Here is a 144,179-nt window from a genome sequence, read left to right as displayed (position 1 = left end):
ACTACAAAAAATAATGGCCAAATCATTTAAATAACATGAACTGCACAAACTTACCTCCATGAGTCGCGCGAATCGTACGATCCACGCGATTTTCCAACTTCGCTGCCGATCGCATGCGATTAGAATCGCGGCGATTTCAATGTGCGGCTCTTCATTTATTTTCATTGGAAATCACGTGGAGGGGGAATCGCATGCGACTGTTCATGCGACGGACGCGATTTCAGTCGAGCCGATTTCAGTCGACCACGAATCGACCCGTGTGTGGCTCTCCATTCATTTGCATTGGAAGTCACGTGGAGGGGAATCGCATGCGACTGGAATCGCGTCGACCAAATCGACGATCGACCCGTGTGTGGACGAAATCGCGTCCGCCGCATGAATCGTACATGACGAGCAAGACTTACGAACTTCACGACGCGATTACAATCGACCCGTGTGTGGACGGCCTTAGCGTTCGACGTGAAAGCAGTGTATCGTATAAATTATAAAGTGTTATATCTATCAAATTGTCGTGAATAAAAGACATCTGATCAGTGTTATTGTAAATTCTGGTAAGTACTTTTTCATTTACTTTTTGTTTTTTCTATCAAGTGAACTGCTTTTCAGAAAAATATCATTTTTCAGTGCGTTCACTGTCCCCTAGTATCGGACAGTAACAAACTCATTATTGTATGTTCGTATTTATAATAATGTTTATTATCTTACTTTCAGTCGTTAAAAATACACCTAAGCAACGACATGGACATCAAAAAACGAGGTTTATGGAATGAAAAGGAACTTCAACACTCGAAGTTCGTAGTGAGAAAAGTCCAAAAACATTAGACGTGCATCCACCTAGTACCTCTGCTGCTGATATTTATAAATCTATTTTAAAATTGTCTCCGTTGCCTGATGCAACAAAAAAGCGATCAGAATCAAGAAAAAGAAAATCAGAAAAGAGTGAAGTTCTTACTTCACAATCTCATAAATTATTGGTCGAAGAAAAAGAAAATAAAAAACGGATAAGAGAAGAAAAGAAGAATTTAAAAAGTAACTTTAAAACAACGAATAGAAAAAATAAAATAAAGAAAACTCGTGCAGTGAAACCGGAAAATACAAACGAGGAGACAGTTTGTGTGGTTTGTTTGGAAACCAATAATGAGGACTGGATACAGTGCTCAAAATGCCAAGAATGGGCTCACGAAGCTTGTGCCGACATCCCTGAATGTTTCGACGACTATATTTGTGATCATTGTAAATTATTTTAAAAGTATTATGCGTTAATTTACACATGTTTACTATGTCCGATATTAGGGGCCATTCTAGACTCACTCTAAATCAATGACCTATACATAATGTTAATGTAATTTAAATATTATAATAATGTTGGTTTATTTGATAGTTTACTTTGATTTCTATTACTGTTATCTTGTAATTAATGCAAAAGAAATAAAAATAAATCAATATCCCTTTTATTTATTTAAGAAAAACCTTAAGAGTCCGGTACTAGGGGAACTCTCCCTAAACGCTAACGTCTTAGTACGACAGTAATGGTGTTTTAAAGTTATTTAAATTGATATATTTCCTGAACTACTAACTTTTCGACATACATGGGTTAGTACTTTTTTTATAACGAATGTCCAGCTGCATCGATTGATGTATTAAAGTATACCTCATTCCATTTAAAAAAATTTCGATGACCTTGAAATCTCGTAAAAAAAATGACCTCGAAAATTTTTTCCCTTACACCGTTACATGTGGCCCTTCAAACAGTGTAACTTTGTCCTAAGAAGTTTTTTTGTACAACGAAAAGTAACGGAGGTATTTAGGTGTTCTGTTTCTTCGGACTCACCCTGTATCAAACATCACCTGGCAATTAGAGTTATGAAGATAAATAGTATATGTAGATGGTAGAAAAAGGCAATGATGAGTAGACTGCGGATCATTATGCATTTATATGTAGAGAGATGAAATTCAAAATTGTTGAAAAATTTACAAATCGAAGATGTCAAGAAGAAATAACATTCAATTTAGTTTGTATTCCTTGCAGTCGGTGCAGACAATTTTTATTTTGCATTAAGATCCGCAGTGTAGTGAGAGTGAATGAATGAATGAATGAATGAATGAATGAAAGGAATTGTATTGGTTAGAGAGGTTTATGTAAACCAAGTCCAGTTTCTTAGCCGTGAGGCTGAAATAAAGTATATGTATATTATTATTATTAAACCTATTCACTTTTGTCATAAATGTATGAAATATCATAATCATGCGATTTGTTCCAAGTAATTTATTATGGATATAAAATTATAACTATTGGCCAGGATTTCGGCGAATCTTGCCTCTGTGCGACGCCTGATTATCTTCAAAAATGATTTCTCGCTTCTCCTACCAATACAATAGAAATCTGACATAATGTTTTCTTCGATAGTGTACGCGTTTGCTGTACGGCTGCGGACAATCAATCGCTAATAAGTAATAAATGAATTATTCAGTCGTATATAAGGTAGCCGTGCACGAGACACCACCCGCTATAAAGATCAATTGTTTATCAATCATGGTTAGCGGGTAATTGTTTTTACTGGAACTGTGCGCGCACTTGGATTTGTATTAATTATCGAGTTTTCACAGGGGCATCTGCAGGGCCATCCAGTTTTCATCGGGTCCATCGGAACGGTTAATTAAGTTTTCGCTGTCCTAATTGGACAGACGGTCAATAGGATAGATCGCGACGGCCGTTGCTGCACGGCGCGGCGCGGCGTAGGGGATTTTGTCTGTCAACGGAAGATGGAGTGAAACCCTGGCGAATCGAGACACCTGCTGAGTCCGTGGATTATCCCCACGGGCAACTTATCTCAAACTGCAATTCGGCACACCTCGATTCCGCGGAGACTTTATATTTCTGCGTGGCCGATAAAATCGTTGTCGAAAATGGCACGGGAGATTCGCCCGTAACGTCGTTTCCACCGATCAAACAAATAAAAAGACGTACACGGACCGCCCTTCCGGCGGATTCGCGAGATTTATCTTTTTTTAGAAAAGATATTATATCAGCAGGGACCAAAAATAACAGTTATTCTAAAATTTTCTACGATAAAAATCATGAATAAAAAGTTGATTATTATTGAAATTGAAGATAATGTACACGAAATATAAAGAAAAGAATTCGAAGAACAAAATTATTAAAAAATATCGATTTTTATACTTTCTGGTTACAAATAACAATTATTAGTGCCCATAAAATTGGATCCTCCTCGATAACTATTATCGATGAAGAAAAACTGTTTCGATCGCTCAAAGCAGGTATCGATGAGAGAAATTTATTTCTGTCGCTTATAATAGTTATCGATGAGAGGAATTTATTTTCACTTGTTCATAATAATTATTGATGAGAAAATTCATTTTGGTTGCTTACTTAATTATCGAGTTGTCTACTCTTTTTCGGATGGAGCAAGCCTGTGAAATTCATTGAGAAGGTTCCGTACAACAAGACGAATCAACAGACAATAAGAACAACACAAAATCTATTTGTTTGTCACATTAGATTTTGATTACAGCAATTAATTTTATGAATAAAAAATTTATGAATCAATTCATTGTGTCTACCATTTGAAAGTTGTACTATTTAATAATAACTATTACAAATTTCCTTCATCAATAACTGTTATGAGCGATCGAAATGAACTTCTCTCACCGATACCTGCTTCGAGCAATCGAAACAGTTTTTCTTCATCGATAACAGTTATTGAGGAGGATCCAATTTTTTGGGCACTAATAACTGTTATATCGATAACCAAAAAGTATAAAAATCGATATTTTTTAATCATTTTGTTCTTCGAATTCGTTTCTTTATATTTTGTGTACATTATCTTCAATTTCAATAATAATCAACTTTTATTCATGATTTTTAATGTAGAAAATTTTATAAAAAAAAATTTTCGGTTCTTCAAGATATTATGTACTGTGTCCTAACCCCTTAACACTAAACCCACCACTGCCTACTATAAATAACCGGATTTCTATTTTTCGTCTTACAAATATCGAAATTACGAGGTTGCTTACATGGAAATTGATTCGATAAGTTTCTTTATCCAAGCATACAATATTGTGATTAAAGTAGCACAAAATCTAAATAAATAGAGCCTTGTCATTTCTGTAAGTTGAAACGTTTTACTCGCTTTTAGTACTCGGTAGGTTTAGTGTTAAATGTAAACGATTCTTCGCGAATGGAAGATTATAGTGTTGAAATACTTTTCGAATCGATTGTATGTAAAATGTTTTATTTTGTCGAGCACCGTATACTACATCGTTGATTATTGGTTCGTTTTCGCTGCTCGCCCATAAGTGTTCGATGACTTATGAAACGGCGGCACCGCGGCGCATGCAGACGCACAAATGGAAAGAAACATTATCGGCAAATGCAGCGGTCGTGCATGCGTATTGCAGACACGGCAAGCGCCACCCCATAAAGGACATTGGCGTAGGGATCGTCGGTTATCCTCGAGGGTATTAAGACAGAGGAGAGGAGCGTTACACACAGGGTCACGTGCCGATGCGCACGGTTCCACCATGGAACTGGATGGTGGAAGAGGGTCACCTATGGGCTGGCGGTGTACACCCAGTCCCCATGGTACGGTGACGACGCTTTAATATTTAATGCGATTAAACTCATTTCAACCCGCCTCCCGTAATTGGTTTCTGATTAACAGCCAAGTTTTAAGTGCATTGCCCGTGCATGATAGTTATACGCGCCCTGACGCTATCAACTAATAACCGTGAGTGCTCCGCTCTGTAACAAGGATAGTCGCGCGCGCGCGCGCGCAAGACGCCATTGTTCTTGCATCTCCAATTAGCAACGTATCTTATTAACGGGATAATGTAAGGCGAATTCGACTGGGATTCCTGACTTTGACGAGATTAACGAAAGCTCCGCGAGATTTAACCGAGTTTACTGTTACCTTCTTTTGCCTGGACAGAGAGACACTTTCGCACCGTGGGAACGCGAGAATTAATACTATTATATAGTTTAGTATTTTCTACAGATTCCGTAATGTTAAGTTCTATTATGCAAGCGACCACCGGGAGAGATCGGCCATTGTTAACCCCTTGCACTCGGAGCTATTAGGTTGGCAATTAACAAGGAAGGACCCCAAGTGTCCGACTTCGATTTTGATAATCTTTTGTGAGACGATGGTATATAGATCCCTAACGATGTCTGCAAAATATTAGGTGTAGTTACTCAATAGTTTTAAAGAGATATAAACAATTACACTTTCATACCTGTGAATCACGCAACCCGCTTACACGGCTAATGGAACTTCGAAAAGGTATGAAGATTATCAAGATCGAAGTCGAACACTTGGGGTCCTTCCATGTAAGTTCGCGATCTTTTGCACCGTAATTCTTTTATTGTATCATTATAATCTCATTCAGTGACGATTCCTTTTGAACTGTATGTCATTGAAAAGCTCTGAATTTTTTGATTAATTTGATATAGAATACTCGTGCTTAAGAAATATACAGGGTGAGTCTGAAGAAACAGGACACCTAAATATCTCCGTTACTTTTCGTTGTACAAAAAAACGTCTTAGGACAAAGTTACACTGTTTGAAGGGCCACATGTAACGGTGTAAGGGAAAAAATTTTCGAGGTCATTTTTTTACGAGATTTCAAGGTCATCGATATTTTTTTTAATGGAATGAGGTATTTTTTAATACATCAATCGATGCAGCTGGACATTCATTATAAAAAAAGTACTAACCCATGGATGTCGAAAAGTTAGTAGTTCAGGAGATATTTAAATTTAAATAACTCTAAAACACCATTACTGACGTACTAAGACGTTAGCGTTTACTTGCTAGTGTAAATTGAAGAGTTGAAATTGAAATTGAAAAATTGACGTTGAAAATGAAATTGAAGATTTGAAATTAACGAATTGAAATTGAAAAATTGACGTTGAAGTTGAAGTTAAAGGGTTGATATAGAAATTGAAAAATTGAAATTGAAGAGTTGAAATTGAAGTTGAAGGGTGAATATTGAAATTGAAGTTGAAATTGACGAAGTGAAATTGAAAACTTGAAGTTGAAATTGAAGTTGAAATTAAAGATGAAATGGAAAAATTGAAGTTGAAAATGAATTTGAAGTATTGATATTGAAATTGAAGTTGAAATGGAAAATTAGATGTCGAAATTGAAATTGAAAAGTTGAAATTAACAAATTGAAAAATTTACGTTGAAATTGAAAAATTTAGAGTTGTAAGAGGTTGCCGCTGGTGGTATGTGTGAGTAGTTGCCGATCGGGGCACGTTGTTGATCGGTGCACGTTGCCGCGACAACTGCTCGAGCCGTTTCGCTGTTTCAGAAATAAAAGCGGGTATTGAAGAACGTACATCAGATGTTAATCGATTACGAGAAAATAAACATCGTTTGATTTCCGTATAATTTTCTCTACGTTGAAATTGAAGAGTTGAAATTAACGAAATGAAATTGATAAATTGAAGTTGAAATGGAAGAGTTGAAATTGAAGTTGAAATGGAAGAATAGAAATTGAAGTTGAAATGGGAGACTTAAAATTGAAGTTGAAATGGGAGACTTAAAATTGAAGTTGAAATGGGAGACTTAAAATTGAAGTTGAAATGAAAAAATTGAAGTTGAAAATGAAGTTGAAGAGTTGGTATTGAAATTGAAGTTGAAATGGAAAAATTAACGTTGAAATTGAAGAGTTGAAATTGAAAAATTGAAGTTGAAATGGAAGAGTTGAAATTGAAGTTGAAATTAAAGATGAAATGGAAAAATTGAAGTTGAAAATGAATTTGAAGTATTGATATTGAAATTGAAGTTGAAATTGAAATTGAAGAGTTAAAATTAACAAATTGAAAAATTGAAGTTGAAACTGAAGTTGAAGAGTTGATATTGAAATTGAAATTAAACTTGAAATTGAAAAATTGAAGTTGAAAATGAAGTTGAAAAGTTGATATTGAAATTGCAGTTGAAATTGAAAAATTGAAGTTGAAAATGAAGTTGAAAAGTTGATATTGAAATTGCAGTTGAAATTGAAAAATTGGCATTGAAATTGAAAGTGATGTTAGCGGTTACTTGCTTGTGTAACGTCTTACAATTAGTACGACAGTAATGGTGTTTTAGAGTTATTTAAATCGAAATATCTCGTGATCTACTAACTTTTCGACATACATAGGTTAGTACTTTTTTTAACGAATGTCCAGTTGCATCGATTGAGGTATTAAAAAATACCTCATTCCATTAAAAAAAATATCGATGACCTTAAAATCTCGTAAAAAAATGATTTCGAAAATTTTTTCCTTTACACCATCACATGTGACCCTTCAAACAGTGTAACTGTGTTCTAAGAAGTTTTTTTGTACAACGAAAAGTAACGGAGATATTTAAGTGTTCTGTTTCTTCGCCCTCACCCTGTATACATATGTATAAATGACTTTGTCCGAGAAAATGTTGAGGTCGCGAACTTAGTTGCCAACGTAATATTTGTACTGGGTGAATATTCACCACGAATCTTTCGTGCAACTATTTTTCATATGCGTATGAGCGTACCATTCAATCGATAAAATAACGTTCCACGATTCCGTTAAAACAATCTATAAAGATAAGAATTCACCGTGAAGATACCCAGGACACAGAAGGAAATTCTAGCATCAAAGTCCTCGCATCCGTAGAACCTATCAGAACCATCCAATCGCGTAAAACGTGACGTGGAGAAGCTTTCGGTTGTCGCGAGTGTCAAAATTTCGACCCGTGTATACATATCAAATCGGTTTATTCCGCGGCTGGCGAGGGTGTCGGGGTTCGCAAAGAATCCCGGAAATCCGGGATAATATTTCACTTTGAAATTGCATCGCGTTACGAAGTTTAACGGTGTCCTTCGGACGCTTAGCGGGCCGCGACGCGACGCACCGCGCGGCTGCGGAACGGATATTAGTGATAGAAGGAAAACGCTGGTATAACGTGACACAGTCGTGCCTTCGTACTCTCTGTATAAATACGTAAAATCAGGCAATCATCCTAAATGGCGTTTTGCCGGAGAAACGAGGAACGGGGAAAACGGCCGCGCGCCGTCTTTTTCGACCTGTCGTCTGTTGGCTGTTTTGTTTGTCAAGCGACGTGGGAGGCTTCCACGGTGAAAACTGAAAAGCGCGAAACGATGGGTAAACCGTTTGACGAGCACAATTCCGATGTCACCTTTCCCCGTTGTGTGTTGGCTTTATTACTTTCTCCAGGCCTGCTTTTGATCCTCGCACCCTCATCGGCCGGCCATCGATGTTTGCGCAAATTCAGATTTTTCAAGTGAAATCTTCCTTAGGTGCACCGTGTACACAATTGCCGGGCAGTAGGGATGGGATCAAGTCAGATTTGGGCAAAAATTTAATCAACGATTGACGAATAAATTTCTACTTCAATCGTTAGTCGCAATTAACAATTTAACTCCTACTTCAATCGTTAATTGCGGTTAACGACTACACTCTTTTCAATTGTAATTGTCAATCGGATAATTGATTAATGATTAACTGCTGAAATTTCGAAATGAAATCAACGTAATCAAACCTGTATGTATACTGAAAGAAATGTAAACTGTATTTAGGTGTATTATCATTTGATGTATAATACGATCTCTATGTGCTTATTAACTTCCCGATTTTATAGGGAAGTTATTGTAATGACCCCGAAAATCGAAAATCGATTTTTTAGCAGATCTTCACGTTTCATGGTCATTGCAGTCATTTTAGACTATTTTCAGCAAAATGTTCGTATGTGTGTGTGTGTGTGTGTGTGTGCGTATGGCCGTTTCTATGTAATCAAATTTTTCGTTAACGTTTTCAGAAAAAGTAACAACGCGATCAGGATGATGAATGATGCAATCGATGTGCCCCGCTGTAACTTAGAGCTGATTAGATTTTGGTCCATTTTGGTCAAGTAGTTTTTTAGTTTTTTTAGTTTTTTCGAAAGAAGTTCATTCAACAATGCAATTTATACGAGAGAACGGAAAGTTTCCACCGAAGAAACAAACGTAATTACACAAAAAATTTGTTTTTCGATTTTTTTAAAATTTAAAAAAAAATTTTTTTAAAAATAACCTAACCTTACCTAACCTAACCTTACGATGATGTTTCCGCTTACAATAATCGAAAATTATTCCAATGCAAGAGTGAGTTAATCATGTCTACTCCCGAGAATACATTTTCAAAGAATATCGATGAAAGTACAAAAAAAAATTTATATTACAATCTTTAAAAAAACAATCAGTTCAAAACGAATTATTAACTGAGATTAAATTGAAAATTAATATAAACTATATGATAATATTATTAATAACATTGATGTTGAAAACGGATTGGTTAATGGAGCACACACACATGCGGAATATTAAAATTTATTACTTTTCAAGAAAATACTAAAATTCCGTCTATATTGTGGTTGGATTTTCAATTGGCCAGAGTAGGACTGACAGTAAGAACTCGTTATCGTGATTATATGAAAAATGCCAATATTGATCAAAATTTTACACCAATAATAAAAATATCGAATCAAGTAAATATGTCGAGTGAGGAAAAATATCAAATCACACGTAGTCAATTTCCAGTGGTTCCTGCTGAAGCGATTACGATTCATAAAAGTCAGGGACAAACATACGAGAAAGTATGTTCGGATTTTAAAAAATCAGAAAGGCGAACTTTACAGATGTTGTATGTAGCACTGAGCAGAGTTTCAAAATTGAGCGCGGTTTATATATTTTGGGACAATTTAAATTAACAGTATCGAAGAAAACCAAGATCAATACTGCAAACCCGGATAATGAGGAGTTGTATCGTTTGCGAAAAACTAATTAAGACAATTTATTTTGCAGCATTAGTATGCTCTAACAAGGAACCAAGCGAGCAACGAGCCTGCGATGTTCGTTTAATGCGACGCCATATAGCAAACATTTTGATAAGTAGAAAACTATTGAATTTCGCTGAAAACGTATAATCTTCTTAAAACGTACACTTAATAATGATAATAATATACTGCAACTAACAAATCGGGAAGTTCTTTGTGTGGCTCGTGGAGAGTCACACACCAAATAAAAAAAAAAACATTAATAGCTATAGGTACTACTAGCCATGCGTACCACTAACCCTTTCGCAAGTGCAGTCCTATCCGCGAGCGAGCGAAGCGAGCGAGCAACAATAACCCTCTAGTTTGTTTCAAGTTATTGTTCCTGGAAAGCTACGACCATCGTTCCGCGTCCCACTTCAACGATTGATTAAATCAATCTCCGATTTTTCGATGATTTCTTTTTTTAATCAACGATCGACGATTAACTTCATCAATCGATTGAATCAATCGTCCATTTTTCAATGATTGCCTTTTTCAATCGTACACATTAATCAATCAATCTTGGCTAAAATTTGAATTGAGTAATGCCCAACTCTGGATCAAGTTCAATATACAGGGTGAGGCACTAACTATTGCCACCTACAATAACTCCGAAAGTATGATAGTAGCAGGAAAGCAGTCTTATTATCTTTTATCAATAAACATTAACGAAAAATGTGTATTTTTTCTGAACCTGCGGAACTTACTTTTTTTTTTAAATTGCATATTATTTTGCACGAAATATGGTATATTTCTTTTATTAGAGGTTATGAAAATTTTCTGGCTCCACTTTATCAAGAGTAAAGATCTTATACAGAGAGAACTATGTTTTGAAGAGCCTTCTAAAATGAACCGTTAAATAAATATAAGCAAATCCTCATTACAATTATTCAGGAAAGGAATGAAGCTCGTAGAAAGAAGAAAATGAAGAAAGAAATTCGTAGCTCCCACAGATGGCAATTAATGCAATAATTAATTTTGTATACAAATCCGCAGTCTGGTAATAGTTAATATAATATATACAATATAGCTGAAAGAAGTATGATGACTGGATACTACAATAGATCAGAAAAATGTGACTACACCCTTCTTTACATTTTTATCCTATATATAGTTAACATTGATTATATTCAATTTACTTATTAGACTGCGGATCTTTCGGCAAAATAAAAATTGTCTGCATCGATTGCAAGAAATAGAAACCAAATCGAAGAGAAATCATAAATTGACATCTTCAATTTTTTTAAATTTCCAACCATTTTCAATTTCATCCACTCAATTTTGCTATAAATGCATAAATATCATAAATATTAATTACATAAAAATCCAAAAGCCATATTGTAACACAATTATACATTGTACATATTTGTAATGTATATGCTATATAAACCTTATACGATTTAAAGCAATGAATAAATAATAATAACAAATATACACCGATACGAAATTCAATGAATTAAAATTTGAAAATCCATTTCTAGTAGATTGACTAAACGAATAAAACGGTGATGCACAACACTCTCTCTCTTTCGATAAGAATATTTTCCATTTAATTCGTTTGTTACTCTGTGGTCCATGAATATTTTATAAGTTTCTACTTCCACAGCTTCAATTATATCGTTTATCTATGCGGCGGCGTTGTTTCTTCACAACACGGTTTTATTGCCGAAGATTTTCACTTCTGCGTTTTGCTTGTTTTGCAGTGTGCCGAAATCGATAAAACTTTTCAACGGCTTATTAACGGACGACGGAAAAATAAAAATTTAAGTAGGGTCATTCTCCGCCAGCCAAGGTGAAAAAACGAACGTTTTCGATTTTTAACACGCCCTCGATTCGTTCTGCGTAGAGTAACCGCAAACGATCGGAAATAAAGAAACAGCAGGAGAAATAGTTACGAATAGACCAATTTTACGGGCAGGAAACGAATGGTGTTTGGACGGAGTGCTTCAGGAAACGTATCAAACAATTTAATGGCTACAAAAGTCGATCGTCCATCGCCGTTGGCCCGACAACTCGTCTCTATGTATTTAGTTCTAATAGGTTCTTTATGGGGGGAAAGAATTTTGCAAGGTGTATAATAAATTACGATAAGATCGTGTTTGTAAAATATTTAAATCATAAGACTCCCCCTGTTCTTCCTAGAACACGTAAAATAAATCTGAGTAACGATGTTAACTAATATCCTCGTATGGCGAAAATGTAGCTGGCAATTAGGGGTGACATGAACTGCCACAATCACGTTGATATTTTATAGTGATTCGTGATTTTCGTGATAGCTTTTGATTGGCGGAGAGCATAACTGTTCTTCGTGCAAGTTGCAGATACATAAATTGTATGTTTTATGTTAACGAAGTCAAAAGAAAATTGCGGGTTACATCACATTTTTATCAAATTTATTAGATTTCTAAGACGTTTCTCAAACTATCATTTGCGTTTTCTATAATTGTTAAGTAATGCATCGGTATTTTGTAAAACTTCGTACATAGTATACACACAAACATAAAAGAAATTGTCTGCACTTTTATACTGTAATATTTACATGAATATTTTATTTCTGAAATACTGAAGTATTTTGAAATAAGTAAGTGTTTAAGAAATATGAATGGACTTAAGCCACTTTCAAAATTAACAACTAGATTAGTCATAAAACTTGAAACAGCCCAAGTCCATTCGATATATTGTAATTTAAAATGCTTTGGAAAAACAATACTCAATTAATTTTATATTTCATCACAAAACTTAAAAAACACCATTTATGCAATTCAGGAAATATTCTAACTACATATATAAATTACATAACGAATTTAGTCCCCGTTTATATTTTGTGTATATGCGGGAGGGATTTAAAGAAGTCATGGTGCTCCGATGGTATACAATATCGTAGTAATACCATCATATCTCTCTCCTTATATTTTTATAAAGTCAATACAATATTTTCGAATTTGCTTGGTCTACTCCAACGTGATAATAAATTCTGTATTTTAAACAATTTAAACTCTGCATTCTCATCCATTGATATCTTATAGAAAATTTTATATGGTTCGTTTCTCAAAAAACGCATCCAGCATATTTTTAATCAATTTATTGTTTCTCCGTTAGAAATCTTTACCCTTTTAAAAATTGCATCCTCCAAAAATTTTGTTCATATGAAATCCTCTTGTTTCATTTCATTTAAAATAAAGTCATTACCTTTCCGGCACTTCTTGATAACATTATAATAATCTTGGGGGACAAACAGTAAAATATTTTTCTTTAATGACATTTGTACGACGCCTAAATCTCTGTCATTCGGTAAAAACGAATGTCCTGATACTAAGAATTTATGGTACATCTGTCAACTGACAAATGGACCTAGGCCACTATCAAATTACAAATTTGTATCATTCTATTAACCAGCTAATTTTCTTTTTACAAAATCTTTGTGATTTTAAATATATTAGTTACAATTTGCTTCAGAATGAAAAGATAACGTAGAAATGTAAATATTAAAATTGCTAGCTTGATTTTTATCGAAAATGGACTTAGGCCGGCATGTTTATTAAAAACGAGGCTATTTATGAAATCTAGGTGCACGGTAGTGCACCAGCCAAGTTCTCGCAGTACCTCCTTTTACACGAAGCAACTTAGCCGTTTTTTAGACGCTTATAACTCGGCACTGGAAGCAGATGGAGAGATGTAATTTCGTACACTTGTTAAATGCTATCATGTCTCAATATTGACAGAACATTAATCTTCAAACATCAGCAGGTTCCGAGATATAGGACCTCAAAAATCGTTTTTGTCACTGACTGACTGACTGACTGACAGATCATCAAAACCTTTTGGGTACTTCCCATTGACCTACAAGCTTGAAATTTGGCACACAGGTCTACTATAACAAACCCTCAAAGGAATAATTGTCAAAGTTTGAAATTTTACACCTTAAACAAAAACATCCTGTAAACAGGAGCCAAGTTCTTATGGCCGTAAAATGTTGTGAGATCAAACAAAATACGGCTGAGTTCGTTAGCTTAGAAATACCTCTTGTAATACTGAAAAAAGCGTTTGTATTGGGTTGGCAAATAAGTTCGTTCGGTTTTTTACATTGAAATAAATCACAAAAACCGAACGAACTTATTTGCCAACCCAATAAAAATTAGTTTAAAAGAACGCTATTTAATTTTTAAAGAGTTACATGGAGGGCTCAATTATTCAAACTTGGCCGTTACTTTTTAAACGAATGGCCATAAAAGGTGTTAGGTTAGGTTAGGTTTGAATAATTTAGCCCTCAATGCAACTCTTTAAAAATTAAATATCGTTCTTTTAAACTAATTTTTACAAACGCTTTTTTCAGTATTGCAAGAGGTATTTCTAAGCTAACGAACTTGGCCGTATTTTCTGATCTCACAACTTTTTACGGTCATAAGAACTTTGCTCATGTTTACAGGATGTTTTTGTTGGGATTCATTTGTCTCACTTATTTTATCTTACCTAGCGAGGGTTAAATATAAATATTGCATTTCTATACACGTTTAGATGTTTTGAAATTTCTTTGTTAGAACTAAGGCTGTCATAACGTGAAACGAGCTTTTATTTTCCTTTTGGAGGTGTATACATATGTATACGAAGGTGTATACCACACGTACATCATGGCTGCCGAGCAAGCCACACGCGTACGCACGCAATGGGTGCGGAACGCGTTTATAAAAGCATGAGCAGCGCGCTGCCGTGCCGGGGATATTTACGCAATAGTAGCAAATTTATTGTGATTGCGCTTTGCCCGCGCCGCGAAAACCGAGTCTACAGTCGCTTTTTTCACGGTGCTATGGGGAGAGTTCCTTGATCCAGGGATGAAAGCGACACGCGGCGTGTTTATGGGAATTGATATTTTCAATGAAAAATAAATTCGGCCCGATTCAGACAGTTTTACAACCGCTCGAATCAATGCTGGGCGCCATTGGTGCGATCTGTTACAAAACAGTTATTCAAAATGGTTCCAAAAAAAGACATCTATTACTAGACTGCGGATTTTATGCAAAATGGAAATTGTCTGCATCGATTGCAAGAAATAGAAACTACAATAAATTGAACGTTACTTCTTTCCTTAACGATTTTACTAGAGGAGAAATCCTCTTTTTAAAAAAATTGTTCAACAGTTTTGAATTTCATCTGCTCAATTTTGCTACAAATGTATAAAGATTCGCAGTCTAATTACCAAATTGAAATTGTCTATGCTGATCGTACTGAAAATTGTCTATATGATCGACGTGTTACTCAAAGGGTTAAATGAAACATAAATTCGAACAGAATTTAAAAAAAAAATGTAAGATAACTTTTCATTTCCATCCTTGATTTAAAGTTGATCATTACAAATGCAATTGATTGTACTTTATGCGTAAACAGGTTCTGCGATTTCTCCCTTTGCGGCGCGGCGCGGCGCGGCGGCAGATTGCGTGCACATAGGCGGAGCTGTGGGGTGTTTTCTGCGGGTAATGGGTGCGCAGTGGGGGAAATACTTGTTAAGCAGCATACCCCTCGGTCAAATCGAAACTAATATTGGATTACTTTTTAATTCGTGCCACTCCTCCCTTCCTTTTGAAAACTACCCGACCAATAACACCTGTGTATACTGCGCGTACAAAATGGTGAACTAGCTAACTTTTAACGATTAAGTTTCTAACCCCTTGCCGTATCATTTTCTTTACAGTTACAGCCATTAAAACCTCTTTGTCCCGAAAAAAGTTAGTAGTAGAGGAAAGAAAATTTATGTTTTTTGTATGGCTGCATTTATTTTAATGCTTAAATATTGATTACAAACGAATCAAATTTTATTTAATTTAAAGAGAAAGGCGTAACACTCATATTTATTAGGCTTCGACTCGTTTTACGTTTTACATTTTAAGCAGATACGCTCAGTTTTACTTGTCCTTGTTTATAAAATGTTTTTGATCGATGAGATTTCAAGGTTCTGGAGTCATTATAGCTTCGAGTGCAAAGGGCTAATCTTTTATGTATTAGGAGTACTTATTTTAAAACGTCACCGTAAACTATAAATACCTAAAACCTAATTAGGATTTAAAATCATTACCTTTTTTAGGCTTTTGGGATATCATGCAATAATAGTAACACTCGGAGATACTACGTATTTATATTCATTTACAGAAAGGGGAAACTTCGTTACACATACATATGTACATAATACTCTCGGTATTTGTGAATGAGTATTTTGTCGGTGTACAAAGTATTCGTACAGCTTGAGTATTTTTGAGACGTTAGAAGGGTTAGTTTACTAGCTAATGAAAATTTAAAGAAAATTTAAAAATGTGTATTTTGTAAATCTAAGTAAGTTATTGTATAAGAACAAAGTTTCATGTAAATTTGGTTGACGGATAAAAAAGCTATGGGCATTGTAAGATGTAAAAATCTTTGAATTTACGGTTTGCGATTCATTTAAATCGCAGATTCTTACGATTTTTGCTATTTTCAATCAATTATATTTCGTAACATCGTTGATCGATTTCGATGAAACTTTGTACGAGTATATGTATAACTTACTTATACCTACCAACGGCGCCTACTAAAGTTTCATTACAGGTACAGATAAAAAATTTAAAAATCGTAACCTTTACTATTTCCTTCGCAATTGCGACCAATAACAATTTAAAAAGAAAATTATTTACACATTAGCTAGTAAACTAATCCTTCTAACGTCTGAAAAGAAACTCAAGCTGCTGGGTCTAATTTTGAAAAAGCAATTCGTTTTTTTAATGATTTAATGATTTAATATGTATGTAGTATGTAGTTATGTTCCTGAAGGCATTTTTAATTTTCCCGCAGGATGTCAATCCTTTTAAAATAAATAGTGGAAACGATAGATAAAATAGAAAATTACTGAAACAGCAAAATAAAGAATTATTGTTTAATTTACCGAAATTAATATCTATTTTGAAACACATATAATTTTCAAGTTTATACAATAAGTATTAAGATTTAATCATAAAGAATGAATTGAAAGCTTGAGTTCTCTTTTTGACATAGGTCTATTTTACAATAACCCGGAAATGTTAAAAGTTTATTCAGTAAAAGTAGGACGAAAGTTTTTACTCACTCATGGCTGATTTTTTAATATTTTACGAGATAGTTAATATTAAAATTGTAGTAAATAATTTACGATCAGATAATCTAGAAGGAATGTTTATTCCAAAACAATTATTCTTGTGCACATATTATAACATACATACATATGTATATCGGTAAGTTAACAAAATATTAGTTATTTCCAGATTAAATAACTGAGGTAATTTAAGTAGCTATTCATGTAATTTGTTATATTAGAAAAATCGATAACACTGAAACATCTTTTGATCGTTTCTTTGCTGTAACAAACGACTTGACTTTGTTCTGAATATTCTTGTTCATATGACCATAATTAGCGGAGATATTTAGATACGAGTACGAATTTATCCAGACCATCAGACATTCCAATATCCGGCTAGAGGGATTAGCATTGCTGGGAAATTAGTATCTAGTAGCAAATTACGCGGCTCCGTCGATTTGCGTTATTTAATATTCTTTAATCTATTGTTATACGAACATTGACACTCGTAATTCCATAACAACACTCTACAAAATTATAATTATAATTTTTTTAACAAACCTGTCCAAGTGATTTGCTTCTTATTTTGTTTTTTACAATTATTGAATTTGTAGAAATGTTTTCACACACATGAGAACCTTTTTAAGAAACTTGTCGAAATGTTTGTTTCTGATCTTGTCTTTTACAATTACAAAAATTACAATTTTACAATACAAATGCATTCATGACGCATATTTTGATAAACTTTTTTATTTATTATGTATACAGATCATAGTTTATCAGTATTCAACATTTTATTCAAGCAAGCACTACATTCGTAAAAATCTGAATAAATCAGGGATCGAAATACAGGGTGAGTCCGAAGAAACAGAGCACATAAATATCTACGTTACTTTTCGTTGTACAAAAAAACTTCTTAGGACAAAGTTACACTGTTTGAAGGGCTACATGTAACGGTGTAAGGGAAAAAATTTTCAAGTCATTTCTTTACAAGAATTCAAGGTCATTGATATTTTTTTAAATGGAATGAGGTATTTTTTAATACATCAATCGACGCAGCTGGACATTCATTATAAAAAAGTACTAACCCATATATGTCGAAAGTTAGTAGTTCAAGAGATATTACAATTTAAATAATTCTAAAACACCATTACTGTCGTACTAAGACGTTAGCGTTTACCTGTTAGTGTAAATTGAAGAGTTGAAATTAACGAATTGAAATTGAAAAATTGAAATGGAAGAGTTGAAATTGAAGTTGAAATGGAAGAGTTGAAATTGAAGTTGAAATGGGAGAGTTAGAATTGAAGCTGAAATTAAAGTTGAAATGGAAAAATGAAATTGAAAATGAAGTTGACGAGTTGATATTGAAATTGAAGTTGAAATTGAAAAATTGACGTTGTAATTGAAAAATTGATATTGACGAGTTGAAATTGAAATTGAAGGGTTGATATTGAAATTGAAGTTGAAGGGTTGATATTGAAATTGAAGTTGATATTAACGAAATTGAAATTGAAATGAAAATGAAATTGAAAAATTTAAGTTGAAATGGAAGAGTTGAAATGGAAGAGTTGATATTGAAGTTGAAAATGAAGTTGAAGAGTTGATATTGAAATTGAAGTTGAAATTGAAAAATTGACATTGAAATTGAAATTGAGTTAGCGTTTACTTACTTGTGTACCGTCTTAGTACGACAGTAATGGTGTTTTAGAATTATTTAAATTGAAATATCTCGTGAACTACTAACTTTTCTGACATACATAGGTTAGTACTTTTTTATAACGAATGTCCAGTTGCATCGATTGATGTATTAGAAAATACCTCATTCCATTTAAAAAAATATTGATGACCTTGATATCTCATAAAAAAATGACCTCGAAAATTTTTTCCCTTACACCGTTACATGTGGCCCTTCAAACAGTGTAACTTTGTCCTAAGAAGTTTTTTTGTACACCGAAAAGTAACGGAGATATTTAAGTGTTCTGTTTCTTCGGACTCATCCTGTATATTGTTATAGAACTGTTTAATGCGTTCTATTTTCAAAAATATACCATCAAACTTTTTTTAAAGAATGTCCTTATATTCCATGTTTCGAAGAGATTGGATAATGAAAAGTTCTTGAAAAATAATAGTTTTCTTTTACATTTCATTTCTCGTTTCATTTTAAAGTTAAAATGAATTTTTTTATTAATCAGGCTTAATGCCACTAAATAAAAAACATGATTGAAGAGTTTTTTTTATCAGTTTTTCCTCCTTTTTACCTTATGGAGTTGATTGACGTGGCGAATGAGCGATTCCTATATCAATCACGTTGATTGCTAAGTAGTTCTATTGTTAATATATGTAGAAGTTTTTGTTATCTTTTCCACGTGAGACATGCATATGTTAACCACAGGGTGTAATATGTATGTAACTCCGTCAGGGGTTGTGTAATGTATGCGCGCAGGATCTCTTTACGAGGCAACGGAAATAGAAAGGGTAGTTCGCGTGGCAAGAAAGCATGATCATAGATTAACATTGAGGGTGACTATCAGGGAGGAGAAGGAAATTTGATGAGTAATTCGTTTCGTGGAGAATGATTTCCACTAACAATCGAATTATGACACGATTCACCAGTAAAAATACGATTTTTATCTTTGACTTACGATGAGTTAGGGGAGACCAGGGCTAACAGTTCCGATTTTGAAGAAACATATAAAATGACGTAGAAACAGTATAGATATTCTCATCTTTAACGAGTAGTTTATTGTTAGATTTAATATATTTAAAATTTTTAAACTCAAAATTAAAATATTGTAATAGATCTTTTATATTTTTTCATTTATTTGTCGTTGGGAGACGTGGAACTTTTTTCTTACATTTTTAGAAATTAAATCGATTCATTAGAAATGAAATGACTTCAATTTTTTCAATGGAATGACATGTATGTATTTTTTATATATTTATGAATTCATTCGTATGTTGCTTCTTATTAATTGTTAATTGTTTTAGATGCGTACTGTTAATCACGCAATAAGTTCAATTCCATAAAAATTAAAGCGAGTAAATCAATTATTGAAGACAGGTTTGTATATCTTTCGACGTATTTAATGCAAATTATCAATAAATAATAATGGAGATGTTAACGTATGATAACGAGTGTTCTGTTTAATAATAGAAACCTGTACAAATTGCCATAGTCTGGAAATAAACCTGTCTTTTCAATACAATCGGCGAATTTAATACTCTTTGTGAGATTTGAAAATGTGAAATCGATAACGAAATTATTAATAAATTATGTGCACGCCGCACCCTGTACGTTTTTCGCGTGTATATGGACGAGTCTGATAATTTTAATTTTAACAACTCCCGGCTTCTTAGCCGGAACATTGTGGGACCGTGTAATTGGTCGCCAGCGTCTACGTTGGAAACTAGAAAAACCACAAAAATACCTTCGTGGATGTGATTACAGGGCGCTTGGTGGAGAATTATAAGTTTCGGACGACAAAGTCAACGTCGACCGGCCGGAAACGATTCACTTTCAATTTCCGAAACTAAAGTTCGAAACGCTGTGGTGTATGCTGCTTAACACTAGATCTGCGGAACATTAAAACTGACTGTTTTGTATTACTTTAAAGGAATAATAAAAATGTATTTATCCAAATTATGAGCGATGTTTATCAAAATATATGTATGCTTTAAAAAAGCATCTTCACTTTATGTTTTGACACAAACTACGTTTATCACCCGTCAATTTTCGCACTGGTGTTTTTAAATAAAAAACTAGAATGTTGTTTGAAGAAATTTTATTTTATTCAATGAATACGAACAGACTGACATAATTGTTCGCTCCCTCGACATTTATACTGTACCCCACTCTTATCAACTACCTGAGATTCGTGGAGAAGGGCTCGAGCATTCGCTTGTTATTGTTTACTTTAACCGCCGTCCCAGGTATACAAATTTCTAGGCTCGTCCTTGCATGCCACCACATGCGTAATGATTTTCGCTAGACGGTTATTGCTTTATGTTCACAATTGTATTTCTTTTCTTTTTGTCTTCCTGAACCTCGCGACTCTTTGTAGCCTGGCGGCCCCGGATCCACCTTTCGGTTTCCCCGTGCTCGCTAGTAACCTTCATGTGAGATATTCACCAAATCGAGGTTTTTTGCGGCCTAAGGTAGACACATTGTGTTTACCTTTACACGCTATCGGCTTGAAATGCAACAAACGCTATCGCGCAGTCGCCAGTGTCAACGAGATTCAGGTGCATTTCCTACGCATTATACATGATTTCGTACCAATCGACCAGCAGTAGCCTTTCTCCACTAATCCCTTACAATTTTTCACACTTCATGTTTCGTGATACTTTCGTATACATGAGTCCACCGTTGAGAAAATTATAAATGTATTTCTATCCGTAACACTTTAACTATCGTGAATTAACATATCATGCATATGTATGTAACCATATAAAAGTGTAAATGAACTCGCTAGAAATCAATAAAAATGTAAATATATTGAAGATATTAGAGAAACGTGATACATACATATACAAGAGACAAAGTCCTATTATAAGAGAAATTAACCCATAAAAAAATCATTGCAATAAGAGAAAGAAAGCATTGAAGGAAAAGCGTTCATATAAGATTAGATAGAACAATTATGAAAATAATAAAAATCAAAGACGGTAATTTGTTTAAACATTTAAAAGTGAATGTTAAATTAACTCATCATATACATCATTGACATATTGTCATAACTAGCCTGCTATTGATTTAGGTACATTATTTGGAAATTTCTTCTTTATTTCAGATTTATCAAAAGAATATAATCCTCAAAATAATATGTAACAAAGGGTGTCGGTATAAACTGAACTCAAACCCCTGATAGTGTGGCTAGTTGAAACAATTTTAAAGAACAATTTCACAATTATCTGAAATAATTATAAAATAAAATAACATGTTATTTGAAATGATATTTCAAGTTTATGTTATTTGAAAAGTGTTCACAGGCATGAAAGTAGGTTATTATTAAATTAAATAACACGATATTTGAAATAATATTTCAATGTTATTTCAGCAGTGCCCGGATCTCGTAAGCGAGTACGATCGCGATGTTTCAAGGAACAGTTTAGAATCACGAGAAGAAGCAGAATCGAAAAACTAGAAACAATGTAACATCTATGTAATGTAAGCTACATGTAGCAATATTGTAATTGCTAAATAAACCACTCGGTTTCAAGCAATCATAAATAAATAAACCATTATGTATAAAACATTATGTCACGAGGCAAGACGTTAAAAATAAAAGTTAAGAAGTACGAGAGTTATTGCAAAGACATAAGTGGGGGCGGCGGATCATCACACGAAATAAAAATTGTACAAGTCAATTGTAAGAAATCGAAGTTAAATGAATATGCACTTTTTGAATATGCTCTTTTTATTATCCTAAAAAGTAAAAAATAATATAACAAGATCTTTAAATTCTTTTGATTTCTTTCTATTTTTGTATGTGATCTGTTTATTTTTATCTGCATGAAATTCGCAGAATTTTTTATTGGAATTTTTTAAAAAATGTTCGTGAAGGACTATACTTTGATGACGTGCTGCGCGAAAATCGTTAACTGTCACAAGAAATCAAGAATCCTTATCTACAAAACCCAATAACTCCGATACTTCATCCGCCCATACCATATGTCCCAGCTGAGTTGCCGACACTTCTTAACCCTAAACCCTAAACCGCATAATTTTAAACTGTAAAAAAAAATTTTTAAAAACAATTTTATTAAAATTTATCCATGGTATAAACTACCTCCATCAGTTCATAAGGTACTGCAACATGGAAGTGAAGTACTTGCTACATTTGAACTGCCAATTGGTTTGTATTCAGAAGAGCCACAAGAGGCAAATAATAAAGTCTTGAGGAAATCACGAGCTGAAAACTCGCAAATGTTATTATCATCCGATCCACTTATAAGCTCTCTAACAATAAGAATAAAGGATGGCAAGCGCAAGGAAGTTCTTTCTCAAGAGAAGCGAAAACGCTGCTGTTGGATCAATAAATTAATAGTGAGTCTCGTAAGTGCCGAATGTAATTCTATTCAATTGGTAATTCTCAGGGCCAGATTTACAGTTTAAAATTTTGCGGTTTAGGCAACTCAGCTGGGACATGCAAAATGGTATGGGCGGATGAAGTATCGGAGTTATTGGGTTTTGTAGATAAGGATTCTTGATTTCTTGTGACAGTTAACGATTTTCGCGCAGCACGTCATTAAAGTATAGTCCTTCACGAACATTAAAAAAAAAATTCCAATTGAATCGATGAAAAACTGTGTTGTCGGCAGATTTTTGTCCAAAAAGATCGGTTTCTCGCCCACTGTGCGCCGGCGCGTGGGCAAAGTGTCAACAAGCCGTTTATTGTTGCTGGGCCGGAATTGCTGGGCAGTGAACGAGTCTGATCCGTCACGCTGCGACATGAAAAGCTATTCGGGTACTGCCATTGCCTACTTAAGAAGTTACAAATTTATAATATAATTTCTAACGTTTCGTAACAGTGAATAACATAATGTGATATCGTGTTAAAAAAATTCATTTCACTGAAATGTCTCCCTCCACCATTCGAGTCCTGAAAAAAATTACACCATATGATTGTTCCCTCTATACCGAACAAGTTTTCTAAACAAATCTTTGTCTTCCTAACTTCCTGAAACACCCTGTATATGTATTATATTATTTAGAGAAAGATTAGATTACAATTGCCATAGAAGTTTTCACTTCGGTCGTGCGGTCTTATGCGCACGGTATTTATCTTTGATAAGACGTTCGATAGAACGAACAGAAAAGTGTTCCGACAATCGGGAGAAGTTGTGTCTTTAATCCGGCGAAGAACGACCTAAAAGGGCTGCTTTTTCGGCGAGTGTTTGTCCCCAAATAATTGGGCGGAACGGCGCGCCGTATCTTCTCTGCAATTATAGGCAGTAAACGTGGCCACATCCGGCACAAGGAGCTCCTAGGTGAAGTGGGATAATACGCTGTGGAAAGACAACGATTAGGAGAATCAGGGGGCGAGTGAGGGTGATGCGGCGGTGTGGGGGCGGAGGTTGAAACAACTGTGTCTTTTGCCGGACGTAGTTAAGGGGCGAACGAAATAAGAAAAGGAGTGGGGGGAAGGGAGGGGAAACAAAAATGGAAAGATTGACCAAAAGGACGCGTCTATCTTGCGTGAACGGTCACGATTGCATCCGACGACGACGACGACGACGACGACGACGCGACGGAGCGACGCCGACAGTAGAACTGGGAGAGAAACTCATCTGGTTACTTCTCAGAACGATTGACGCTGCGTGAACGATACGGAACGGCTGTAATAGCTTCGCGAATGGTTAGCTACATGCCAGTCCTTGGACTACAAAGTTGTACGACAACAGGATAATCGCAGCTGTACCTTTTTAGTTTATTATAATATTTTAATACTAAATATGTAGATCATGGAATTTTTTAGAAGTACATGTTTAGAAAGTACATGTTCAAGAAATTAAAAAAATTTTACTATTGATTTTTATCAAAAACACACACACTGCGATTGTCGATGCTCATTTCTACTTAAATTAGTTATAAATTTTCTATCTGTGCAAATCTGGGACTAATTCCTTTCGCACTATGATCACTAGACTGCGGATCTTTATACAAAATAAACATTTTCCACCTGAATTGCAAGAAACCGGAGTGACATAGAAATTCATTTTCTCTCTTAATATATTCAATAAGTTGAAAATAATATAAAAGTATTTTTAAATTTGTCTTGTGTACTTCATGTTTTAAATTACACCTACTCATTTTTGTCATAAATGCATATAATCCGGAGTCTAATGATCATCAGATGTTACTCAATAGTATAACAAAATCGTTAATGAACTGGGAGAGAAGAACTGGGAGAGAAACTCTTCTGGTATGTATTTACATATGTACTTCTCAGAACGATTGACGCGCTTTGGTGAACGATACGGAGCGGCTATAATAGCTTCACGAATGACGGTTCGGCACATGGCAATCCTTGAACTACAAAGTTGTATGGCAACAGGATAATCGCAGCTGTACAGGTTGTTTCAGGACTGGGGGGCATAATTTTGCCGGTGGACTCGACTCGCTGAAATAAGGAAAAATAGAAACGTATACCTATTAGGGTTGCCAACTTTTTCTCAGACAATTCCGGGACATACTGCCCAAAACTCAATGTATCAGATGATTGCATAAGTTCTTGTCCGATATTCATAGATGTTGCAAACATTTCTAATTGTAGAAAAGAATAGTGGCGACACATACATAATTGATTAATAGACTAGTATACATATAATGTAATTTCACAATATTCTCTCCACTGAGAAACCACTTCACATAATGTACAATAAAATATGCAAAATAATAATAATACAGTTCTTTAATGTCTTTTTCTCAATTTTATTTATGACAGGTTCATACTTATCTGTGTGCTTGATGTAGGAGTTGTGTACATCTTCACTTCAGCATGACTTACTTATATGACGACATCTAACGTACTTCTATGAAGGTAATTTCTTTAGTTAACCTGTATTATTTATTTTAAAACTATTTAAAAAGTGTTAAAAATCATATAATTATGTTACAAATTAAATAAAAGTTGAAATATAGGTGACTGTTCGTATAAATGTGAGAAGAAATAAAAATAACTTTTCTAAAGCTAGCGAGAGAAAGAGTAGAATAAGCACGTATAAAGCAAGTATAAATCAATCCGTATCAAACTTCACATTAATAATTAAATTTTTATCAATGTTCAATAGATTGTTTGACTAAATCAAAACTGATCTATATGTTGAATAAAGCTGCTTCGTAAAATACTTGTTTAAGATACCTAGAAACAATAAAATGATTGCAATTATTAATTGTTTTAAATAATACTATTCATCTTCTATCGTAAATTATTTCCCGCCACTTGTTTGAAATAAATTTACCCAAATGAATGCAATTATTTCGAATATTATTTTCGATTTTGTGTATCTCGAATTAATTCTACCAAATTCTAAGATTCAGGGCCGACCATCTGGGGGTGCGGCGGATGCTATGCCCCGGGGCCCCGCGATTGAGAGGGCCCCAACACGATCAACAACTAAAATAATGTAATTATTCTAAAGTAATTAATGTATTAGCAAAAACAAAATCACGCATTAAATAAACATGCATTAGTAATATACAAGGTGAGTCCAAAGAAACAGAACACCTAAATATCTCCGTTACTTTTCGTTGTACAAAAAAACTTCTTAGAACAAAGTTACACTGTTTGCAGGGCCACATGTAACGGTGTAAGGAAAAAATTATTGAGGTCATTTTTTTTACGAGATTTCAAGGTCATCGATATTTTTTTAAATGGAATGAGATATTTTTTAATACATCAATCGATGCAACTGGACATTCGTTATAAAAAAGTACTAACCTATGTATGTCGACAAGTTAGTAGTTCACGAGATATTTCAATTTAAATAACTCTAAAACACCATTACTGTCGTACTAAAACAAGTAACAACACAAGTAAGTAAACGCTAACATCAATTTCAATTTCACTGTCAATTTTTCAATTTCAACTTCAATTTCAATTTCAACTCGTCAATTTCAACTCTTCAATTTCAATTTTTCAATTACAACGTCCATAATTTTTCAATTTCAACTTTAATTTTCCAATTTCAATTTGTTAATTTCAACATCAATTTTTCCATTTCAACTTCAATTTCAATTTCAACTCTTCAACGTCATTTTCAATTTCAATTTTTCCATTTCAACTTTAATTTTTCATTTTCATTTCGTTAATTTCAACTCTTCAATTTCAACGTCTATGTTTGAATTTCAATTCGTTAATTTCAAATATTTAATTTCATTTTCAACGTCAATTTTTCAATTTCAATTTCAACTCTTCAATTTACACTAGCAAGTAAACGCTAACGTCTTATTGTTAGTACGACAGTAATGGTGTTTTAGAGTTATTTAAATTGAAATATCTCGTGAACTACTAACTTTTCGATATACATATAACTTATAACGAATGTCCAGTTGCATCGATTGATGTATTAAAAAATACCTCATACCATTTAAAAAAATATCAATGACCTTGAAATCTGGAAAAAAATGACCTTGAAAACTTTTTCCTTTTCACCGTTACATGTGTCCCTTCAAACAGTGTAACTTTGTTCTAAGAAGTTTTTTTGTACAATGAAAAGTAACGGGGATATTTAGGTGTTCTGTTTCTTCGGACTCACTCTGTATGTTCGTGTTTGTAAATTTTTTTTTACTTTACAAAAAATTTAGGGCCCCAAATGGTTTCTTGCACCCAGGCCCCTTTATAGAGAAGGCTGGCCCTGCTAAGATTATCATAACATATTCTTGGACAGTGTTCTCGCCTAAGATAGTCACAATCCACACAAATTGTTCGATTGCACGTGATCATATAAATTTATTCTGTGCGATACAGTTGAAAAAATATATACAGTGTACTATACATATCAAATGTATAATAATCGACGAAAGTAGCATAAACGATAAAGTACGGTAACAGTAGTTCACAATAGAATTCATTTTACAAATGAGCACAAGACAATCCAGTTTCGACCATAGCGATGAATATCTATTAGCTAACAATAAGCTCTTATATGACAATCGTGTCGCTTTCATCCGTTTCACGTCAACGGGCAGGTGTATCGAAGAAATCATTTTAACGAAAGGAAGTTGCGAGAGTAATGGTATTTAACAATCGTACATGCGCCTCGAGGCGTTCGTTAACTTTAACAAATAAATAATGGGGAGAAAGATCGTGATTTCGTGTAATCCATACTCAACGTGTATGCGCATTATACCTGGTAAATCATTATGTATAATATATGTATATATAATATATATATATATATGCATTTCCATTTCTTCCATATATACACAACATCACACTGTACTTACATAACATCACATCGTTAGCTATGATTGATAAGTGTTGCACCTTAACTTAAACGCGTGCCCTATAATTATAATTAATACGACTCGCACGCACCTATTCGACGACAACGAATCTTTAATAGTACGTAGTGATACAGATATAGTACTTTTTTTTCGCGATAATATTTTCTTAACGTACGCTTCACGATTTCGTATCGAGCATTATGTACAAGGTATCTATGAATGTGTGTACCTGTGTGTGCGCGCGTTTCTCTTTGTATGTTTTTGCGTGTTTAAGTGGGCGCGTATATCTAATTCTACGAGGTCGAAATCAAACGGGAAATCGATCGCGGGATCGGATGAATATCATACATACGATTTAATACCACTAACTGCAACTGCTACACTAATATTTACACAGATATGTCTTAACGATACTTTCAATTACGTTGCGGTCTCCGAGGAATTCGACGAAGGACAGATTTCTGCGATCGTTTAATGGATTGCGGATTTTCTGTGGTCATGATCAATTCCAGAACTCGAAATACAATGTTCTAGAAGATGGTAGGTAACTCAAGTAGGGTTGCCAGTTTTCGTCCGGTTTTCCACGGATTTGTCCTACTTTCTAGTGCATCCGGAGACGTGTGTGGAGATTTTCGTTAACCCTTTGCACTCGGAGCTATTTTAACTCGGAAATTAAACATTTCTTCCGACCCAGAATATTTCCATTCCCTGTGATTTTTGAAATTTTATGGATATGAAACTGGTATAACACCTCGTACAATACCTAAATATTTAGTAATTGATTAGCAGACTGCGAATGTTTATGCAATTTTAAGAAAGTGAAGTCAAATGAAATATTGGGTTGACAAGAAAGCAATTTCGGTATTTTAAGGTGAAGTAAAACCCAATTTTTTTAAATCAAGCAATGAACTTTAATTAATCAAATTTTCTTATTTATTTTCTTTTTGGCAAAAGATCATCGAACAAAATGGAAAATATCTTATTCATTAAAGTTTATTGCTTGAATTAAAAAATTGGGCTCTCTATTTCACCTTAAAATACCGAAATTACTTTCTTGCCAACCCAATATTATTTTCAGTTATAGTAGATCTGAAATAAATCGAAGTCGTACTAAACTGTATTGAATTTCATATTCCAGCATTTTTTGAAAATTTTCTGATGCCATAAATGCGTAAAGATACGCAGTCTATTGATTAGAACCTCGATTATCCGGGCCTCTCATGATCGAATTCTTTTTCGTCTGAATACTTTCCACAAAGAATCAGTTTGCGTTAAACCAACCCATATGCTACACGATTTACTGCACACTTCAATCAGGATTAAGTTCAGCACTGAAACTATCTAATATAATTGTTGTATTATCCGAACAATCATGTTCCACTAATTAGCACGGATAATCGAAGTTCTACTGTAATTTTGAATAATGGTACAGCAATTTTTAGTGGTGCCTCAGAGTCACCATTCGAGTGCTAAGGGTTAAAGTCTGGATTTTTCGATGTTACTCACTATCACCAGAGTCATTCCACGCAAAACCGGACTCTTTTTGGAGTACTCTTCCAGGTTTTGTTCAAATTCGAATACGATGTGATCTTTAGTGACCTATAAACGAATCTCAAAGAATTTTTCGGTATCTTAACAATTGATGATTTTACAGACGTGTAAAAAAAAGTGTCACCCTTTTTTCATTAAATCAGAATATTAGAACTAACGAACTCATAAGAATGAGTTTTTGGGAGCTTATAGTGGAAACATAAGAGTATGTATCTACTAAAAATGTTGTCATTTGAAGGTCTGCAGTTTACTTATTATTTTATGTTTGACCCTGTGAAATTTGAAATTTTCAACATCCGCAATCAATCAACAATATGTATTCTATAATATAATTTAAGAAACTTTCTAGAATCATTTTACAGTTTATCGCAATTGAAACTATTTAGAAAACAATTTATTATAAAATCGAAAAAGACAGAAAAATTATTTCTGAAATCATTCAACAAAGGCGTACCGCATTTCTAATTTTAGCAACACGTTTCAATGTAATTTCAAAATTGGATTTAGATTTTAATTGAAGAAAGTATCAGATGATTGCAAAAGTTCGTGCCCGATTTGAAAATAAAATTCAATGGTTAAATTTTAATTTAATTGATTATATAGTCACCATTTTCTCTAATTGTATTTAGAAAAGAACATTGACTATATAATTTTGTTTTTTACTATGTCAATGGGGAACGAACTTATGTAATCATCTGATATGATCGCGGGACTGGGAGTTTTCGTTTGATACACTTTCGTCGTTTCTCTTTCTTTAATATTCCTGTTAATGTCCCCAGATCTGTTCTTCGTGTGTCAATTCATCGAAAGTAACCTTACAGGCAACCGAGAAACTAAAGCACTCTGTAATTATCGAAGTTTCTTTTTAGCCCTCTATCAGACCCTTCGCTTCTTTAATTAAGTATGTCGATAAAATTAGCTGTCTTGTGACGTAAGACGTTGATGTTACCTAGAAATAGCGCAATTAAGACGACTCGGTGGCGTCTAACGCTCTTTTTCGTTCGATCCGTGGGACTCCTTTCCGCTGTCAATAATTACGCCGAGGAAAGCGCGTCAGAATCAATGATGGGCAAAAAGCATTTTAACACTAAACCTACCACTGCCGGTCAAGTGATTGGTTTTATATTTTTCACCTTACTATTATTGAAATTATCAAGTTGCTTATACGTAAATTGATTCGATAAATCTCTTTATCCAAGCACATATTGTGATCAAAATTGCATAAAATCTAAATAAGTAGAGCCATGTCATTTTTGTAAGCTAAAACATTTTAATCGCTTTTAGTGCTCGGTAGGTTCAGTGTTAAAAAGTATTCGAATGACAAATACATTATCATATTATAACCGATTGTTACATCGTTACAAAGTGCTTCTGTTGAATACATAAGTCAGTTGACAAATACCTTGTTATTTTATATTTAATCATATTATGAAATATCCTGGAAAAACTGGAAAAAATTATGTTTGCATGTAAATTATGTTGAAATTATGTAATTTATTATTTTAATGCTAAATATGTAGTTCATGAAACTTTCTGATAAGTACATGTATAGTTCAAGAAATTTTTAAATTCGTACTACTGATTTTCATCAGGAAACACACTTATAAATCTTCAGTCTGTGCAAATGTAGGGCAAATTCCTTTTGCACGATGATCACTGGACTGCCGATTTTATGCATTTATGACAAAAATAGGTACGTACAATTTAAAGCAGTGAACATATTAAAAAGATTTAAGGACATCAGCGTCCTAGTTCCAACAGTATAAGATAATTAGAAGAACAAATTTTCTAGGTGACCTCTGTTTTTTGCAATTGATGTAGAAATTTTTTGTTTTGCATAAAGATCCGCAGTCTAATGATCACACTTTTATCGAATGTAATGTTACCAGAAAGAGAACCGTATATTACTCAATAGTATAACAAAATCGTCAATGAAGTTTTATAATCGTAAACAAACTTACAGAATTATTAATTATGTTCAAATCTTAATAACTATACTAATTTAGGTGACAACGAAATGAAATCTGTGCGAAAGTGCTCTGTATACCTACTTGAAAAGCTTCTGCAATATAAGAATTTACACAATTTCCTTAAACCACTTGAAAATCGCTAGAATTTTGCACAATTTTTATTTGCTTTGGATCTACAAAGGCTGTTCCCATTAAAAATAAGATTTTATTTCATTCCACTTTCTTAAAAGTCTCGAAAAATTCGAAAATGCATAATCGTCCGCAGTGTAATCATTACAAACTACAGATTTTATGCATTTTTGACAAAAATATGTACAATTTAAAGTAGTGGACATTTTAAAAAGATTTAAGGACATCAGTGTATTGGTTTCAGCTTGATAAGATAATTAAAAGAGGAAAGAAATTTTTATTTCGCCTCTGTGTCTTGCAATCAATGCAAACATGTTTTATTTTGCATAGAGATCCGCAGTCTCTTGATTAAATACAAAATGCTAAGGTATTCATCAACTGATTTATGTATTCAATGCAAGTATTCAGTTTTTTACGGTGCCCATCATTGCCCAGAACGACGACGCGTGTACTCGCGTGATTAGAATAATAAATTCATGTCGAGGATCATTGCACGTTTGTCACCAAAATGATCGGAATCATCTTGACGATATCTCAGCGTTTCGCTGTCGAAACTTAGAAATTACTTTACACAAAAATACACTAGTTGTTCCTTCGATTGCGTTCAGATCGTTTATCAGTTTAAAAAACTGCGTATTGCTTTCTGGTTAATCGGAACGTATAAAATTCGAAACCAGAATCGAGGAATATCGGAACTTTTCGTTAAATGTGAGTGGAAGTTGTTCGACGTTTACGATCGTTCACGAAATACAGAATATTCTCTAAACAACATTGTTAACGTCAATTTGAGGAATACTTGAAATTGAACGTCTATCAAATTTTTAATTACGCATCGATCGATCGGTTTAATAATCGCGTTACACTTGTCAAGAAATATTGGTGTCCGTTCGACAACGAATTTATTTTAAAATAGGAAGCGATCGAAGTGTTTAGTTAAATTTATTTCGAATCGGACGAATAATTAGTCTTAACATTATGTAAATATAAACACAATTCTGTACGAGTTTACGTACCCGACAGCAATCATCAATAAACTTCATTGTTCTTTGCACAAAAAGAGGAATTTCTGTTTTCTCGGGAAGTCTTGAGGGTACGTTTTCTATAGCGTGACGAAAAATTCTATTGTTACCGTAATCTTTAGGGACACCGGCAACAACCGCATAAATATTGAATGCGACCAATTAGGATCGTTTTGCGTGACTCCGAATATCACGATAAACTTGCAACCCTTCGGGAGATTTAACGACATTACGTGTTTAGCGAACAAGATTTTTTTTGCCAATTATCGTGCATCACTTATTTCGAACTGCAAATGGTGATTGCCTGTTCGCAGAATAATTGTTTATACGTTGAACAGAATTGCAAATTGTGAACCTATTCGTTCGCGTTCCCGTTCCCATGTATCGCTGTCGATCGCTACGAGATCCATCGAGACCTTTAATGAGATTACCGAGAAACCGGTGTAAAAATGATGGAAACCCGGCTTAATTGACAATCCGACGGAGGCAATAAAATCAACAATGCGCAACGCATTTTATAGCTTGGCCAACCGATTGCGCAACGTGCTCGAATTTCGTTGTGCATTCGAGTGTATACAGCTTTCGAACCATTCATCATATTTTTATGTAAGGGTGATTCAGCTAATTGGAAGTGTTCCGGCTAAATTACATGTAAACTATTTGGTATTTGCAACAAATGGTTGAAACAAACGTTGCATGGTTTCAAGGGTAGTGTACAATGTAATACATTCAAACCCCGATAATTCGAAAACCTCTGTAAGATGGAATATTTTCATTCCCTTCCGGCTGCACTATAAAAACCTCTACAAATCGAAATAAAACTTCGTTTAAATCGAATTATTTTCCACAAGTGTGGAAGCTAAACAAGCCAAAACAGCAGTAAATGTTTTACGAATAGTCCAGTCAATGAATGCTCATTGGAGGGGGGGGGGGGGGGGAGGAGTGTAGAGGGAAATGGAAGGAACACAATTTTTAACTTTGGGAATTTGTTTGGACTAGCTAGGAGGTAAACATACTAAAAGTCCCCACTCCTAGGAGGTGAGCGGAGTGCAGGGGGGCACGTAGAAGGTCCCCTTTTTCGGTTTTCCGCTTATATCTCGGAAACTATGCGTCCTAGCGATAAGACCATTCTATACAAAATTAAAGCTGACAACATGTGCCATAAGATTGATTGCATTCAGTTTTTCGCTATCTCGCATGGTTTCCGAGATATCCACGCTCAAAGTTCACTAATTGTGAAAAAGAAATTTTTACTTCACGTTTTTTGCCTTATTTGACTAGCTAACTCTTCAGCACAATGAGTGAACTTTGAGCGCGGATATCTCGGAAACTATGCGAAATAGCGAAAAACTGAATGCAGTCAATCTTATGGCACATTTTGTCAATTTTAATTTTGTATAGAGTGGATTTATCGCTAGGACGCATAATTTCTTTGTGAGATATAAGCGAAAAACCGAAAAGGAGGACCTTCTACGTGTATTTGAAGTTGAAATTGAAAAATTGAAGTTGAAATTGAAAAACTGAAGTTGAAATTGAAAAATTGAAGTTGAAATTGAGAAATAGATGTTGAAACTGAAAAATTGAAGTTGAAATTGAGAAACTGATGTTGAAACTGGAAAATTGATGTTGAAATTGAGAAATTGATGTTGGTACTGAAAAATGCAAGTATGGAAACTGAAAAAGTGAAGTTAAAATTGAAAGTGAAGTGGAATTTGAAAAGTTGATGTTGAGATTGAGAAATTGATGTTGCAACTGAAAAAGTGAAGTTGAAATTGAAATTGAAATTGAAATTGAAGTTGAAGTTGAAATTGGAGTGTTGAAATTGAAATTGAAGTTGAAGTTGAAATTGGAGTGTTGAAATAGAAGTTGAAATTGAAGAGTTGAAATTGAAAGTAAAGTTGAAATTGAAGTGTTGAAATTGAAAATGAAGCAAACATACTAACTCGAACAAATAATGCCAAATTCAACTTTGAGCGCGGATATTTCGGAAACTATGTGAGATAGCGAAAAACTGAATCGAATCAATCTTGCGGAAAATTTTGTTAGCTTTAATTTTGTATAGAATGGTCTTATTGCTAGGACATGTAGTTTCCGAGATATACGCGGAAAACCGAAAAAGGGGACATTCTACGTGCCCGCCTGCACCTCGCTCACCTCCTAGGAGTGTGGACTTTTAGTATGTTTATCTCCTAACTAGTCCAAACAAAGACTCAAAGTTAAAAATTGTGTTCCTTCCATTTCCTTCTACAACTTTTCGTTGACTGGACTATAAGTTTCGTAGAAAGATGCGATGATATTGAGGAAAATGTATTCTCTGCTTCGGTTACCGCTGAAAATACCATTGATCAACAATCTGTTAATCCATTCACGCAGAGTAAAATCACAGATTTCTTTAATACATAATAATAATATGTAAGAGCCTAGTAGATTATATGTAAATATAGATATGTAAATATAAATAAGTCATCTCCTAAAATTGAACTTTTCTTCCTTAAAAACTATTACAATCAGCAAATTATTAACTCTCGTACAAACCCCCTGTAAGTCGAATTTTCATAGGGTAAACCTCTCTTACTCGAAGACATCAATAAGTCGAAATCTCTGTAAATCGAAGATTTTAGTTCTTTCCTTGAGATTTGAGTTATCGAGGTTCTAATGTAATAAGTAGTCTGCGGATTTTTATGCTAAATAAAAATTGTCTGCATCATTTGAAAGAGACTGGAGTCAGATAGCCATTTAATTCTCACTTTAATAATCTTAACAAGCTGAAAACACTAAATTGGCATTATTAGATCACTCTAACTTTTTCACTGTTTTAAATGGCACCTACTCATTACCACGTTTTTTACAATAAACGCATAAAATCCGCAGTCTAGTAATAAATTTTTCTTCTATTTTCCGTTTTTATTGACACATTAAGGTCTCTCTGCTTCAATTTCTTTAGGGTAGATTTTAATTTTGTGGTTGAAGAGAGAATTGAATCCCGAATAAGAAAATTATAAAGCGATGAGAAACGGATAGTTACTAAAATATGATTTTTAATATGAATAATGCTCCGCGCGAAATATGTTCTCCATTACAATTAATAAAGTGATACTCTTTGGACTGTATACATCTTTCGTTTCAACCATTTCTTCATATACAAAATAGCTTAGTATAGTCTAAAACATTAGGTGTACAAATTAATTCGTAGCATGTTCTTTTGTAATTTTTTAAATTAATTCATCGAATTATATTTCATTCGTCACCTCAAATTTCAACATGTCGATTGCCCCAGGAAATCCAATAAAATCAAAGTAATTTAGTAACTGAAAACAAAACTGAAAAGGTGAGATTTCTCATAGTGCTATCATTCCTTTAACCATTCTGTATCCTTCAGTTCTAATCAAAATTAACCCCCTTGGCTGTGATGAACGAATATTAGAAGATAATACAATATTATAAAACTGCGGATTTTACGCACTCGTGAGAAAAATGATTACGCAAATCACAATGCTTATAGTGAAAACATCAGAAGAAAACAAAAATGTGGCCTTGTTATTTTTTTAATAATAAAAATTATGAAAGGTAGACATTCATTTCTATGTAATAGCTGCTTTCTCAATTAACACGTTAAACGTGAAGCTAATTTCGTCTCGCTTTCCATTTAACTTTTTATGTAAACTTAAATGCAAGAAGTAAACTAAAGACTTGCTTACATAATGTCTGTTTAACCTGTTCCAATTTAATCTGCTAAGATAGTGAACATATTTTTGAATAATGTATGAATTATATAGAATATTTTATTTTGTAAATTCGATACCGTCGGCCCCCAGGGGCTGATATAGCGTTTAACGCGTTAACGAAGAAAATATGTATTTTGCACGCGAAGATCCGCAGTTCAGTGATTACCATTTATTATTTAGAAGAATATTTTTAAGTGTCGGAATATTTTTAACACTAGGCTTACTGAGCTCTAGAAATAACTGTTTCACATTATTTTATAAACATAACAAGAATGTGTCCATCCAAATTTTTGGCCATTTTTCAAATACATAATATATACCCAAAGAAATAAATTTGGTATATAATTCCTGAGGGAGGCATCTTTACAATCTTAATAATCGCAAATTAAGAATATTACCTACAACCCGTCATTTTGACGGGTCCCGTAAACCTAGTGTTAAACACGAACGAAATAAAAAACATTAAGAAATTAACACACATCCTACAGGAATGAATGAGAATAATTCAAATAATTTCTCGATTAAATCGAAATGTATCTAAACAATCCATGAATGTTAACCAAAGATGGAATTATAAAGCATACAGCATAAAGTTAAATTAAGCATACAGTGTACTCAACAAAGTACATATTTGCAAACGTCCAAGATTCAACATAGTTGAGTTAAAAAAAATTCATCACAAAGTTGAGTAAAAAAAATGTCATACGTGAAAAATTAAGAATTTACACACGCGATCAGGTTATAGGAAGGTTTCTGTCTGGTTGTCTCAGCGTTGTCTGTCAAAATTGCAACAATATTCCTGTCGATCGAATACAAAACTGACGTGATTGGTGCCCCGAGTTCATCCAGCGACTTGTTCCGTTCAATTCACGTGAATCATCGGGATTCAGCAAATTGGTTCGGCCAAGGGTTGCGGTGGGCCATACGGTGAGGCCCATTGGCCCACGGGGTGGGTCAGAGCCGCTGGTGTTTGCTGCCTGTCCAAGCTGGGGACAGTGGTCCCTGCTGGATGGCTGGATACTGTTGTTGGATACGCTACTTTTCCAAGTGCCTCTGCTTGCAGGGACAACATCAAGCGATTCGCCGCCTGCCTCTCGGCTTCTCTTTCTTCCGCGGTTTGTCTCCTGAAACAGACGTGGGAACTGAAGATGATCGAGTGATCTCATTCGAAATATACGTATAGATACACAGGTGTGCTATTGGTCGGGTAATTTGCAAAAAGAAGGGAGCAGTGCCACAAAACAGGGAGGAATGGCAATTATTGAGTTTTAGATACGGGATACTACTGAATCCCTGTAAACTATCTATGTAGTTAGGTTATCTCAGATTTTTTCGAACCTCTACTGTTGGAAATGAACATTGTGAAAGAATGATTCGTTTAGATATGTCTTAACCTTCTTCTTTATGATTTGGTTACTTAACTGTTACTAACTGCTTGTAACAATTTGTGAATTGATGGATGCACCATTGAGTGAGATGCACCAGCTTTTATTGTGGCAATACTGGACGATACTGTGCGTCTCTCCCTCAATTTAAGGACATTTTTGTAATTGTACTAGGTAAACGTTTTTGCCAGGAGGGAAGCATCCCTATTCCAATTAATTACAAATCGATAAATTAAGACTGAGACTTTTGTCCTCATTAACACGTTCCGTGCCACCAGTGGTACTTATCGCATCGAAAAATGTGTTCAACAAAACCTGTAGATTTTCACATTCCGCATCTCTTATGTCATATTACTTTTCCTCGTAAAACCAACAGTATTCGAGAAAATTGAGAAATCGATCCTTTTAAACTAATTTTGCTCGAATATCTTCTAAACTACTTATCGTATCGAATTTGTGTTCGACAAAACCTGTAGATTTTCACACTCCGCATCTTTTATGTCATATTTTTGTCGTAAAACCAACGGTTTTCGAGAAAATTGAGAAAACGTTAATTTTAAACTCATGCTCGAATATCTTCTAAGCTACTTATGGCATCGAAAAATGTGTTTAACAAAACCTGTATATATGTATAACAATACTGAATAGTTATTACTTTGTGTCGATAAATGTTAATGAAGTTTCCCTTATGGGACCCCTTTCTACAAATGTTTTCAAATAATTCTTTAATAGAAATGTAGATTTATTGGGTTGGAACGAAAATTCGTAGCGTTTTTAAATTAAAATTAGGAGCTAAGATTAAGACATTTACAAGTCACCTAAAAAAAGTAATAAAACAGAATGGAAAATATATGTTATTGAATAAATCTATGAGTAAATCTCTTAAAATGTCATCTTTGAATTTTAATTTAAAAACGCTACGAATTTTCGTTCCAACTCAATATTGTAGGATACTAATACTAATAGTGAAGTTATACAAGAAAGAACTCTTGTGGGCACTCGGTTTGGTTGAAGAGCGAATAACGAGAAAATGGCGGAGCGGCGAGCGGAGAAATTGAACGGGAGAAGCTGAGGGTGAAAAGAGCGTGGCGCGGTTGTCGGAGTGGCGGAAAACAGAAGACAAACGTAATAAAGTTAATTCGATTCGTTGGTGGCACGAGGGACCGTCTTTAAGGGGAGCTCGAGGGTGTCTGTTTTCTAGCCCTAACAAAGGAAGCTCTCCCATTGGTCGACTTCGATTACAATGTGCATCTGCAGGATGGTTGCATATACATATGTATACATGTACCACATACCTAATATCAGATGATCGCATAAGTTCGTGCCCGATTGGAAAATGAAATTCAATGGCTAGTTTTTAAAGAATACAGTTTTATTAATCAATTAAATGAGAAAAGAATAGATTTGCGAAACACACAATTAGAAAATAATAGATTTGCGACATCTATGAAAATCAGGCACGAACTTATGCAATCATGTAATAATTAGATTTTGTGCATTTATGACAAAAACGAGTCAATAGAATTTTAAACAGGAAGGAAAGTCAGAGAATTTAGGAGTACATCTTCAGCCTATCAAAATTATTAATCTGTTGTCGTACGTTTTTCTTCGTGGCTATAATAATTCGAACGTTTTCGTCTTTAATCATTTTATAGGAGAGAAAAGTAAATTTATACTTATTGTATAACAGTTTCTTCAATACCTACGCGACGTCTACATTTACGTCAACGCTCAAATATTGATTACGAAGGAATTGAATGTTTAGTTTATCTTAAGATCCTGTCTCTTGCAATTGATACAGACAATTTTTATTTTGCATAAAGATCGGCCGTCTATGTTAAATATTAGACGTGCGCACTCGATCATTTGAGAAATATTAAGTAATTAATAAATGGAAATTTTCGAAGTACAAGAAGACTGATAAAAACTATTAACATTTTAATTTATTTTTACCAGAGGTAAAACACATCAATGGAAGACAATTTTCTTCTCTTTAGTTTTCATAAAATTAAGTATGAAATTAAGCATTTGTAGAAATATCCGCAGTCTAGTAATTGAAATTAGGTACCTTTAATCTCTGTCAGCACTACTTCAATAATCCTACATTATGTTTGGAGTATTTACGTAGATATCTTCAACTAATTAATTTAAAAAGTGGGATTCAATTGTTTTTACATTGTATTAATATTCATTTAAATTTGTTCACAAATTTTCCGTGTCGAATTTTAGGATATGAGAGAGAGAGAGAGAAGAGAAGAGAGAGAGAGAGAGAGAGAGAGAACTATTTTAACCTTTCTATCAATACTTGGATATCAGTACTACGTACTTTCGATTTTTCTTTAAAATTGTTTGTGTATTCTTGTTGAAAAATAGCAGAATTGTAATAGTGAATTCACGGTTGACGTATGAAACAATGAGCTACAGCTACGAAGTTTACAATATCATTGAAAGTCACGGAAAATGTTGAGTATTGACGTAAGAGTTAAATCAAAAGCCAATAATTTCCAATTTTTCTTGAAAATTGTTTGTGTATTCTTATTGAAAAAAACGTGGTAAAATAGCAAAATTGTAATAGTGAATTTACAGTTGACGTATGAAACTATGAACTAAAGCTACGACGTTTATAATGTCATAATGTCATTGAATGTCACGGAAAATTTTGAGTATTGACGTAATAGTTAAATCAAAAGTCAGTAATTTATACGTATTCACTGTATTCCATCAAGGAGCCGTGCTACCAGCCAGGAATCCCATTATGATTGAAGTTGACAAATTGAAGCCTCATTCCGTAGTAAATTTATTACGGATCCATGAAGTGACTGAGTCATCGACGGCGTTAATAGTCCGTTCAACTGGAAATTCTTATCGAAATTTCTTCTAGTTCTGAGTAGACATTTCCGTCAACGATTTCTACGGCATGGAGCAACCTGTTCTCTAGCCTTTAAAAAGACTTGGACCGAAAACTATTTACTACCGAATAGTTTTTTAATCTGCTTCCTAGTTCCAAATTTAGGGTGTGTGCTTATTTTTACCTGCCAGTTTTAACTTTTAACTATCTAGTCAAGTGGGCTTTTTCTGGCATTCCATGAATCTTTTTAACCGACAGATAAATAATTCCGTATAGAGGAAAGTTGCCAATATCCTACCACATCAAGAATTTTAGGTCCTCGTTTGCTAAGCCTGTTTAAAAAAGTAAATACAATGGCTGTTCAAATTATTAGTCGCAGCAAGAAAAATTCATTTTTTCGAATTTTATACAAAAATGAGTAGCTGTAGTTTGAAACAATGAAAACATTAGAAGAATTTAAAAACACTGTTATACTCTTGTCAATCTACTCATCGTATTAAGTGAGAAAACAATTTTCTATTTCACTCCCGTTTCTTGCAAATCAGGTAGAACATTTTTATTTTGCATAAAGATCCGCTGTCTACTAATCAATTACTACACGTTTAACAATAAGTATTGTTATAAGTAGACTGCGGATCCTTATGCAAAATAAAAATGTTCTGCATTGATTGTGTGAAGTAGGAATATCGTAAAAATTGATTTCATCCCTTAACGACATTGTTACATTAAAGGCAACATCACAACATTCTTGAATTTAAAAAATCTTTTACTGTTTCATATTTCACCCAATAACTTTTTTCATAAATGCATAAAGATCCACAGCAGTCTAGTTATGAGGTATCATAACAATTTCATATCCAGAAAATTTAAAAAATCATATACAATGGAGTTATTCTAGGTCGGAAGAAATGTTTAATTTTTGAGTTAGAATAGGGTTAATCTGATTGGGAAGAATTCCACAGTAAAACGTACACTCGCAGTATGTAATAGGCACATTTATCCTGTGTGTTACGAGATTGTTGAGGTGTTCCAATCGATCCCCACCATAGAAAATGGAAAAAATCATATGCAATGGAGTTATTCTAGGTCGGAAGAAATGTTTAATTTTCGAGTTAGAATTGGGTTAATCTGATTGGGAAAAAATATCACAGTGAAACGTCCACTCGCAGTAATAGGCACATTTAACCAATGTGTTATGAGATCGTTGAGGTGTTTCAATCGATCCCCAGCATAGTATCAACGTAGCGTACGCTCCAATTGGCAATTCCGCTAATGATCCAATAATACCGAGTCGGTTGCTGGAAGGTGTTTATTACTAATTTTTAACGAGCTTATCGACGATCGATTTCGCTACAGGCACGGCGGAGTAGAGAAACGGTCCTCCCGCTCCGGCGCGGCATGCGGCAACGGGATCGAGCCGAAAAGTTCCTTCAGTCTGACAGGCGCCAGACAGGATAACGCGGCCAATCAGCGGACCGGTGCGCCATACGAGCCACGAAACACCGTCGTTCCATTAGAGTTAATCTCCGGTCCTCGGTAATTAAACGGTTTCGTTGTACCTTTGTTTATCTCCGCGAGAGCCTCGTTCCCAGCTTCTTCTTCCTCGGAGAAAGAGAGAGAGAGAGAGAAAGAGAGAGAGAGAGCTCTACCCGTGCTTCGGTAGCTCGTGTATCACGAACGAGTCGGTTCACATCGGGACACAACTCGATCGGTTGTTGCACGATTAACGACTAGAACGGCCGCCTATGTCGAGCAAAGATTTCAGATAACGGCAGTTCTTGCTCGCAATCAACACACGATCGCCAGTTTCGTTTCTCTTCTTTTATTCCGCAGTCGGAAATCGCAGGGAACGGCTCTACGTCTCCGCGGTAATTGTAGGAAAGCCACGTTGCACGGCTTATCTTTTCCTTTAGTTTCCAGCGAACTTGCGATTGAAATCACTGAGAACGCGCGTTCTTCGATGAACTTGCGCCGCGCCGCGCATCGGCACGCATCCACCGAAGTACTAATGGGATAGGGGGTACAAGATAGATACGGTAGTGTCTCGATTGTATGGGAAAATCTTCGGGACCGAAGTGTCTCTTGTATAGTCCGAGTACGGACACTATTCCTTGATCTCTTGCCGCCTAGAATGCGGAATGGACAACGAGTGAATAAACCATGGATACCAGTTAATTATTATTTTCATGGAACTTGTACTCACATGTTTGTCACATTTTGCTGATTGAAATGACACCAAACATGACGCAAATTCGATCTTGTTTAATTCATGAATAGACAGCGGATCTTTATGCAAAATAAAAATTTTCCACATGAATTGCAACAAACTGGAATGACATAGAAATTTACTTTCTCTCTTAATGTGTTCGAAAGCTTGAAAATAATATAAAGGCATATCTAAATTCGTCTAATGTTTTTAATGTTTTAAATTACAGCTACCCATTTGTGTCATAAATGCATAAAGATCTGCTGTCTATTCGTGAGATAGTGGAACCACGATTATCCGTACTAATCAGTGTTGGTATTAATGAATGTTTGTAATAGAATATTTCTGATTGAAATGATACCAAACCTGACGCAGATTCGATCTGTTTCCGATCTTGTTTAATTCATGACATGGTGGAACCTCGATTATCCGTACTAATCAGTGTTGGTACTAATGAGTGTTTGTAATAGAACATTTCTGATTGAAATGATACCGAACATTTCGATCTTGTTCAACACTAAACCTACCAATACCGGTCAAATTGACCGGTTCCAGGTTTTCGCATAATTTATTTTACAATTAGAAAAATAATAAAACTGATTTTATAAGAAACGATTGTATAGATATCTTTAGTCGTGCACGTATTACAATAGCAACCGCACAAATTCTAAATAAAATCAATCTTGTCATTTTTTATAAACGAACATGTAAATACCAGTTACTTTTAAGGCTCGGTAGGTTCGTAGTGTTAGTTCATGACATAATGGAACCTTGATTGTCCGTACTAATCAGCTTTCTAATAGGTTATTCTTTCCAGAGTAGGACAAAAATTTTATTTAAATAAATATTTCGTATAAAGTGGGTTTTAAACTTTTGCCCAACTCTGATTCCATCTAAAGATCTGTGGCACTGTTCCTCGGCCAGGAGAGAACAAGGGAGCAAGTGTAATATTTAGAGTCGATTACAACGTTTCCCCAAGCTGATAATTCGGATTTCTTGAGAACTGGTTTTGTTTGCGCAACACGCAAGTTCTAAAGGTTCTAAAGACCGGTGGCACTCGACCAGCGTGTCTCCTTACGAATTATGCCGCGACCCGACCCATCGAAGATCGGAAAGTGCCTCGTTAATTTGATCTTTTTGCTTCCATTCCGGAGTTGGGCAAGCCTACCCGAACTTCCTGTAATTTTCTCCGACCGATATTAAATTCCCGTCTCACAGATACTTTTGTTTCTGGGAAACACGCGCGGACGTAACGACAGAAACAAGGACAAAACCAACGATTTCCGGAAATTTTCCCGGTCCCAAGGCTTTATTTCTTCTCCGAGGATGATTGAGCGGGCACAATCATTGACATAATTGTCTGACGAGATTGCTATATAGCGGTAACTAGCCACTAAAATATCTCTTTATCCGTTGTCTTCCTAAAACATAAAACAGCACACCTAGCGACAATCCACTAGTGCTTAAAAACTTATGGTTTCTAATTGAAAATATTTTTCGTTACTTTTCTGTACAGACGATGGCTGACGGGCGTTATTGAAGAAGAATCAATGAATATCACTACAATAAAGCAGCTGATTTGTAAAACATCAACATGTATACGTTAAATATAAATATAACTTCTCAAAATTTTACTATGATAAATAGTTTTACTTTCTAGGTAATTGTATTTTCTTGTCCATTAAGCAATTTGCAAGAAATCTTGCCAATTTTTGAACACTCATTATTGGACTCTTGAAAAGTTCTTGAAAGTAAACATTTTAAAAATTGTACTACAACAACAGCAGCCATTTTGTTCATCAACCATTGTCATTATTACTATTATTTATTTGTAATATTTCAATTCGTAGCTCAAAAGTTCTTTGAGCTTCTGTCACAAAACCATTTTTCATAAACGTTCTAAAATAACTTGATTTCGTAGAACCTTTGCTATACAGATTCTAAAATATCTGCTCCACGAGAATACATTTTAAATCTCTTCCCATAAAAATTTCCTAGGTAAAAGTATCTTCTTAGGCGAGACATTTAAGCTTGCACAGAATTTAAAAAACAATAAAATGTGTGTACCTGTTTATTTCGATCTCTAAAAGAATCATAAAACTCGAGTAACGTTGCCTTTTAATTCTGTCAGAAAGAAATTATGCAAAACAATGCTCTGTGTGAAAAAGAGCGAGAGAGTTCGGTGACTTCAATTCCGGAATTCGGTGCAGGGAATCGCATTGACACGTTCGGTTCGAGAATCGATAAGATTTAATGCACGTCGGTGGCGGTGATTCGACTGCATTTAGCTGTAACGAGGAATTCTACTGTGGGCTACGCCGTTGTTCCAGTGACAGCCGTGCCTACACCCTTGCAAGTAATTAACGCGGTTAGCGATTAATAATTGAGGGCGCTGTGCCGATTACATTTTGCAGCCCTGACAGAGCCTAGCCCCCATTCGGTGTGGCCAGCATAACCATATTCTCTCGCAACCTGGGACACATTACTCTTATCGTTATCCCCTTATTGCCAGCTATAACTTTTGGCCAGCACTTCATACATTCGCAAACGTGTATTATGAATTTGACTGTATCGTTTCCTCCGAATCCCGCGCAATCTCTAATATCACTTACCGTTGCTCTTGTAAGCGAACCGTGGATCTTTATCCGTTTATGCTACACCTATACGTAAATTTACTAAATCAGCTTTGTTCAACACCACATACATATGTATACATATTAGACTACAGATTTTATTCGTTCGCGTCGAGAACGTGTAGATTGAATGCGAAACATAGAGTTTGTCAAGTGAAAATGTTTATATGTAGTGTTTTTCAAGTGAAAACTTCTTTAGGCGCCTCGTACACAATTGCTGGAAAGTGAATTAGGCTGATCCATCACGCTCCGAGGTGAAACGCTATTCGCGTAAACTCGGGGACGCCGAGTTTAGCCGAGCAAGCGGCAAACAGACAGATGTGCAATCGCCATAAGAGTTTTCACTTCGGTCGTGCGGTCTTATACGCACAGTATTGGTCTGCTTTTTTATTTAAACTAAATACGAATATTAAGAAAAGAAATAAATGTCTATGTTGCTCCTATATCTTTCAATTAATGCTCACAATTTTTATTTCGCATAATTTTCGATTTCTTTTTACGTGTTTATACGGAAGCTTAAATCGTGCTGGCTACCATTAAATTACTGAAAAATTACGTAGATTGCAGAAATTGTTAAGATATTTTTCTTGGGTCAAAACTCGCTCTAATTTTGTACTGTTGTACATCAAATATACTCAAGCCAGTCGAAACAGTGGGCTCAATAATTATTTATAAATTGTACTCTCTGTTTTACAAGAAATCATTTTCACTGTACTTTATTGAAATGATTAATAGACGGAAGAAACTTTTATGAAACTGCTTGAAGTTGACGCATAAAATTTTCACTGCAGTCGTCTATTTATATTATACTTTAAAACCTAACATATTGGTAACTAAAAACAATGGTTGTTTATCAGATTTCGAGTATTACAAACAAATTAAGAATAATAACAAACAGAATGTTTTTTAAATACTCGTCGAATCAATATGTGTGTATAATAGAATAAAAATGGTTTGGGAATGGAGTTTTTCCATGAAAACATCGCATTAATTTGAATTTAGAGAAGCCGATTTCTGCTTTACGCGAGTGCAGACTGGAATCAGAACAATTTAGGGTTGCGAGACTCGAATCGGACCAACCGAGGGTCGAGGTGCTTAAATTGAATTAACTCATGGCCGAGATACATGACTATGCTTTACGCTCGTATCCATTTGTCGAAATACGTACAGTCGATCACGAAAGCCTCCGTAAAGATAAAAAGTGTGACAGTAGTATTCTGAGGTTTGTATCCAGCAGTCATTGATCGACGGCTAATGTTAGGTAATTCCATAATCTTTTTTGTAGCACTTCATGTAGGTATAAATTGTTTAGGTGATATGTTTATAGAAACTGCGTCCTACTATCTCCTCGTCAGCCTAAAATGTCCATCAGGGTGGCCTTATATTCGACATTTTGAATTCAACGGTTCATTTTATGTTATTCGAAACGTATTTCTCAAATTTATTAAAGACCTTTATCGTTGATAAAATGGAACATGAAAATTTGTTTGATTTTTAATAAAGGAAATATACACAATTTCCTGCAGAATAATATGCAATTAAAGAAAAGTAAGTTCCAGAAAATACACATTTTTCGTTAATGTTTGTTGATAAAAGCTACTAAAAACGCAATTCAATTTTTAAATATCAGAAAAAATTATTTCATTTTTTCTGACATTTTCTTCAATTTTTCCGAAAACAAGCAATAGAATGTAAAATACGCAGCCTGTCCAGAACTGCAGGTTTCGTCTAACGTATTTTTCGAAGCGGAAAATAGTTTAGAAGATATTCGAGGAAACGATTTCATGAGCATTTAATTAATTATTTTAATGTTTAAGAGCCCGAGGACACGTTTTCTCGTTATCAGATTGATCTGAAACTGCACAGATTTTTTAAATTAATTGGAACAATCCCGGAGAGTGCTGTAAAAAATTTTGAAATAAATTTTCTTCAAGAGTAAATAAGAACCACCCTAATGTCCATTCAAAGCATTTAGAACGATATTTTCTTTCTAAAAAAAGTCAAATAGTGAACGGTAACGAAATTAATTTTCGTCATTGCTCGCTACATGAATTTTAACATTGAAAGTATAAAGAATTTACAGCATAAGGAATTTATTAAAAAGAAATTATTCGATGAATTTATTTCTTTGTACATATATATGTTATAAAGGTCGTTAAAAATCTGACTAAATACTTTCTTATCATTGTTACAATGTAATGTAAAATTTCGAATATTTCACTGTAACTGTATGTATAATATCGAAATATTATTATTATCTATGCATAGTTTTTACTCCTGATAAACCGCGGAAGCAATTCTGACGTGTTAAACAACGACATTATAATGTGGACAGTTTCGAAACTGGGAAAAAGAAAGAACACTTTCTACTTTCACGTTCCATTTGGAACACCCCTCAAACAGACACGCACCTGCCTTATTTCTCCCGGAACTATAACAGCCGCTCAAAATGATCTCTAAACGACTTGCGGACGTTTCCAAGTACCACCCTTACCAGAATACGAAGCTTCCACCTCAACATCAATAACAATAATTTATCCCGCTTGTTAGGGTGGATCGCTGTGTAATCTAAAGGCAACCCTAAAAATTAGAATTCTTCGTGTTGCGAATAACAACACGTCATTTCAACAATTAAGCAAAGTGAAGTTTAAAAAGTAGGAGACGCCATTAATGTTGCATCGTAGTCGTATTTTAATTACAGTAAGGAGCGAAACTGAACCAATCACCATAAGTTTTGTATAAATCATTATTTATTGCTAGGAATATAGAAGAATAACAAAAAAATCAACATTATAATTATTTTTATCATAGTTAGAAGTAACTTAAGAATTTTTTTTTCAATAATTAATGTCTCCTCGTTTAGCAATGATAACAAAAATACATTGACTCGGTTTTGCACCGGTCCCTACAAGAAATGTTTACGTGGCATGTTCTAGTAGTATGTTTACATCTAGCACTTTGGCATGTTTACAAACTATTAGTCTACGTCTTAACACTGAGTCAGTTCTTCGCAATCAGTCGAACGGAAAAGCACGCAAGTGAAGTAAGAATAAATATGAAGTGAATTGCTCCAAATTGTATAAAAAAAGTCATTTCTCTTTTGAATGACGGCTTGTCAACGCGTAAGACAGCGAAAACTTGCAGTGTTGGTCAATCGACAGTGCAGAGAATAAGAAAAAAATACTGTAAAAATATATTATTAAATGTTGGAGGAAGACCAAAAATATTATCACCGCAGGATGAACGAAGGATTATACGGTTTGTCACATCTGGTGAAGCTTCAACTTCCATTATGGCTGCAAAATTATTAAAAGAAGATACGAATATACAAATAAGTCAGTGGACAGCACGAAGAACCCTCAAAGGAGCTGAGTTTAGAAGCATTAAGAAAATAAAGAAGCCAATGTTATCGAAAAAAAATATTAAACGCCGTTTGGAATTTGTTACAAAATATCAAAACTGGACAACTACTGACTGGGAACAGGTTATTTGGTCAGACGAGACCAAAATTAACAGAATTTGTTCAGATGGCATGTCTTGGTGCTGAATTCGTAAAAATGAAAGGCTTAAACCACGACATGTGAAACAAACGTTAAAGCATGGAGGCGGATCCCTAATGTTCTGGAGGTGCCTAACAGCATTTGGTGTTGGATCACTGCGCCGAATTAATGGCATCATGAATCGGTACATGTATAATGAGCATCTCATAGATGCTGTTGAAAATATGCCTTTTGAAGAAAAAAATGTAATTTTCCTGCATGACCGAGAACCTAAGCACACTGCTAAAAGTGTAAAAAATTGGCTCAGTACTAAAAAATTTTCTGTTCTGGATTGGCCTGCACAGAGCCCCGACCTCAACCCCATAGAGAATCTATGCGGTTTATTAAAAAGACGACTTCGGGATTCATATGACTCCCAACCAAGTTCAATCACAGATTCGTATGATAGAATTCAAGAACATATCTCCGGATTATTGCAAAGAATTAGTAGAAAGTATGCCAAAGCGAATTAGTGCAGTTTTTCAAGCACAAGGCTTGTGGACGAAATATGAAAAATAAATAATATATTAAATATTGCCAAGTATTGGACGTGGTGCAAAACCGAGTCAATCTATTTTTGTTGTCATTGCTAAACGAGGAGAGATTAATTATTGAACAAAATTTTTTAAGTTACTATGATAAAAATAATTATAATGTTGATTTTTTGTTATTCTTCTATATTCCTAGCAATAAATAATGATTTATCCAAAACTTGTGGTTATTGGTTTCAGTTTCGGTCCTTACTGCATAATGAACTCAACAATTCTTTATACAGACTCAATATAATAGTAGACCCAAAAAGTATTTGAACATTTCCAATTCTCGAAAAATTGTGGATATTTAAATTGTAAATAGTGCAGCCATAAGTCTGTAGGGGAGACCAGGTCTATAAGTTCTGATTTTGAAGAAACATAAAATGACGTAGAAATAGAATAGATATTCTCATCTTTAACGAGTAATTTATTGTTTTTATTATATTTTAAAATTCTAGGGCAAGTTGTTACTAATGAATAAAAATGAAATACAACAGTTTAGGTTAACAGAAACATGCCATTGTTACGAGCCGAGTAACTTTATATATGATAGAATTGTTGATAAACCTCGAGCGGTAAAGGTTTATCGATATAAGTGAAATGCTAGCGTCTGGAGTTTAAAGGATGTAGAAAAGATATTGAAGACTCTCAATTATCTAATATAAAGAGTACAATATATTCTATAGAGAAATGGAATACACTTGTAGTGTGTTGTATTATTTGCGGAAGCTAATTCCCGAGCTCTCGGTTTTGACGCACTGAGAAATGCGGGGGTAAATTAATTGACTTGACTTAAGAACCGCGTTTCGAAACTTCTTTGCTTGTTCGTGATTTCTTGGCCAAAACCAACATTATAATGAAGCCCCAGCCTCCATATTCACCAGACTTATTCTTTTGTTCCCAGAAATAAAGAGAACCTCAAAGTTTCGTTGTTTTTCAAGGCTGAAAGAACTAAAAGCTATCCCAAAGATGGAGTTCCAGAAGTGTTTCAAGGATTGGTAGAAACGCTGGCTTAAGTGTGTAATATCTAGACTGCAGATCTTCATGCATTTATAGCAAAATTGAGCAGATGAAATTCAAAATTGTTGAAAAATTGAAGATGTCAATATATGATCTCTCATCTATTAAAATTATTAAGTAGTCTAGTAATACCTAATGCAGATTATTTTGAAGGGGATAACATTCATGTAGACGAATGAATAAAATTTTTTCCAGAAAATGGAAATTCCCGTTATTTTCTGAACACATCGTCACTGATTTTCGGGCAAAGTTGAACCTATACTGATTGGCTTATGAACCCTCCATGTGTAAGCGTACATGAAATTTCGGTCCCCGAGTTTTCGCATGCATGTCAAGAGGTTCCTGCAGCGTCGTGTTAGGTGTGTAAAGCAGGTTTGGTAAAAATCGTCGAGCATCGTTAGGATACGGAAAAGAGTCGTGGTCTTCGCGATGATCAACATCGAGTCGACGTCGAAAACAAGTCTTTTAGGAACGCGTTTCGTTCGTGTTCGACCGATTACCCGGCTGATCCAACACAGGGCCGGGTGAATCTTTAACGAGGCGAATCGGTGGGGTCGAGCAGCAGCGGATCGAAACGATCCGTAATCGCGGATTCTAAGGTTTGACACTTTAAAAGCTGAAGCAAGAAGCGCTCCGGCGGAGGTGGAGTCGCTGGCTGGCGTGACTCGGAAGGGATGCAACGCGGGCTGGTGTTCGGAGGGGAACGAGAGTAAGTGGAGAGAGTTGGCAGTCAAAGCAGGGGTGGATGAAGAGCACGGATGGGGTGGATAGACTGCATTATGTACGGGACAAGGCTAAGCTGTTAGGTATCTGAATTATTGAGGTCAAGTTATCTCATCTCTGCCTACAGTCATCTCGTTACTTTAAACGCAGCTGCTCGCTGGACCACGCCGCGCCGCGCCGCGCCGCGGAAAAGACGATCCAAGGGCTGCAGAGGACATATCGCTCTTCCCTTTATATTTCTCTTTCGAGGTGCTACGCTGCGCTCTATTGTTTGCTATGAGCTTCGGAAAAAGAAGGAATTACCTACTGCGACGACGCTTTGCGTACACTTCGAACAGAAGATGGACAAAAAGCATTTCAAAGAATATTCGTCCTAACGTAAGTTGTAATCTTTTTTCCTCAAATGCGAAATGTATTAAATATTATATTCGATTGACGAATACCTTGACATTTTGTATTTAATCTCGTTGTGATGGCATATTTTGATTTTTTCCAGAAGAAGCCAGAAAAGTAGCGTCGAATGTAATGATATTTTTGCTAATGAATTGTCGGAATCTTAAATGAAAATTGAAAGTAATAACTAGACTGCGGATCTTTATGCAAATTAAAAATTATCTGCGTCGAGATTGCAAGATACAGAAACCAAATAGAATGTTATTTCCCGCCTTAATATTGTTAATAGATGAGAGATCATACATTTACATTTTTAATTTTCAAAATTTTCCCACATTTTTGAATTTCGTCTACTCAATTTTCCGATAAATGCATAAAGGTCCGCCGTCTAGTAATAACAGATCGAATGTTTTCCAAAATGTAGAAACCGACAACATTATAGTAAGCATTCTACATTAGTTGTCTTACTCTTAACTAACAATTAACAAAATTGTGTGACAATTTTAATTTTGGCTAGACAATTAAAAAAGTAATGTTAAATCATAGTTAGTCTACCCACAGTTAAAAAAGTACTAACGCAAATGGTTTGATAATTGGTATGAAATTGGTATATAAAGTTATGATTCCTGAGCACCGTGCGCCATCTAATAGTAAATTATTACAAAAAAAATAAAAGATCAACAGGAGTATAATGTAACGTCAAGATAAAATTATTCATAATGCAGGGAAGGTCCCCACATAACTGTTCCAGGTAACGTGTGTCGTTTAAGAAATACTTGAATAGCTGTTACAGCGAAAAATTATATACATGTTTTTAGATAAACGTGTTGTACACTCGCATTTCCATCGGATGCAATATTTGACTCGCGGTATCGACGAATTCTCGGCGTGTCCGATTCCTTAAAATTTCTTGATTGATTCAGCACGCTCTCTCCATACGATTCTGTATTCAAGATTAATAATAATACGCTTGTCATTTCGTTGTCAGATGTAAATTTAATTCGATGGGACGTCCAGACAAATGTATCTGTCGCTGCGTTACCGTTCCTGAACACACTGAGAGACAGATAACACGTGTCGTCGCCACCTAAATCGAATTTTCGTGCTCGCTTCTCGAGCGACGACAGCGACTGTGTAACAAAAAGACAGAAAATTTCAGTGCGACCCTCCACCTCTACAGCCAAAATGGTCCGTGAAGCACGTATAACGAAGCAAAACATTAATTAAGTTATCTTTTACAATTCACCGCTACCTCATAATGAGTAGACTGCAAATCTTCATGCAAAATAAAAATGTTCTGTATCTGTTCCCAGAAGCAGGACTCAATGGGAATTATTTTTCCTTTTCCAGTAACTTCAGTAATATTTATAAGTAACTGGAAGCAGTTCGAACGAACCGCCATTTTCTATTCGATCACTAATCGCGAGTGCAGAAGCCAGGAAAGACGATATCGTTATTTCTCAAGGAAATAAGTTCTATCAATAAAGAATTCATCAGTTTTTACTTTGTTTGAAAGAAGCCTTATTCTTCTCTTTCAATAGTACTCTTACAAATCCGATAAAACATTCTGGTAAAATCCAGCAAGAAAATGAACGGCACCAGAAGATTTTTACATCGAGTCCTGTTATCAATCTCCTATTAGATCGTTGCGAACCTTCGACATTCTCTTCGTTTTTGTCCAACGCGTTTTACATTCCTCCTTTTTGTCGATTCGCGTTTTATTGCTTAGCCTCTAGCTCTAGGAACAATGTGAAACGTAACGGCATTGCTCTTCCACAAACTCAGGTTATCCAGAAGGTCTAGTTTACTTTTTACTAAATTAGGTATGTACACCACGAGATCAATTATTTGAACAGTATTCCAAATTAATATGTGAACATTTTTATTTATAAGTTTAGTACTTGTATTATTCTGCTATAATCTATTTTTAACGAAAACTACGCTATACTGATGCCGACAGAAATCAATAGTTTGATTGCTTTTCAACAGGGTAGGTATTATTTTTACTCATAACAAGTTTAAACTACGTTGCTACTTTTAACTTATCAAATTTAGGCGACTGAATTCATTTACATGTTTTACAATTGTCATTAGTAATATGAGGATAAAGAGATTTATTCAACAATTGAATTCATTTAGATATTTCACAATTTTTAAGATTACAATGTACTGATGTTTTTAAAGAAAGTGAACCATCACTCTTTGTCCTACCCTACAATGTAAACAGTGTATAAATAATACTGCCTCTTTGTCCCATAATAATAGTAGCAAAACAAAAATAAATATAGAACGCAACATTTATTATAAAAAAACTATAGCGATTACACACATTAAACAATAAATTAAAAATAGTACTCCTAATTTTTATTTCGAGTATTCAGATAGTTTCTGGATTTTTCCAGAAATTGAAAGATGTGTCAAAACAAATGACAGATGTCGTGATCGAAACATTGATTTTGATTGAAGTCTTCGCAATTTTGCGCTACAACATAACTTACAGCTGCATTCGCCAATAATTCCCGTTTAAATATTCACTTGCTACTATTATTATGGGAGAGAGGGAGTATAAAATATAAAAATTAAAATGCAAGGGGAAATATTAGAGCCCTTTTTAAAAATGATACTTTTATACATATAGCTTATTATACTATGTATAATTTATAAAAGTTACAATCAATTCTACCAGATATTCTTAATTCAATTTGCGTGCACATACTGTTATTGTATTTATCGTCAGATGTCGCATACAATAAATAATCAGAAAATTAGATTACAAGTTTAGAAAATTGCAACAAAATTAGCAACAAATATTGTTTGATAATAAAAGATATACATTATATATCACAAATTTCATGAATACTTTTGAGCGGCAGTGTACACTCAACAATTTCCGCGTGTTTGACATGCCTGGGTTAAGGTTTAATGCTCGATACGTGTAGCGTCAAAACAATGCCGACCACTTGCTATTATACAAAATAATGGATTCATTCAACAAACCTATATCGTAACAGGGTAATCTGAGTGCCTCAACACTCTGCACTTAGGCGAGGATGCCTGTGAATCAGCAGCATTCACGAACTATCTAAAAAAGGGAAAATTGCTCCAACACATCTCCAAATCACTAATCTCATACTTTTCCCGTGAAGTCGGATGAAGCGATTAAAAGCTATCCAGAAAACGGGAAAATTGCTCGAAAGTAACACATCCCCAAATGACTAATCTCATCCTTTCGAAGTCAGTCGACACACTTCAAGCACTACAGCAGCCAACCACCATATAACAGACCTATCTCAACGTCTCCCTACCACGAACCAGTGAATCACTCTACTAAAAAGCAAGGACAGTTCATGAAGTTACGAGGTCGTTGAAAAATTCTCCGATAAGGAGTGAGCCTTCAGACTTCTGTGGCTACGATCGCGAGCACAGTGCTCTGTTAAAGGGCCCTAACCTTGCAGTCACTTCTAAATCTTAACACTTTCCGGAATAATTCAAGAACGCGCAGCAGGGGGACGCTTTTAAAACCGGTCTAAAACTATTAGGCAGGAAATGGTGGAGCAGGGTTTCCGGCTATATTCCTGAAAAATCTCGTTGCCACGAAGACGCCCTTCGTATCGATTCGCGTTTTATTGCTTAGCCTCTAGCTTCAGCAGGTTATCCATAAGGTCCAGTTTACTTTTTACAATTTAGTAATATTTGATCAGTATTCCAAATTTTCGAAGCACAGTGTCCTGCTTAGTGACCAGGGCTCTTAACTTCGCAGTCACTTTTAAATCCTAACACTTCCCGGAATAATTCAAGGCCGCGCAGCAGGGGAACGCTTTTAAAACTGGTCTAAAACTATTAGGCAGGAAATGGTGGAGCAGGGTTTTGGGCTGTATTCCTGAAGAATGTCTCCCGAGTTGGTCCCGCCGCCGCGCCGCGAAGACGCCCCTCGTATCAGGTACCCGCGCCACGAACGGGCCCTGCTTTATCTAAATGACGTGTTTTCGTCCTTCCTTATCTTGAAGAGACTCCAATATATTCGGCTCTCTGTGCGTCCACAGATACACGCGACAGGACGCTGCTGACCCGCTATTAACATTCCGGGCGCGGTTTCCCATCTCGCGTTTTTCCACACAATTTCTTTGACGCTCGGCTCGAGATGCGAAATGGCCGCAACATCGAACCCGGAAGGATGGGCTCCTTTCGTTCGACTCGCAATTCACTCCTTTCTAGGCGAATTACACACCTTAGTTTCTATTTACACGATAGATTGGCTCCGGGCTGAAAAAAACTGGCTAAAAAAGAACACGCTCGAGAAAAATGGTTCCAGATATGGACACTCTTTCGAACGAAATATGTGGTACACTTTTTCCTTGATTTGTGTGGATTATCCTTACCATGCGGTTTTGGAATACTTCGTAAAGCACGATATACACTCCGGGACGAAAATTTCTGTTTCTTAAGCATTAGAAATTCAATTTTTTTATACACATATTTTTAGTATATCTTTCTCAACATATATGAATGAAATGAAACAAAGCTTCATTAACTAATTTTTATTGAATAAAGTAGAATTATTAACGAAATATAGAGGTACAGAATGATAGCATACTTAATGAAAAAATTTGAAATAGCATAATTAATCAATAAAAATCAATGCTCAATATTTTGTAGGACCTCCTTTACAGCTAACGACTTTAATAATTCGGTTTGGTAAATATTTATACAATTTTTTAATACTGTTTTGGCTAATAGCCTTCCATTCGTCCAAAATGCACTATTTTAAATCGTTAATATTTTGGACTTGTCTGCTATTTTCGTACACAGATCTGGCAAGATGTCCCCAACAATTTTTAATAATATTGAGGTTGGAGATCTTGCTGGCCACTCCAAAACACGAATAATTTTTGAAGAAAAGTATTTCCTGACAGCTTTCGCCGCGTGGACTGCGACATTACCTTGTTGTAAAATGTGTTTATTTGCAGCAATTCTTACAGCATAAGTGTTTACTTGTTCATTTATCATTTCAATATACCGTTCACTATTCATTTGTCCTTTTATAAATTTGATTTCTGTTTTACCCCAATTTCCAATATCGGTTCCAATTATCATACAGCCGCATCCCATTTGGCGACGGCGCACAGTGGTCTGAGAGCGGCAGAAAACGGCAAAAACCCTAGGAAAGCTTTATTTCGGGGAAAAACTCGACAAAAAATGATTGTAACCGTTCTTGATCACGAAAAATAATAAATACATTAAAAAATAAGTAATAAATTAATAATAAATAATAAATTTTACACTTAAATTGAATATAAAATAAATTTAAAATGAAATATAATTCAATTTAAATTAAAGATAATAAAAAATGATTCCTCTCCATATAAAATAACTACTTAATTTAAAAAACAATAATTTCATGTCAATTAAAGTAAAATGAAATAATTTTATGGAAATTTATTATGTACAGTATACAGGTAAGGTTTATTTACATTTTGGTCACGAAAAATAGTAAATAAATTAAAAAATAATTAATAAAATAATAATAAATAATACATTTTACACTTGTTTTTACATACAGTGGGTAACGGGTTCGCACAGGTTCTTTTAATAGTATGCATTGTGAGAATTGTTAACACAATTTTTAAAATATTTCCGATGATCTGACAAAAAATTGTTCAAACGAAAGTTTATCAGTGTTCACTTTTCTACAAACTTCAATACAAAAAATTAAAGAAGAATCTCTTTTTGTATAAAAAATGAAGGTCATCTCAATTTTTTAAATATTAACATATATTTTTTACTTCATAATATTTTAACTGGTATCAAGACGAATCCAACGACCTATAATAATATAACATTAAACCTTCAAATAACGCTACAATAGTTTTGTCAACGTTTCGAAACGTCAAGTGTTCCAGAAAGCAGAGCGTTCTTTGACGCGTTCTCACCGACATTTCATGAGATAAAACCCAAAGCCGCAGGTTACCGCAGATGAACTTTGCATTTATTGTTTACTTAGACATCTACAAACGTTATTTTTCCATTGGCACCTTGGCGCAGTTTGGCGCAAGAGAGATATCGTCTTTCAAACTTCATTAACGTTGCTCTTTTCCCCGTTTAATAGCATTATCTGCAAAACTACTCGAAAAAATTAAAAATAAACCTTTTTCGCGATTTACTCCGGGTCTTCGTACTTGAAGGAAGTCAGAAAAGAAAACATTATTTACATTACTATTTTTACAGGCGCATACGGTTTCTTCAAACATGCGCTTGAATTTATGCTGAAAACTAGGTATGCTTAGCATGGTCAACTTTATGACGTTCTACAACAAAGTGAATTTGGATTTTGAACTGATTCATCCTAGAAATGTTTGAATTTACTCTCTTACTAGTCAAAAATATAAAAAATTTGGTTTTTTAAGAAACTTGAAAATATGGGGTTTTTGCCGCTCTCACTCAGACCACTGTGCGGCGCGGCGCGGCGCGGCGATAGTAATAGCCTACGCCGTCTGAACCATCCAATTTAAATCTCTTTTCGTCGGTAAATATGACACTTTGCCGCTTTGTCCTCATATTTATATGCTTTTCGGCAAATTGTAAGCGGAACGCTTTCTGCTCCATCTTTAACCAAGGTTTCTTTTGCAATTCTCTTCGCGCTAAGTGCTTGCATTTTTGTAAAACACAACGTACGTTCTTTCCGTTAGTGTTTACGCCAACACTTTCGGCGATTTGTCTCGCAGTCATCCTCGAATTTGATGCTGTTCTCAATGTTGCACATTTTTCACGGGCAGTTAAACTTTGTGGGCGCCCAGAACTCTTAATTTTCCCGTAATTTTCAGGATTATTTAACAAGCTCATAATAACTTTTCGGCATCTATTTACAGTTTTTGATATTTGTGTAATTCAATCTTGTTCTTCCTTTAAGTTTTTTCCTTTCCTTAAGTTAGTTCTTTTCCACGACCCAATCTTAACGATTTAGTATGGTGTTTTATTAAATAAGCACGAAAGAAGCTAGTACCCACTTTATCAATTAGGTTTTTGCAATGAATGTTTGCTCTTCAGTAACTTCTGCACAACTGACAAATGTAAAACTGCTATTTGTGCTATCATTTTGTCCCGCTTGTGGGCCCCCAATATTTATTTCGTAATTTTTAATTTATAAAACACACGTGTAATTTAGAAGACAGAATTTAATCAAGTAATTTAAAACAGTTCCCTATAATTGATTATATCCTTTAACATCTATTTTGGTTTGGCGATAATCAATAACGACATGTAATTTCGTGTAGCTGTGCTTTCCCATTTTTGAAAAGTTCGAAAAACGGTGCAAACGACACAAAAGATTTTCTGATGTGCACGGAAATGATGTTGTGAATTATGGACTGGTGCGAGGATGCCTCATGGACCTAGTATGGAGATTTACAACGATCAAATCTATAGTCTAAGCGAAAATAATTGATGTTACATTGCACAAGATAGAGGAAGTGTTGGATAGCGTAATTATTGTTACTAATTTTAGTTGTCGGTTTTGATCGTAAGAATTGATGAGATGCCAATAACTTACCTCCACTTTGTCCGTCTATTCTGAAACCAGGTCTTCACTTGAGCATCGGTCATCTTCAAGGATTTTGCGAGAGCTGCTCTCTCGGCCGACGCTAAGTATTTCTGTTTGTGAAAACGTTTCTCTAACTCAGCGATTTGCAATCTGGTGAAGCTTGTCCTCGGCTTCTTTCTCTTCGGCGGTGTCCTGTTTTGGTAGGGATGGCCGATCCTCCTTGGAAACGCTCCGGCTACTGTTACAAACAACGATAGAGGTGGTTAAAGATTTGCAATCTCTCATTCTATGAGACGATTGCATAAGTTCGTGCCCGATTTGAAAATAAAATTCAATGATTAAATTTTAAAGAATACAGCTTTAAAAAGAAATTATGTAGTCACAATTCTTTTCTACAATTAGTTTGCGACATGTATGAAAATTAGGCACGATTTTATGCAATCATCTGATATTTAGAACAGTGTTTCCCAACGTGAGGCCCACGCCCCACAATGGAGGGGGGGGGGAGGGCAATTTAATTGTTAACGGGGCAATTAAACAATTTCCTAGTGATTTTTTCCTAAAACCTATCATTCAAGTTTCTTCGGTAAAGAATTCAATTTCTAAATATTAAAAGTTATGTATATGTTACGTAGGGGGCATACGAATTTTAGAAAGGCTTAGGTGGGACATCGCAAAAAAATGGTTGGGAAACACTGAATTAGAGTCTTACGGAGACAATGCACAAAAATATTTTTCGATTATACTTCGATATTTTTAAGGTTTCCGTAAACTAAATAAATTCAAAGTTATGTATATATATGTATATGACTAAAAATATGAAGATTTCAATAATAATTTCAGTTAATAACAATTGTTGAATGATATCGGCGCTACGGTTCGATCGACGTTTCGGTCACTAATTTGGACCATTTTCAAGATTGAATTGAATTGCGTCTGTAAGAAAATAAAATAATTTCTATATAATCACATACAATTTTCAAAAGGTAATAACTATTAAATGTTTAAATGTAAGGAAAATAAATTTTTCCACAATATTTCACTCACTTGCTTAGATGATTAAATATAATATTATGAGAGTCGTGAGACTCGTAAAACACGTGTGTTCACCATGTCTGTTTTCACTTATACTTATACTTATACTTATACTTTCAGTGCCAAAATTCATTTACAAGTCTGGACAACTATTTCGGTATCCCATTTCGCGAAGACGTGGCACTGAGAGTGTTAAAGTTGTGTCGTAAAGTCAAATTTCGAATACAGATATAATATATGGAAAAAGGCATTAACATATTACTAGACCGTGGATATATTCATACAAAATAAACATTTTGTACATCGATTTCAAGAAATAGGAACTGCAAAGACATTTATTTCTCCTCTTAAAAATTTTAGTAATTGTAGAGGGAAATGGAAGGAACACAATTTTTAACTTCGGGTCTTTGTTTGGACTAGTGAGGAGGCAAATATACTAAAAATCCCACTCCCAGAAGGTGAGCGGGGTGCAGGGGGGCACGTAGAAGGTCCCCTTTTTCGGTTTTCCGCGTATATCTAGGAAACTATTAAAGCTGACAAAATGTGTCACAGGATTGATTTGATTCAGGTTTTCGCTATCTCGCATAGTTTCCGAGATATCCGCGCTCAAAGTTCACTAATTGTGCTGAAGAGTTAGCTAGCCAAGTAAGGCAAAACACGTGAGGCAAAAATTTCTTTTTCACAATTAGTGAACTTTGAGCGCGGATATCTCGGAAACTATGCGTCGTAGCGATAAGACCATTCTATACAAAATTAAAGCTGATAAAATGTGCCACAAGATTGATTGGATTCAGTTTTTCGCTATCTCGCATAGTTTCCGAGATATCCACGCTCACAGTTCACTAATTGTGTTGACGAGTTAGCTAGTCAAATAAGGAAAAACACGTGAGGCAAAAATTTCTTTTTCACAATTAGTGAACTTTGAGCTCGGATACCTCGGAAACTATGCGAGATAGCGAAAAAGTGAATGCAATCAATCTTATAGCACATTCCGTCAGCTTTAATTTTGTGTGGAATGGTATTATCGTTAAGACACATAGTTTCCAAGATATAAGCAGAAAACCGAAAAAGGTGACTTCTACGTGCCCCCTGCATTCCGCTCACCTCCTAGGAGTGGGGACTTTTAGTATGTTTACCTCCTAACTAGTCCAAACAAAGTCCCAAAGTTAAAAATTGTGTGTTCCTTCCATTTTGTGTTCCTTTCATTCATTGACTGGACTAAATCGTATTCTTCAAATCTTCTATTTTCACTTTTTCGTGTTTCGTATATTCACTTTTGACAAGGATGCATAAAATCCGCAGTCTACTTATGACCTACCCTAATATATGTAGTTATTTATGACTCTGTCTTATTATTATTATTAATTTTTATATTATTATTAATATAATATTATATTATTATTAATTTGATGTATTCTTAAGAGTTATTACTTATATATAAAAAGAAAGCAATGTAGTGTTATATTAATTCGATTTTTAAACTTAATAAATTGCATACTATTAAAAGATCAAGGATCACATATTACTGTGTGCATAGACGACCATATGTTGGAGAGATGCAACAACATTGTTCGTCATTAAACTAATATTAGTGCTAATTAAACTAGTAGAACAAAGCACGTATGAGAGACAAATAGACTTCACCTACATTCGATAATTAGACGGCACTTAATAATGAACTAACGGACGCAGAAATGGAGGAAAAGAAAGCAGACAAAATTTGAAGAATTTAGTAGACAAGATTTAAACAATTGTAGGATACAAATTAAGCATCCAATGATCAATATATAAATGCGAAACAATGTTTTATATGTATGTATAATCATGGAGCAGAATAATTGAACTCCAAAGAATCGATATTCGGTTATACTATGTATGTATATGTACAGAATAGAACAATGTAACTATCCCAGTTACAATAAAATTAGACTTTGACGGTTGACTGAAAGGTGAAAGCATTATCTAACTTTCAGTAGTACAAGTTCTTCACAATGTGGGCTTCTGGTCTCTAGATAATTCTCCGATTAATATTAACAGTGACAACACTTGCTAGAATGGTGACATTTATTGTTGGTGTTCCAAGCTGCAGAATTATTAATGCTCGGTTTTGAAGGATACAATACTGGAAATTCGTACAAAGATCCCGATATAAATGGGTCATGAATAAAACAGAACTTTTATTAGTTTCTCACGCTAATGATTTCCACCGCTGGCCGCGTCTTTCCTGACACGTTTCTGGGCAACTAACAATAAACTTGAAATTAACACAATTTCGGAGAAATATTCAATAAAATTAACCCTCATACTCCCCTCGGTAAATAGTCGCATAAAAACTCCTAATATAATACATAATTTACCCAATTTTACAAGATTTCAAAAGACAAATTATATTTCATTTACAGCATCACATTTTTAATTGGAGCACGGAGTTTCGCAGTCTCGAGAAATTGTTAATGTTTAAACAGCCGATGATTTCGTTAAAACAAATTGCAACATAATCATTCTGGTCTCATTTTAAAGCTACAGACTTTTACGTTTACTAACCATCGTTCAGTTTTGCCGAAGCCAATTTCGCACGATGTAACAGGTGGAAAACTGAAGACAGATTTTCTCCTGAAAATTCTACCAACTGAAACGTCTCTAAAAATATTGAAACATTTTTCTCATGAACAAATCTTCCGTAGATTTGTAGATCAAAGCCCCCCTTTACAGTGACACAAAAAAAGTTAATGTATGATTTTTTAAATCGTTTTATTAAATATTTTAGAAGGATATGTACATATAAAGACCCAGAGTCTAGCGATTACTATAAAATATTGAACCCGTATCTTTATATCACAAACTTTTAATCCGACTTAAGATTTTAGTTTTTTTGTCAAGCTAACTGCGTTAAGGACATAAAGAACTGTTATTATTAATTATTATTAATAAGAAGAGAACTGGCGTCTAGCGTCAAACAAGTAGTACTCGCACGCCCAATCGCGTAATGCATTTATCACTGCCGCATACCATCTATTGGCATATACTGTAGAACTTCGATTATCCGGGCCCCTGATGTTCGAATTCTTGCGAAAGAATTAGTTTGCGTTAAATCAGCCGATAGGCTACACGATTTACTACACACTTCAATAAGGATTAAGTTCAGCACTGAAACTATGTTATTGTTGTATTATCCAAACAATCATGTGTCACTAATTATATAAGTATCATGTTTCGAAGCATTAGATCCATGGGTTTGCATATCGCATTAAATGCACTTTCGAGCTTTAAAATGAGCTAAAATGTATTGCTGTACTATTTTTTGTAATGAACTTAGTTCCAATATTGACAATGTCTCGGGAATCAGAAGTTTATTTATCAATTGTTTTTTGGATCCACTGTATGTTGATTGCAATGGTGTTCTTTGATCAATAAGTTAGTTAACAAAACATCAGAATAACATTTTTTGATGCTTTCAAAAAAATGACTAAACGTCTGCGCAAGTAGTGCTATCGACCTCCAAAATGAGATGATACTATTGGGTTGCCAAGAAAGTAATTTCGGTATTTTAAGGTGAAATAAAACCGAATTTCTTTATTCAAACGATGAACTAATCAATAAAATATTTTCTTATTTATTATTATCGGCAAAAGATCACCGAACAAATGGGAAAATATCATTAAAGTTCATAAATAAATATCATTAAAATATCATTAAATATTCATTAAAGTTCATTGCTCGAGTAAAAAAAATCGGGCTATATTTCACCTTAAAGTACCGAAATTACTTTCTTGCCAGGCTAATATTTTTCAAACGAAATTGTCGATACCGACGATTTCTCGAGAATCGGAAATTTGGTGTTCAAACATTTTCTGGATCCGCTGTATGTCACGTGCTCGCGTACGACGTGATAGCGTGTGATTTCTCGTGACGTGAGAATAAATGTGTTTTCTACCTTAGCTGTCAGGTAAGGGGAACAGGTTCGAACAAACTAAGAGGAAAAAGAATCGGTGAAATTCCAGAATAAAATAGCAAGGTGGAAATGATTGGGCACCGTTGTACATGGATTACTTAGGATATTGTGCGCCTTGGGCAAAACTCGCGCTTTGGGAAATGATTATAAAACCGTAAAAGCGGGCTTACGAGTTACACAGAACGATTTACTCGGGCCGGTGCAAATTGTAACGCCGTCTTTGTAGTCGGCAGCGGGGCAGGTGCATTGCGATTTCAGTGGAAAGAGTATTAATAAAATTACCGTTAGCCAGATAGGATCGCGCCACCGCCATTACCGGACAGTGGGAAGCCTGCGTGATCAAAACGAAGCTTTATCGGCCACTTATGCGAAACTAGACGCGTAAATCGCGGTTAAAACTCGTTCGAGATTTTCTTATCGGGACGCCGTTCATCCTGGGCAATTATTGTACACGCTGTTAGATTGGGAACGGCCTGCAATACGATTTGCGAACATGGCGACCGTCGTTTACCACCGAGCCAATATTGGAACGGCACATCCATGGTTGTTGTACAACAATATTCATTGCACACATCTTGCAATTTTACTAAGTATGTGTCCAATAAATAAAACGCAAATGGGTTTTTCTTTACTGACAGAATTACGGAAGAAAATTTTTAATTTATACACAGTATCTCACGAACTCTGTCCATCTGAAGCATCTTCGTTATTTTAAACGATACGCCAAAAAAGTTTCAAATTAAAGTTATTAGATTTAAAGCAATTCATAATAATAAAGAAGATATGAAGGTCACTTTCGTGTTTTTAAATGGAATTACTTACTTGTTATGCTCGATTTCAATAAAATGGTAATTTGTCCTAAATTTACCATTTTTTAAATAATTTTACTTCGTACATCGAGTGTAATTATTATTGCGCTGTTTGTTGACAATGTTTTTGATGTCGTAGCTTCGAGATAAAAACAGAGAGTGGTATTTCGATAAAAATGAATAATAAAATGTTTTAGAAGTTTGCAATATTCTGTAGATATGCAAGATTTCAAATTAAATTGTTGCGTTTTTAAATAATGTGGGTGATCAAATTATTAGTGTTGTCAAATATATACTTACAACTTGTGAAAGTGAATATTTCTTTAAAAAAATATTCAGTGCAGAGTTATATTTAAAAATTGGTTGTTTCAATGTAAACGCGCCAATTCGTCCAAATGGGTCTAATAATTTGATCACTCATTGTATTTTATTTTCATATATTCGTACTAGAAATATGATCTAGTGAGAAACGCAAGCTTTATGCACAAAACTGTTCCGTTTGTATTTTGTAAAGTCGATTTACTGTCTCCGAAACGAAAGTTTCATGTGTACGAAATCAATATCACAGTTCTTACTCCATTTGCGAACGATTTTCTGCACTGCAGTTTAAATTAGGCTATTAAATATCTAGCACCAGTGATGGGCAGGTTGGTCGGACATGATTTCTTCTGGAGAACGATATCTAAAATAGCTTGAAAGATTATTCGTGGAATCTGTCGATTCTGTGAAACTATTTTTCATAGAATTAGGCTACGCGTTACCCCGGAGACAGTTTCGTGGAAATGTATTCAAAAGGCGTAATAATACTAATAATGCATTCGGATATATTGGTGTCATTTCACAAATAGATGATAGTTTTTTAAGAGGCAAATAAATTGTATGGCAAAGTGAATTGTGAATCGCAAAATATCTATGAGAAAATAGAAAATGTTCTTTGCCAACTATACATATAATTGATTTTTTATAATAGCAATAGAATAAAAATAACATTATTTGTATCAATGTACACTGTAATTGTATTGATGTAATATTTAATTATCACCTTTAAGTTTTAAATATTCGTGTGAATCACTTAATTTTTGAATGAAGTATGAATAATTAATTCGTAATAAATAGAGTATCGAACAAATATTTTTATTGACTATTACACTATCACTTGTATTTACTCTCACACTATTAAGATTATCTTCATTTCGTTAAGACATATTAAGATATACATAAATGCAAAGGTGCAATTAATTGTTCCTCTTTGCGTGAAACATGAATTCGCAATCTTCATAAATATGTAGTGGACACTGGCGAAAGTGTTAACAAGGAAATCGTGTAACACAAGGAAAGTGTGAAAACGGAAATGGATAAGCTGCATATGTTTATGCGATATCCGGTTTTAAAAACAAGTTTCCAAGGATTCGTATCAAATATAGTACTACTTCCTTTTTAAATAATTTCATTAGACGCATTATACTGTAATTCATAGCCACAAATATGCCACAGATATAGAAACATCTTCAGTCTGATGATGAGATTAATCTACTCATGATTCCACATGAGTCATTCAATTTTATAGCACGACAAGAACCATAATAATTTGTTCTCATTAGTGAAATTTTAACCCTCGCATGAAACGTTCTATCGTTCTCTATGTATGTTTTAGTCTCTTTCAAGCGTGACTATCGACATCATTAAGCGGTTATCAGTCCTAGTAATAGCACATGAATAACAGAAAGTGCATTTAATGCGATATGCAAACCCATGGATCTAATGCTTCGAAACATGATATTATGCCAATAGATGGTATGCGGCTGTGATAAATGCATTACGCGATTAGGCGTGCGAGTACTGCTCGTTTGACGCTAGTTCTCTTCTGTGTGTGGTTAATAATAATTATAATCTTATATCCTTTAACGCAGTAACTTGACAAAATATCTAAAATCTCAAATAGGGTTAAAAGTTTCTGATATAAAGACACGGGTTCAATATTTTATAGTCATCTTTAATAAGGCTTTTACTGCGTGTACAGTTTGCAAATTATTGCAAAGATGGCAGTACACTTTTCATAGTAGATTTATGAAAATAGCTACATGTATGCTTCCGAATAATATAAATTACGCATCGTAAACGTAAAAATAGGACTTTTGAGGGAAACTTACGGCCTAGCGCATCTGACTGCTGAAAACCCCCATGTTTGCATTATCGAGAAATGAATGAAACGAGTCTTCCCTCTTAAGGGGGGCAATTCAACAATTTCCTAGTGATTTCTTCCTAAAACCTATCATTTAATCCTTAGCACTCGAATCGTGACTCTGAGGCGCCACTAAAAATTGCTGTACCTTACTCAAAATATTGTTTAAATGATTAAATATATCGGTATCTAATCAATGACTAAACATTTCATATCCATAAAATTTCAAAAACATAGGGAATGGAAATATTCTAGCGAGGAAGAAATGTTTCATTTTCGAGCTCAAATAGCTCCGAGTGCAAAGGGGTAAGTTTCTTCAGTGAACAATTCAATCTTTGAATATTAAAAATGATGTATTGGGTATGGGAATAAGTTTCCGCCCTTTTGGAGATGTCGTTGTACTTAAGTACCGATCGCGTATTTGATGGAACGTAGTATGTACATGTTTTTGAAAGGTCTATGTCTAACAATAAGCTTCAAAACGCACTTAGTGGCAATTGTTTCGAGCGTGAACAGCAGTCAATTTTTCGCGTCAAAAATGTCGACTTTTGTTCCAAGTAAGCAGTATTTGCGGGAAGTTGTGTTGCATTATTTTGTTTTACAGAAAGCTGCCGCGAAAACGCATCGTTTGCTCGTGGATATTTACGGGTCGATGCTCCATCAAATACAACTTGTAAAAAATGGTTTCGGCGGTTTAAAAACCATGATTTCGACGTAAGGGACAAAGATCGCGATGGTGCGCCAAAAAATTCAAAGATACAGATTTGCGAGCATTACTTGATGAAAATCAACGTCAAACACTTGAAGAACTACAATTATTACGTTTGAAGCGAGCATTACAAGAAAAACGACCGGAATGGGACAACATACACCAGGCGTGGGCACAGGTGGAGCCCCTCAAACGCCTGCTTCCCCCACCAAGCTTCCTTTCGGTGGCGCTCCTCGTGGCTCCGATGCGCGAGGCCTGCGCACTGCTTGCGACAAGCGAAACGCGTCCTTCCTACATAGTAACGACGGATGCTGGTGGGGGACAGTGGGCGCTACGGTGGGGACAGTTTTGCCTCAATTGAGGCAAAATTGCCCACGCCTGACATACACGATAAGCCGATTCTGTTACATGACAACGCTAGGCCACATGTCGCAAAACCAGTCAAGAAATACTTGGAAGGAGTGAACTGGAAAATTTTGCCCCACGCGCCATATTCGCCGGACATTGCTCCTTCAGATTTCCACTTGTTCCGGTCCATGCAGTCGGCCATATCTGGAGAACAGTTCACTTCCCATGAAAGTATCCGAAATTGGCTCTATGAATTGCTTGCATCGAAACAACCAGATTTTTTTCTTTGAGGAATTCGTTTATTACCTGAACGGTGGAAGAAGGTTGTAGATGCCGATAGAGCATACTTTGAATGAATTTACTTTCCATTTGAATTTCTGAATAAAGAGCTTCTTTTCAACCAAAAAGGGCGGAAACTTATACCCCCTACGTAACATATATTTCGATGAAATTTTCAGCATGTGTATAACTAACATAAATCTACAAAACATATATTTTAAATTTTCATTAAGGGCCCTAATAAAAAAGTTTTAAAAATGCCTTTTTTATTTTTGCATGTAACTTTGGAAATTATAATTTTTTGGAAAATCTTTTTTGCATATCATTTCATAAACCAGTGCTTCTAATTGATTATAAAAAATCAGGTCGCGTTTGTTACAATTATAAAAAAGTTATTCTGTTTTAAAGGGCGTTCGAATACTTTCGTGTATGTATGTATGTATACAATGTACATATGTTACGTAGGGGGTATAAGAGTTTTAGAAAGGCTTACATGAAACATCGCACAAAAAGGTTGGGGAACATTGATCCAGGGCTTTTGACTACTGGAAAACCCCATCTTTGCATCATCGAGAAACGAGAAGGCGCATCCCGCACCCTCGCAATCCTGGAAACGAGTTTACCCCCTTCACACTAACCTACTATCACCAGTCAAAATGACCGGTTCCAGATTTTTTATTTTACGATAATTGATATAATAAAAATAATTTTATAAAAAATGATTGTAGGTATAGATTGCTCTAGTGAAGCACATATTACAATAGGAGCTGCACAAAGTCTAAATAAAATCAATTTTGTCATTTTTATAAGGGAACATGTTACTTTTAAGGCTCGGTAGGTTTAGTGTTAAAGAGTAGTTAAAAGTGTCCGGGTTTCAGAGGAAAATGTCCGGGGTTCCTATGCCGGTCATCCTGGGTTCGCGATTTTATTAGATGGCAACCCTAGTAGCAGCATATATTACACTGGAAATGCACGTTCACATTAGAATATGCAGTTAAGGATCGCGTGCACCTAAATGGCATTTGAAGTAAATGCATTTTGTATCTTCACAGGATCAGTAGGTCGCATTTTAATGCCGCGTTTTCGACAGCATTAAAATGACATCCCCGTCCACCGTATGTCGTAAAAGGTGTAACACGAAATACCGTACACGAACGATTATTGAAAGAACCGATAAAGTTAAGGGTACAGAGGGACGATACGAATATGGAACGTCGTATAATAAAATTGTGTGGAATAAAACTGTGCGTGGAAGACCATATAGGGCGTATCAGGAACTCGCGTTACGATTCGAGTGGTGACGACTTTTTATCAGAAACTTATTATACATATGTTTTGGTGTTTATAGTATTGCGCAATTGAGCATGTTAAGTGCTATGTAAATTACGAACATTTCCTGAAAACATAATTTCTTTAATTGATAACAAAAATAGATCTTACTAATGGTGACTGTTCATTTTTCAGTAGCGCATTTTTTATCTTATGCTTTCATTTAGCTAATTGTAGTAGGTTTTTACATATGAATCATGCGATTTTTAACACTATCTTTAAACACGTGTTAAGTACTTTGCAGATTTTTAACGTTTCGTAAAAATTGCATTTATTTAATCCATAACAAAAATAGATGTTACTAATAATAATTGTTCGTTATTCAATAGTACAATTGTTAAGTTAGTTCTGAAAGACACACGAAGACGGTAACTATTGATTTGTTGATGAATATTTTGAAAGATTGTTACAATAAAAGACAATTTAATTTAATTGAAGAATTCATTCCTCTTCGTTTGTCATGGTTTATTTATCTGTTGGTTACAGAACTATAACCACAATATTCACTAATTGTAAGAATTAATCAGTTAAACGACTGAAAAGGAATTTAATTAATTTAATATAAGTAGTTAAATAATAGCATAACTAGGTCTATTAAATGCCTTTTCAAACGATTAACTGATTTACTCTTAGTGAATCTTGTGGCTATAGTTGTCCTGTAACCAACAGCTAAATAAACCATAAGAAACGAAGGAATGAATTCCTCAAGTAAATTAAACTGTCTTTTATCGTAACAATCTTTCGATATATTCATCAACACATCAATAGTTACCGTCTTAGAGTGTCTTTCAGAACTATTGTTTTATACAAAAAATGTAAAAATTCCAATTTTCTCAATCTATGTAAGTACGAATTTTACGACTGTACGATTTGAATTATTCGCTTCCTCATTGTAAAATATTTCCATTTTATGATTTTTTCATTTTATACATATTAAACTGATGCAATTTACTCGCGCAATACTCAAATGTTTGGTAATTTATCTAATATAAAACGTAACAATTATTTTACATTACTGATATAGTAGTATTTGTGGAGCCTCAAAGTCGTCACTCGAGTGCTAAAAATTAATCATTATTAGACTGCGGATCTTTATGCATTTAAGAAAAAATTGGCTGGGTGAAATATAAGACAATAACAGCTTAGAAAAATTTAAGAGTGTTCTAACGTTATTTTTAATGCAACAAAATGATTAAGGGATGAAATCAATTTTTATTTTACTCCTGCTGCCCACGATCAATGCAGAACATTTTTATTTTGCATAAAGATCCGCAGTCTAATCATTATTCTTTGCACGATGGAAAATCTTTAAATTCGATATCAGCACAATTACTTTACCATTGTTGTTCTTTCCATCATTGTACGTGTGTAACAAGCGGGTACAGGTGTAAATTTTACCGGGATCGGCGCTGAAGGGTTTGAAATTTTACGATAACCCTTTCAACGATAACTGATACATCAGCACCGGAAGCTAAGCCCTGAAATTAATGATTAGTACGATAATGATCTCACCGGCGCGGCGGGCGGGCGGCGCGGCGCAGCTACGGGGTGGGCAGAAAATGGTGGGACGTGGAAAATTTCCCGTGAAATTAAATTTGACACGTAACTGCTCTCTCTCGCAGTTTGCCCGAAACCGAGGAATCATCGTTAAAGGGTAAACGACCATCAGGTGGATATTATTCCATTATCCATCCCTCTTCCCGCTATCCGCGAGCCTGTCCTTTACCGATGCTCCGCCCTTGTCCAAAAATACCCGGCAGCATGCAGAAATTGCGAACGAAACATGAAATAATCTCGTCAATATTATCCGGTCAATTACAACGTAAATATAACCGAAGAGTGCTAATTGAGACACGGATTGCCTTTACACATATTTAGATTGCTTTTATGCATACAGGTGGATGTATGTATAGTAAACTCTATTTTTGGGGGGAAAAGGAAGAATCTTAGTTGCATTAACCATTTGCACTCCTTTGTTGAGTTTGACTCGACATCGGAGAAAGAAAAATGTAAATGAAACGTGTTTTTACATGTATTTGGTTAGATATAGAATATTTTTATATTTATTCTTTTGATTACCATCTCTTACGAAAGGAATATGGGACGGAATATGTCTTTGAAAATATGTATTATGTAATCTTCCAGCAGTAGATCCTTCTTTTATTTCTTTCCCAACTGGTTCCGTCTGCGGCAATTTCATTTTGATGATCTTGTGTATACAAGAACAATGGTCTCCTTTTTACCTTTTATGAAGAATGTTTTTCCAAATTCTGAGATTATAAAAATATGAGAGTGATCGACAATTTGTGTGCATGAGCATGAAGAAAGTGAATCAGAAGAAAATGAAATTGAACTTTACAGTGATAATAGTGGTAATGAGATTATACATAGACAAAGAAAATGTTCAGGAGTCCTTGGAAAGTGAATTGGATAATATTTTGAATTTACGTAGAAGATGTGCTTGTGTGGTGTGCCTTCAAGTTCTGAAGACGAAAATGAAAGTATTTTCGGTGTGAATTGCAACTACGATGAGAAACGAGCTTCACTTCAGCCTAACGTTTCAAGTTAGGTACCTATTCGAAATACGTAAGTATGTTTTTGACAGTTTACAATTGTAGGATGTGAATTACGGGGTTCACGACAGCGATCGTCCTATCGATGAAGAGTGCCTTTTGAACTGGCGTAAATTAATTAATTTAGTTGCGTGATTGAGTTAGGCCTCTTCCTCCCCTAAGCGAAGCAGATCCCACCCCTATCATTATCTTCTAACCAAAGAAATGAACGTAAGAAGGTAGAAAAAGTGCTGGACTTGTATGCGAATAAGATTGACGCATGATATGTAATAGGTTGGCCACCTCAGATTTACAAGATCAAACGATACGGTCGCAAAATGGCGCAAGGTCCTTTTCGGTATATGTATTTACAAGACTAGACCCCAAGAAGAATATAAATTCCACGTCCGCGCGCGGACAGTTTTAGCGTTAGGCGTAATAGACAAGGGATAATGACAAACTTCTCAAGTTCATTTCACGAAGCCTAATTCGAAGCATCTGTGGGAAACCGAGAAACACCGGCAGGCGTGGAAGGACGAGACCGTCTCGCGCCTTATCCCATGTTCTCTTTCGCCTCTTCTCTCTCCTTTCTCTCTCTCTCTCTCTCTCTCTCTCTCTCTCTCTCTCTCTCTCTCTCCGTCTCTCTCTTGTCTCGTTTCGTTTCGAGACTTTCCTCGACCATGCTAAAACTCTTAAACTGCTCATTGGCCTCCTCGCATTCTTATCCACCGAGAGGCTTTTCTTGCGTCACTCGCTTATTAGGATGATAATCGCGCACCTGTCATTATACTCTCGGTCACATTATCATGCCTTACCGGCACGGTTTGCCGTCTCTCTTGTAATTCATTCCCGTAATTACTTTCGTAGAATAGCCGGACGCACGCACGGCACCGTGATACGGGGTTTCGAATTTACGAATTGGAACGAGACGCGTCGCATCAGATCGACGGAAGGACTTGTTACGATAAATCCCCACGGGTCTAATGAGACGCTGGAAATTATCGGGTCGACGGTTGATCGTTTTTGTTGCATTCGATTAATGGAACGGCTTCGATCGGGTTTTTTCGGCGAGAAACAACGTGTTCGGCCGGTGGACGAAACTCTTCTTCGATGTTCGCACGGGTTTTTACTGTAATTCTTTTCGATTTTGTTTCCAGCAACTGGTTATGATTTTAAGTGTTTTATTTAGAACGTACTTCGAAACAGAATTCCTTAATTGGTACTAATCTTAAATCATTTTTGTTACGAATTAGTGAGTTGTAATAAAAACATGTTCGACTATGTTCGATATCTTTTTCTAGTTATTAATAGAATACTGAATTATGCTCAATCAATTGCCACTCCTTCCCGGCTAATGAGTACTGTAATAATAAGACAGCTGTTCTTCATGCAAAATAAAAATTTTCCACCTGAATTGCAAGAAAACAGAGTGACACAGAAATTTATTTTCTCTCTTAATATGCTCAAGAGGTTGAAAATAATATAAACGTATTTTTAGATTCGTCTATTGTCTTTAATGTTTGAAATTACACCTACTCATTTTTGTCATAAATGCATAAAATCCGTTGACTGGTAATAATAATGAGATAATAATGAGATTGTACTATATGTATAATGAGACTGCTGATTTTATGCATTTATAACAAAATTGAGTAGGTGAAACTTAAAATAATAGACAGATTAAAAGAATTTAAGAATGTTAATATATTATTTCCGATTAAATATAATTGTTAAAGAAAGCATGAACTGTTTATTTGATTTTTATCTATTGGATTTAATGCGAAACATTATTATATTTTCTATAAAATATGTAAGAAACAAATACTCTCTGAAGTTTTACCACTACTAATGGATGTATCAATAGAAAATCAATGTATTGATCCTGATTCTCAGGATGAAGTATAATACAAATAAACACAGATTAAGAAAAGTGTTTATCATTTCTGTTAATATTCTTATATTTGTACACCTCATTGTTTTGCACACCTTACTATCATAAGAATATAAACTTTCTTTTATGTATGAATATTTGTTTTAAACATTGATGTTTCACTTTGATGTTTAAACAAATATTCATAGATAAAAAAACGTTTATACATGTGCTTATATGTATAAATATAAAAACTTAAGCTTTTAATAAAAATTTAATACAATGTCAATATAATCTGTCTATTTTCCATATTCTGCAATATTTCGACTTTAATTTAAAAAAAGAATCATCACTTTATCTCATATTTCGATCAAAAGTTCTTTGACTTTGACACAGAATTCATATCGGTTTGTTCCACTGTGCGGCGCGGCGTACCTTTGTCGGGTCGGAAGAGTTAACTGGTTCCAAGAGGGATTCTCCCCAGGGGGGGGGGGGGATAAAATTTGGACAGTTACGGTAGAGAGCTTTGCGACAGTAACGAAGATAACACAGAGCGACTGAAAGTCTCAACGAGAAAGGGATGAAAGGAGATGGGGGAAAGATTGTTCGTGCGTCCCGGCGATACTCGTGCGGTGTTCTTTTCGTGGTTCGAAGTATCACGTCTCGGTGAAGCGGGACCCGGTCGTTAGCGTGTCTAACAGCAGTCTGCCCGCTAAAACTTGTCCAATGGCTGCAGCGACATTGGCTTGGGAAGGCTGTTACCGCGCAATTTTTGTTAAAACGCCACGGCGGTGGCGACGAGTCTCTGCGGTCGAAGTATTTACCCTGACGATATAACCTTACGACATCGACCGCGGCGCGGCGTAACGCGGTAACATTTCAGGAGCTCTAAAAAGGAACGGTCTTAAGCGGAGACGAGAGGGGCCATTACTTGAATAATATGAAGAACGATGAAAAAAGAATTCGCGCACGTCCAGAATAAAAATATGAGGGCTCGCGCGCCCGTACGGGGTTAGAGAAGTGTAAGATCGGCGGTAAGGGGCTGCAGGCGAGGAGGGGTTGATAGTAACTTTAATCGTAAAGTTGACGGTTTATGGCCGTGCATAAAATGTCTGTAAAACGCGGTTTTTAAGGAGCGGCAAATTATAATTAATCGTTGCTTCTCACTACTAGCTGAATCGTTTACGCTTGCGTTCGCTGCGGGGTCTTGGATTTTTAGTCAACGAAGTTTCGACGGTTTCGGGTAGTTTTTGGTCTGGGTTATTAATCTTTGTAGCCCGATAGTTTTGCCGAGTTCATGTAGCCTAGATTTATTCAAATTCTTATGCACTAATTGTTTATTACATGTTTTTGAACATAGTTCTTTTATATCCACTTTTATATCTCATATCAAACTTTTATATCATTGATACTCTTCTTGGATTTAATGTAAATACATAGTTAATCATTTTAACTGGCTGCTAAAAAATTAGAATATAGGTGGAACGTTTATAACTAGACAACGGATTCTATGCTTTTATGACGAAAATGAGTAGGTGCATATTATTTTCAACCCTGTTTTATTAAGATATCGGAAAAAGGTAACAAAGTTTTGAAAGATTGTATTAAGAAAAAATAAAAGTGAATTAATTGTACTTAAGTGTAAATAAAAATAATGTATGTATTATAAAAACATTTTTGTATTCAAAGAAGTACTCTTCTCATTCTCATATAATATGACTTTTTACTCTAATACTTAAATATTTAGTAATTGATTAGATGCAAACATATTTAATAATGTATTTATATTAAATATGTATTTAACAATATTGTTTGAATTATCGATCGTATGTTTATTAAATGAATAATATGTTGATGTCCTCGGCGCAACGGTTCGATCAATTATTTAAGAAAAAGCAAATTTTGCACGTTAGTTTAAACTTTCAACGTTTCGATCCTAATTTGGATCCTTTTCAAGAAAGTAGAAAAACTGCGTCTGAAAAATATTTTCTAATGTAATAACCAGAAATTTTGGAATATCTGTGAAATCGGATTGTAATTATGTATCAAGATACTGTATTAAATTACTCACTTGCTTTATGAAAATTTTAAACACGGAATTGAAAATGTCTTAGCACATGCTGTTCTCATGTTGTCGAACAAGCTACTGGATCAGAGACAAACAAAGCCAATAGAAACAGAGCCCAACGGGTCAATCGATCAAAACATAAGACGATCGATATTTGGCGGTTATTTCAAACCATGAAAACGTCAAGAACCCAACCTTTATAACTGGTGACCATATGATGAAAACTTTTGTTAAATAAACAATGTGATTCAGATGTTATGTCTATAACGTAATGTAAACAATATTTCGAATAATGGTACAGCAATTTTTAGTGGTGCCTCAGAGTCACCCCTCGAGTGCTAAGTGTGCAAACACAGCATATTACTATAAAATAACGTGACGCTTATATTTTCTGAATTTGAAACGTTTCAAAATTAAGAATAATTAGATCGTCTGGCTTTATGTTTCACATTTTTCTAAATAAATTAAATAAAACGAAAATCGGATAAAATTTGATTCTCTTCACTTTAACTTTTGTTAAATTCAAAATAAAATAGTATAAACTTTAGATTTTACCATTTTTGCAAGGTTCTTGTGCTTACATAATTTGTTAACGACAAATGTATACATTGAATAAAATAAAAATCTTTCGGGACGATTAGTAAAACAATTAAATCAATTCGTTATGTACGCAGGTAATGAATTGAAAATTCTGTTCTGTTTGATCGGTGCACGAAAGAAAGAATTTACATAAACATTCTCAGATTAATTACAACACGTTCGTGCATACCTTCGAACGAAATCGCATCAAACGACGCTCATGAACGATATGCATCTTTACATAATATGCGTGAATACGTCGTGTGTGTAATAGGAATTATAGCAATTTATATTCGCGGAACCGTTAAAGTTTGCGATCGTATCATGCGATATGCAGGTATTAAATGCAATCTAAAGTACGGTCGTGAACGGCCGACACGTTTCAATTAGCACTTTCATCAGCGACACATTGTAAATGTTCGAATCAAGATGCTCCATTTCTATCAGTTTACTTAACCTACTTCGACTTATATGTATACTATATGTATATTAGACTTATACATTATACTCGAAAGTATCATCACGTGATTAAATCCTTTTGTTATATGTATATGTATACAGTTAGGAGCAAAACTAGTCACACAAACTTTAAATCAGAATAACTTTTTTATGAATGGACCAAACCACTTCAATTTCTCTGTAAGGCTAGATGAATTAGTTTAGTAAATGACGTCTAAAAAATATGTTGAAAACATGCATTTGGTCGGAATTGTGAAAAACAATAGTAAAAATTGATTTTTGCGACTTTTTTAGCTGGGCTAATAACGAAAATTAAAAATGTGTTCGGTCAACTTGTATAAATTATGTAAGCTCCGAAAATTTCATTGAAATTGGTTAAATCGGTTTATACTAGTTAGAAACGATCAAAAGTGGTAAAAATTGCAATTTTTCAAGATTTTCAGCCTTTTTACCAGTTTTGATCGTTTTTAACTCGTAAACCAATTAACCAATTTCAATGAAATTTTCGGAGCGTATATAATTTATACAAGTTGACAGAACACATATTTTAAATTTTCGTTATTGGCCCAGCTAAAAAGTCGTAAAAATAAATTTTTACTATTGTTTTTCACAATTCCGACCAAATGCATTTTTTCAACATATTTTTTAGACGTCATTTACTAAACTAATTCATCTAGCCTTACAGAGAAATTGAAGTGGTTTGGTCTATTCATAAAAAAGTTATTCTGATTTAAAGTTTGTGTGATTAGTTTTACTCCTAACTGTATGTATCTGAAATTAAATAGAAGTCTATTTCTTCTAATAATGGATTCAGAATAAACGTATTTTATACATATTCAATTTGTATGTATTGCATCGACATTAGAAATAATACTATTTCACCAGGCATTGAAGTCACCAAACGCTTGATCTGTATATCTACATCTACAATTGAATACGTTACGAGAATTTCTTTTTAAACATTTTTACTGATATTTACCATTCCAAAAGATATACATATGTAGAATGGAATTATTCTAGGTCGGAAGAAATGTTTCAGTTTCGAGTTAAAATAGCTCCAAGTGCAAAGATTTAAGTTATGTTAAGAATAATTTTTTCTGAAGTGATGAAAATTCTATAATGATTAGATAATAATAACAACAACGAAAGTATTAATTTGACACAACCTTTGTGTGTAACGTCTGTGTGCAGCAGTTAAGTGTACTGGTTTAACGATATTTAAAACTTGTTTCTCAGAGAAAGAAATTTAGAGAAAGGAAAAACGACGTTATTTACGATTTATATCAACAGTTTTTACAACACAACGTGAAGGATAACCCAGCTCCTGGAACTTATGCACAGGAGATAGCTCAGAGAAGAATGAATTTTGCATACGAGTCTTTTACGATCGGAAATATTACTTCGTGAAAGTTGTGACGGTACGAAATTTTTCCTTGTACAAGTAAATAATGAAGAAAGAATGGGAAATGTTGTTGAATTTTTTCTCGCGTCTATTTATGTTAGGAGGTCATTCCATAAATAATCTACATATCATTCTGTTCGTTATTATTTACTGCTTTTCTTACACATTCATACGCTGTAACTTAGAAAACTGTTCTCTAGTTTTACTACGTTTTTATTTTTCTAACATTCTGAAGAGAAGAATATATTCTATTACAATTCCACTAAATTGTTACTATGTATCAAATTATAGACATTTTATTTACTGAATCTATTACAAAAGAAAACAGACCTTTTCTCGAATGATTTTCGTACATCTGTATATTACAATCTATATCTAAATTTGCAGAAAGTTCTGCAATCTACTTATAAGACATCTCGTCTACTATTCTCCAGAAGTTTATTTTGCAAAAGTCAAGAAGTTGATTATTATGGTCGTCACTAAATTAGTCTTGAAATCTTCCAAAAAGAATAAAACAGAAATTATTAGCAGAACCACAGTGTTTATAACTTTTTCCTTTTTAGCTAGTATTTAGTTCACTTTGTAATCGACAAAGATAGTATTCCGTGTACAAATTAATTCATAGTCCTTTATTCATGAATTTGTTGACTATTATCAAATACATAGGTACATCTACGGGGTTAGTTTTATAAGTATGTATTAACATAAAAATTTATTTATTAATACTCTGGCGAGTATTTTAATGTAATAAAACGAAAACTGAAAAATTCTTAGTTGTGACGTTTTTCTAGTGCATGAACGATATGTACATATAAATTAAATACGCCAATCTTACATTTTCAGTATTTGAAACATAGTTCAGTCAATGAATGCTCATGGGGGGGGGGGGGGTGTAGAGGGAAATGGAAGGAACACAATTTTTAACTTTGGGACTTTGTTTGGACTAGTTAGGAGGTAAACATACTAAAATTCACCACTCCTAGGAGGTGAGCGGAGTGCAGGGGGGCACGTAGAAGATCCCCTTTTTCGGTTCTCCGCTTATATCTCGGAAACTATGCGTTCTGGCGATAAGACCATTCTATCCCAAATTAAAGCTGACAATATGTGCCACAAGATTGACCCCGTTCAGTTTTTCGCTATCTCGCATAGTTTCCGAGATATCCGCGCTTCAAAGTTCATTAATTGCGAAAAAGAATTTTTGCTTCACGCGCGCGCGTTTTTTGCCTTATTTGTCTAGCTAACTCTTCAGCCCAATTAGTGAACTTTGAGCGCGGATATCTCGCAAACTATGCGAGATAGCGAAAAACTGAATGCAGTCAATCTTATGGCACATTTTGTCACCTTTAATTTTGTATACAATGGTCTTATCGCTAGGACGCATAATTTCCGAGATATAAGCGGAAAATCGAAAAGAGGGAACTTCTACGTGCATTTGAAGTTGAAATTGAAAAATTAAAGTTGAAATTGAAACTGAAGTTTTAAAATTGAAGATAAAATCGAAAGATTGAGATTGAAATTGGAAAATTGAAGTTGAACTTGAAAAATTGAAGTTGAATTTGAGAAATTGATGTTGAAACTGAACAATTGAAGTTGAAATTGAAAAATTGATGTTGAAATTGAGAAACTGATGTTGAAACTCAAAAATTGAAGTGGAAATTGAAAACTTGAAGTTGAAATTGAAAAATTGATATTGACAACGAAAAATAGAAGTTGAAAGTGAAGTTGAAATTGAAAAATTAAAGTTGAAATTGAAACTGAAGTTTTAAAATTGAGGATAAAATCGAAAGATAGAGATTGAAATTGGAAAATTGAAGTTGAACTTGAAAAATTGAAGTTGGAATTGTGAAATTGATGTTGAAATTGAAAAATTGAAGTTGGAATTGTGAAATTGATGTTGAAACTGAAAAATTGGAGTTGAAATTGAAAAATTGAAGTTGGAATTGTGAAATTGATGTTGAAACTGAAAAATTGGAGTTGAAATTGAAATTGAAGCAAAAACACTAACTCGAACAAAGAATGCCAAGGGAACTTTGAGCGCGGATATCTCGGAAACTATGCGAGATAGCGAAAAACTGAATCGAATCAATCTTGCGGCACATTTTGTCAGCTTTAATTTTGTATAGAATGGTCTTATCGCAGTTTCTGAGATATAAGCGGAAAACCGAAAAAGGGGACATTCTACGTGCCCGCCTGCACCCCGCTCACCTCCCAGGAGTGGGGACTTTTAATATGTTTACCTCGTAACTAGTCCAAACAAGGACCCAAAGTTAAAAATTGTGTTCCCTCCATTTCCTTCTACAACTTTTTGTTGACTGGACTAACAAGCGCCTTAAATCATTGAACGAGTTCATCGACCCAAAAACTAACAGAAACACAAAAATATAATTTCTCGAGTAGCATTCTGTTCAAATATGCGCATCTATTTGCGAGAATATTTTATTCGAAACATCTGCTTTCTCTGGTTACTCGACCGTGTCCCAAATTCCTGTTACACAAAGCTCGCAAGTTACAAGATCTCGGTGCACAATGGCGGCACACGTCTCCATCCAAGTTTCCAGAGCATCCATTTCCAATAGCACCCAAGTGAGAGGCAAGTGCGCCAATATGTCCGCTTCCCGGCATAAGTGACAACCGCAATTTTGAGGCGAACCCTTTCGCGACCGGCTGATGGAAGAAACCGCGGCTGACATCGGCAATTACTCCGACGTTACCGTGGCGTTCTGTTCTAACAAGTAGACCTTGTAAGTACCCTTAAGAGGTACATTCACCAGAGTCCTCGGAGCGTGATAGACCGTATTCACCGAGGACGAGAAACACGAAGCAAACCGGAGGAGGAGTTCCCGGTGTTAAGGGGGCAGTCTCGTGTAGACGGATGAACAAATCAATCTCTTTTAAATGCATTCGTTATAACCCTTAAGTAGACTTTCAAAATTTACTCTCAAAATTGATTCAATTTGATCAGCATTGAATCAAAATTGTATGCTTGAATTCTCAGTGAAATGACAATGTTATGACTAGACTATGGATTTGATTGGTTTATAGCTAAACTGAACGAGTATAATATCAAGCAGTGGAAGAATTAAAAGTATTTAAGAAGTAAATTCCTATTTGGATCCTATACGTGTTGCAATTAGTGAAAAAAATGTTTATTTTGCATAATGATCCACAAACCCATTCATTAGACCCAGACATTTTATGTAAAAATTGTTATTTAATTCATTTATTTTATAATATATATACATAATAGGTACATATGTATACTAGAGTACAATAATTTTAAAAAGTTTACATTATAAACATTAATTAAATAGTATAGAGCTTTTTATGAATCCTCACCACAAATTTATACATTCTACACTCGTTTTCCTTGAATGCACTTTGCATATAAACTGTTTACAGTTCTCACGTTACTGAAACTATTCAGTTTCTCTTCCGTGGTACTATAATTAGAAAAACTTCGAACGTAGCAAGATTTCAAGTGTTATGCAAATATTAATAAGTTGAAAATAGAACGACTAAGTTTTTCTATTTTAAGTTGTATTTATTGCGGACAAGACATGTAGAGCCAAGAGAGAAGTGATTAAAACTATAAAAAATTGTTCAGTACGACTAAATAGTAGTTAAACGAATTACAAAGAAAAATTTCAACGTCAGACGCTACCATCACTTTGAAAAAAATTCATGAGAATTGTTAAATTTTGCAGCGTTTACACGAGACTACCGCCTTAAGAGAGGCGTGAGCGGAGTCTCTCTGCCGGTGCTCTCTCTCTCTCTCTCTCTCTCTCTCTCGGGGAAGCAAGAATGTCTTTAAAATGTAATCAGTACAGATCGACGGATCCGCTATGAATAAAACAAAGGGAGCCCATCCTCGTCGAGGATTCTTCCCGGAAACGTAATGGCGGAAGGGATCGGCGGGGAGGAACGAACGAACGAACGAACGAACGAACGAGCGAACGAAGAAGAAGAAGAAGAAGAAGAAGAAGAAGAAGAAGAAGGGGAGCGTGAATTCGCAGCTCTTTCGTGGCGTTCCAATGAACGACGAAGACCCAACAAGTTCCGAAGATAAAATGCCTGGGGATTCGTATCTGCATGTAGATAGAATGAGGGTTGGTCGAAGCCGTCTGAGGGGTGGCTATAAAAACAAGATGGCGTCCCATCCAGCCGCAAAATGGCCGGCATAAATAAAAAGCAGCATCGTGCGCGCACGCCATCCCCTCGAAGGAACGGCGAATGCTTTGATACGCCCGGCGACAAAGTTTTGTCCGTGTGCACGCACGATTGCTTCGCGTTTGCCTTTCGGGTTCGGTAAATGTCCCTATTCGGAAACGCGTCCTTATTTGTGGACGGTTGCACCTTCCACGTTTGCGTGTTTCACCCTCACACGCTGCTCAGACCTACGTCGTTGGACAAAAGGTTCTCGGTTAAGGGGCTATCGTTGGTAAAATAAGAAAAATCATGCAGTCTTATTGTGTAGTGGTAACTAAATTAATACGTATGTATACCACACATTGATAGACTGCGGATTTGATGCATTTATGACAAGAATGGACGAATGTAATTTAAAACAGTAGAAACATCAAGACGATTTAAGAAGGTCTATATTATATTTTCAAAATCTATTTATCAGAGATGGTATTCTATCAATACAGTCCTTCTGGAATACACCCCCCAAGTTTGATTTGGCAATTTCTAAAAGTGCTGGATTGTAGCTCCGAAAATGCAGTCGTATTTTGTAATGGTAACTAAATGAGTATACCACATTGATAGACTGCGGATGTTATGCATTTATGATAACAATGGACGGATGTAATTTAAAACAGTGGAAACATCACGACGACTTAAGAAGGTCCATATGTTATTTTCAAAATTTATTTATTAAAGATGGTATTGCAGCAATACAGTCCTTCTGGAATACTCCCCCAAAATTTGATGTGGCGATTTATGAAATTGCTGAATTATAGCTCCGAAAATGCAGTCAATAGTTTAACAACTGGGGGCAGTTTGTCGTATGTGGCAACCTAACGATTTAATTTAATTTAATTATGCGAATTAAGGCTGCGAACTTATTAATTATCCTCGGTACTTAATTTTCTTAAAGTCTTCGTTAAAAAATTTTTATTTGTGTTTCAGAGCGTAAACATATCATCAAAATGAGTCTCCTGACCTAGGTTTTCTTATAAATGTATGCGCAACGCTCATATTTGTTAGACCTTCTTAAAATCTTTATGAAGAGTCTGACTCGTTATAGTAATACGCAAGGTGTTAATAACCTTTGTAAGTTGGAAATAAAATTGACATTCTTAAATTACACCAACACGTTTTTGTCATAAATACAAGAAACCCGCAGTCTAATAATTCCTATACTGCGGATTTTTATGTAACATAGAAACTTTCTACATCGATTGCAACAAATGAGATTTCTCAGATAAGAGGTTCGGTGGTGACTGTGTTAAAAAAAATGAGCTGTTCATGAGGAAGTTCATTGGAAAAACTAATATGTACATATATTATCATTCAATGCACTTACAATATGTGTATTGTTAGAATATGAGAACGTTAAACGGAATGGCATCTCGAGGATTTCGCAAAACGGCAATGTAAAGGGTACGAACAGAGCGATCTGTTTTGTCTCCGACGCGACGACCCACTGAGCTTGAGACATAACCTTTGCCGGTGCACCAGCGACCTAGATGACACAAATTAGAATCATCCGATGATGCAATACCGAGCTGTGACACCGAGCTAGAGAAAGTCATTATTTTACCGAGCACGTTTCGCCCGGTAATAGAGTTTGCGGCCTTCAAAGTAAATTGTTTTCTGCACACCGAGGATTCCTCCATATAGCTATTCACCATTGTTAAACTGGAAACCGAATCTTTTCAAATTTTCAATTTGTAAAATGATTGGATGATTGCGAAAGTTTCTGCTCGATTTTCAGAGACCTCAAGACCTTTTTTCAAGAAAAACCACGCAGTTCCTACGAGAAACGTTACAAAACATTAGGAGACGTATGTTTATACTGTATAATCGATGTACATACGTGCATACATATGTATAATTGATTAATAAATTGTTCTTTTAAAATGTAACCACTTGTGATTTATTTTCTAATCTACTTTTGCAATTATCTAATAACTATCTCCTATATTTGAGCACGAAAGTTGATACGAAACAACATCAACAATTATGAAGCGATCAATCTTGATTTATCGCTTCGATCTCTAAAATTGATTTACCGCATCCACAGTATACAATGAGTAACAATGATATCGTGTAACTAATTTTAATCTGTTATCTTTATCCATTAAATTGATGGACTTTCAAAACTTATTTAGATTGTTTGTGACTGCCAGGTAAACAATGAAGTTCATGTCGCTTCTAGGTTCTGTAAACACATTTTCACATTACAAAAAAGAATTAAAACATAACGTTCTAAACAATTCTTTAAACGCAATAGTTACTCTTTATACCTACTGCTAACAAATTTTCAAGAGAATTGCACGAGTTGCTGTGTAAAAAATAATATTTCTGTCTGAGTTAGTGATCGATAGACTTATTAGTAGACTGCGGAACGTTATGCATTTATAGTAAAATTAAGTAGATGACATTCAGACTTGTTAAAAAATTTAAGAAACTGAAAATGCCAATATACATACACTACTGTGCAAAAGAAAGAAGCACGCAGCATAATTATAAGATATAATGACAAACAATATCTTTATGTAGAAATTGTATTGTACAATGATTGAGATTCATTGCATTTAAAGTTTTAGATAATCTCAGAACTATTCAATTAAACAGCGGAATCCTTTCTAAACACTTACTGTGTTCCTATTTGATTTTTTACGCGGTTCTAACTATAATTCGCAGTCTGCGAATATTATGCATTTATAACAAAAAAGAATAGGTGAAATACATATAAAACATTTACGAATATTATTATTGTATTATTTTCGACCTCTTCAAATTATTGGAACAAAGAATATGTTTTTATTTAATTAACTTGGAAAATTGTTATTTCCCATAAAAATCTACAGTCTATTAATTAATATTTGAAGTTAAACATAATTATGATTAAAGTAGGATAAACAGGAAAAATTACTTCGTACATTTAATTCCGCGTATTTCTTCCCGACTTTTCGATCTCAAACTTCACTGAATCGTTCACTTTTCTAGTTTTTATTAAAAGTGTCGTAGAAAGCCGTCAAACAAACTGTGACTGGAATAAAATGCAGAATTCCATCGAGCACGTTCCTGTTTTATTGAATTCCGTCGTGCAACCGAATTAATGGCGGAGAGAATTGAAACAGACCCCCGTCTAGGTTCGATTACATTGGTTGCCAGAATAAAAATACACGAGAGATCTCGTCGAAATAATGGTCTCGCGTATATCAAGCATTACCAAGAGAATCCACTTTGCAGATGTAATTCCGAGTGTAATATTATTCATAGTTCAAATCTTTACGAGGAAACGTGTATTATAAAAGTTATTATATCCTCCGTTGAATTGGACATGCTTAGAAAATGGCTGTCACCGCTGGAACGTGTGTGTGTATCCGTGAGCAGTAAAATTGAACGGACACAAGGGACGGTCAAGCCGCTTTAAAGTAATTCGTAGAAAACGTGTTTTGCACTATAAAATTACTCTTTAACCAACACTCAGTTCTTAGACGCGGTGTATACATATACGCTGGTTTCACCTATCTTTCTCCCTGTTCCGTCTCATTTTTCTTATCTTTCCAAGAGATTTCTTAGTCTGCTTCGTGCTTCTGCACATTCTTTCTCCCCGTTTCTTTCACTGTTTTAATCTTTTACATTGCATTGGTATTTTATATCCTGTTCGCTTGATATATCCGTTCAAGTACGACCGCGTAAAAAACACAATGATTAAGTAACTTAATCCTTTGCACTCCTTTGTCGAGTATGACTCGACATCATAGAAAGAAAAATGTAAATGAAACGCGTTTTTATATGCATTTGGTTCTTCATTTATTTATTTAATTTCTTATTTTTTATTTAAAAACAAATTCAAGTTCCACAAATATAAATTACAACGAAGTTTGAGAGATGAGTATACATATTTAATATGATTAGTAAACAAAATTGTGTTTGAAATAAGTACTAGTCAAGAAACTGACGTTTGAAGTAAATTTCAAATAAAACACTTAAAATAGTTGGGAGTTGTTGGCAACAAAAATGGAAAATAATTCGGAGTGCAAAGGGTTAATAAAACGTAATTTTCTATTTTCACCTAACGTTTCTATAAATGTATAAAGCGGAAGATGTTTTCATGAATATGTGTAATTTGGTTGCGAGAATTGATTTAATTTCGTAATGGTTATGGTTGATTTCCTTTTAATTAGTACCTACATGCATTATAAATTTACCATTCTGACAAAGTCACCTTATAATAGTTTTAATAGTTGAAATTTCAGAATTTCATTTTATCGATCTTCCTTAAGTAATATTTAGGTATTATATGTATGTATTAAAGTAGGAACGTTTTTAGTTGTATGCTTTTTTATAAGAAGAAAACCTTTAAATGTAGAAACAAGTTGAATATTCTATAAAAACATGAATTTATACAGTTATTTGTATTAGTTGCACTATTTAGAACATATTGGGATCATTGGTATACAAAGTAAAATATTTTTAGCTTTGATGTTCAATTTTGTAAATATTAAATATTATGTATCAACTATAATTGAACAATATTCTATTTTCTTAGTGTAAAGGAATAGGAGGGTCGTGGAAGGATATGAAAATCAATGTCACTAGCACTGTTGGTTAAGTGTATAAAGCACAAGTCATTGTCCAGTTTATTTAAATTGATGTCAAAGGAACCGTCACCACTTAGAACTAACTTAAACTAGAACGTAACGAACTTTAAACAAGAGAAGCTAGAATCCAGTGTAGGCTGCAAACTAGAAGACCCGAGAAGTGCAAAGGCCTTAGTATTTTAATAGCTCAAGCAAAGCGATTGTTTTCCAGTAGCGAAAGTGTTAACCGCTCAAGCGTAGCGGGAGTTCGAAAAGCAACTGACTCTTCGGGTAATCAGCTGTGCCCGAGGAGTCAGAACGATGGGAGGAGAGGTGAAGAGGGGCCTCTATGGTAGAGAATCAATGTTATGATTTTTGGCAACCCCGTCACCTCTCTCTCCCCTGGCCTATAATAAGTCGCGTGCCGTCGCGGAGCTCGCGCGATCCGCAACACTTAGTGAATATTAAGGTTCTTTCTTATTGTTTCTAAATATTCCCACGTGAACAATAATTTTTTGAACTTCGTTGCAAGCTATAAATGATCGAAGTTCTACACAGCCGAAGCATCACTATAATCTTCTATGTTAACATCGTATCGAGATTGGCAGATATTCGAAGAGCCAAAACCATCCTAGGAATATTTTTACTCACGAAACGCGTTTCTTTAAATTTAAATATTTATGTTTGAAATAATACTAATTCGCAGCTTACCACGGAATATTAGATACTAATTCTAAGATTTCTAGGCAATATTAGTGTTCAGACGGTATATTATTTCGTGTTTGCATAATGTCGAAAGTAGTACACGTTCGAGGAAGCGGAAACATCTTTGGAAGATTTCTTTCGACGAAACGGACTGCTTTTAATATTCTCCGAAGAACAACGGTAAATCCTGAAGATTGCCAATAGCCAACACACTCGTTCCTGCAACAGCCCTTAAGCAATTCCCTCGATTCGAACTGCATCGGTTTTACATTCCTGGAAACGTTTAGTTTTCATTTCCCTAGTTAAGCACTAACAAAGCACTACCACTCCCATTACGATAACAGCGTGGCAGTTATCTCTGCACTTTGCAGCTCCGTACACAAAGATGCACGCTAGCAATGTTCAACCACAGTTCTGCGAAACACTTCTAATTATAGTGACGGTGTTCGATACCACTAAGAACCGAAAGGCAACCCCCGGCATTCCTGCAACACTGTTTCAAAACTGGGGAAACACGGCAGTTCCACGGAAACTAGCAGAAAATGCAAAACAGGTCTTCGAGAATGACTCCCGTACTAGGAAACTTCTAAACGTCTTTTAAGAAAAGTAAACAGAAGTTACAGGGTCAATGTACCCATTACTGCGGACGTACGTTTTACAGCGGTATTTTTTCCCAGCGAGATTAACCCTTAGCACTCGAATGGTGGCTCTCAGGCGCCACTAAAAATTGCTGTACTATTAATCAAAATATTATTTACATTATTAAATATAGTCCTCGACAAAATAATAAGACACCTAGCATATTTTTTAATTTCTTATATTTAAAGGTAGAAAATGTACACTCCGTTGTGTGTGTGTCCTGTATATTACATACTATTTCCAAAGTAAACACGTAAAATCTTAGGATTGTATCGCGTACCACAGCAAAATTAGAGAAAGATATGTGAACACGGACTGACATTGCTTCGACGAAAGTATAAAACACTAACAGAAAAATGTTTCATTAAGCAAATAAAACTACAAAATTACTACTTTGTGATAACTCTCTTGAATTAAATTACGTCTAGTAATCGCGCGCATTTTCGGATAGTTTTATATAACCTTTTGATTCGTTTTTGTTCTAAATGTGTCCAATTGTGATTTATACTTTCTTTTAGTTCATTTACGTTATTATATTGTCTCCCATTCGCGTAGAATCGTCTTGACAAATCTCCCCACACATTTTGTATAATATTTAAATCGGGAGAACGAGCGGGCCATTCCAAAATATTAATATTTTTTGAAGAAAAGAATTGTTTCACAGATTTTGCAGTATGGATTGCTGCATTATCCTGTTGAAAAATATAGTGACAGCGCGTGATACGAGCTGCAGGCTTGTTTAACTGATCTGCTATTAGTTCAATATATTTATTAGTATTCATCCGACCTGATAAAAAGTTTATTTCTGTTTTTCCATAGTAACCAATAGCGGCCCATATCATAACACTGCCACCACCCATTTGACGGCAACATAAACGGAGTTCTTCCTTTCTGCAATCATGAAAGTAGTAGGCCCAGCCATCAGGGCCATCTAGATTGAATTTTTTCTCGACACTACTAATGACTTTTTTCCAGTTTTTCATTCAGTGGACTTGTTCACAAGCGAACTTTAGTTGTGCTGCTTTGTGTTTCTCCATTAACGGTGGCCATTGTTTTAATTTCTTCCGTTTAATGTGTTTGCTTCCTTGTAAAATGCGATGTACATTTCTTAAATTTGTTTTCACACCTGCTTCTTCGGCTATTTGTCTTGTTGTGTCCTTAAAATTCGACGCAACACGCAAAATTGCACGTTTATCACGTTCGGAAGTAACGCTATGTCTTCCACTTCCTTCCGTTTCTCCATAAGCACTTGGATTTTTTAACAGATTATATATCGCGCACCTACTTCTGTTTAATAATTCCGCAATTTTATTAATACTGTACTTTACCGTGCGCAACAGAACGAATCGATCGACCTCACTTTTATCTAACTGCTTTCCTCGACCTATTATTTATTTTTCATTGTAATAAATGTACTTATAATGTAAGAAAATCACAAGATTCAACGTTTGAATACGTTCGCAGTAGAACACTTAATGGTAGAAGTCACATGATTGGAAAATAAGCCAAATGTCTTATACTTTTGTCGAAGCAATGTCAGTCCGAGTTCACATATCTTTCTCTAATTTTGCTATGGTATGCGATACAATCCTAAGGTCTTGCGTGTTTACTTTGGAGATAGTATGTAGTATTCAGGATATAACGGAGTGTACACTTTCCACCTTTAAATATAAGAAATTTAAAAATATGCTAGGTGTCTTATTATTTTTTCGAGGACTGTATGTCGGTGTCTAATCAATTACTAAACATTTAGGTATCGTATGAGGTATTATACCAATTTCATATCTATAAAATGAAAAAGATAATGGAAATATTCTAGGTCGAAAGAAATGTTTAGTTTTCGAGTTAAAATAGCTCCGAGTGCAAAGGGTTAAAATACGTAAAAATGTAATCTCGTTGGCGAGGCAAACAAAATTGTCGATCATTTTCATGTTTTTATAATCTCAGGATTTGAAATTTTTCTTCTATCTCGATCACCGAAGGACTGTTGTTCACATGATTGTACATTCTTTATGTATTATTTTGAATTGCATAGGGGAAGTTTTATTATTATTTAGATACCTACGCCGATACAATAATAATATAAAAAGAAACTTCTCTTGCCTTTTTAATAAAAAAATTAAGCCCTCAGCATTGCGTACATTAAAGCGAAGGAGGAGCTCATTGCTGCGGCACAAAAATCACTAGGAATGTCCCTAATACTGCGGTGCGAATTACAACTACGATGAGGAACGAGCTTCACTTCAGACTAACGTTTTAGATTAGGTACCTATTCGAAAAACGTAAGTAGATAACATACGATTCTAGATAAAAAGTATTATAGCTAAAATAAGACAACATTGCAAAATAAAAAACAAAGTAACGTGAAGTGCACAAAAAAATCTACTTATGGAACTGAAAACTTTAGAAACAAAGGAAGAATTGAGGTTTTAAGAAATAAAACGGAAGAAGAATTGAGAAAGATGAAGGAGTTTACATCGTAAATGCAATTGTGAAATGTTGTAAACTTCACAACGCTCTTAATTAAAAACTTAAGATTATCGGAAATGAGTGAAAAATCAGAATGAAAATATATAATACGAAAATGGATTTCTCCGATTCGGGAGAAGATGAGCAAATAAAATCGATTGATATTTAAAATACAATGTATCTAAAAGTAGTGTGCAAGAAATCGGAGAGGTACCATTTTATATTGGCAAGATTTAAGGGAGGTAGGTGACGGCTACCAATGCGTATGTATGCCTCGGGTGTGAACGCGTTTCGTCGCTGCTATTTTCTTCGATTTGGGCAACGATGGACAAATAAAATCGATTGCTATTGAAAGTTTAATGTGTCCAGAAGTAGGATGCGAAAAATCAGAGAGGTACTTTTGGTAGGATATTTGTAAAATCGATTAAGTATTTCACCTAGTATTTAATACAGAAATAAATTACCGTTTCAAATGAAACATACGTGATGCAGTTGAGAGAAATAGTATTTGCAAATATTCGTATTTCTTAGTTGAAATATTTTTTACCCATGTCTGATCTTACTATGCCAATATGTACGCTTTGTTCGTAACCAGTATTTAACGAACTGTGTAATGAACCCCTTGCCGTACCATTTTCTTTACAGTTGCAGTGATTAAAACGTCTTTATCTCGAAAAATGTCGTAGAAGGGAAAAGAAAATTTATATTTTTTGTATGGCCACATTTATTTTAATGCTGAAATATTAATTACGATCGAATCAAATTTGATTTCATCTACAAGGAAACGCGTAACATTCATAGTTGTTAGACTTCGTTAAAATCTTCACGACGAGTCCGACTCGTTAAAATACGGCAAGGGGTTAAAGGAGCATTCTCGAGCGGATTGAAAGCTCGTTCGCTAGATGAAAATGGTTTTGCGGGCACCCTCGCGATACAGGAACTCACACCACCTAAACGCCCAGTGAGTTTTATCGCGAGCACGTGGGGGCTTGCTTAATTTTATGCGATTTTTTATCGACGCCTCGTAATATCGATAATGTAAGGCACTGCTGCTTCACCTCTATCGCTTCCGTCTCGCTACGGTTCGTACGCAGGTCGAGGGGGTGGCTTATATCAAGTTATGGAGTTTGAGAAATGATTGCCGGCATCGGAGTCTGCGAGCCTCCTCTTTTTTTTCTCTTCGTTCTTCCGTCGAACCTAACGGAAAGCGGGTCCCGTGTATTTCACGCGACTCGGAAGTTTTTAACTCCGACTAATTTCCTTCGGGAGTTAACGAAGACTTCGCTGAATCTAGTTTGAACTTCGATGCTAGCGAACAGAGAATATTTTCAACCTCTAGTTTCCAGCGTGCAGGAGCACTCGGTCAACTGGTTTAACTTGAACGCGGTGATTACACAAAGGTACACGCAATCTTGGTACAAAAATATAAGTATGCAGGTACAATAGATCTCGGGTGATTCTTTTAATTATGGTTTTAGTTTAATCCTGCAGACTGATCTGAAAGGTATACGTTAGGTCTACCTACAAATTAGACCTCGCCTTTGTGAATTTGTTGATTGTTCATAAACAACTAACATACATTCTGTTAATAAAAATGATCTTCGTAACTCTCTTTCTGTGCATTTACTTCATCTTACATCTTAAAAGATTATGTTACACATTAAAAGATTTGGCAATCAGTGCCGGAAAACGTGAAAAGTTATGATTTTCGCCATATTTAACACTAACTCTACCAGCACCGGTCAAAATGACCGGTTCTAGGATTTTTATTTTCCAATTAGAATTGTATAGATATCTTTAGCAGTGCGCGTATTACAATAGGAGCCGCACAAAGTCTAAATAAAATCAATTTTGTCATTTTTATAAGGGAACGTGTGTAAGTACCAGTTACTTTTAAGGATCGGTAGGTTTAGTGTTAACTGTGTATAGCTCATCACAATTTTGACGGGTCTCGATGACATTTTCAGAATGTACACGATAATTAGTTCAGATGTACAAAACGGATTTTACGGTCCACATAAAAAAAAGTAAATGAAATTTTACTTGAAAAACGGTTAATTGATAATCAAATTCTTCAATCCTATACTTTATGTATTATTAATTTCAAATGATGGTGGTCAGCTATTATGATCATCAGTATTTTCCTTCACCGGTAGGAACATCAATCTTTGAGTTAATGGGTAGGTATGTGCGCATGTAAGCGTCCGGATAGATAATTTTGCACAAATTAAGTTGTTTGTATGTGTACAATATACATAATATACATGTAATCAAAATTGAGGAATTGAGGAATTGAATTGTGCTTACCAATTTATTTACCATATATTATAAGTATAGAGAATGTTGAACGCGGGATAATGTAAAAGCCAATTCAAAGTTTCTTTTATCATTATTTTAGAGAATTCCCAGGAAAAATAATTTTAAAAGTCTCAAGAAAATCGTCAACATATGTTGAAGAAGACAACACATACAGAAATGCATAAAATCCGGTGTCTACTAATAAGTATACGAATGTAACAAATTCAAAAATTCGTTCATTGTGCATTTTAGGGGAAATTAGTTCGCCAAGAAAAATAATTTCGCGCTAAGCGAAGTGAATTGAATTTTGTTGGGTGCGCCTTTAGTGTTCGTGCTTCGCTCGTGTTCATTTCAGTTTAAATATGAGCGAATCCGTTGTATTATTCAAAGTTACCTCAAGCCGCTCCGTCGTATATATCCTAAATGTATCGTAACCGTGCCGCTTGTATGTTACTTCGTGTTTATCTATACGCGGGAACGAGTTTTCGGTATATTTTTAGGTTTAAATATTGCCCGACCACCTGAGCCATGTCTTCCGACGTTGATTTACTAACTACGCTATCAAATTTTCAGAACACGCATACGAACAAATTATATTTCATCCTACCGATTTGTTTTTTACACACGGAAGTCAACTTCTTCCTCGTTGCAAGGAATAATTCAGCGATAAGACACGAGTGAATGGTGAAGGTAATCGAACCGATGTATATCAATATTGTAATAATAATTACGTTTATGCTTTATATTTTAGCTGACGAAAATGACAAGGCTCTATTTATTTAGATTCCATGCAATTTTTATTGCAATATGTGCTTGGTTAAAGAAATTTATCGAATCATTTTCCATGTAAGCAACGTCATGATTTCAATAATTATAAAATTAAAAATGTAAGACCGGTCATTTGACCGGCAGTGGTAGGTTTAGTGTTAATAAACTGCAGATGTTCATGCAATTTTCAATTTTTGTAGGTCAATTTTAAGAAAGTGGAATTAAATAAAATCTTATTTTCAGTGCCAGTAGTAATAGTATAGTAGTATAGTAATAATAGTAAATAAAAATCGTACATTCCAACATTTTTTGAAAATTTTCAGATGCCATAAATCCATAAAGATCCACAGTTTAATGATTGAGAAAGATTAAACGAATTGAAAACTGTCGAAGATTCTTCAGCGAATCTTCTTCCTGTGTGTGTGTTGTTTGGGATAAATATAGAAATGTTTTATTTTCTTTACTTTAAATAGATATCGCTTCTATTGTTACTGTCAATTAACCCCTTGCTGTATCATTTTCTTTACAGTTACAGCGATTAAAACGTCTTTATCCAAAAATGTCGTAGAAGAGAAAAGAAAATTTGTATTTTCTGTATTGCTACCTTTATTTTAATGGTTAAATGTCAATTACAAGCGAATCATATTTTATTGCATATTTGTTAGACTTTGTTTAAAATCTTCATGAAGAGTGTGCCTCGTTAAAATACGGCGAGGGGTTAATATGTCTTCTGTAATGAATTATAAAACGATATCAGTTATAAAATAATCCTTATTTCAGAAATATCACAAGATTTCATAAACAAACACAGTGGCTCTTTACGGGAATTTCGGATAGTGTGCGTAACAAGAAAACCCCATAAGCATTGCGATTTTGTCAACTTTGCCCCATATCAAAGAAGCCTACCGCATACACGTCGCGAAATGTTCACTCGAAATTGATTCAGACATGCGGGCGTGGGGGGAAAAATAAGAGTCGGAATGGTAAACCGCCCTTATGGGGATTGTTAAGAGTCCAGGGAAGGAGAGCTCGATCGGATCTACGTACGTCATTGCCCGATCCCGCGTGTGCGCGAATTATCTATACGTTATGACGGGTTGCCGGGCGCCGTGATCACGGTACGCTGAAATTTATTCTGACGTTTGTGAAGACCTGCCCGCAAATCCCGCGATTTCTCCGGGGAATTGAAAAAATCGCGAATGATACGCCGGAAACCGTGCTCGGCGTTACGTACCCTTGGACGCCGATATATCGTTATAGTCGAAGCTGCCGTTTTTTCGACGGGTTTCACAGTCACTATGGTCAAAAGATACGCGACTCCACATTTTTCTGGTCGCCCAGGGGATGTTTGGTCGGAAATGTGGAACGAAGGGGCGAAACATGCCTGATTTCGCGCATATTTCACGAGCGAAAAATGTCAGTCCATTTTACACGTGGATTTGAGACCGACTGATGCATTTGATTCGCTATACGTACACGTCATTTTTTTATTCGTTGAACACGCTCGATTAACAGTTGATGCTGAGGATTCATGTATTCGAATCGCAGCGAGTCAGATTTTTATTCGTTAACGCGATGAACGCTGTGACGATCCCTGGAGGCCAACTGTAAGGAACTGTCGTAATGGTTCGGACACGTTCTGTTTTTCAGCTAGAAAATTGCGTAGGATGAGAATTACGCCAACAAAATTTATACGTTTTATATGTGTCTTCAAAATCGGAATTTATATACCCCCGGTCTCCCATCTATTATTTCCTTTAAGCAAATTAAAATTAAAAATATGAAATAGCCTTCAGAATACTCTATAGTTCATATAACTAATAATATAAGTAGACTGCGGCTCTTTATGTAAAATAAAAATTGCTTGCATCGATTGCAAGAAATAGGAACTGTGAATGTTATTTCTTCCCTTAATAATTTTTAGAGGAGAAATCATATATTGACATCTTGAATTTTTTAAATTTCTCAGCAACTTTGAATTTCATCTTCTGAATGTTGCTATAAATGCATAAAGATCCGCAGTCTACTAATAAGTAGTAGCTAATTGAACCTTTGCTTGAATAACGGACGAACAGTGAACTAGCTTTATGGTTCAGGAAACTGGAGAGTGTCATTCGAAGGGGAGTAATAAGTAAGAAACCCGACCGACTATAAACAGTGTTCCGTCCCGAATCCCGAATCGTCCAAAGGCTTTAGCCCAAGGTGAATGGTTCGCCGCGCTAATTGTCTGCAGCAAAATTAAACTGAAGTCACGTTAATTATATAACACTCCGGTCTGTGAGCCGGGCACTGTACGACTTGTTCCGGGAGAAAAGGGGTGATGATGGACGAGCATAGCCGACCTTACGGGGGCTGCCAAGCTCGAGCAGCAAAATCCCTAACTCAACGCTAACTCGATCAGTCAACGCCTACCGTGGCGTTGCTCGGCACTAATCTGCCTCCAGATTAATTACTACGTAATACCGGTTTGAATAATTATCGTTTCTAGAGCAACCTAACCCGGCCTGGTTCTATGAGCACACCTGACGTCCTTATTCTATTGCCAGTTTAGTGGTTTTACGGATTTCCATTGTTATCCCACGAATCGGGAAAGGCGCTTGCTACCGCCTAACGAAGCAACTATAGTATAGTCTGGATACATGTAAAAGAGATGTGCACGATATTTCTGAAATATTTATACCCATTACATACCACGGAGCGTACCCTTGAGGGTACAGAAGCTTGAACGTCGAGAAGCGTGAAACATAGCGTCGAGACAATACTAATCCAACGACAAAACGTTCTTGTTTTTAATCATTTTCTTATAAAAACTTTACCAACATGTTTCTTATATTTTTCTGATTAAATTGAGACCAAACGTGGCATAATTCGATTTGCTTGTTTAGTTGACGATTTAGTAGACTACTTACTTAGTAGAACCTCGTTTATCCGAATCGATGATATCTGAATTCTTCCATAATTCATTGTACAAGTCGGGCAAGATTTAAGCTAATACTGTAGCTTGGTAACTATTTCATTATCGAAACACTCATCTTCTATTGATTCAAATATCATCGGGCGCGCGATTCTATCTCCAATTAAAAAAAGTGAAAAAGTGAATAAGCTTTGAATCATATCATGTTTGGTCTTATTTTAATCAGAAAAACGTAACAAATATGTTCGTGTATAAGTTAAATCTGAATATAATATGTAAATTAATTTCCATATTAACCCTTTATAGCTCCGTGTAACTTTGAATCTTGAACTAATTTCATTTTCGATGTACCCACACTGTAACTAAAGTATGTATTTCGTTCCATTGTGTCTCAAAGAAGTGATGCATTGCTATTGTCAATTCTCTATTCACATACGTATGTATAAGAGTAAACTCAATCTTTTTAGAACTGTAAATTCTCTCGAATTACTTCAATCTAATAGGAAAATGCAGCCAATATGTATGTATATATTAATTGTGCATAAATGCGCACGTGTATGTATCGTAACAAATAAATAAAATGGGAATATAAAAATAATTGTGCCCCCCCCCCAGCGCGTGACTCACCTTTCCGCCGATAATAACCCGGCATTATATTCCAGTAAAAGTTGACGAGTATGTCGATAAACTGGACTCTGCGCGTTAAAAATACATTGATAAATACATTTCAGATTCACCGATCTAATTGTGTATCGATAAAGCAGACTACCTAATGAGGTTATAATCGCGCAATGAAATATATCGTTTGACAAATAAGAAAATTAATGTCACAACGATGCTGGCCTTCTATTTTCGTATTCATATTCGCTTATAATGCACTTCGATTTATCGTTTCTTTGTCTCCCGTAATCGCCACCGTGAAATGCTCTCGTTAACGAGTTAATTGCTGATCCATCACGTACCAAAACCACGCAAAATCGAAGGGATACAGTACTCCGCGAAATTAAAGCATCGCTAATGTATAGACAGCGGATCTTTATGCAAAATAAAAACTTTCCATCTAAATTGCAACAAACTTGAAGGCAATAAAAATTTATTTTGCTTTTTAATACGTTTAACAACAAACCTACCACTGCCGGTCAATTGACCGGTTTCGTATTTTTCATTTCACAATTATTGAAACTATGAAATTGGTTACATGAAAATTGATTCGATAGATTTTTTACTCGGGCACATAGTGTAATAAAAATTGCACGGAATCTAAATAAATAGAGGCTTGTAATTTTTGTAAAGCTAAGACATTTTAATCGCTTTAGTGTTTGGTAGGTTTAGTGTTAACACGTTAGAAATAATTGAATCGTATTTTTCAAATTAAGAATCGAAGATAAAATTTAAGAGGATAAAATTTAAGAAGATAAAAAATAAAAAGGCATTTATTCATATGTTTATTCAATAACACGAGAAGTTTATCTCGAAAATGGCAAAAAGTAATAGAACAAATTGGAAAATATGTTATTGAATAAATCTATGAATAAATATCTGAATTTTAGCTACGAACTTTCGTTCGTAAAAATCCGCTGTCTACTAGTGTATTTCCGAAAAATGATTGGTCTTTGAACTCCTTTAACTTCGTGTAAAAGTATAGTTTTATACGCATAGTTTACAGTTTACCGAAACGATCCTTAAAAGAAATATGTATATAATTTTAAACGATCTCAGTTTTCTGAAATGTGTCCAGGAGATTTGCGTAAATTTCCCTTCATTCATGGTTTCGCACTCGAGAAATGATTAGCTGTCGTTAAATCGCTGCTATTTAGATAGAGAGGAAGGCATTTAGATTTCGGTAAATGATCCCGCCCGTGTGGGAGTTGCAGTGAGAACGGATTCCGTTCGCAATTGCGGCATTATTGAGCTTCGCACGCGGGAGAACGAAATATGTACGTGAGAGACAAGCATGTTTACATCATTTGAAATAGTTACCGAGTTCTCGGGAGTAAAGCAAATTGCTGTTTGAAAGGCAGCGGACGGGGCTCCGGTATTACGTCGCTGCTTGTACGGCAAATAGAAATTGCATTTTCGAAAAATTTGGGTTAATAGTTTAACACCCACATCGCTACATGTTGACGCAATTATTTTCGTACGCATAGAATTTGCGTAGTATTACATGCAATGTAACGAACCTACAAGGTAGTTCAACCCTTTGCACTCGGAGCTATTTTAACACTCAACCTACCACCTCAGATGATGGGATTCTGGTTTTATATTTCACAATTATTGAAATTATGATACTTTCACTGAAAGTGATAATACACATTTTTATATCCAAGCACATATTATAATCGAATTTACAGAAAATCTATATAAATTCCACGGTCATTTTTATAAGACAACACATGCCAGTCATTTTCAGATCTCGGTAGGTTTAGTGTTAACTCTAAAATTAAACATTTCTTCATCTAGAGAATAACCTAGAATAATTACATTCTATATACATATACTATTCTTTTCATTTAAAATATAGTACCTCATACAGTTCTTAAATGTATAGTAATTGTTTAGATGCCAAAACATTTAATAATGTAAACAATATTTTGAACAATGTTCAAAGTTAATTTCTAAAAATTAGACATGTAAAAAATTAGTCAGCTAGTCCCGGTCTCCCCTACTATTATATCAAGTTCGCAATAACGTAGCATGTTGTACATACATATGGTTATATGTATACATACAACCGAGCACAAAAAATTGCTTCATCTCTCTTAGGTAATACCCGTTCGAACTCTTTCATAACCACGCTCCCCGGTGACCTATTGTGAAAGTGCGTCTAACAACAGGTGACATTTAAAAGTCTAATTTCACTAATTCACTGCGTGACTATGTCCGAACTGACGACAGTGATTCTTCTGCCATATGGTTGATAGAGAATGGATAACAGCAACTGTTAGGTGCACTGATAACTAACTAATTCCATTTAATTCTGATGTAACATGGTGTGTCTATCTGTAGCAATTATAAAAAGGAATCTGTGAAAAGGAACAATTCGGTGTTACTATCCCATGTTTTTCCACTTTCAAACTGAGAATGAAAAAGATAGAAAAAATATGAATGCTACCACCTGTCAACAATTTTTCACTTTCTTCTTAATCCAACAAATAATTCTTAGGCTTCTTTGGGGCATAATATTCGTATTAATGTGAACTACATCGCGTTTACGTTGATTGTGTCAACATTTTTGTTTTTAGGTGGACTATAAAAAACGGAATTTTAAACTTCTACATTTATAATTTATTTTAATTCAGCATCGAGTTCACATACATCTTTATATGTAAATATGATCTTCCTCAAGAGAGATATTTTTCGAATTAATTAATTCTAATCAATTTTCAGGCTTTTTGAATAGAAGTTCCAGGAGGCAGAAAAATTCATTTTCGACATCTGCTCGACACCTCACTCAAGTTGTGTGGCACCCAAGCTCCAAGTTTTTGAGTAAAGCCCATGCAGTGAAGATGGTTAGCGATGGTAAGTGATAGACCCAATACTTGGAACTTTCTGTGTCCGATAACACAATTTCTATCGTCATTATTCCCAAAACAAATGTTGCTATTTCAGAGGAAACAATTATTTCAGCAGAGAATATCGGAGAATTTTAATAGAAAAACAATATATGTAGAATCTAAGTGCTCCATACTAGTATACGTACATACATGTATGTATAAAATAGAATGTACACATAAAGATTCGGATGAATCCAGCCATGGTCACTATATGAAATTGTGAAAACCGTCCGTCTTAGGCGGGTTAAAAAAGGAAGCAAATAATAGTGTGGTGTTCCTAGATCTGCTAAAATCGATGTGAAAATGGTCTCGGTCGACGTAATGGAGGCTCGCACCCGTCACCCACACTGTGGGAGTTCCAATTCGGTAGCCAAGTATCTGTTCGCGTGGCTACCGGTATAGTTCGGCCGCGAAATTAAAAACGACGACGTCTTCCACGGGGTACACGCATACACGCGTGTCCCAAGCCGAAATATCGTCGCACACAACGTTCGAATCTGTACGCACACGGCCCTGATAATTTCATCGAAGAATGTATGGGGACCGAGGCGGCTGCAACGGCAGCGGGATTCTGGTTTTCAGGTTTCGGTCACGCGATGCCTTTTTTCTCTGTTCCTGGTACCCGGTTATCTTCGGCCCGAGGCGGTCCACCTCGGAGCTCTCCAGTCAATTTACTTGACTTTAGCCCTGTGTGTCCCTTTCGGTGTTCTGTTCTTCCATCGATATCCGCGCGTTCCCTCCGCTTCCGATCGGCCGGGACTCTCGCGCGAACCACCACGGCCACCAATCACGTGCAAACGCCATCTTACTTCAGCTCGGGCTAATTGTGTCGACTTACAGTGGCTCCAAAAACGAAACGGCACACTAAATTTACGACATTCGACAAATTCTCGACGCTACGAAAAGTCGGAAAAAGTCGATTTCAAAATTTTCCGTAAGTCGTACAATTTTTGCTGTCCGACGTAGTTAAAGCTCTGGAGAATAAGCTTCAACATCTCTTAATAATCCAATTTCATAATGATAATGATGCTGCGGATTTGATGCATTTACAACAAAAATCAACGAACAAGTTCATCGAAACAGTTCAACAAAATAAATGAACGGCAAAGTCATTCAAAGAACTTAAAAATGCTACTCAATTATTTCCAGCTAATTATAATTATTAAGATTCGAAATGGCTGTCTATGTAGCTACTGCAGCTCGAATTTAATATAAACAATTCTTATTCTGTATAAAAATCCACAGTCTAATGATAATATTGACATAATCTCATTCAAATACGCGACTTTTCTAATGCACCTTTGATGTCAAGAAGAAAGTCACTGTATAAATACATTTAAAGTCGCACAATTTTAAAGGTCCGGAGAATAAGCTCTTCAACATCTCTTAATAATCCAATTTCATAATGATAATGATGCTGCGGATTTAATGCAATTACAACAAAAATTAATAGATCAAATGCAAAACAGCATAGTGATTCAATGAACTTAAAAATGCTGCTCCATTATTTCCAGCTAACTATAATTATTAAAAAGATACTTGAATACATTAAACTTTTGCGAGTCACATTCACCCATATGCAAATTGATTTCACCTTTTTGCAAATCAATTTTACCCGTTAAAAATATTTGAGCACACGTGAACAGTGTTATTACTGCGACGACGGTAACACAAGACTCGATACCCAATTTTGAATTTCTTAACAATTAATTTCCATTTTATTCGATTTTTTGTACAAAAACTTACTTAAAAATTCTTTATTCGTAAAACGTTGAAATTGATGTGCAAAAGGGTGGAAATTGATTGGCAAAAGAGTGTATTCGACTTGCAAAAGGTCGAACTTGGAGCACAAAACCTGTAACAACCTAAAAACCAATTTTTTTATAAATCCCTCTGATCGAACCATAATAACTTTTGATACAATTACTCGTTTTACATACAGTAACTATCCTCATAATTTTTAAGGGTTACTTTCATTTACACAGTTTAAATTTGATTTATTAGTAGACTGTTGATTTTATGCATGTATAACAGAAATATGTAGCTATAATTTGAAACAGCAGAAGGATTCAAAGAAATGGAAGATATCCATGTGTTACTTTCGATGTGCTATCAAATAAATCCTTCGATGGCTCCTGTTTCTTCCGACAGATGCAAAAAATCACAGTCTTTGTTAGCTTTGTCTGCAACGATTCTTAGATGTCGCATTTATTTTTCGACTGTCAGGACAGAGAGACTTCTCGATCAGGATTTATTTAAGATGTTACTGTAAACATTAATTTTCAGCTTCACATCGAAAAAGTATGGCGTCCATGACTGCGCAACATGGCGGTCAAGTCGTTAATGAATCGTTAGAATCACTGCGACAGTTTTAGGTCGAGAACAATGGGTTCTATGAACCAGGAAATATAGACGAAGTTATAGCCGGATGGAAAGCTACTATAACTTCATAACTATTACCGATTCCCTGAAGAAGGTGGGAAATTAGAATGTTGCGAACCGGTCTTATGTAGTGGTCGTATTGTTGGAATTATGATCACGGCTGTTATGGTAATCATCGGAAACTTGTACGTCAAGTATCGCGATGACTAATGGGCAACAAGAATGTAAATCCAAATATTTATAATACGTATATGTATAGTTGCTTTCCGTAGTAACGTTGATAAAGTAATCGAACTAAACTATTGGACGAAATGACGATGTAAAAACAACATTTTTGGTTACGATCCACAATGTCAATGCGACTATGAAATTCAAGGTGTTGACCACGTACAATGGCAATGCTCCACATTTCAAGAATAGAGATAAAAACTTATCTAGCAATTACAAAACCTACATCTTTTTCTTCCGCTCTCATGTCACATCTCTCATGTTTTTCTTCCGCTTCTACTCTCCAGACCTACGGTGGAGATATGTAAACTAGCCTATGTACTCATTTCAGAATGACTGCGAGTTAAAGATTTAAGAAAAGAGTACATCTTTAAACTGCTTGTGTAGTAAGCATATGATTGTTTATAATTTTGTATTAAAAGTATTAAAAGGTCTGTACAGTTCTGCAAAATAATCTCTTCCTTCAGATTCTAATTACATTAATAAAGAAGAGACAAAATCATTTTTGGTTCAACATTACAGATCCAGGTCACGTTTTCGTGAAATTTTATTTCATGCAAATGAAATCACAGTCTATTTAATCTTTTGAAAGCGTTACGACCGAGCTACAACTATAATAACAAATTCCCATAACAAAATTCCTATGGATTGTTTTATAGAAACCAGGAAATGGGGGAAAACTTAAGTTGCTGTACTAAAATATTAACGACAACTGCTCACGTTTCTCTGTATTTTATGAATTAGCAAATGTCTCAAGTATTAAGTTGAAAGATGAAATTAATTATTTATAGGTTTATTCCAGACCATAGTAAGTCACCTCGAAAATGACGCAAAAAGTAATAGAACGGAATGGACAATATGTTATTGAATAAATCTATGCATAAATATCTTAATTTTATGTTTGAATTTTAATTTGAAAACGCTATGAACTTTCATTCCAACCCAATACAAAAATGTTCGCAGTGTAACCTATAACAAAAACAGAAGTCGACGGCATACATATGTAAAGACGTTTAGTACTTTGCAACTGACAGTCGTATAAAATTCCTACCTAATTGTATTTATTAGGTTGGCAACTAAGTTCGCAACCTCCACTTTTTCTCAAACAAAGTCATTTATACATGTATATTTTTTAAGCCCGAGTATTTTATGTCAAATAAATCGCAAAATTCAGACCTTTCCAATGATATGCAGTTCAAAAGGAATGATCACTGTATGAGGTTATAATGATACAATAAAGAAATTACGAAACAAAGGCTCGCGAATTTACTTGCCAACCTAATATGTAGAAGACATTTAAAAATTTAGTTGTGCAAGCATAATCGATGTCTGAACGATTTCCGTACGTATTCAGCTCTGTATGTAAAAATGAAAGTTTTATTTAAATAACTCATTCTAGGAGTCTCATCCTGAAGATTACAATTGAAAATTTCACAACGTTGAAGACACGCGTAGACGTTTTCTGTATAAGTAGCATTAAGATCTGCATAAATCGAATGCAATTAACCACACGTGCCAGCCATTGCTATTGTGTTTCAGTTATTTAAACATTAGTGTTATCTTGGACGTGGGCTAAAATTATGCTCGCGTGTAGCGAAAAGAATGTAAAATACTTCACGATTTCGCATGCAAGTTGAAGAAGGTACGCCAAACGAAGCCAAAAGAAATCATACCGAGCAAACTGGTTACTGGTTAACCAATATCTGCTGAGCAGTGCAATGTAGTTAACTACCCTTTCCCAGTTTCTTATCATGTTCGCGTATAAATTACTCTGACATCAAAATTGCTGAAATTACATTTGTTTCTAAGTTAACGCAACCTCCGGTATATCTGATTTCAGCAAGCAATCACTTGGTTTGTCACTGCCATTATATGTATGTATAATCGAAATGTAAACGGTAATGTTCACTTTAGATTATAAACAAATTGGCCAGTTTTACTGTCAAGATCTCCCAACTTACGAAATCTGTAATTTTGTATCAATAATGCCTACTTCTGTAATGGTTACTGGAGATTCAAGTAATTATACGAAATAAAAATATACCAAACTATTTGTATGTGACTTCAAATGACATTAGGAATCGCCCCTTTCAAAGCAGCATAACATTTTTGGGACGCGCTGCATATGCATTCGCATGCGTGTAATAATAATTATTATTATTATGATAGCCTTTTATTTAATTTATAATAAGCCGCTTAAGAGGTTAAAACAAGATTTCATAATATTGGGTTGGCAATACAGTAATTTCGGTATTTTAAGGTGAAATAAAAACCCGAATTTCTTTATTCAAGCAATTTAATCAATAAAATATTTTCTTGTTTATTCTTTTTGGCAAAAGATCATCGAACAAAAGTGTAAATATCTTATTAATTAAAGTTCATTGCTTGAATAAAAAAATTGGGCCCTATTTCACCTTGAAATACCGAAATTACTTTCTTGCCAATCCAATAGTTTTAATGAAACAACGACACAAGTAAAAACCAACCAAGAAAAAGGAAGAAGTATGATACAAGTTTGATGGTGAAATATTTCCCAAACAGTGTAATTGCAGCTCTGAACTTGTAAAAAGAATATTTGCATTCTTATAGTCCCTTCGTTATTATTTCAGATCAAGTCGCACTCACACTCACCACAATGAAACGTAAATAAAGGGTTAAGGCTAAAATATAAGAAGACTGGTGGTAAATTTTCAAGCAATTGGGCAGAGAAACATAACTGTTTAAGACATTTTTTTATGTTCGTGGCAGGTGGCAACGATTTTACCCTGCCTGCCACCAAGTGCTGAATTCGGCATGGTTTTTTGCTCGCGAGAACGAAATTGTTATACCTTTTATGGCCGCGTATTGGCCATGCCGAAGGTGAGCTCACACCTGACGCCGCGCCGCTCAAAGTATTCTTTCTTGTAAACCCGCGAGCAACGTGCGATTTATCTTGTTCTGTGCAATTCGCGAACATTCTTTGATTAAACACTAGGTATCGATTCGTTTTCGTGGCGACGGTGGATCATGTAATTTAATTCGTAGTCATGGAAACATCATAACTAGATTACGGATTTTATGCATTTATGATAAAAATGGCTACGCACAATTTAAAGCAGTGGTCATATTAACCCCTTGCCGTACTTTGACGAGCCAGACTCGTGATGAAGATTTTTAACAAATATGAATATTGCGCCTTTCTAAAAAGAAATAAAATGAAATAAAATTTGATTCGTTTGCAATCAATATTTAAGCATTCAAATAAATGTAGCCATACAAAAAATATACATTTCCTTTTTCTTTTGTAAAAAAAAGGTACGGCAAGGGGTTAAAAAGATTTAAGGCCATCAGTGTATTGCTTTCACTTTAACAAGATAATTAAATGATGAAAAAATGTTTTATTTGGCACCCGTGCCTTGCAAATAACGCAAACATTCTTTATTTTGCATAAAGATCCGCAGTGTAATCATTAGGCGAAACACGAAACAGTAAAAATAACACACGAAATTGAGAATATGTACCGTTAATATGTAACTCTCGTTTCTTGCAATTGACGCCCAAAATTTTTATTTTCCACGATGGATCGCAGTCTAGTTACACTCCGGGACAAAAAGATAGCACATCGTCTATTTTTCCTCATTTAGTACATTAAACTGAAGAAAATTAATATTTTAATATTTCAACATATTTTGACATGGCTGTACATACAATGTATTGAATATCATCCACAATATTTACTTCAATAGAATTTTCGAAATGAAAACGTAAATATTGGGGCTCACAAGCGGGACAAAATGATAGCACAAATAGCAGTTTTACATTTGTCAGTTGTGCAGAAGTTACTGAAGAGCAAACATTCATTGCAAAACCTAATTGATAAAGTGGGTACTAGCTTCTTTCGTGCTTATTTAATAAAACACCACACTAAATCGTTAAGATTGGGTCGTGGAAAAGAACTAACTTAAGGAAAGGAAAAAACTTAAAGGAAGAACAAGATTGAATTACACAAATATCAAAAACTGTAAATAGATGCCGAAAAGTTATTATGAGCTTGTTAAATAATCCTGAAAATTACGGGAAAATTAAGAGTTCTGGGCGCCCACAAAGTTTAACTGCCCGTGAAAAATGTGCAACATTGAGAACAGCATCAAATTCTAGGATGACTGTGAGACGTGAGACAAATCGCCGAAAGTGTTGGCGTAAACACTAACGGAAAGAACGTACGTTGTGTTTTACAAAAATGCAAGCACTTAGCACGAAGAGAATTGCAAAAGAAACCTTGGTTAAAGATGGAGCAGAAAGTGTTCCGCTTACAATTTGCCGAAAAGCATATAAATATGAGGATAAAGCGGCAAAGAGTCATATTTACTGACGAAAAGAGATTTAATTTGGATGGTCCAGACAGCACGGCGTAGGCTATTACTATCATGATTTGAATAAAGAACAGCAATTTTTAAGCCGTCGCCAAATGGGAGGCGGCTGTGTGATAATTAGGACCGATATTGGATATTGGGGTAAAACAGAAATCAAATTTATAAAAGGACGAATGAATAGTGAACGGTATATTGAAATGATAAATGAACAACTAAACACTTATGCTGTAAGAATTGCTGCAAATGAACACATTTTACAATAAAGGTAATGTCGCAGTCCACGCGGCGAAAGCGGTCGGGAAATACTTTTTTTCAAAAATTATTTGTGTTTTGCCACAGCTTTGTACGAAAATAGCAGACAAGTCCAAAATATTAACGATTTAAAATAGTGCATTTTGGACGAATGGAAGGCTATTAGCCAAAACAGTATTAAAAAATTGTATAAATATTTACCAAACCGAATGATTAGATCGTTAGCTGTAAAGGAGGTCCTACAAAATATTGAGCATTGATTTTTATCGATTAATTCTGTAATATTTCAAGTTTTTCGTTACGTGTGCTATCATTTTGTACCTCTACATATATTTCGTTAATATAATTCTACTTTATTCAATAAAAATACATAAGTTAATGAAGCTTTGTTTCATTTCATTCATATATGTTGAGGAAGACACACTAAAAATATGTGTATAAAACAAAATTGAATTTCTAATTCTTAATAAACAGAAATTACATTAATTTCAAAGTGTGCTATCTTTTCGTCCTGGAGTGTATAACTAAGGTTTTCCGAGGAATACATTTAAGCATTCTATAGGGCCGAAAATAAGTCTCGCCATTGAAAAATTGTAACCAATATTCGTCCCTGTTATCGAACTTCGCTTTTTTTGTGTTACTAACAGTGACGAATAAATATTTTATGTTATTGTTCTATGTTAGATTGATTTACTTAGTGCTCATTACTTTCCGTGTCCGATAACACAATGTCTATCGTAATTATTCCCAAAACAAATGTTGCTATTTCAGAGGAAAACAATTATTTCAACAAAAAATATTGGAGAATTTTAATATAGAAAGCGCTTCAAATATCTATAAAACTCTAAGTACGTACTAAACTAAGTACATGCCTGCATATGTATAAGGCATAAGGTATACATACATTGTATATGTATATGTATACATATGTATGTGTAACACGGCCGTATTTCTACGCGCTCTTCTTAGAGGCAAGTTCGCACGGGGTTGCCCGGAGGGCCGAATGGTTTCGACTTACAATTACAGAAACCATCCTGTCAAATCGGCAAGATTGTTTCTCTGAACGTAAATTGCCTCGCAGCCGTTAACCAACCAATAGTTTGCCGGCTCCGTATAATCCCGACGAAATTTTATAGAACAACTTTTATGATAATTGGCTTCGGACATTTCGGACGCCTGAAATTTTCCTGAACCGTGAACCAAATGTAAAATTAAGGGTTGAAACAACCGGGACAAGCAAGCTGAAGTGTTACGTTCGAGGCAGCACAGTTTCGATTCGATCAATTCTTTGTAAAGCATACGTGAATAGAAATCGATCCTCGAGCTCGAATTAATAAATACTTGTTAATAGTTATAACGTAAAATCATAATCATTATTGTAAATTTACGTTTCTATTTGCTGAACCCATAAATTTTTTATTTTGAACCCATCAGTGTTGTGTAATTTCAACGCATATTTTCATGCATCGAGAAGGTAGAAATCTATTTATTTATTTACGTATAAATATATGAACCAAACAAGCTTTATACATACAGCAAAGGTAAGAGATCTATTAACATGAAGGTTAAATGTGACGTGAGGAGTCATAATTCATTATTTCAAATTAACCAATCTTAACAAACCCAATTTAATCTTCAGTTACTTGCTCCCTCTTAATTTTGTTGTATATGTATAATTAGTCGTATGAGATTTCACACGATACAGACACGAATAAAATTTTCATGAAATACAGCAACATTTTAATTCAATTTAGAAAGTTTAAAATAGTTTTCAGGTTTCTAATTTAACGTGCAAGTGATACTTTAGCAATCATTTGAAATTTTTTTGACGTAGAATTTGCCTGTGTGTGTGAAAATCAATCCATTGTACTGGTACAAGATTAACCCCTTGCTATATCATTTTCTTTGCAGTTACAGTGATTAGAACACGTCTTTGTCCCCAAAAATGTCGTAGAAGAGAAAACGAAAATTTATATTTTTTATATATGACTAGATTTATATAAATTCTTAAATATTGATTAGAAATGAATCAAATTCTATTTCATTTAAAAAGAAAGGCGTAATATTCATATTTGTTAGACTTTGTTTAAAATCTTCACGATGAGTGTGACTCGTTAAAATACGGCAAGGGGTTAATACAAAATAGATATTTATAAAGATGAGGTACCTCTCGTCCGAGTAATTCAAGATTAAAACATTAAAAATTGTAATCAAATATTTTATGTAATGATGTCTTTTTGAAAAATCGTAAGAAGAAAATTTGACCTAAACTCCGCAATATTTATTACACGCAAGGCAATGCCGCGAGCGCGTGTATTAAATGAGCATAAAATTTTTGATGGATTTGTAATAGATGGTGTGGTCGCTGGTTCTTAGAAACGATAGACAGTCTTCTTACATGTTCTCAGTACAATAGGGAATCCTATATCTTCCAATGAACGAATATAATGTGAACGCTATACATAATGTACAGTTTCTCTCATTAAATCGAAAGGCTTCCAACGACCATCTATATGTATAATAAAAATCAAATGCTGTTCGTTGGTCACGACATCACGGGAGAACGGCTGGACCGATTTGGCTAATTTTTTTTTTAAATGTTCGTTGTAGTCCGAATCAGGTTTTAAGATTTAAAAAAAAATTGGAAAAGTTTCCCGGAAACATGAAAATTCGGGAAAAACTAAAAGTGCTTTTAGAATCATATTTCAATACAACAAAAAAACGAACGTCGTAGCTTTTAATCAATATTTCAATAGAAATTTACATTATCGACGTCTGTTTGCATTATCGACATTATAAACATTCGCCAGTTAGTTAATTTCGATTACAATTTATTTCGTTACGTACGCAAAAAGAAAATGCGTACCACTAACCTTACTCACGAAGCTCGCGAAGCGAGCGAGAAACAACTCCCCTCTAGTGATAAATAAAATTCAAAAAAATTCAAAGCCTTTAGCCGATGAACCTGGCGCAGAACAATTCACCAAGTAGAATAGAATCCACTTCTCTCCTTCCTTTTTATTACAATGTTATTATTTACACATTAAATTTGATACTGGAACTACCAAGCACTAAATGCGACTTATATACATCACTCTGCATATAATAACGACATTGGTATTGGATTTATTCAGATTCCAAGCAATCTTTACTCCAAACTGAAAACATTTTCATATTTTCATTAATTACAAGTAGATTGCGGAATTTTATGCAAATTAAACACTTTCTACCTGAATAACAACAAAGTGGGCTGAGATAAAAATATAATTTCTTTTTTGAAATGTTTAATAGGTCGAACATGATATAACAGTAGCATTTTTCGTCTAACGTTTTTGCTGTTTTAGATTACACTTATTCATTTTTGTCCATGTGAACCATGTAATTTTAACTTTTAAATATTAAATTGATAATATCATTCACACACATTTGGTATAATTATAAAAAAGTTATTCTGTTCTAGAGGGTGTACGGAGATTCATTTTACCGAATCTCGGTAACGTCCTATAACAAACGAATGCTATAACGAAGCGCAAGGTTTTAGAACGACTTAGCTCGCTACAGGCTACCGTAGTGTATTCGAAAAAAAAAATCTTATGTGTCCGGTACTTACAATTAGAGAACATACAGTATAATTGCCGTATTCAGCAGCGTGTAAAAGTATGAAAGTATAATGTCTATTCGGAAACCCGTTTCGATTCGACGCTCCTACCGAATCACGATAAATTAAACACAGCGGACGCTAAATAACTCCCCGTGTTAGGCAATTAAACGTTAATCGCAAAATTATGCTGTCCCGTTAGAATCCTAATGCCACGTCGCGTCGCGGCGCGCTATTCAGCGATCGAGCGAGGCAAGCGAGGCTAGACAGGATACATTTTGTTCCCACGTTTCGAGGAAAAATTAGGCGAGACACACTCGATACTCACGATTACAGGGTTCATTACATTGTTCCGTTGTGCTTCGGGAGCAAACCTCGAAAAACGGTGAACAGCCAGTGGTGAAACTTCGTGTTTCGAAACGCACACGCACCATACACGAGAGAAGGTATTTAGGTGTAATCGAGCCTCGCAAACACACCCCGGCCGAGCCACCAAAAAGTAATGGCAGGTTTCCATTACGTGCACGAAAAAAGCGTCAGCGTATTCTGAATCCGAGCGGATCCGACGCTAATTATGTACTTTACACGTACCTATGCTTCGACGTTCACACCGGTAGTTTTTCGCGTGCGATCATCAACGGGTAAATAATAATTGTACCGAGCACGCTCCGTTTTCATGCAGTCGTTCTTTATTATTCCGCCTACTTTCGTGATCAACCGAAACGACCACTGTCAAATGGGACAGCTACAAGATAAACGACACCTTTATCGTTTACATAAGAATGTCATTGTTTTGTAATAACTACACTTCGCGACAATACTACATGACACCATACAAATCTATGTTACCAAACGGAATTTCTTCTCGTTGCGTATGTATGTACAGCGTTAATAAAAGGTAATGGTTATCCGTCCTAGGAGTGAATCTACACCTCTGGATCGGTGGACATTTGTAAGAGAAATTTGCCGCAAAATTGTTTATAACTAAGAATATTGTTGTTAAACTGTTTTTTTACTTCAACGCCTTCTACTCATCGAGAAGAGGAAAAGTTTGAAAGGAGCCACGTGTCGCAAATAAATAGTTATTGATAGACTTCGGATCTTTATGCATCCATAAAGAAATTGATTGGATGAAATATAAAACAATGAAAGATTTTAGAAATTCAAGAATGTTGTAATGTTGCTTTCAATGTAACAAAGTCGTTAAAGGATGGAATTATTTCTTATGATATTCCTGCTTCCCACTATCAATGCAAAACATTCTTTTTTTTTATGTATATTAAGGCTCAACGTCGCATCAACATCTAGGTCATTAGCGACGAACTTCTATGGTGTTTTTAGATTTTGTTGAAGTGGTTGATTTCTTTAAGGAATTCAATAGTGTTTGTTCTGTGCTTTTCGGATGTGAGAGCCGTGTTCAGGTTGATTCCAAAAAAAACATTCTTATTTTGCATAAAGATTCGCAGTCCAGTTATTGAGATATAAGCTGTTGGAGTTTTTGCAGAATTTGAATTGTGGAATTATACACTCAGTAAAATAAGTCTCCGTACGCCCTTTAAAACAGAATAACTTTTTTATAATTATACCAAATGTGACCTGATGTTTTGTAAACAATTAGAAGCATTGGTTTACTGAATGATCTGCGAAAAAGATTTTCCAAAAATTACAACTCACAAGGTTGCATGCAAAAATAAAAAGAGCATTTTTTAAAACTTTTTTATTTGGGCCCTTAATGAAAATTTAAAATACGTACTTTTGTGGTTCACTGTATGTATTACTGAAAGATAAGAAGTGAGATTGGAAGGTATAAACAATCGTTCATGATGCTCTGTCACGATGTGTGACAAATTCATGATCACTATAGTGTACCAGTGTGATAAAAGATATAAAATTTTGCGACTCTGTGCGTCGCTTTTCAAAGTAAGACGGATTCTGTCCGATCCTTCGAAAGATTTCGCCACTGCGCACCTTGGAGGAAAAGTTCGCCGTGTATCATGCGGTTACCTAACATGTCTCATCAGCAAAGACGCTCGTTAGATAAAGGACAACAGTTCATTGCTCGGGACTGGTTCCCGTGTGGACGTAAGACGCGATACTTTTCAGAAAAGACCGCGGTCCCGTCCGCGTCCGGTCGGCTATCCTCCGCAGCGCGAAAGGGAGAAAAACGAGGGATTTTATCGAGCGAACGGAGAAACGGCGAAGACTTCAACGTGTCTGCACGCCATTAAAATGTCACACCGGAACGGCGCGGCGCGGCGACCGGGTACCGCACGTGCATACACACAGACGTACAGACATACGTACATGCATACATGCATGCATGCATGTGCATACAGATCCATGCAACGTACATGCACACACACACACACACACACTTGCACACCTATGGTTTTGACGGATTCGGTTCTAGCTTGATCGTGACGACGGGCCTGGTTGAATAATTTCCACGGCGATTCATAATTGATATCGTCTACACGCGGGTTCAGCCACCTACGCTTAAACCGAGCACACGCCGGTCTAAAGATACACGAACTCAATTAGAGGAAACTCATACCACCCGATCGCGGACGTGGATCTTGGAAACTCGTCTCTATCCACCGCGGCAGCAGCGCGGCGGCGCAAGTTCGCGTTTCGACACTCGATCCCTATCCACCCGGAAACCTTTCTTCGGTCTCCGAATCGCCGGAATTAATAATGCCGGGCAATTTTCCTGATTGCACAAATCAACTGGATATTGAGCGTGCTCGTTCTTTAGCACATATTTCGCGGCGCTGTGAACCTCGTTCTATCGAACTTGATAAATATCCGAATGTCTACAGAGTGATCAACAGACACTAAATCTTTATGTAAAAGAAGAATTCTTTTGATCAATTCTGAGAGACACGGATTCAATAAAAATCTGCTTCATCTTTTAATAATTTTAGCCCCTTGCCGTGTTTTAATGAAAGCCTGATAAATGTTACGCCTTTCTTTCATAATGAAATAAAATTTGACTCGTTTGTAATCAATGTTTAAGCATTAAAATAAATGTAGCCACGAAAAATATATAAATTTTCTTGTCTCTTCTACGACATTTTTGGGAATAAAGACTATTAACCGCTGTAACTGTAAAAGAAAATGATACGCCAAGGGGTTAATAAGATGCGGAGCAGAATGTCAACACGTAAACCATGTTATATGGCAATGACCAGACTATGAGAATGAACGTAACACATTAGAAACAAAGCTTCTAAAAGTCAAGTACTGTTTTCCTCTTTGCCTTTTCTCTGCGTTTTCCTCCTTCTTATGTAAACCTGGTATAGAAGGACTGAAAATAATTTATAATTTTCTCAAACAATGTTCCGTAAGGATATAAAAACAATGCAAACACCTATGTAATTTACTTGCTAAATGAACCAATCGGTTTGAAGCAATAATAAATAAATAAATCGTTTTAATAAGTTCGAACAACAGAGCAGTGTTCATTAATTGTTCTAAAGTTTTCACTGTTTTGTATTTAATCCACCCATTTTAGCCATCAGTGCATCAACTTCGCAGTCTAGTGATCAAAAACGTTTCTTGTATTTCCATTTCGGCTTCGCGAGCCCTCGGATAATTCGGCTAAATCTTGACAAAGAAGAACAGAAACCTTGATGTTCAATTTCAGATGATATTAATATCTAAGCTTCCATGTGGACCAGAACAATCATTGAAAATCCTGATAGGTTTCCGATAAATAAAGCGTTAATGCTAGAACTACCGAGTACTAAACGCAAGTGATATACGTATGTATTATATCTGTATAATTACGTATCGTAGAAGACATTATTATCTGGAAAAAAATATTCTAGAAGTGTATAGGATCTGAAAGACACTGCTTTAAATAAAATAGTTGTAAACAAAGTATTGGAACTTTGGAACGTATCTATTATTTTACGAGATTGGAGCGAAAAGCGCTGACATTATCCTTGTAAGTTGCGTCCATTGACAATGGAATAGACGTAATAATGCTGGCTTGGGACGAGTAGCGTTCTAGAGATTGATGGAACTAATAGAATGGACAGATATTGCTCCATTGCGGTTTCCGTGGGCGAATCCAGTGACTCTGAGATTTACTGTTGTCAAGAAGACTCGGATAATTGGACAGATCCTTTTACAATCGTACTGTAAATTGCAGGTACTCAACCCTCGCCTGGCGTACTGGGGTATGTTTGAATTCTTTATACGTTTGCTCTATATGTATACTACTATAGCAACAAGAGCTGAATTAAACAAATTCAATATTATAATTCAATCACTTTTCAAATTCCGTTATTAAAAATCGATGGCATCATTTCAACTGTCACACTCTTCTAATTGAGACTAACGCACTTCTTGAATTCAAATTAAAAATTAAGTTTTGCAGCGATGTCTTGTATAAAACAAATTCACTTCAGAGATGGGAAAATTCACAGTTAAAAAATACGATAATTGATCATGATTTTAGTCTCCGTCAGTTTAAATGGAGAATTTTAATCCTATGACAATTGAACTATTGTTAACCCCTTGCAGTACTATTTACAGGGTCTGCCCGGAAAGTAATGCGACCACATTTAAAAAAAAAAAATCTATTAAACATATGGGTACAAACTTTTAAATTTCTTCAAAGTAGGATCCTTGGGCGTCGACACATTTTTTCCAGCGCGATTTCCATGCTTCGAATGCTCCCTGGAAGGCATTTTTTGGAACCTCTCGTAGTACACTCGTCACAGCCTCTTTGACGCGTTCCACGCTTTCAAAATGGCATCTTTTAGCACATTTTTAATTTTTGGAAACAAGAAGAAGTCGACAGGAGACAAGTCAGGACTGTACGGGGGTTGAGGAAGTGTTGTGATCCAACTAAGAAGTACCGTTTACTGTTTTCCCCGTAATCTACCGAAAAGTTTTGGTTGGAAGTGCTCGACGAGGCTGCGACGAGGGTACTACGAGAGGCTCCAGATAACGCCTTCCAGGGAGCATACGAAACATGGAAATCGTGCTGGAAAAAATGTGTCAACGCCCAAGAATCCTACTTTGAAGAATTTTAAAGGTTTGTACTCATATGTTCAATAGATTTATAAAAAAAAATATGGTCGCATTACTTTCCGGATAGACCCTGTATTTCGTGGCTACAGTGATTAGAAATTCTTCGTCGTTCAGAATTTCATAGAAATAAAAAGATAGTTTATATTTGTTCTATGCCTATACTTTCTCCAAGGGCTATACATAGACTACAACAAAATAGAATTTAATGTCGGTTTACAGAAAATTAATAACATACATATTTATTAGACGCTGTTCAGAGTCTTCATCGTTATCTCATCGACAGATATAGAATCAATTTAAAAAGTAGAGAAAATATTGTTAAAGAATAAAAACGCGCTAATGTATATCGTCACTATTATTATAATAAAATCACTCGTTACTTTACAATATCACTTTCTTAGTTCAAGTAATTCTTTTTCCAGTAAGATCCTTAATAAAATTCATAAATTGGTGTTTGGCAATCATGAGTTTACTTTACTTACTCGTTGTCTTTAAGACAAATTATATTTATACTATAAACCGATTTTGTACAATGACTAGCGAATTATTAAGAATGCCATAATTTCTTGTCGACGAAACCGCAATCTGTTTCAAACAAAGCCATTTCTCTTTTGCGCCGAGGTATGACTCACGTAACTAGAAAATAATGATGCGATTGTTATTATCAGAAAATGCGGTTGATGAACATGAATCAAGGTCCGAGGGTGGAAATCGGATTCTGCGGGACAGAAAACGACATTTTCGACGTTTACCAGATTTGCGATAATGCCTACTAATTTCTCGTAGCTGCCGTGATGTTGAAATTTAATACAAACGATCACTATGACAAGGACACCGCACGAATTGCCGATGGACATCATAGATTAAGTTAAACTGTTCGTTCAAAGATTGACCTTTTGCGAACTGTTTGTTCAGGAAACATTTCTATGCGAAACTGACACGAATGATGCTATACATATTTAACGATACGCGCCATATTTAATATTCATATAGGCACTTAGGATGCTTATAAATTTTTATCAGAAGTGACATTTTCTACATTGTTTTACTAAATATGTATTTATTTCATTAACGCTAGATCTACGGAACATTAAACGTGACTATTTTAAATCTTTAATCTTTACACCGATTTGTTTACTTAACAAGTACAGTATTGTTACATGTAGCTTACATTACATAGGTGTTACATTCTTTTTATATCCTTACGGACTGTATGAAAATAACAAGAATTTATTTATTCAGATTTTTAGATGTCCATAGGAAAAATGTATCAAACCAATTTTCCATAAATGCATCATTCCAATCTCAATAATCACAAATTAAATAATTCAGAGCTCATCGTTCTAGCGACTCTCGTAGTTTTACTGTTAAAGACATTATACTGACGGATGTATACTAATCTTTCCAAGTATACATAATCATATACAGGTACATTTAATTTTAGTTTGTCATTAAAGTCCAGTGATTACACAGTGTAATACTATCTGTTCTTCAATATGTTCGCAATTATTTCTATTATCCATTGTTTCGTTGTTTTAATGTCTTTATTAAATTAGGTATAATTGACTAAAAGGTAAAAGCATTTCCTCAATTCTTAAAAAATCGATTCTGTATTTTTATTTAACTAGCAGTGTAAGATATGCATCAGATGATTGCATAGGTTCGCGCGCGTGCCCGATTTGAAAATATAATTCAATGGTTAAATTATAAAGAGTACAACTTTATTATATTATATTTTTATATTAAAAATATTATATATTTTTTTACACTCCGCCGTGCAATGCAGTTTGTAAAATCTATGAAAATCGGGCACGAACTTATGCAACCATCTAATAAATAATATAAGATCTGATTTTATAGTAGCAAAGTAATATAAAATGTGGAGTGACAGCATTCGAGTAAAAAACACAACTGAGATTGTCAGATTTATAATTGTGTATAAATACCTGTAGAAAATAGAAATTGTCTAACCTAATTATAAGAAACAGAAGTTAAACGGGAATGCATTTCCTCTTTCAATAATTTTAATACGTCGAAAATAATATAACAGTATCATGAAAGTCTTCGAATGTCTTCGCATAACATGTATAAACTATACATACGTTATAAAATCTACATAGTCATGGTATGACTATCCAGAAAATAATGTGGTATGACTAGACTGCGGTTCTTTATGCATTTATGGCATCTGAAAATTTTCAAAAATTGCTGGAATGTAAAATTCGATAAAATTTCGTACGATTTTTAATTATTCCAGATCTACAAAGGCTACTACAACTGAAAACAAGACTTTATTTATGTCCACTTTCTTAAAATTTACATACACAAATTGAAAATTGCATAAACATAAACATCCGCAGTCTAAGTATGACGCATTTCTGAACGTTTGATGTGATTACGCATTCATGAAGTTAGTAACGATCATTGTTACTTGTCATCGTGTTTAATGTATTATCAATTTGTATGTTCGCTGAAGCTATTCATAATAAAAAAAAACTGTATAACTATTTTCTCGTCTACAATTTACACTTTAAATTAATAGTATAATTGATTAAAAAAACATATGTATTCATTATTCAACCGAATGTCACTGTTATTATAAAATTTTTAGAGGTATAAGGTCAAAAAGAAATTAAATTCCATCCAATACAACTTCTCGTTTCCACTACTGGCAGAAAATTATTAACCCTTTGCTGCATTTTAACGGGTCAGACTCATCATAAAGATTTTAACCCTTTGCACTCCGAATTATTTTTCAATTTCATTGCCAACAACTCATCCCTACTATTTTAAGCGTTTTTATAACTAAAAAATAAGACAATTAAATAAATAAAGGAAGAACCAAATACACATGATGACCCGTTTTATTTACATTTTTCTTTCTCTAATGTCGAGTCGCACTCGACAAAGGAGGGCAAAGGGTTAACAAAGTGTAACAAATATGAATGTTACGCGTTTCTTTTTAGATGAAATAAAATTTGATCCGCTTTTTAATTAATATATAAGCATTAAAATAAATGCAATCATACAAAAAATTTAAATTTTCTGTTCTCTTCTACGAAATTTTTGGGGATAAAGTCGTTTTAATCACTTTAACTGTAAAGAAAATGGTACGGCAAGGGGTTGAAATAGTGACCATCATAGATTAATTTAGATTACATTTATCGAATAATAACTTCAGTAAGCTGAACAACTTGCATTCATTAACTGTTTGCTTTACAGACCATCAGATACGGTTTCCCATGTTTGTGATTAGCACATTTAAAGGGACATCAAGCCTGTTCCCTTCGTTTAACAAACTTCAGCTTTCCCTGCGGGAGATTAATTGACGCAAACTGATAATACACGTAACGTACTAAGATTCGCGGGGAGAAAATTAGCTCGTGTTGACGACGGCTTCTCGCTAATTACCAACTGACGAATAAGACAAATGCTAAGCAGCTGATAACAGTAAATATTTCCTTTTCGCAAAAATCATTAATTACGTGGATTTTTCTACCGTCTCCAGTATTTCAAGTTCTTACGCGATTCGTTCATCTTTCAGATGTAACCGAGGTGTAATATTTTAACTTGGCCTACTATGGTTCCCAGTGCACGTTTAATATCTTTTGATTGAAAATGTAATTGTTCTGTTTAGCCCTCATCTTCGAGTTTTCAAGACAAAAATTTAATTGTATTATGCGTATGTCTAAAGTTAATCGACCATGTAAAAGTTCAAGCACCATCCAATATTTCAAAACAATAATACACATGTAAACTTTCGAACAATTTTATCAAATACGTATACATATGTATACACGTAAAAAATATATTTAATTTCAACGAAAACGATACTATACGGCATTGTAGAGACAATAAATTCGACTTTGTTTAGAAATTTTGCATATCATTGAAATGATAATAAAACCAGAATTTCCTTAATATTTAATTTCTTGAGTTCTAATCAGAATCAAAATTTTATAAAACGTTTTAAACTATTTTCTGTTCCATATTCTATATCTGCAATTCCAAATTATTTGAACCGTTTCCGTCAAATCGATTGAAAATCGACATTGTCATCACATCAACCATTAACATGTAAATTGCAGAATATGTCTACTTTTGGAAACTGGCAGTACGAAATTTGAATACACCGGAAAACCAAATTTACGTTCATATAAATTTTAGAATGACTTTAAATAGCCACTTTCAAATAGTCATTTATTACTAAAAATTACCGTGTTGTTTACACATTCATGTTAAATATTATTAAATATGTATATATGTTAGAGTACAGAATATGGAATATACATAGAATGTTATATTATTGTATGTACAGAGAGTATTGTATTGTATGAAATATAATTAAGTATAATTAAATATAATGAAACGTGTTTTAATTTCAAGTATAAAATTTAAAATACAATGAAATGATAAAATAATTATTGTTCGAGTAAGTAAGTGTAAACTGTTATTCCAAGCCTCAGTTGTTCTTTAAACAGTTTTACATCAAATAAAACATTTTTATAAAATTTTCAATCGAATTACGTAATTTCAACAAGCAAAAATGTAACTTGATACACTTATTCACGAGTGCAAACGTAATTTAAAAATGAAATAAAAGTAAAAACACGTTACAAAAACCTTACAAGTTACCCATAACACTTTCCACTAGAATTCATCATTTTAGCAAATTACAAAAGAAGCTTTCCATTGTATGTATCATTTTGACAAAACGTAGCCGCTTGTTTGTCTCCGCCTTATCATGTTCGGTGTCATACGAGATTATCCGCAATTCTCTGACCGTATTACAAAGGTTGCCTTTAAGCACTCGACACTTGATCAGCCGATAACTTATGTAGGAGAACTACACACATGATTTATGCATACACTTTTCGTTTTAGTTGATGAAAAAAGTTGAAGATCCTATTTAACGTCGTTTATGTTCTTATTAATTAATTTATTACACACATACAAACAAACCACTAATTTCTGTGCTCACGTTAAAATTTGACCTCTCATGTCACGATATTTATTAACTGAATTGTTTAACTATATGCATGTTAAAGTGTTTTACTAACAAGTTAATACAAGTTATTTTACTAACTGAAAAGGTTAGAAAGACTATTGACTGAAAACTGAAAAGACTTTTCTCTCTTTTTCTCTCTTTCTCAGCTTCTGTATCGATGCATCGATCATTTATTTATCCTATCATAATTCTACGTAAACGTTTAACATCTTTCTCCATTTTAATCGATTTATATATGTAAATACAATAATAATATGTTTCCGCTTGGTTTGTTTCAATTTCTAAGGTTTACATAATTGTCCCTTATTAAATGTAATAGATACCAGCGAAAGTAGATTCTTTAGCCATTACGTTTGTCACTAATGATATACATTTAAAGAAATAAAAATACCATAACTCGATTGCCACACACAAACTTTGTTTTACCATTTTTTGTACATATGTACATGTTCTGAAATATGTTTAATTTACTAAAAATTATTGGAACTTCATCAATGAATTAAAAAAATTTACCATACTTCTGTGAGTATGTGTTGGATAACAAATCGGGAAAAGCCAGAATAAACTTGTGAAACTTATAGTTTAGTCGGTGCTACAGAAATCCGAACAAGTTTTTACGAAAAGATGTGTTAAAAACGAATAATTGTTGTAACAAAATGTCGAGCGAATCATTTCGACTCTTGGTAATTTCAGCGTTGATCAAAACGTCGTCTTTTTTCGTACACGGTTGTTTATGAGGTTTTTAAAGCAGACGATTATTCGTAATTTATGTAAGGCGTGTACAACATAAATGTTGGAATTTAAGCTTGTAATTCAAAAAGAGTTAAAAGCATTTTTTGCGCGATCGTGCTTCATTTTTGCAGAGGTAAAGCACAAAGGCAGCAAAAATGGCACAGAAAATTTCCGACGTGCACGGCGATGATGCCGTGAATGAGAAATTGTTTTAAATGTGGTTCAAAAGTACTGGAAATTTTGATCTTGTCGATGATAAACGGTCTAATCGATCAATTGAGATTGCTATTACCTAAATCTCCAGTCTAATGAATAATAATTCGCGTTACATCGCAAAAGAAATGATAGAATCATGTGTTAACCCCTCAGAGACACATCGCTCGATTCTCGGTTTCTTTCTGTACGACCAATATTTATTTTCTGTACACTGTGGATGCTTACGAAAAATAAAAATTATTCATCCTATGCGTTGAACCAAACAAGAATTTATCACTTTTTGTATAATAACACTGTCCAACAAATTTCAACTTTTTAAAAGTATTTCGATTCCCACTATGCGATTCTCATAGAGTTTTCCGCGCTGATTCCGAATCTGGTTTTAATTTTTTTCCTATACGTCCAGTTTTTGAGAAAATGGAGTTTAAAAAAAAGACATATTTTTCAACTTTAAACAAATATTGCGATGTTATTATAAAAGATATTGAATTGTTCTTTACAGCAAAAGATTCTGTAGACTTTCCCGAATACAGTGATATCAAATATTAATACATTATGATTGTTTAAACATGTTTAAACAATGATTAAAGACGGAGATGCACCACTTTTGCACCAATTTTTGCGGATATTTGCGAATTTATCTCAAAAAATAAGGGTCCAGCGAAAAATTGAACTATACCACGCGAAAGAGCAGACTTTTATCTTGAGAAACCCCCCTGTGAAGTTTGCATGGTCGACGTTTTCTTCGAACCAGAAAGCAAAATATGCGCCGTGTCCCGTCCCGAGCGCCACTGGCGGAAACTCATGTCGCGCGAAGATATTTTGCTTTCTGGTTCGAAGAAAACGTCGACCACGCAAACTTCACAGGGGGTTTCTCAAGATAAAAGTCTGCTCTTTCGCGTGGTATAGTTCAATTTTTCGCTGGACCCTTATTTTTTTGGGTAAATTCGAAAATATCCGCAAAAATTGGTGCAAAAGTGGTGCATCTCTGTCTTTAATCATTGTTTAAACATGTTTAAACAATCACATAATGTATTAATATTGGATATCACTGTATTCGGGAAAGTCTACAGAATCTTTTGCTGTAAAGAACAATTCAATATCTTTTATAATAACATGGCAATATTTGTTTAAAGTTGAAAAATATGTCTTTTTTTTTAACTCCATTTTCTCAAAAACTGGACGTAGAGGAAAAAAATTAAAACCAGATTCGGAATCAGCGCGGAAAACTCTACAAGAATCGCATAGTGGGAATCGAAATACTTTTTGGCTGTTGGACAGTGTAATCTTCAATTCTTTTAATCTTCCTACGGTCTGAAATTAAGTAAACATTTATACAGAGTTTTAGAGTACCATTGCAAATAAACTATTAGACATTTTCATATTTTGCACAACTATTTTCAAATTCCAGAAACTAAGCGCTAATGGATGAAATTATACATGTATGTGTCGTACTTAGTAATCATCACAATCATTACAGTGCACAGACGTCGCCCTAAAGGGTTAAAAGCCACTTGCGTGCGTTTCTAACAGAAAATTCCGTCATTACTTTCTGGCCAATCTAATATCATTTAACTCTTAACTGGTATAGTGGGACCTCTTACGATCTCAATGGAATTTCAGTACAATAAATTTCGCTAGTGTGCATGCTACGACGACTGCATAGTTGCAGTCAAGTTTCGTTAACTTCTTTAGAACATTTGGATTATTTAGTTCAGAATCAGTACAGTGCACCGACGTCGCGCTGAAGGGTTTGAAGCCACTTGTGTGCATTTTTAACAAAAAATTCCGTCATTACTTTCTAGTCAATCTAATATCATTTAAGTCAGTGTTTCCCATAGTTTCGACATCTGTGTACCCCTTGTACAACTGCCGATGAGTATCCCCCGTTAAGAACGATCGGTATTAAGTAGCAGGCGTGTACATCCTTCGTGCACAACAGTAGACTCCCGCTGCACCAGGATTGTTCCACTAGAATCAATGCGTACCCCCTACAAACTCTTCCTGTACCCCCAGGGGTACGCATGTAACTATCAAATTTCGTTAACTTTTGTAAAACGTGTACCTAAAAGTATCTCAGAAAATTTCTACAGAATTTTACAGACATCCTAGTACGATACTTTGAAAACGAATCGATCTTTCTCAGTCTATCCTACTCGGTAAAATACTATTCAATGATCGATGATGCCCTTACCTGCCAGCCTGTCCTTAAGGTGTGGGTGTCCTTGAAACGGATGAGCAGCAAGGTTCGCGAGTAGACTCGCCCTGTGAAGCCCGGCAGCCGCCGCTTGCTGTTGACTATGCTGAAGAGCTTGTAAACTCCACGGTGGTATCAGGGCCTGTGCGGGCAGTGCTCCCGTGCTCGTGCCATTAGCACCTGGTGGTCGATGCGCAGGTACTCTGATTACACCTCCGCCGGTATAAATCAGGCCAGTTCCGGTTGGGAAAAGCCTAAACGGCGCCAAGAGGTCCGCGGCCGTAGAGCAATGTACCGACGACGACGAGTTCGTCTGCGTTTCCGGCGTGCTGCCGGTGTCATCGTCATCTTTCTCCGACAGTTTCTCCTCGATCTCGTGTCCCCATGATCTTCTGCCGTCATCCAAGGTCATCGACGAGCCCCCGTTGTTGTTACCCTCCTCCCAGGACCACTTTCTCTCTTTGTCGCTATCCAGATCCTCGGACGAAGGACTCTTCGGGTTCTGCGATCGATTCTCGCCCAATAGACGACTTATGCTGAACGGATGGCTTCTCGGAGACTCATTTTGAAGCGTCCGCGAACTGGTCTGGCTCGGCGGCGGAGAATTCGAGCACTCGGAATGCTCCTGCGGCAGCCGACGACCGTCGTTCACATAATCGTGCGGCCCGCAGCTTCCGGTGTCCGAGTCGTCCACGTTGATCTCCTCCGTCGCATCCACGTCACTGTCCCCTTGAACCGACATGATCCTCTCGGCTACAGTCTCTGACCGATCCCGACCGTTTTCAAACAATTACCAAAGTCACACAATGATAGCGTTCACCGTGGGTCGCCACCGAATCTCATTCTGCTCTATCGACCCCCGACGATGCCCTCCGACCACCGAAACACCAAAACATCGATCGTTGCAACGTCTAAATTCTATCAGCCTATCCTCGCAACGCACCGACAGACCCACACTACTTAATCTGACGTCTCAAAGGTCGGAAATGACTTCCGTACGTTCTCATCCAACATTCGAACCATCACGTATTCCTGCTCGATTGACGGCCATGTTGTTCGCAGATCTCGCTACGTCAATCTCCCTTGCCGAAGAATGAAAAACTCACTCGCAGGACACTTGTACCCGACGATCATCCACGAGATAGCAACTCATCGTAACGCGACGCACAAAGTCACCACCAATATATTTCTTCGACACTGTTCGATCACTTCGGTATCGGGGACCGGTACCAAAATAAGAACATCCTCCTCGCAAGGATCGATCACAAAACTGGTTCCATCGCCGGCCCTGGAACTTTTCAGATTCAGACTCCCCCGGTTAGAAGCTGCGTGTGTTCCCCTTTCGACAGAGTTCAGATTACCCGTTTCGCTGGGGAAACAACGAAGGGGCGCGAAAGGTGTACCGAATTTGCGGTTCAGAAAGGTGACGAGTGCGGTCCTCACGTGGTCTTCGAAAGGGCTGTGCTGGTCCGTAACTCGGTCCGTGGTGAGTTGGGACGTGGATCCAGGTCGGTCGCGACGAGAGAGACGGGACGTAGTGAGGAGACCAGAGAGACCAGATGTTCCATCCCTACCATGGATCTGCGACGACTCGAGCGGCGTTTAGGTGCGCGGCATCGCCTACCACGGTACCGTCAGCCAATCCCCAGCCGAGAGGTTCCGCCCACCTTCCCAGCGATTGGGCCGCGTTAAATTGATACCTATTTAACATTTGAGCAGAATGTTGCAGGCGATCGCCTTTTTCTCCTATATTATTTATTGCCCGATCGTCGTGCCTCCTTTTTTCTCTCTGCCATCCCGCGTTCCTCCTCGTTTCTTCCTCCCGAACTGAGCTAAGCCGAGCCGAGCCGAGCCGCCTGCAGCCCGCGTTCTATGCAGTACACTCTCTGTGTGTCCTTCGCTTCCTTCTCGCTTCTTCCCTTCAGCTCCCTTTTCTTTCCCTTGCCTATGGCCGTTGCCCTCCTTCTCAGCGTCGGCTCGGCTCGGCTCGTCTCCTCTCTTCTCGCTGCGCTGAGACGCGCCGCATTGAGTTGAAGAAGCGGAGGGACTTAATTACGACGAATATCCTTTTGGCCCCCACCATGCCTCTGCCATCCTCCCATCTCCCCGCCTCTTCGCTCCCTTTTTTCTCGTTCAGCTCGCCAGACGGTAAGAAGAGCGAACTGTCCCTTCTCATCTCAATCTCCTTTGCACTGCCCGTCCCAAGCCTATTATATGTATTATCAGGGGTCGAGGCGTACATATGAAATCTCTTGCGGTATGGTCACTCATGCCGATAGGGTCGAGCCGGGTCGTAGGCGGGTTCGAAAATCGACTGGATTGTTTCAAACACTTCGTCGGCAGGGGAGACCGGGTTCGAAAGTAACCATTTTACTTTGGACTACGCTTACTTAAAACCTATTACATGTACGACAAACATTTCTCTGCAAAAATCTTACCTAGCTATCCGACTGATTGTTTAACCACGGTTTTTTGATTTGCGACAGCTTATGTTTGGGATGCTAACAATAAATGCAGACCGGAGAAAGTGTTACGAGCGTCCAGTATCCCCAGGCGTTGTTTGATTCCAGAGGAAACGAACTTGCAAAGATTAACCCTTTGCAATTCCCTTAATTCCATTGTATTTGATTTTTTTAATTTTCTGGATATGAAATTGATGTAATACCTCGTACAATACCTACTCAAATGTGTTGTAATCAGAGTTGGGCAAAAATTTTATTTAGATAGAAATTTTTGCCCAACTCTGGTAGTAATTGATTGGATACCAACATATTTAATAATGTAAACAACATTGTGAATAGTAGTACAGCAATTTTTAGTGGTTCCTCAGAGTCACCACAATATGTTATTGTCGAGCTTCTGAAATAATTAAAGGAAAAGAGCAATTTCAAAGTGGCTCTTGCAACTGAGACAGAGAATTTTATTTTGCATAAATATCCGCAGTCATGTTTCCCTGCATAGTTCGGATAATTGAGATTCTACAGTACTTAGAGCATGAATAAATCGGAAGTTCTTTGATAAAAGGTTCCGAAAAATGAAATCATATTGTGTAGGGCATACAAAATACATACATATGTATATCCAGTGTCGAAGTGGTTGTTTTAGCGATTGATCGAAGAACTCGTACGTTGGTTTAAGTGAACCCAACAGTTTGGCTTCGATCGTGGTGTTGCAACGTTGCTGTATTTTATGCAGTCGTTGTAGATATGCAGTGTTCGTAGAATAAGAGGCAAAACACCAGACACGTCGATTGGATGAGCTCGAAGTTGATGCGGCTGGAACGAATCTTGCGGTGAACCCTCTTTTGCACATCTTCTTCGTCATGTTTGGGCAGGTACTATTGAAAACGGGAACCGAAAGGTAACATTTTAACAGAATCGTTATTGACAGTATCGTGCATTAACACTAAACCTACCACGAGGGGTCAAATCACCCATTTTAGATTTTTTATTTCACAATTATTGAAATTGTAATTGAATTTATTGAATATATTTTTTGACTCCAGTATATGTATATGTATATCATAGTAAAAATCGCACAAAATATAAATAAATCTAATCATGTTATTTTTATAATATTACATACAATACACCTCAGTTGCTTTTGATGGTCGGTAGGTTTAGTGTTAATGTATCATGAGTAGACTGCGGATCTTTATGCAATTATGGCTTTTAAAAATTTTTTTAAAATGCTACAATATAAAATATAACAGAATTTAGTAGGATTTTAATTTATTTCAGATCTAAAAAAAAGGCTACTACCACGGAAAATAAGATTCTATTGTATTCCACTTTCTTAAAATTCGTCTACAAAAATTGAAAACTGCATAAACATCCGCATCCTAATCATGAGTTTTGCGAATTTTACGTACTTGAAACATTTTCTGAAGTGTAAAACATAATTAACCCTTCGCACTCGGAACTATGTATTTCAACACGAAAACTAAACATTTCCTCTCTCTTATTTGCTTGCTAGGTTTCTGTAAGACATTTTGTTTCTTATCGACTACCACCTCCTCCCAACGGAGTTCATTTAAAATGGTGAGCAACGACAAATCACGAACTAGGCGCGCCATTTTCTTTGTCTCGTCGAATGGCTCTATCAATGTTTAGAATGTTGAACTAGTTGTCGAACGATTCTATTGTTCAATGTCACGGTGTAACTGCACAGAAATGATAAAACTTGAATTCCTCGGTCAATTGAATTATTTATGAAACAACAAATTTTATATGCAGAATTTCAATATCATTGGTATTGATAGAATAATTTTTTCAAACATTATCGTCAGTAATATTTATCATATGTGCGATTTGATCCTTGGAAAATATCTTTAAATGAATGTATAATGTAAATACGTTTCTAACATTATGTTATTACTCAATTGATACAATCTCCAATTGATTTCCGTAGAACATATAAATCTGATAAAACATATACATCTTGTTCAATGAATGACAGTAAAAACTCCCGTTCATCAGACATAATTGAAGGATATGTTGCAAAAAATCCAATCATACGCTTACGACGCCATTGAATGTTTGATACGATTGCTGATTAAACTGGCGTTGAGCCCGCGCCGCGCTGCGCCATGTATTTCGTGATATAAAGATATGCACATACTTCGATTGACAATTCATTTCAGTTCAGTTCGTGTTCCGTTGTGTAATAAACATTACGGTACACGTGTTAATGGCAACGAAATAATTTACCGTAGACGTGGTGGTGAAACTTCGTCGACTTAAGGCCACCTTCTTGCGTTTTGTATTACCGCCTCTTTCACCAGCCACTTTTCCAATGGCCGAGGCCGTGTATTACACACTACACAGCTCTAGCTTGTGTATACCATCAAAACTCTGCATTCAGTGCTTTTTATATAAATAAATTGTCAACATTATCAATTCTGAACCAAAAACACCATCGATGTTTAAATTATGTAAATTATTATTTCAAATTTGGAAATTATGAAGGTGTAATTTGTACAAATTAATCATTCATGAAGTGAAATGAAACACAAAGGATGGAAAAGAGTGACTCTCGTTAATATTCGGACGCTCCAAAAAAAACGAGAACTTTTTCAATATTGGACTATACGACTTGAACTTTATTGCGAAGTTAGAGAAATTAGTTTACTACATGATGTGAAGAGAATTTTGTAAATTATGGAAGTGTAATTTGTACAAATTCGTTGCCCCAAAAAGTGAATTCAAACACAAAGGTGGAAAATAGTCTGTACAGTGACTCCCACTCGGGAACATTCGGACGCTCCAAAAAACAAGGGTGAAGAGATATTTTTTCAAAAATTGCACTGGTTGGAATATTGTAGAGTAAATACTAAAAATTGCATTTTACAACTTTTTTATGCAGGCCTATATTGAAAATTTAAAGAATACGTTTTGTAGATCTCTGTCAATTATATGCGCTGTGAAAGTTTCATCGAAACCGGTTGATGCGGGAATAATGTAAAAGTTGATTTGACGTATGGTATGATAATCTCTTAATGGCGCTTCATAATCGTCATTTGAGTGCAAAGGGTCAATTATTTCAGAAAACAATTGTAAGCTAGAAATTAGCATTTAGTTTTTTATTGGTGATGACAACATTAGAATTGGGTGCACCTATTAACCCCTTGCCGTATCATTTTCTTTACAGTTACAGTGATTAAAACGTCTTTCTCCCCTAAAATGACGTAGAAGAAGTAAGACAATTTATATTATCTGATTCTGATTACAAACGAATAAAAATTTTATTTCATTTAAAAAGAAAGGCGAAATTCGTTTTTGTTAGACTTCGTCTAAAATCATCATAACGAGTGTGAAATATGGCAAGGGGTTAAAAACAACAGAAATTTCTATAAGGAATGGTTGCAATCAATGTATAAAAATACTTCCTCATTCATTTTAAGATGTACACTGTACACGAACTGTTCAGAGAACGCGTTAAGATTGAAGTATTCCATATTTAATAAATCATTCTCGTTTTGTTAACATAATTTTCATAATTTCAGAAATCGTTTCAGTTAAGCTACTGAAATATGTATACACATTGGCTTTTGTGATTAAAAAATGTATGAACAGAAATTGTAAAATATAGCTGAAAAGCTGAAGAGAGATCTTTATCTTTAGACACGGAAGTCGGTAATAATTGAGTGTTTTGTGAATTTTTCACCAATATAATAGTATCTTATCCTGTTGGCCAGCTGTTTCACCAGTTTTAGACAGTTGAATTTAGGCAAATCCATAAGAACTAAAAGCTTTACCGATTTGATTAACCTATAAGAAGTACTAGTAATCTAATGATTTGTTGTTACTTTTTGTACACAATAACAATCTTTTTTGCTAATTCCATGTTTCACAATACATTCATTTTACATACATACACGTATTTCCATAATTTTTGCAAGGTCAAACAAAAAACGCTTTTCACCCACAATTTTCAATTTCTTTATTATTACTAATTTCTTTATTATTACTTTCTCTATTTATGTCAAAGTTTTTATTATAACTCTAACTGTTTAGAGTACAATTGGCAACAAATTCGACAAAGTTACGTCATAATTTTCCATTATTTTGAAGCAGATAACATGAGAGATAATCTGATATTGTATAAAATAAGAAAATACTACTAGGAAAATCCGCGAAATGAAATATGTGCATACGTGTACATGGATAAAATCATACACAAAGATAAAAAAGATTAAATATTGTCCTAGACTGCGCTACTATGTTTATTGCATTATTGTTGCCGCATTAACATAGGCCTTGAAACCATAAAACCCGCTGTGTAGTTATTTCCTAAGCAGTATCTTTGCTTTATTGAAAATATTTTTATTTAGTGTATCGTTTTGTTCGACTCTGGCGAGAAACTGGCCGAGATAAACGAACCGATAAAAAAAATAAACACGTTTCAACATCGATACCGGGAACTGGCGAACTACTTTATACCTGTCGGAATGGATATTGCTGCGTAAACGTTCAAAATGTCGTCCAGAAGTAGAAGTCCGACCGCAACGTAAATGATTCAAAGTAATACCTTCGCAGAAAAACGGAAACATAGTCGTAGTAACTGCAATTGCCATAACGTCTAGCATAATTGCATCAATGTGTGTTAGAAAAAGTAGACAATTTTAACTTTTTTAATACGTCCGGAATTTACGCTGTCCGATGTTATTGCAACATTTTTACAGGCATTAAATTTGTTAAATATTCATAACAGTGATATTTGATATTCGGTCAAATTCATTAAAATATGCAAGTTAACAATTCATTTTTAGCATTCTTCTTTGTTTTGAATAATCTATTTCTTTTAGGAACATGCAACTTTCTATTTATAATTTAAAACATTACTTACATTACTTACTAGTGACACAAATATGAATTAAGATCTATAAGAATGTAGGTTACTGTATGCACAAAAACTTTCACTACGTTAAAGTAGATAAAAAGTCAATAAATAATTTAAGACAATATTCCAGTGCTATGTCGAAATTCCTTCAGCTCTAAACGCTTGCATTCTTTATTGCTTACCAATTATAGCGATAGGAAATCAAAATTGTATATTACTCCCTCTGTTCCATAATAATAGTAGCAAATGAATATTTAAACGGGAATTATTGGCGAATGCAGCTGTAAGTTATATGTTGTAGCGCAAAATTGCGAAGCCTTCGATCAAAATCAATGTTTCATGACATCTGTCATTTGTTTTGACACATCTTTCAATTTTTAGGTTAATCTAATGATTACGAATTATAACTATTTTTCTAATTTCATCCGCTGATCGAAATCAATTGTTTTATTTCAGTTGAGTATCAACTTACTGTAAAAGTAAGATGAAGAAAAACAAGTTATGCTGGAAGCAATGAAGAACGATGGCACTAATAATTTTAAGTTCATGCATACAGGCAAAGCAAAGCTTCGCAGCCAAGGGATCCTACCTACAAGTTTAAAATGCAGTAACGAAATTATTGAAAAATCCAGAAACTATCTGAAAACTCAAAATAAAAATTAGGAGTAATATTTTTAATATATCGTTTAATGTAATCTAGTTTTTTTATAATAAATGTTGCGTTCTATATTTATTTTCTTTTGCTACTATTATTATGGGACAAATTAAATTCATCAAGTGCGACTATTATTATGGGACAGAGAGAGTAATATTTAAGGGTTCTTTCTACTACAAATAACCAGAAAGTAACGGAATGAGAATTGTCTATCTGTTTTTGATTTAATTTTTGCCACCTCTTATTTCATCTATGTATAATACTCTTTATCTAGAATCGTACCTTACCTACTTATGTGTATTGAATAAGTACCTAACCTAAAACGTTAGGCTGGAGTGACCTCGTTTCTCATCGTAGTTGCAATTCATATTGCAGTATTAACCCCTTGCCGTACCATTATCTTTACAGTTACAGTGATTAAAACGTCATTATCCTGAAAGATGTCGTAGAAGGGAAAAGAAAATTTATATTTTCTGCATGGCTACATTTATTTTAACGCTGAATTGTTAATTGAAAATCGAATCATATCTGATTTCATCTAAAAAGAAACGCCTAACTTCATATTTGTTAGACTTTGTTAAAATCTTCATCACGAGTCTGACTCGTTCAAATACGGCATGGGGTTAAGTTCATTCGTAGTGATTTTTGTGCCGCAGTTATGAGCTTCTCCTGTTCTTCAATGTACCTAATGCTGAGAGCTTGATTTTTTTATTAAAAAGGCATGAGATGTTTCTTTTTGTATTTTTATTATATTGAAGCAGGTATCTAAATAATAATAAAGCTTTCCCCTATGCAATTGAAAGCAATATAAAGAATGTACAATCATGTGTGCAACAATCCTTTGGTGATCGAGATAGAAGAAAAATGGTCTTATTTTTACGTTTTATGAAGAATGTTTCTTCAAATCTTGACATTATAAAAATATGAGAATGATTGACAATTCTGACTGCTTCACCAATGAGAATACATACATTCTCATTGAATTGTATAAAATTCGAGGCGAAATATTTATTTTTAATCTCATTGAAAAAAAAATACCGCAGTACAACGAAAAACAGGCAGTAATAGGAAGATTTGCCCTAGGTATTTCGATTCTCCATATATCTGTATAGCGGAGAGAACGAAATTTTCGTATAATCGACGCGACGCGACGTTCCCTCGTCGTACAAGCTCATCTAGGAAGTTGAACTTTCACACCGACTCTCTTCGGTAGTCACACCGGCTCTCGTCCTATTCGATTCGTTTCGATCGAGGATCAATTTGGATGTCAGGCGTCCACGTGTCACTTAGACGTTTTCACCAGCGCTCGAATAATTTATTCCACCCTTTGGAAACGCTTACAAACCCTGCGATAGAATCGCGAACGAGAAAACAGGGGACGAAAAGGTTTGACGAAGACTGGAGCGAGTTGCGAACGCGGGAGAAAGAGAGACGATAGGGGTTTGACCGCTGCGCTGGGTTCTGCTGGGATGAAAGACGCGACGACGTGGAAAACCGGCTTGTATGTGCACCCACCCGAAAAGGGTTATTTTTTATTCAGAACACCCGGACTTTTATCCCCGAAACGCGAGAGTGATTCGTAAAATCATCGGAATCTCTGTTATGCAACAAACGCCGCGCCGAGATGAATGTTCCGGATAAATCTGTCGCGAGCAGATGTTTATGCAAATATTCATTGTTGTCGTCGACATTTGAAACATTCTGATCAAATGTAAATTAGTTTATTCTACGAATACACGCTCCTCGAAAATATTAAGTGACCTGTCCAGTGAATGAACATAATTCGTATTAAACGAAAAAATCTGTATAACATTTCTGAAATTTGTGCAGTAATTGTATTGCAAATCCACAAGTGTTTTGATAGAGAGATGTAATATTTTTAGAACCTATTTGCCGCTACTTTAATTTATTTAGCAGTTGTTCGAACAGCATACCATGTTAAACATATATGTATTAAGAAAGGAAATAAACTTCTATTTCACTCCAGTTTGTTGTAATTCACGTAGACAATTTTCATTTTTCATAAAGATCCACTGTCTAGTTATTATTGTCTAACAGGATCTATCGTCTAATCGTAATTAATTAGCAATTTGTACTTTGAGGTGGCTCAATGGTAATATAAGTTTGTTTGTTTATTCTATTAACTCTCGTATGCTTAAAAAATATATTATACAATATAACAGTTGCATAAAACATTACTTTTCGTTTTTGTCTTACTTTTGCAATCTGATTCAATCAATTCGAGTTTACCATAATTTTATATTTTAACCCATATTGTATATGTACATATACATATGTATGTGTCAATTTACCATTTGTACGAAATAGAAAATAGCCTAGCATGATGGTTTGTCATGTTCAAAATCAGATAAAAATTACCTTGGAACTTGTTAATTATTCTTTCGCTAATACAGAACACAAACAACACAGAAAGAATTCTGTATTCGTTCGTTACAGTTATTTCTGTAATTGTTCGCAACGACTGCAGTCTTCTCCACCCTTAACCATTCTAATCTCACATCACGCGAGAAAAATATTCATCTCGTAACAGAACACCGATAATTGATTAGGCCAATAGTGGTGTATGTATCTACGTATCCACTAAGCATCAATGAGAAACAGCTTAGCAGCAGAAGGGTCGAAAAGACTCTGCGACTCTTGTGTGTCAGTGAAATATGATAGACCGTCCTCTGTATTATTTCTTTACATAAGCTATACTTGTTGAATTAAACAATATAATCCGTTTAACACATTAATTATCGAATTATACTACACAAACTTTATGAAATCGAATTTATTAAGTGAATCGAGATAGAAACGTTGGAAATGGAATACTCTGTAGTTTTTCTTACAATGGACTATATTACTTTGATTTTGTGGGACGTTTAGGGGATGATTTTTCAGCAGTCAACGTGTTCTGTTGGAATTTAATAAATAAAGAACAAATCTATTATTTCTTTAGAAGGAAGAATCAAAGAATAAACATTGTATACATATTGTCCCCAGCATCTTCATGTTGCTCTTCTGTTTTTGACCTGAGCGTCTCTCATTCGCGATGTTTCTTTCGAAATGTAAATACGTGTCTCTCAGCGTGCCTCTTAATATCGTTTATAATACTCCCTCTGTCCCATAATAATAGTAGCAAAAAAAAATAAATATAGAACGCAACATTTATTATCAAAAAACTAGATTACATTAAACGATAAATTAAAAATATTACTCCTAATTTATATTTTGAGTTTTCAGATAGTTTCTGGATTTTTCAATAATTTCGTTACTGCATTTTAAACTTGTAGGTAGTAGGTTTGCTTTGCCTGTATGCATGAACTTAAAATTATTAGACCCATCGTTCTTCATTGCTTCCAGCATAACCTGTTTTTTCATCTTACTTTTACAATGGGTTGATATTCAACTGAAATAAAACAACCGATTTCGATCAGCAGATGAAATTATTATAGAAAAATAGTTATAATTCGTAATCATTAGATTAACCTAAAAATTGAAAGATGTGTCAAAACAAATGACAGATGTCATGAAACATTGATTTTGATCGAAGGCTTCGCAATTTTGCGCTGCAACATAACCTACAGCTGCATTCGTCAATAATTCCCATTTAAATATTCCTTGTTACTATTATTATGGGACAGAGGAAGTATAATTTTTCCCATATCGAACCAGTGGCGGACCTAACGGTAAGCGGACTAAGCGGCCGCGTGGGGCCCCGGGATATTATATATGGGCCTCGAATTTTAAATAAATCTATGAATTTTTATATAAATTTATTTAATGTATAACGGCATGAAATTTTTCATTACTTTTCGTTTTTGTTAATAATTTCTAATTTGAGTTTGAGGGCCCCAAAATTTTTACCGCTTAGGGCCTCCACTTGACTTGAGACGCCACTGTATCGAACATGTTCAAAACGGAAGATAGCTGTATGTTTAGATCCCTGGTTTAAACATTAGACAAGTTTGAAATAATTCGCTCGAGAACATCGACGAACGGCCTGCGCAGACGCGTCTTTGCTAATCAAAAGCCATCGTTGCTCTTTTATTCTCCGAAACTCGCCACTCGATGTTTGCCACGAGCGTCGGGGGTATAATCACAGAATGAGCAACCCTCTGGTGGAGAAGGGGGGCGCCCACACCCGGAACGTGATACGAAACAGAGACATCAATTCCGTTCCAGCTTGGCCATGTGAGAACTGTGACTGCACAACACCTACAGCGGCCCCCCGCGAAAATGTTATGATTCTCTGGCGTCAATCCCCAGGGATCGGAAAGGGGCCGGGGGGTGGGAGAATAGGGGTTCCAGAAGTTTTTCGCAAGGTTCATCAGCCGAGCAACCACTTGACGAGGGGCGCGTGCCCGCCCTGAACGATTGGCTTGTTGTGAAATTGTATATTGTCGAGGGATCACAATGAATCTATTGGTTCGAGGGGGTTGCAAGTGTTACACGCTCGTTACCGGGACGATCTCGATGTAAATCCGGTTGCCACGGGTCTCGGTTACAGGTTGTAACGAACTCCAGAGCCCGGTGACAGAATCTGCGAACGGCTCGGGCAAGTGTCCCAACAGCTGAGACTATTGGGACGAGAATGTCGACGCGGTGATTAATTTTGTACTCGGGGGATCGACTATGATAAAAAGAAAATTCGAATGGTGGGAAAAAGATTCGGATAACGGGCTACGACTGAATTCGACAGCTGAAATCAATGGTTGTTTCTGGTTGGATTGCTCTGATTCGGTTTCATGGACGAACAGTAGAAATATGTATAACGCATATTAAAATTATTTTGCAAAGAAGTAAGTGTGTCGTGAAGGTTGGAACAGCGTATAAGTTGGAACAGTGCTGTTTTCCACATTAACGTGCTGGAAACACCAATGTCATGGTTGTCAACTTTATTTCTGTTTATAAAGCAACTTTTCATGAGGATTAGAAGCAGCAAGTCGTATTCAGTGTAGTTGTGCCAAGCAAAGGCTCAAAACATGGCCTAAAAAGTTTTATTGTGCTTCTTATTGATTCATTTTTTTTGTTATTCCAAATTTAATGCAATAGAGAATTCCTTCTTTAAAAGTGAACAACACAACTTGAATTTTTTGAGAAGTTAAATCAATTAGTTTTATACATGACACAAACATTTTAAAAATTACGAATCACGTAGTAAATTATGTAGTAAATTAATTATTTTAACTGGGCAAAAACTGGTGCATTTCCTGCTGGTTAAAAGACATTGATCAAAGCCCAAAATCAATCTCTCATATTTACAAAGATTTATACAAAAAAACTTTTCAAATCCATACCAAATTCCAATTTTGCTGTCCCATTTGTATTATTAATATGATTCTTTCGTGCTCATTGCAATGAAACATACAGATATTTGTGTGAATTTGTATTTTTATGTGTAAGAGTCCATAAAATGTACCACTACTGTTAACTGATAAATAACGATTACCACAAATGAAAAATAGCATATATACAGGGTGTCCCAAAATTCGTGAAAATCCCGAAAGGGGGTGGTTCCTGAGACCATTCTAAGAGACATTTTCCTTTGCACCAAAGTCAACTGCGGCTTTGTTTAGGAGTTATTAACGAAAAACACGGACCAATCAGAGCGCGCCCTGGGCCGCCGCGCCGTCACGATGCGATGTCACGGCGTACCGCGACACTCGCTTGCCGGCGCGGCTTGGCGCGCCGGGCCAGGGCGCGCTCTGATTGGTCCGTGTTTTTCGTTAATAACTCCTAAACAAAGCCGCGGATAACATTTTTGCAAAGGAAAATGTCGCTTGAAATGGTCTCAGGAACCACCCCCTTTCGGGATTTTCACGAATTTTGGGACACCCTGTATATGCATAGATATGCATCCATGTGCATAGCAAAGTAACATAAATCAAATATTAAAAAGAATTTACGTACGCATACTGTTTCAGCAGGAAAATTGTTTGTATGTTAGTAAAAAATATATAACAATAATAAAGATTTATCACTACATTCCACAATTAGGAACGGATAAATCAAGTTTTGCTTATAAAATAACAATTTATTTTCTTTTACCTGTAATATTCAAACACCGGAAAACGCTAACAATGCTTGAGAATGAAGCCACTTACATTTATCACACGAGCATGTTGTTAATCGTGTTCCGAGATGGCTGAGATATTTCTTCTTTTAATTAACTTGACGTTAATTACCGTGAATTATACATACGGTAGCATGTTTTCCGTGGAATGTTAATACAACAACTCTTCCAGAGAGCGGTGAATGTAATTTCATAGTACATCGTAACGTAACACACTGCTGTCTTTCACCACGCGATTTATGTGCAGAATGTTCAATTGCTAATGAGCCAATCATCAAACTTAATATTGAAAAAAAGACAATGAAGGAATCGTCTCGTTTCCATAGTAATCAGATTTGTCTAATTTATGAGTAATTTCTTCTACAATTAAAATTTTGAAGCTAGCTTCCATTTACGTTGATAACTTTATGTAAATGAGGACTAAAAAGTCGTTTATTTAATTGGTCGGCGAATTTGTGAAATTAAGAACAAAATTTATTCAACCAAAACGAGAAAGCCTTTCCATTTATAATATAAATATTATAATGAGTTTCGTCCGAACAAAAATTATTTCTCATGCGATTTTTACGATCTGACGAAGTTGTTACCGTCAAACTTTTCGATATGAAAACATAAATGAACCCATTTCCCTTTATACATAGAGATGTAGAGTGATGCAAAGTTAAAAATATCGTGAAACCGATAATCTAAGAAAAGGCAAGAAATAACCTAAGAAAAACTTTCTATTCTATTATTCCTTATCCGGGTACTCGAAATAGAATCAGTGCGCGATCCGACCATTTAAATGTGCCAGACGTTATCAAATTGAATTTTACTAAACACCTAATTTATTAGCAAAACAATACAAGAATAAGGGAACGAATTTTTTGTACATACGGAAATTCAAATGTAAGAGATGAAGGATCACCCAAAAATTGCTTATGGATAGAAATTTACTTTGACCCTTTCCTTGATAACGATGACCGTAGTCACTTATCAGTTATCGACTCTGGTTCAGTTTACTGTTATCGTCTGCATCCATTGTGATGAACTTTTACAGTAAACGTTCTTAGATCAAACTTCGATTATTCGGCAGCATGCAGCTGTCGCAGCTTTATGAAAATAGCTACTTGCGCAGCTGTATGCTTCCGAATAATGCAAATTACGCCCCGTAAACTTAAAAATTGGACTTTTGAGAGAGACTGCGGCCTAAATTGATCTTTTATGTAGCGTTTTTGACCACTGAAAAACCCCGTGTTTGTATTATCGAGAAATGAGAAGACACATCCCGCACCCTTGCAATCCTGGAAACGCGAGTCTACCCCCTTAACGTAACTAAACTTTATATAGTCATTTTGAACAAATTTTGGTTAGGTCTGGCTTAGATTTGAGGAGAAGGTGGGGTTCCAGGAAGAGGGCAGGGCTTCTCCCCTGCTAAAGGAGAATTTTAGTCTTTGGAAAAAGGTAGAGTTAGAGTTTGCTATAATCATCCGAACAGTTTTCCGCAAATACATATCTCGCAAGCTAAAATCGTTCGGCGGTAGTGTGTCTAGGAAACAGTTTTTCAGAATGATGACCTTAATAACATATTTCAAGATCATTGAAATTGGTGAGGTATTCCTTATTGTAAATAATTATCCAATTTTTATTTTGCATTGAAATCCGTAATCGAGTAGTAAATTTTTCCTGCGGGTCAAACTGACCCGGCGCACATCGATCGCGTAACTACTGGGGCAGTCGTAGCCTGATGGTTAATATTGGAAAAACTATCGTACTATGATGATCCACTGAAGAGATCAAGGATGAGTCACGGATGGTAGTTCTCCAATTGATGGATAAATCGCAGCTCGGAATCGAGATGGAGCACACGTGAGTGGCTCCGAACGCCCGGAAACAGTATTGTGGACGATAAGAACGGCCGTTTGGAGGCGGAAGAGAATGCGGTCGGTGATAAACTCCTCGGTAGACAGAATACAGATCGAAAGTCTGCCGGCTAACCAAATTATCGCAGCCCTCGCCGTGTTCTTGCCCCCACTTTCCCTCCATTTGGAAAATCCCTTGGCACTAAATAAATGTTTCACCCTGGCCGGCTTGGCCTTGGTATATTTGTATGCGGTGTTGTGTTGTGGTTCCGATGGTGCACCCGGCCTATATACTTTTCACGGGAAACTCACCCCGTAGAGCCTCTGCGGCTCCATACATACTTGCTCGAACAATGCCGAAGCGTGTATTCTTTGTATCGAGTGCAAGATTATTGTTTTCTCGCAGGAGAGCTTTCTCATTGACGAATCTTTATACCTTCGGGAAATCGAGATGGTTTCCGTTTGCACTCATCACTAGAATTTAGGCATTTATGACAAAATTGACCAGGTTAGGGGAGTCCCGAGCTAAAAGTTCTCAGGGTATGTTGTTCCGATCATTATTTATAAAAACGGAGAAAAATGCGAAATTCGTTTTCAGTTTGTTTTTGTTATAAAAGTGGGTAAAGACACTCTGTCGTCGGTGTTGTTCTCTATTTTATCCTCCATGTCTAATCTAAATCTAAATATTAAACTGTGTCTCATTAACTTTTTATGATACTCAAATTCCTGTTTAATTTTCTAATTTATAGTTTCTAAATATTAAACTGTGTCTCATTATCTCATTAATGTTCTTTCTACTTTTGCCATTCGGTAGTATTACGCGTAATTATTAAGGAGATTTATTTTAATTGCGCTATGGCAAGCATTAATGAAATGGTTTGGTATTGTAAGATCAAAAAATTGGAAAGATGGTTCATCGATTCGGCCTGTGAACGACTCGTATATTCAATGCAAAAGTTTACCAATTCAATATTATGCAAGGATCTGGGAAGCCTCGATAATATGGTTGCAGTTGGCCCCCTCTATCTATGTATATGTACGTATAGTGGGCAACCGCAATAGCAATAGCTCCCTCTTTCTATGACTCTGCCGTCTCCTCGACATAAAACTTTTTCTTTGAATGTTTCACGAACATATTCGCCGACCGTCACAAACTCGTAGGATCTTATAGGTGCTCCTTCAGGACGATCCTCCTCGGACCGACCTCACGAACTTTAAACTTCCACCGAGGCCGGCCCCGGAAATCTGGATCGGAAACCCGCGGGGAAAAAGAAAACTTCCTTCCATTTGTCGTATAGTCTGCGCAAGATAATTCAGAGATACGTCGATTTTCCATTCCTACGTGGCAAGTGCAGTCCTGTTACCGATGAATCTTTCAGAGGATATAAAACCGTGCCAAAAGAGGTCCTCCATCGTTTGCTGTTTCCTGAAGTAAAATTAACTTTCCTTGCTGCGGGTGAACAGGTGACAAGATCGAAGGGACGCTGATTGATTTATTATTCTGATCGCAAATAGAAACGTTAATTTTATTTCACTTTACTTCTAAGATATTCATTCTTCTGTTGCACTCTTAGCCATATCAGATGGTCGGCCATTCTTATTAGTAGACTGCGGAACTTTATGCGAAATATACATTTTCTACATCGAATGCAAGGCACAGGAGTCGCTTGAGAATTTGTTTAAGTGAAAACTTCTTTAGGCGCACCGCGTACACAATTGCTGGGCAGTGAATGAGTCTGATCCGTCACGATCCGAGGTGAAACGCTATTCGGGTAAACTCGGGGAGCTGAACGAGAAACCGACAGGCGTGCAATCGCCATAGAAGTTTTCACTTCGGTCGTGCAATTGAAAATTCTGAATTGAAAAAACATTGAAAATTCCATATTGATTTCTTCTAATGTTTCTCTTACTCATTCTTCTCATAAATGCATAAAATCCGTTGTCTACTCGTGTATAACTGTACAACTGATCTGTTTAAGACCATTGGCTGATTTATTTATCAATGTACACTGTGTTCATTAATTAACATCGTGTCTAGTTTAGCTGTTTCAAGCAAACGCCACAAATATATCCTGAAAAGTTTTGTTGTGTTTCTTACTGATTCGTTTGCAACTGTAAATTCTCCAACCCTAATTGCTTAAAAAAGAAATTATACATATCGTTACCATTCTTTTCTATAATTAGTATAATTGATTAATGAAGCTGTGTTCTTTAAAATTTAGCCATTGAATTTTATTTTCAAATCGGGCACGAACTGTTATGGAATTATTTTCATCTTATGAAATTTTGTAGCTAAAAAGAAACGTGTCGCGACCTTTACGATAGTCTCTTATTATTGCTAGTATATTAATAAAAACTGATAGTACTCTTATTTTGTTTTAATTATAATTATAAGGAACCTTATAATCGATAACAGACATTTTTCTCCCATCCTGATTACGATAAAATGACATGAAAATTGAAATTCTTGTAATGACCTATAGCAGAACCATCAATTCCATCTCGGAAAGGATAATTACAGAATAAGATGATGTGTAAATGTACACGTAACTTAAAAATAACCGTTTGAAAGGCCTCCGCCGAAGTAATTGGAGGCCAGAAATATTTCCAATTCGCGTATTCTTTCCGTGCAATAACTTTCCACAAGGTGTGCCAGATTCTAGCATTAAAAGATCGCGGATTGCGAAAACTGTCTGCGCCGAATTACTTCGTACTTTGCTAAATTGCTTGTTGCCTAAGAGAACAGTTTCTCGAAGGGTTTCTATCGAGATTATGGCCGGGGATTATTGCTTGTCGGCAAACGGCTCGTAAAATACGTTTCGAAAAATAATCACTTGTAATTCGAAACAGATCGTTAAGTCGGAAACATCAATTAGAAAAATTGTCAGCAGTTGTGTTGTAAATTTGATGTATCTATCTATGGTCCAAAACGAGCCATTACATTGTAATTTATTACACAGATATAAAACTTGTCTCCGCGAATTTTATATTCGGTTAAAACAATGTGATATGTATGTATTAGCACCTTAAAAAATAATGATGAAATATGTACAATAACAGATTCTCATCACCCAGAAGTTTTTTAAAGTAGAGGTATGTCAAACATTCTAAATCAAATATTTCATTATAATATCGACATAAAATTACGTAACTTTTAAAACGTTATTGAGCATTTTTGCAAAAGTAGAACAAAATATTATGCAACGTTTCATGAAGCTTTCACAGAAGATCGTGTTTTCGAATTTACAGCGCTAATTAAATTTTTGGTTAGAAAAGCGCGTATTTAATTTATCAGGGAACAAAAGTTGAAGTAACAAAGCGTGTTTGTAGTTCGTGTCTGGCTTGGTAATATATTTTTTCACGATTTTTGATTAATTAAAACCAAGCTCAAGCTGAGACACGTGAAACGGTGTAAGAAGATAAAAAAAGTCCTTAATTCCCGCCGGCAAGCTGTCCGTACAAGAACGACTTATTCC

General features: G+C 35.2%; 1 protein-coding gene across 1 annotated transcript; it reads right to left on the bottom strand.

Annotated features, from left to right (window-relative positions):
• Positions 1-33,830: 33,830 nt before the first annotated feature.
• C15 (homeobox protein C15) lies at positions 33,831-128,145 on the bottom strand. The gene is made up of 3 exons (XM_076442037.1): positions 124,785-128,145; positions 59,110-59,338; positions 33,831-37,407 (listed from the first exon to the last, which is right to left on the bottom strand). Exons 1-3 carry the CDS (start codon positions 125,527-125,529, stop codon positions 37,170-37,172), a joined length of 1,212 nt encoding a protein of 403 aa, XP_076298152.1. The 5' UTR covers positions 125,530-128,145; the 3' UTR covers positions 33,831-37,169.
• Positions 128,146-144,179: the final 16,034 nt, after the last annotated feature.

This window comes from Lasioglossum baleicum, chromosome 17 (assembly GCF_051020765.1).
Source record: "Lasioglossum baleicum chromosome 17, iyLasBale1, whole genome shotgun sequence".
Taxonomy (NCBI): domain Eukaryota; kingdom Metazoa; phylum Arthropoda; class Insecta; order Hymenoptera; family Halictidae; genus Lasioglossum; species Lasioglossum baleicum.
The sequence above is the reverse complement of the archived record's forward strand: the minus strand, read 5'-3'. Positions and strand labels throughout refer to the sequence as shown.

Bases quoted from the DNA above. Each gene is read 5' to 3' on its own strand.
- C15 (XM_076442037.1), bottom strand. From the start codon at position 125,529: ATGTCGGTTCAAGGGGACAGTGACGTGGATGCGACGGAGGAGATCAAC. The intron at 59,339-124,784 runs GTAAGGGCATCA...TGTTTGTAACAG, and splicing joins CCTTAAGGACAGGCTGGCAG to TAGCCGGAGCGTTTCCAAGG. The intron at 37,408-59,109 runs GTAAGTTATTGG...CGTCTGTTTCAG, and splicing joins AATAGACGGACAAAGTGGAG to GAGACAAACCGCGGAAGAAA.